The sequence below is a fragment of the Canis lupus genome, chromosome 21, assembly GCF_048164855.1.
Source record: "Canis lupus baileyi chromosome 21, mCanLup2.hap1, whole genome shotgun sequence".
NCBI lineage: Eukaryota > Metazoa > Chordata > Mammalia > Carnivora > Canidae > Canis > Canis lupus.
The window spans coordinates 7259044-7371718 of record NC_132858.1 but is presented as its reverse complement, the minus strand read 5'-3'; the positions used below and the strand labels follow the sequence as shown (position 1 = coordinate 7371718).

Sequence of the window (112675 nt, the reverse complement as noted above, 5' to 3'; positions counted from 1 at the left end):
CCAAATTATCGGTACCGCGATAAAACCATCACAACCACTTTACATCAGGCCTGTGAACTACGGAACTCGGGTCAAAGCTCTCTCTGTTCCACGGCTATGTGAAAAGAGCAGATTCTTCACCGAGAGCGAACTTGAAACAAAAGTAAAGCCGTGACATTGGGTACAACTCAGCCGGCCGGCCGTGACCCTCCAGTGATCCCAGCTCGACCTGCTGAGTCTCCACCTCCCCGCAACCCCCTCAACCCCCCAGGCCTGCAGCCCCACGGAGAATGCTCCAAGCCTTCCTGCAGAGTGCAGCCGGCCAGGAGCTGGGGGTAGAGCAGCCGGGGGGCTCCTTATCATCAATAATTAATCGGGGTACATCTGGGGTCAACACAGATTGGGAGAATGATACCATTTTCGGTAGGAATCCAGCACATGGTTTGAAATCTGAGAAAATAAGTGGCGGACCACGGCCACAACATTTTCCCTCGCGGGGCAGGTGGTGACACTCGAAGGGACTTTTCTTTCAAGTTTCCAACGCCTGGAACCATACTCCTTCCTGCCACGGCTGCCGGTCATCCCGGGAACAAAAACTTAGTTATCAGGAAGAGTCACCCACCATGCACGGGGCTCCTCATGACAAAAGAAGCTCTGGAAACGATCAGAAAACATTAAAGAAGCAAAATGCATTTGGCAGCCAACCCCCCCCCCCAAACCGTGGGGCGAGTTTCCACTTTGTTGCAGACCAAAGCATCTGCTCACTCAATTAGGTCGAGGAAAATTGAAAATGGCTAAAATTCATCGTCTAAAAGATCTCATTTCTTAGCAAACACTGTTTACTGTTAAGAGGGGGAAATGGTCTGCTTCGTCTATGAATAAGGCAATTTGGGGAGATCCCGGATACCCGGAGTCAAAGATAAAAGGAAAGACATGTTTTGACATATGAGTTCACCAGCTGATTCCTGCAAAAATGCAGAGATTTGAAATGAAATCACGGAACTAAGCAAGATTGAAATGTTGCAGGACATCATGAATGACATGATGTGTCCCCGGCTCGGTCGGTAATATGTAATGAGCCTGCTGATAATGCATTCGGAGACCAGCTGTCGGCCTGTGTGGCGAGATATGCACGGAACACGTCTGCTGAGCCAAATCCAAGCTCCCTTGGGCCTCGTTAATGCTGCAGGGATGATGGGATCCACTTGCCAGGGGTTTTAAAGGAAACTCACCTGCCGCAAACGAGGAGCCGCGTGGTTTGAAATTTGAGAGCTCAGTTGGGTAAAGCGAACTGTCCACACTCCAAAGATCAGTGAGGCCTTCACAGATTTTAAGAAGCACAGGCTGAGACTTTGGGTGCACCACGTTGGCACTACATCTTCTGCGTGTCTATGTAACAGCATCTCACGAAAAAAGTGGAACGGATCCCAGAGTGCTTTCAATCACGTCGATTCTTTCTGTTACTGGTGTGCGGCTCTGGGCACAGCAGGGCAGCTGTGCCCCGCACCTCTGAGCAGAGCGAAGGTGGACAGTGCAGGCCGCTGAGCAGTTTAGAACCCCTTGGGACTGTGCGTTGGGATGCAGGGGATGAGGGGGCACCAGCGGGGCCTGGCAGGGTGGCCAGAGCCGAGGAAGAGGCAGGATGAGCAGAGCCCCAAGTGTTTGGAGAGGAATCAGACTTGGTGGATGAGGAATGTGGCTCAGTCAAGCCCGGTGCCACCCAGGCCCCTGGGCCAAACAGGAGAAAGGGAAGGGCCTGATTCTTAGCCAGCTACCAGGACACCTGGGTCCTGGCTCAGCCGGCACGCCTGGCATCCCAGGGCATCACAAGCACCTGCCCAAGTAACTTTCTTGCACCCCTGTAGACAGGCGGATCATACCCCTCTCCCTGCTCCCTTCCTGGAAATGGCAGAGGTGCCTGGAGGGTCTGTGCCACCCGCACGGTTCCCGGGAGGCCGAGGCATCCATCTTCCAGCTACTTCTCTCATGAGAGATTCTCAAGAACCTCTCCACCTCACTATATGAAGTCCCATGCAGCTCCTGAAGACAACTCCTCAGAGGCTTTATTTTTTTTTATTTATTTATTTTTCCTCAGAGGCTTTAAATAAATGTGCCTTAATAAAATATCTCACCAATACCCAGGAGGGGGAACCACGCACGCTGCCTTTCTCAAATGTACCTGCCCAGGGAACCCTCCTGGGTAAAGAATTCCTCAGGATAGGGATCCAAGGAACACACTTTGGGAACAGTTCATGCCCATCCCTGATATTCAGGAGAGCTTGGTCCCAGGAGCCTCACGAATCCTAGAATTCAACCGGCTATTGTTTCCTCTCCGCCCCATCAAGGTTTCCTGGGCCCCCTCTGCCTCGGATTATCCGCAGATGCACTCAGCGATTCAGCACCAGGAGAATCAATCCTGAGCCCTCAGAGCATGGCCTGGCTTTTTCCTTGTTTTTGTACAGAGCTGGAGCCTCTTTTTTGGTTTAACTGTATATTTGGAAATGATCTCAAATGTACAAAAAGCCTGTACAAATAATGCAAATGACACCCTTCACCTAGACTCACCAACCATCAACGTTCATTTTGCCAGTTTGCTTTCTCACTCTATCTCTCATATATTCTTATCTTTTCTTCTGAACCACCGAATTGCTGACAACCTGACTCTCTGCGCCTGTCTGGCCAGCTCAGACACCATAACAAAACAGCATAGACGAGGTGGCTTAATTATCTAAAATTTAGTCCCCATGGTTCTGGAGCTGGAAATCCGAGATCAGGTTCAGCCTCAGGGGAGAGCCCGCTTGCTGGCTGTGGGCACTGACATCCCACTGGTCCTCACTCCGAGGAGTAGGAGAGAGCGCTCCGGAGGTGTTCCTACAAGGACCTGAAGCACATGGGATCGGGCTCGCCCTCCTGACTGCATCCTACTTCAATTACCTCCTCACTCCCAGTGCAACCGGGCTGGGCACTGGGGCTTCATATGTGGATTTGGAGGTGTGGAGATGGGGACACAATTCAATCCACAGCAGTCCTCAAATAATCCTGTAGGTTTAAAAAAAAAAAAAAAGATTTTATTTATTCATGAGAGACACAGAGAGAGGCAGAGACACAAGGCAGAGGGAGAAGCAGGCTCCCTGCGAGGAGCCCAATACGGATCTCGAACCCAGACCTGGGATCACCACCTAAGCCAAAGGCAGATGCTCAACCAGGCGCCCCCGGCAGGTATGTTTTAATAACAAGAATGTTTTGCTCACGTTGCCACCACACGATTATTTTTAGGAATGCATAGGGTTTTTAATGAGGTTTACCGCAGCACAATTAAGAAGTTCTAAAAGTTGACCATTGAAACATTATCACTTAATGCATGATTCTTTCTCAGATTTTTCCAGCCACCCCCATCACGTTCCTCATAGCATTTCATTTCAAAATAAGATCTACCAGTGCATTTAGCAGTAGGTCTTCTTGAGGCTCCTTTATTCTGGACGATTCTTCAGTGCTTCCTTTTTCTTCATGACTCCGGCATCTTGAGGGCAGCTGCAGAACTGAGGCTGTGTCCTTCGTGCGTGCTGTCAGGAGACACAGGCTGTCACCGGTCCCAGCAATGGCACTGTTGACTCGGATTGCTTGGTAGGGGTGGTGGGCTCCAGGCTGCTCCATTCGCCCCTTGGACTGTCACAAGTCACCCATGAAAAGACACTTTGAGACACTCTAAATAACATGTTCTTCATTTAACTTTCTCCCAGGGGCACCTGGGTGGCTCAATGGTTGAGCTCTGCCTTCGGCTCAGGGTGTGATCCTGGGGTCCTGAGATCGAGTCCCACATCAGGCTCCCTGTGGGTAACCTGCTTCTCCCCCTGCCTGTGTCTCTGCCTCTCTGTCTTTCATGAATAAATAAAAAGAAATGCATAAAAAAATAAACTTTCACCAGACGGTCTTCACATCCATCCATGAGTAGGACCCTATTCTTGCCCAAATCACTTGCTGCTCAGATGATTGCAAAATTGCAATTTTCTGACCTATCACTCTGTCCACATTTGTTAGCTGCTGTTCCACTCTAAAGACTTTCTCTTCTCCTCTGTTTGTTCATTGATTCATCTGCTAATTCATTGTCAGTGTGGACTCCGGATTCACATCCTCATGATGGGGTTATGATCCATTACTGGCAGTGTCCATTATGATGCTGGAATCACCTGGCCTTGTCTGATGGGAGCTCAAGTGGCCCCTGTCCTCTGATGTGCCCCTGGATGGGGCTCTTCACTTCTCATATATAAATGGTCTTCAGGGGTGGTGGGTGGCTCCATTGGTGAAGCATCTGCCTTCGGCTCAGGTCATGATCCTAGGGTTCTGGGATCGAGTCCCACATCAGGATCCCTGCTCAGTGGGGAGTGTGGCCTTCCCTCTACCCCTCCTCCTTGTTTGTGGTCGCTCTCTCTTTCTCATGCTCTCTCTCTCTCTCAAATAAATAAATAAAATCTACAGAAAAATAAAAATAAGTAGTCTTCAGGGAGGGTACAAGCTGCTTGAAATGGTACCCAAAAGATGACATGTCTGCGTGTATTGTGAGGGGGTGAAGGTCCAATAGCTTCCATCCCATTTTCAAAGGGACTGTCACCTCCCCACAAGAAGACAAAGAGAAAAAAAAAAAAAAAAGGAGAAGAAGACAAAGAGACTCTGGAATAAAGGCCTGGGTGGACTTGTCCATGTTATCCCCGCTGCCTCCAGGTCACAAATGAGCACAAACCGTGCTCACAGAGCAGGTGGCCCCAGGACATGGGCTTTCCTTTCTCAGCTCCATGTGACAGTGACGAGGTGGTAGGAGGGGCCTCTATCAGGTCACAGAGGAGCTTCCCTGCAGCGCAGAAGAGAAGAAGTGAGGTTATCGCCGCCCCCATCCCCTCAGAGCCAGCCCGAGGGTGTCAGAGGAATGTGCTATGACGTCAGAATCTCTTGCCAGGACTCTCAAGGGCAAGCTTGAATCTGGGGCTGCCACTAGTTTGAAACCACTTGAACCGTGTGACTTCTTTTTTTTTTTTTTTTAAGATTTTATTTATTGATTCATGAGAGAGGCAGAGACACAGGCAAAGGGAGAAGCAGACTCTCTGCAGGGAACCTGATGCAGGACTCGATCCCAGGACCCCGGGATGACGCCCTGAGCCAAAGGCAGACGCTCAGTCACTGAACCACCCAGGCGTCCCCAACCATGTGACTTCTCAGCCATATTGAACAGTGACTCCGGGGGCATGCACTCCTCTGGGCGCCAATGTCTGAAATGCTTCACTGAGGAAGATGCACCCTGCATGGGAATCTGGTCTTGACACTCAGAGCGGCTGCTGTGTGGCCAGCGCTTCAGCCCACCTGACTCAGCTCTTGCTGTAAGCACAAGTGTGGACAAATATCACCTCCCATTCTACACTCAAACCAGGGCTCAACCCGCCATCCCACAGCTTGTGAGTGACCCGACAGGCTGCAAACCCAAACCCACAATTTTCAGCATCCAAAGTCCCAATCCCATCCACACTGGCAAGACCCCTCCCTCAGGACAGAGTTCAGCTCCAAGCCCTTAGAAAGGGGCCACGGTAGACCACAGTGAGGGTCCTTAGCTCCACCCTACAGTCTCTTCGCACCCCTGTCCCCAGATGGGGGCTCAGCCACCTGACTCACTTTGAACAGGAGAATATCAGCTGACAAGGGCAAACCAAGGCTTGAAAGATGCTCTTGTGAGTGGGCTCATCGCCTGCACCTCTGCTGGTGCTGTGAGGAGATTACGCCCACGGGAGCCTGCTGGTCCCTGCAGAATTGACACACGGAGCATGTCCTGGCCCAGAGCCAAGCCCAGCTGAGCCCACTGTGAATCAGCCAAACCTCGACCAGTCCGTGGACCAGCAAGAAATACATCCTGATGGTTGTGTTCCTGGAGTCTGAGAGCAGTTTGTTACACAGTGTAACAGCCATAGCTGACTGATACAGAGGGGTTACCGGGGACACCTGACCCCCTCATTTCACATTCACTTTTTAAATCGGCACAAGCCCCTTTCTTAAGAGTGCTTGCACCTCTGACCTTGAACTTCATGGTCTGTTTCTGTGGTGGGGGGAGTCCAGAGCAAGCAGTTAGGTGACAATTACATCTGCAGAAGGAAAGACACACTTCTCATCTGAGTAACGGTGAGTGGGGCCCAGAGCCTGAGGCTGGAGAAAGGGACAGGGAAGGCGCATGGCCAGGAGGAGCACAGAGAGGGGCTCTCGTGACAATGTCCTCTGTGAAAGAAGCAGCCCTGAGCCAAGACTTGGAGTTAAAGCCCTGGTAAGGGCTACAACTATGAGAGGACGCCAGAGCTGGCCCAGCCTCCTTGGTGGTCTGATTCTCTGACTAGAAGCTTCATGAGGGAGTCGAGGCCAATTACAGGACAGCACTGAAAAGAGAACAGGACAGAAATCCCTGGCCTCTTTCTGCCACTCCTGCTTCCCCAGGAGGGAGGGTGGGTTCCCGCAGAACAGGTCCCCAATGACTCAAATGCAAGCGGGGTTAGGGGTGTGGGCTTTCCGGAGGGCGCCTTGGCCATCGTACCCTCTGCTCCCTGTTCCTTCACAAACACGCACACGGTTTCCACTCTTCAAAGCATGCACCGTAATGAGGAAGGGTCGTGGCTCAGAGCTGGGAGTCACACCCAGGCCCACAAGGGGACTTGGGCACCCTGTTGACCGCCTTGGTTCCCCCATGGCCATCTTTTGTTGGGGGCACTAGAGAGGACTACCTACCACATGGAGCTCTCCATCTCTGAGCCCCAAGCTGGGGATGGTTAACCCCCAAAAAGGGTGAGCCTTAACCACTTATTCATCATCCCTGTGTGCCCCACACATGAAGGCCCCAGTCTCCACTGAACAGACCCCAACGATCCAAGAGAAGGTGGCTCAAGCCGAGGCCACAAAGCCAACCGTCCCAATGCAGGGCCATCAGAGAAAAATCTCTGGTTCTGAGAAGTCCTCTGAGATGGTTGTGGGTTTGGGTGGGAGGGGAGCTGCCTCGTGGGGATACTCCAACCCACAGAAACGGCCCTGAGGGGCAAGGGAACTGTGACCCAGGACTATCGGAGTCTCTCAACTGGAGCCCAGTGGGAATTCCCGGCCTAGGCCATCCCATTGTCTGGGGAACTCTTATCTGCAAAGGCAGACGGTCCTTTTCACAGACATCTGCCAACCCTTGTCCCAGTCTGGATCTTGGGTTTCCACAGGGAGGCGAAGGCCAGTGTCGGAAGATGGGGCCACGCCAGAGGGGGCAGGCTCTGTTTACACACAGCAGTGCTGGGCACCAGCTCCCACGGGATCGTGTGTCTGTGTGCACAGGTGGCCCGGAGGGCCATGCTCCACTCACACGGTGCCTGGGCGACTGGCCTCCCTCTCTCCCTCCTTCTTCCTTCTTTCCCTCCCTTCTTCTTTTCTCCCTTGCTCCTTTCCTTCCTTCTTTCCTTCCAATAGATCGAATGCTTTTTCTGCTCCAGACCTGTACTATATGGTAGGATTTTAACAGTCAGCAAGCCTCCATTGCAGCCCACAGGTGGCTCACAGGCCAGAGAAAACTCAAGCAGACAATTGCAATACATGATGACGGGTGATGTGACAGGTGGCAGGGACTATGAGGGTCCACGGGGAGTCATCTAACCCAGCCCGGGCCCGGGGGCTCAGGGAACAGTCACCCATGGGACCCAAATAGGATCTTCGTTACTGCTCTGAAGGAAACAGAGGTAAGGCCAGAATCTCTTCGGAAGCACTATGGCCTGATGGGATGTAGGTCTTTGAATGTACCAAGACCTTGTGATTGATTATATACTTGGAAGTATAGTCCTTGGAATTGATTCCGGTTACCTTCGTAAATCCCAAACATCCCAAACTAGTTTCAGCTCAGAGCACCTTTCATCTTTGGCACACCTACCAATGCTCCGTGGAACACGCTCTTTGCAAGAAAAGTCTCCTTTCTTAATGTCACCATGAAAATTATCATCATGAAGATCACGTAATGACACCAGAAGATGATGTTAAACCGGGAGAAGCCAAACAGGGTCCTGAAGATAGTTCTTAACCACTGTTATCTGAGTTTGCTGGGCCAAAGCTACAACAAAGGGATTTGAAAGACATAAACCCACAGGGATGCAGAGGACAGAAAGGCAAGAGCAGTAGCCACTTCTGGAAGGTGCGCAGAAAATGAGCAGGTAAATCTCTGGCTGTGTAGAACGGCTTAAGAAAGCTCAGCCACACTGGTGGGTGGCGGTGGGGAAGAGCTTACCTGCACGCACAGCAGGATCCTCCAAAAGCCAGGCTCTGACCCAGACATTCTCCTCAGCCTGCCTTTGTAGCTCACGTTTTCCCAGAGACCTTCAAATGTGATGATGATATCACCTTTTCCTTCCACAATTCGGTTTGTGCTTCTTAATCCACTTTTCAGAACCAAACAGTGTGTTGTCAAGGATTGTGGCAGACACTGGCCAGATGGTCACCAAACCTGTTTCCTTTTTCTTCTAGGGACCCAGCTGGATGTGCTGTCTAGCCCTCCTCACAGGTAGACGCAGGTATGTGACCAAGCCCCGCTCAATGGAATGAGCTGGAAATGATGTGCACCACCTCCAGGCGAGGCCCGTGCGACCCACCCTGCTCTTTCCTTCTGTTCATCCTCTGCCAGCCCAGTGCAGGCTACCAAATGGAGGGTCCTGAGGGATGGCAGGAGCTCTGGCATGGAGAGGCCTGAGTCCCTGCGTGACTGCATGGAGCAGAGCCCCAACACTACCTGCACCGCACAGCCATGGACAAGAACTACACATTGGCTGGATGAGGCCACTGTAATTGGGGAGTGATGGTTACCACTGTCAACATACCCTGATTAGTACCCTGATCCGTGAGGGAGCTTCGCATGAGTGCTGAAACCCAGGAAAATCTAAGCAATTATTTTTCAGCGCACAGTCCCTCATTCAGAGTAGGTAAGTAGTTAGTGAACGTTTGCTGAACAAATCAATGAACAAACAAGACCGCTTGGGCTTGGTTTCGAAGTCGTGTCTGCCCCGGCACGTGGCCTGGAGGGGAACGTGAAACATGCACAGTTGATTTGTTAGGGTAGTGGGGATGTGGGTGATATTTTTCCTGTAATTCTTAGGATAAAGTTATTTTGCAATAAACATGTAGGGAATGTGGAGTGGGCCTCTCCCACGTTATATATGGCATGCGTAAAAACATCGATACACACAGCCCTCCAGACAGATGTTTCTTCGCAAGCAAGAGCTCATTTCTCCAAGAGCAGGCAGGAGCCAGCAATAGGGCATCCCCTTCCAGTGACCCGGCTCTGCAAATCCACCCTCCCCACTCCTAACCTACTCAACTCCATTTCCCTCGGAAAGCACACACGTACACAACACGCACACCACAAACATCCTCTACTACCTTCAAGACTGAGTTCAGATGTCACCAGGCCAGAACTCACCACTGGTCCTGCGTCGCTCCAGGGTGTCAGCTGTCTGCTGTAGCACTTTTCCAGTCTGCCTCACGGTACCCAGAGGACAGCATGTCCCAGGGGTGAAGGGCTCAGCTCACCCCACAGGCTGCCTATGCCCACTTGCTAGCTGGGATTATAACAGCACCTGCCTGTAGAAGGTTTGTGAGAATAAAGTTAAAGATGCATGGAATGTTCTTAGAAAGGTGACCGGCCCATATGGGTCATTCAGGAAGCCTTGGCTCTGATGGTTGTCCCTGAATCTGGCTATTGCGATGCCTCATTAACCCCCAGGCAATGAGCACACCCTCCTCACCAGCAATGGCCTGGAGCCTGGCACTTGACGCATTACACATAGAACAGACCTGAGAGCTTGACCAGCAGCCAGGGAGCTGAGACAAGGCCATGTCTGCTGATGGAAGCTGCTCAGCTGGCTGGGTAAGAGGCAGGATGCTCTGCAACCTTGGGACCATCCCAGCCATTGGCCCAGCCTCACCCAGCGCCCAGCCAGAAACTCAGACCCAGAGGATGACTGGAGGAACTGGGGACATGCCACCAAAGAAGAGAAGACATGGGGAAGCATCAGTCACTCAGAAATGAGGGTTAAGCACTTACTAATCGCCAGGCACCGTTCTCAAGTGAACAAGGCAGACAAACTCCCTGCCCTCCTGGACTTGCATCCTAGGTAATCTAATAAATAAAAAGTAGAACCAAAGAATCCAAGAAATAAATACACAAAGCAACATCAGCTAGTGCTAAGTTCTAAGATGAAAAAGAAAAGCAGGGGGATCCCCAGGTGGCTCAGCGGTTTAGTACCTGCCTTCAGCCCAGGGCGTGATCCTGGAGTCCGGGATCAAGTCCCACATTGGGTTCCCTGCATGGAGCCTGCTTCTCCCTCTGCCTGTGTCTCTGCCTCTCTCTATCTCTGTCTCTGTGTCTCTCATGAGTAAATAAATTAAAAATCTTAAAAAAAAAAAAAAGAAAAGCAGGTAAGCCTGGGGGTAAGGTGCTGAGCCAGCCCACATGGGTGGGGGTGTGAGGACATGGTTTCGGTGTCAGGGAAGGTTATCCTTGGCAGGCACCTACATGTCCCAGAGGCCTTTGCCCTCAGGCTTCGGACTGTCCTGGTCAGCAGGACAGATGGAAGAGTGGAGGGCGAGAGGAGGGGGAAGCTGAGGTAGTCTCTCCCCCGTCCCCTCTCCGTGCTCCCAGCTCCTACCAGGTGCTCCCCAGCACAGTTTGGTTCTGCTGGTCGGTGCTCTGGCAGCATGGCCTCCTGTCCGTGTCCCTCTGACTCCACTGGGCATCGACTCCCTTCTGGAGGTGACAGCCAGGGTATCAGTTGAGGAGAGGCTGCAAGTCACTACAACGTAAGTGCTCTGAAGTGAAGCAAGGTGCCACTTCTCTTTCAGCTGTTTCTTCTCTTCCCTCCTTCCCAAATTTGGGTGGATCTTTTGCCCATCCTCCTTCTGCTCTGCTTCCTTTGCTCTTGTGAGTGAGATGCTACTTGCGGCTGACAAGAGAAGCTAAAGATCCCCCACTGACATTTGTCCGAGGCTATGGCCCTGAAATCACTCTTCCTGATGGGTCCTCACACATCTGGCACCTTCATTTTCTTCTTTTCCAAAACACACACACATATACACACACCCTCCCCCATGAAAAGATAAATAAACAAATGAGCACACTGCATGGCTCTGTGGTCAACAGTGTGGTCAGAGAATCTCAGCGCTCCCCCCACCCCCCACCGCCATGTACTCCAGCCCTGGAGACAGGCCCATGGTAGAAAGGGGCAGTGGGCTCATCTCTCCTCCATGAGAACAATGGCCACCTCCCCACACAAGTGCCTTCTTGAGTGCATTTGGGGGACCAACCCAGTCAATGCATGAGTGCATTTGCTGTAAAGATGGGGGATACCTGCCATCACAATGATGGCTAATTTTGGCTGGGCCACAGGGTGCCCAAATATTCAGTTAAACATTATCGTGTAAAAAAATTAATTAATTAATTAATTAATTTTAAAAAACATTATCGTGGATGTTCCTACAAGGGTGTTTTTAGGAACTGGTAGAACGAGTAAAGCAGATGGCTCTCCCTATGTGGTGGGCCTCATCCAATGAGTCGAAGGCCTGAAAGGACAAAAAGACAATTCTCCACCAGACTGCCCTTGGACTTCTCTGCAACTTTAGCTCTTCCTGGCTGTACAGCGGACTGTTCTCCAACCTGAACGAGAAAATCAGCTCTCTTAGGGCTCCAGCCTGCCAGCCCATCCCAGAAATTTTGGACTTGCCAACCTCCATGATTGTGGGAGCCAATTCCTTATAATAAATAGCTTTCTATATAAACACACATCATATTGGTTCCTTTTTTCTGGAGAACATTGGCTAATGCTATAATCGTATCTCCCAATAATTTTTTTTTACATTTTAATTTTTTTATTTAAATTCAATGTAGCTAATATATAGTGTGTTAGTTGTTTCGGGTGTAGAATTTAGTGATTCGTCAGTTGCATATAACACCCATCAAGTGTCCTCCTTCATGCTGTCACTCAGTTGCCCCATCTCCCCACCCCCACCCCTCCAGCAGCCCTGCTTGTTGCCTAGAATTAAGAGTCTTTAATGGTTTGCCTCCTTCTCTGTTTTTATCTTATTTCAGTTTTCCCTCCCTTCCCCTATGTTCATCTGTTTTGTTTCTTAAATTCCACAGATGAGTGAAATCATATGGTATTTGTCTTCCTCTGACTATTTCGCTCAGCATAATACCCTCTAGTTCCATCCATGTCATTGCAAATACAATTATAGGAGAATATTATGGGCAATTATATGCCAACAAATTAGGCAATCTGGAAGAAATGGATAAGTTCCTAGAAACATAAACTACCAAAACTGAAACAGGAAGAAATAGAAAACCTGAACAGAACACATAACCAGCAAAGAAATTAAATCAGTCATCAAAAAAAATCTCCCAAAAAACAAGAGTTCAGGGCCGGATGGCTTCCCAGGGTAATTCCACCAAACATTTAAAGAAGAATTAATACTTATTCTTCTAAAACTGTTCCCAAAAAATAGAAATGTGAAGAAAACATCCAAACTCATTTTAGGAGGCCTAAACCAGACAAAGACTCCACCAAAAAACAATTACAGACCAATATCCCTGATGAACACAGATACAAAAATTCTCAAGATACTAGCCAATAGGATCCAATATACTGGTTCACCAGGACCAATTGGAATTTATGCCTGGGCTCCAAGGGTGGTTCAAATCCACAGATCAATCAATGTGATACATCACGTTAATAAAAGAAAGGACAAGAACCATATGATCCTCTCAATGGATGCATAAAAAGCGTTTGACAAAATACAGTATCCTTTCTTGATAAAACTCTCACAATGCAGGGATAAAGGGACCATACCTCAATATCGTAAAAGCCATCCACGAAAAACTCACAGCGAGTATCACCCTCAATGGCAAAACACTGAGAGCTTCCTCTCTAAGGTAAGGAACACGACAGGGATGCCCACTCTCACCACTGCCATTCAGCACAGCACTGGAAGTCCCGGCCTCAGCAATCAGACAACAAAAAAGAAATAAAAGCCATCCGAATTGGCAAAGAAGATGTCAAACTTTCACTCTTCTCAGGTGACATGATACTCTATGTAAAAACCCCAAAGGCTCTACCAAAAAATTGCTAAAACTGATACAGGAATTCAACAAAGTGGCAGGATATAAAATCAATGCACGGAAGTCAGTAGCATTTCTATATGCTAACAATGAGGCAGAAGAAAGGAAATCGAGGAACCGATCCCACTCACAATTACACTAAAAACCATAAGAGACCTAGGAATAAAGCTAACCAAAGAGATCAAGGACCTGAAGACTATAGAACACTCACGAAAGAAACTGAGGAAGACACCAAGAAATGGAGAAACATTCTGTGCTCATGGAGTGGAAGGACACATATTGCTAGTGTATCTCCCAATAATTTTGAGGTGAAGCCCCTCGTGACCAATTTATTTTACAAACAAGGGCTAAGGAAAAATAAGTAAATAATAAGGGCTAAGGACACATTTACTGTCACTAAGGAGCAGTGTGTTTCCTCCAAGGACTCTATAAACTGGAAACTTTTCTTCTTTCCCTGCTCACTTTGGCCGCCAGGAATTTGCAGCTCAGCCCTCACAACCTTGGAGGATGTCGTGAGCAGCACGTGTGTTTCCTACCCCGGCCTTGTCCCCAGTTCCTCCTTCCTTAGTTGATGCCTATTGTCTCTCCATCCTGACTTCTTATTTGTAGGTATCTGTCACCTTCTAGAGCGTGCTCTTTCTGCGAAGTGCTGGGAGCTGAGGATGGACAGCCAGGCCAGGCTGTTTCTGGAGGATTCTCTTTTCCCTTCCCACTGGTCCCTGGCCAGCCCACAGTGTCCCGAGCAAGAGTGACACATGCACACTCAGGGACTGCGGAGACCACAATCAGACAGCTGTCCACACCGCCATGGTGAGCACCTGCCAGGTACTTTGGGAGGCCTGAAGGCGGGGGTGAAGACAGCCAGGAAGGATGGCTTCCAAGGGCATCATGAGGAACCTGCCGTTGGCTATGGTGGCACCGTTTGCCTGGCTGCCCATTGGTAGGACCACCTGAGCAGGGGGACACCGCTCACTCAGGCCCAAGACCTCCGGCCCTACAGAAACATCTCAGCTGCCCCAGCCCACACCACCAGTTCCAGGGATGGACAAGCCAGCCCACCTCGGCTTTGAGCACTCCTGCGAGTGAAGGCCTTTCCTAAAGGCAGATTCCAGAACTCTCCACCAGCCACGAAGATGCTCCACACACACACACATCAAATAACAACCTTTCCTGCATATATTTCCTCCAAGCCCACCTCCACCCGCCCTGTTATCACCTGTGACAGGAGAAGCGGGTGGCAGAGGGTGGTCATTTCTCTCTGATTCTCCTGCTGCTTTATGTCCCTCTGAGGACATGATGGGGACAGCTGATGGCCAGAGAGGGTTTGTTTTCCTGACAGGCAGCAAATGCTTCTTCGGAGGTGCAGTGTTAGGCCACAGTCTGGCCTTGGAAGGCTTACAGGGAGGTGGGGAAGAAGGATAAGCATTTATTGTTTTTTAAAGATTTTATTTATTCATGAAAGACACAGAGAGAGAGAGAGGCAGAGACACAGGCAGAGGGAGAAGCAGGCTCTGTGCAGAGAGTCTGATGTGGGACTCGATCTCAGGACCCTGGGATCACACCCTGAGCAGAAGGCAGGCATCCCAGGGGCAAGTGTTCAGGAAAAGGGACAGCCCATGAGACCTCATCGAGGGTGTGTGCATGTCCTTGGCACCTCCTGGCTCTGTGCCGTGGGGAGGGCAATCGGGGCTATTTCACAAATGAGAAGACTGAACAAAACGGGTGTATTGAAAGGGCATACCAGTTAGGATACGGAGAAAGCTGCGTAACAAAGAGCCCCCAGTACAATGGCGCACACAAGATAGGAGTTCATGTCTCTCTTTCGTGAGAGCCTGGAGCTTGAGGGTGGCCCACAGTGGGGCAGGGATCCCGCGCCATAGGGCTGTCCAAGGAGCTGGGATCCTCGTAGCACGTTGCCTGCTGCACCCCCATCACCAAGGACATCAGCCTCCTCTCCTTTGTCCCCTGTGGCTTGTGATCTAGCCCAACAGGGAGGAGCGAGGACACGAAAACACATCCCTCCCCAGGGTGCAGCTGACAGTGGCATGCACCCCTTCCTCCCACATCCCATGGACCACAACTCAATCCCATGACCACACCGGCCACAGGAGAGCTGAGGAAATGGCGAAGCCTCAGAAGGGTGACACCAGAGAGGACTGAGGTGCAATGACTTGACCCTCTGGGAAAATTAGGAGTCTCTGCCCTGCTTACACATATCTGTGGGGCCAGCAGGTGGCCCCTCTGCCATGGCTCGTCATTCAGCCAGGCCCCAGCCTCCTGAACTCACGAGGAGAAAAGCAGGCACCAGGCACTACACTCACGTGTGGCCACCAGGTCCAAGAAACCGGGACCCCACCCACCAGCCGTGGTCTGGGCCCGAAGGAGCCGTGGCCGCAGTTCCACACCACAGTACGTGTCGCTCCTCGCTCCCTGTGGGCACCCCAGCCTCTGAGTAGTTTCACTGGGGCCCCCTCCTGACTTTGGATTGAATCATCTGTGCTGCCGTGACCCTCAGGCACCAGTCCCATCTCCCCGTCCCATTCAGGCTGGGGATGGTGACGGGGCTGACAGTCCTAGTCGTTCAGTCTGATGGCACCAGGAGAGCCACAACTCTCAAGAATGCAGGGCTCTGGGCGCTGGGGTGGCTCCGTGGCTGAAGCATCTACCTTCAGCTCACGTCAAGATCCCAGGGTCTTGGGATCGAGTCCAGAGTCAGGCCCCCTGCTCAGCGAAGAGTCTGCTTCTCCCTCTGCCTCTGCCCCCCACCCCCACTCGTGCACACACGTGCGTGTGCTCTCTCTCAAAATAAATAAATAAAATCTTTTTTTAAAAAAAGAAAAAGCATACGGGGCTCTTATCACCTCTCATCTTCAGTTTTGTGGCATCAGCCAAATTCTTGGGATGACCAGAAAAGTCCCGGACACACTGGTGCATGCACCCCCAGGGAAGCTTCTGGGCCTTCCTGCAACCTGGCACAGATGGGCTCTTTGTGCACAGGTCCTCCTCTACGAGCTTCGTGGGCTGTGGCCATCCTGTCTCCATCTTGTAGACAGGAACCTGGTCCCTGGTGAGGTTAAAACATGTGCCCAGGTCACATGGGCAGAAGGAGAGGATGTGGCATTCAAACCCAGACGACTGCTGGCTCCCCCTCCTCCTCCCCCTCCTTCCCCTCCTCCTCTCCCTTCCCCTTCCTCCTCTCCCTTCCCTTCCTCCTCCAGCGATGACAACCACCCAATTCTCCCACATGTGCTCATACTCCGCACACACTTTCCTGGGGCCCACCAAAGGGCTTTCCCCCAAAGCCTGAGGCAAAGGGAGTGGCCCAAGTCCTGTCCCTGCTGTCTCCCAGAACCCCGACCCTTTCCCTCACATTACTTCTATGGTCCAGGCCCCCTGACCCCTGCCCAGGCTTCTGACCAGGCTCCTCACCCCTGGAATCCTTCATTCCATTGATCTATCACCTTCGTTGCTCTCAGGGACCATTCCCAAGCACAGATCCAGGAGTGTCACTCCCTTGAAAGCTCCCTCCTGCCAGTATGATAAAGTCAAACTCCTAGGTGAGTGTCAAAGCCCTAATAACTTGGACCTAATTTGCCCTGCCATTGTACCTCTTCATTCTCTCCTCTACATACCCAGTGGCCAGACTAATGGATCTCAAACTTTAAAGAGTCTGAGAATTGCCTGCTGGCTTGTTGGTCCTGTTCTAGGGCCCAGGAATCTACCTGTGTCACCAGGTGATCTGAGACGTCCTCCTCAGGATCCTAACCTTGCCATGAGCCTTCTAGCCTCAGTGCCCTTGCTCATACGGTCTCTCCTGCCTAGGACACCACTCCTCCACTATCTGCCCCTTGAGCCCCCTGAGTCCTAACTCTGGCGACACCTCCAGGAAGCCTTCTGCAGACCCTGAGAGAGAGTTAAGGACCCCTCCCCTATGCATATCCCTGTGGCACACCACCCGTCTCTTATAGCCCTTAGGACCACCTGCCCGACGTGGGTATTATTTACGTAGTTCATTTTCTCCACACCCGGGAGGTGCAGGAGGCAGGGACCATCTGCATCCGTCTTGCCCCATGCCAAGCCTGTGCGGGTGCTAATAGCAGGGAGTGGGTGTGAATGGGGGCACTGTGGGGGGGACAGAGCCCCAGTGACCCGTAGAGCAGAGGCTCCTGGCCCTCCCTGCAGCACCAAACTGCTGGGGGTCCCTCAGCAGACATATCTGACTTAAAAAGGAAATACGCTCTTTCATGACTTAACTCTTCTTATTTTTAGAATGGGTGACTCATCTGCACCGCGGAGGCTCTGCAGCCTGCTCTCGGGGGAGCTTGCTGAGGCTGAGCGCCTGTTCCCCGGCCAAGCGGGGTTAGGGGGAGAGGGGCAGGGGGCCGGCTGGCCTGCCGCACCCAGGGGCCAATGTCCAGCTGAGAGGTGAGGCGGTCACCCCCCATCCACCTGCCCCTCCAAAATATCCCATCTCAGGATGCCCGGGACACCAGAAAGGGCGGCTGAACAGAGGATGGCATGTGTCACGTCCCGTCCAGGGAATGATGTCAGGACCAGTGAGCTGTTTCTAAAGGTCTTGCCTCCCCATCCTGTCCCCACACAGGCTGGCCACGGAGGCTGCCCAGGTGTCCCTGCACCAGCCTTGGCTGTGTCCTCCTCAATGACCCTCGGCCAGGGGAAAGACCGGGTGCCAAGTCCCTGGGGCGGGAAGAATGAACCAGTTCCCACACTGCATGGGGTGTGGGGGGAGCATTTCTAGTGATGAGATTAGTGCACAGGCCATGGGGCCACCCCGTCCGCCCGCCTGCTCCCCCACTCCAGGCATCCCTCCCCTACTCACCCCTGCCCCCCCAAACACAGACCCTCCCTGAGCCCCTCCAGACCCTCACCTCGGGGGTTCTCACTTGCTGTGCTTTCCCAATATGTATAACCCAGTTGTTTCTTTATTTCTTTCATAAATTGAAAGAAAGAAAAAGTACATGTACATTATAGAAAAAATAGAAACTCAAAAGCCGATATGGAGCAATAGAATAAGAAGGTTCATGGGTAGGAGAAGGCATATGTGTCTTCTCGAAAGTACTAGGAACAGCTCCAGATGAGATACAAGAAACTGACACCATGGGCAGCGCTTGCAGGTGGGGGTTAGGTCGCTGGGGGAGAGGTGGAAAGCAGGCCGGCCTTTCCCGGGATGCCCTTCTGTGGTTTTCAGGGCACCAGGGGGCAGGCAAGGAAGGTGCAGGAACATCCCCAAGGCCACCCTCACTTCTGACTCCAATTACAAGTTCAAGAGTCCCCAACCCACGCTCAGGTTCATCATTCCTTAGAAGGACTCCAGGGCAGCCAGTGGGGCTCAGTGGAGACCCGGGATCGAGTCCCATGTCAGGCTCCCTACATGGAGCCTGCTTCTCCCTCTGCCTCTGTCTGTGCCTCTCTCTCTCTCTCTCTGTGTCTGCCTTTCGTGAATAAATAAATAAAATCTTAAAAAAAAAAAAAAAAAAAAAAAAAGAAGAAGGACTCCAAACTCACCAGAGGCTCCATGCTCACCGTGGTGGTTTATTACAGCAAGAGGATCGGGATCACAACCAGCCAAGGACAGAGGTGCACGGGACAGAGTCTAGGTCAGTTCCATGCATGGAGCCTCTGGCCGCCCTCTCCCAGTGGGGCCTTGGACAGCGTCAGCTCCAGCCCAGAGGAATGTGTGGCACATGCAAAGTGCCACCAACCAGGACGCTCTCCCCGAAACGAGCCTCGGTGTGCAGTTGTTGTTGGGTTGGACCCCCTAGACGTGGTTGACCACCCACATATCCAGGCTTCAGTCTCCAGCCCACCTGGAGATCAAGAAGAAACCGCATGGCCCTATAACAAATCACATGGTTAGACTGTCCCATGTGGCCCAAGGTCCCAGGAAAACCAGGGCACTTTGATCGGAGGAACATTCCAAGAGCCTAAGGTTCCCTCCCAGGGCAAAGACCAGAATTCTCTTTGGATGGTTTAATTCATTACTACCCAGGACTTCATACAAATAGGATGACTAACCATCCCAGCACGCCCAAGACGCTCCTGATTTTAGCACTGCAAATGTGTCACAGGGAACCCCCGAACCCAAGCGGATCCCTCAGACCCATGACAATGAGCCACCCTACACGTGAGCACCCTCCACCCTCCCAAAAAAGGTAGTGGCTTTGCTCTGTGCAGTCTTGGCTAAGCTGCAATGACAATAGCCAGAGAGCGTGGCCCAGAAGGCAGCTATGGAGCAGCCTCAGCTCTTGGGGCTCTGAAGGTTCGAGTGGGGTGCCAGGTTCCCACCGCCCCCACAGGCCCAAGGGAATCGGAATAAGCGAGACAGACAAACATGGTTGGGTCTGTCCTGGAGGGGCAGGTTTGACCCCCCCACCCCACCCCAGCCACCCCCCCATCAGCCCCCTCACTCCCAGGGTCTCCTGTCTGCAGGAAATCTCCTCTGCAGCATCCAAAGTGCACCCCAAAACCAACAGAAGGGAGCAACTTGGCCTTCCGAGCACCTGACACATTTCTCATCAAGTTTGCTCCCATGTGCTCTGTCCTTGACATTGCTTCTTATAAATGGGGTCTTTTGTGCCAGCGTATCTCTGTCTAGATGGCCCGGTGCCAGCAGCTGTGAACATCTTCCTCTCGACTCCGGGGTTTAACAGTGACATTGCTGGCGCCTCCCTACCTGTCGTGATGCTACCTTCTCTGTTAAGAGAGAACTACCTTCTCAGCTTAAAAACATACCAACAGGGATGCCTGGGTGGCTCAGCAGTTGAGCGTCGGGCTCAGGGTTGCCTGAGTGATCCTGGAGTCCCAGGATCGAGTCCTGCATTGGGCTCCTTACAGGGAGCCTGCTTCTCCCTCTGCCTGAGTCTCTGCCTCTCTGTGTCTCTCATGAATAAATAAAATAAAATCTTTTATAAATAAATAAATAAATAAATAAATAAATAAATAAATAAATAAATACAAACACACCAACACATTATGTATTTCTGTTTTGTGATAAGTTTTGTTGAGATTGGATATGAGTTTTATCCACATGCCTTTGGAAATACAGCTAAGGAAATTGTGAAATTATTTTTTCTCTTTGGAGCTATTACTACAGGAAATCATATTAACTGATTTTCTAGTATCCAATCACTCTTGCATTTCTGGAACCCACTCCACTTAGTCATGATGTTTTAGCCCTCTGATGTGATGCTTAATTTGGTGATTCAAGTTTTTGTGTCGGTATTTCTAAGTGACATCAGCATGCATTTCTTCTTTTCATGCTATGTTTGCTAGATTTTGGTATCAATGAGATGCTTACTACATAAAAAAAATTGGGAGCTTTCCCTCTTTTATGAGCTAGAGCAGTATAAATAGTATTGAGTATTTGGTGTAGTAGGGGTCCTTCTTTGAAACATTCTGGGCCTTTCAATGCTTTCTTTCTTGATTTAAAGAGGTGTTGTGTGTGGTCTCAGCCTACCAACAACCTAGTTTGTGGCCACACTGGCTCCTGTGGTTCTTATTGTGATTGCAAGATGGTCTTCAGTAGCAACTGTCAGGAAACGTTGAAAAAATGAAGGTTTGGACGTGGAAATCACACAGCACACCTGGGGCCACACGGCAAGGTCACAGCTGGAGAGACAGAGCACCTGGATCTGGGATTCTGCTTTTATTCACATGAAGCATGGGGGCCTAGAGTTTCACGAGCTCACTCTTCACTGGTAAATTTAAAACATAAGAATGGGATTGATTGTTAGCTTTTTTCCCTCAAAACTACCACTGAACTATATACTTAAAAACGGTTAATGGAGGGATCCCTGGGTGGCTCAGTGGTTTCGCGTCTGCCTTTGGCCCAGGGCGCGATCCTGGAGTCCCAGGATTGAGTCCTGCGTCGGGCTCCCGGCATGGGCCTGCTTATCCCTCCCCCTGTGTCTCTGCCTCTCTCTCTCTCTATGTCTATCTTGAATAAATAAATCTTAAAAAAAAAAAAAAAAACGGTTACTGGGGGCATCTGGGTGGCTCAACCAGTAAGGTAAGAGCCCAACTCTTGACTTTGGCTCAGGTCATGAGATCAGCCCCATGTCAGGCTCCTCGCTGGGCATGGAGTCTGCTTGAGATTCTCTCTCTCTCTCTCTCTCTCCCCTGCCCCTCCCCCCACTCACGCCTGCGCTTTCTCTCTTAAAAAAAAAAAAACTTAAGATAGTAAATTTTGCATTGTGTATTTTAACACAATGTTGAAAAAGAAAAAGGAGAAGGAAACCTATAAGAAATGTTATTTTTAAAAATCCAGGACTTGGGGACATTTATTAATTCTATCACTTTGTTATTACACCAATTTTCTCTCTTTTTTATATATTTTTTTAAGATTTTATTTATTTATTCATGAGAATACACAGAGAGGGGAGAGAGAGAGAGAGAGAGAGAGAGAGAGGCAGAGACAGGCAGAGGGAAAAGCAGGCTCCATGTAGGGAGCCCGGATGTGGGACTCGACCCCGGGTCTCCAGGATCACGCCCTGGGCTGAAGGCGGCGCTAAACCGCTGAGCCACCCGGGCTGTCCACTAATTTTCTCTTACCTTTATTTCTCTTTGCGTCTCTTCTGTGTTTCTTAGCTTTGTTCTATCATTCTTTTTTAAATTTATTGAGTCATGTACTTAATTCACCAATTTTCATTTTCCCTTATTTGTTCATGTAAGTATTTTAAGAAATGACTTTTCCTATAAGAACAGCTTTAGCTGCATCTCATAAGCTCTGGTGTGTAGTACTTACATTATCACTTCAAATCGTTCTCCAGAAAGCCCTCTTCTGCATTCCTGTAAAATACAGTGTGCCCACCCGGGCACTTCTTTACATTATACAGTTTGGGCACCATGCTGTACGATATAAAAATACTGTAAGCTGCATACGTACTTTTAAATTTTCTAATAGCAACATTAAAACACACTAAAAGAAACAGCTGAAATGAATTTTAGTATTTTATTTAACCCAATTATGACCAAAATATTACCATTTCCATGCATGATCAATGTAAGACCATTATTAATGAGATTATACAATATTTTTCTGTATCCAGCTTTCAAAATCTGGTGTGTATCTTACACCGGCAGTATATCTTAATTTGCACTGGCCACACTTTTTGTTTTGCTTAAAGATTTTATTTATTTATTCACGAGAGACATGGAGAGAGAGAGGCAGAGACATAGGCAGCGGAAGCAGACTCTCTGCAGGAGCCTGATGCAGGACTCGATCCCAGGACCCCGGGATCATGACCTGAGCCAAAAGCAGATGCACAACTGCTGAGCCACCCAGGCATCCCTGCACTGACCACACTTTTGGTGCTTAATAACCATCTGCCTAGTGCAGAGCTAGTATCTATTTCCAGGTCTCTCTGCCCACTTCTTAGCTCCCAGCCTGGAAGCTACCTGAGGGCAGGCACTGTGTTTTACACGTTGTATCCACGCTGCCTCTCCTAGTATGAGTCCTCCACTCCCCCATGCTTACCGAGTTGAAGACCCAGTTATCCACCCACTAGCCATCACTACCATTCACCTATCCATCAGCTGTTCACCGTCTACCTTCCATGTGCTACAGTCTGGGCCTGTTGCTACCCACTGTGGGCAAAGGAGAATTTCCTTGTATCTCTCAGAAGGAACATGTCTGTTTCAGCCTCAGACATTCTTACTGGAACAATTCTTAGGAGCCCCAAGAAGACGGGCCGACTCCAGGGTGGAGCTGCAAAAGACAGCTGAGCACAGCTGTTGTCCCTAAAGAGCAGACAAGGGCAAAGCTGGCACATAAGGGTACCACAAAAGTCACCCAAATACCCAAAACAGTGTTCTGAATGAAGACAATTAAAAAGAATGGCAAAAGGCCAGTGGCAGGGCAGCCCGGGTGGCTCCGCGGTTTAGCGCCGCCTTCAGTCCAGGGCGTGATCCTGGAGACCAGGGATCGAGTCCCATGTCGGGCTCCCTGCATGGAGCCTGCTTCTGCCTCTCTCTCTCTCCCTCTCCCATGAATAAATAAAATCTTTAAAAAAAAAAAAATAAGGCCAGTGGTGGCCAGTTGCCTACTTAATATCCAGGTAGCCATCCTTTATAAGAGAAACCTGACGTCTCAGGTGGCAGTGAGCCCCGCTAAAAAACTCTATTTCTCAGCCTCCTCTGCATCTAGGAATGCCAGGTGACATGATTCTAGTTTGTGAGCCGTACAACTAAGGGTTTTACACATCAAGGGAAAGCCTCTCCCCCCTCTATCACCCTTTTCTTTCTCTTCCTGCCTGGAACTCACTCAAGACGCCCGGAGTAGCAGTAGCTTTCTTGTGACCATGAAGACCAAAGCTACGTGTGAAGGATGGCAGGACAGAAATATGGAAGGGGCTAAGTCCTTGATAATATCCCGGAGCTGCCACACCACGGCCTGGGAATGACAAAAGCCAGACTTCTTGCTACGTGAAAAGAAGAAAATTGAAGAGGAAAACAAGCTCTTCCTGCTTAAGTGACTGTTCCCTTGGCCGTTACTTGCAGCTGGATGCAGTCGCTGCCTGCTATCAGGCCAGGGCACAGCCTCTCATTCACTCAGCCGCCGTGGCTTGAGGGCCTGCTCTGAGCCAGGCATGCGTCGTGAGGCTGTAGATGGATGGCTGGTGCGCGGATGCAGAGGCCTGCATTCATCAGAATTGTCATTTGTGAATAAAGAAACCAACGTAAACTGGCCTAAGCGGGGCGGGGGAGGGGGGTAATATCTTGACTAGTGTAACTGGAAAGTGATTCAAGTAACACTACAGAATTTGGTCTTCTTCCAGGGTCCTGTGCTGGCAGCTGCACCTGCTTCTGTCCTCTGTGCCAGGCAGCCTCAACGGAAGGGGTTGCCGCGAGAGCCCCAGAATTCTGGCTCACGGGACCAAATGGCGAACCTCAAATACGTGTGGGGATGCCATTCCGCGTAGCCATGTGCCCACACAGGCGGGACGCAGCTTACGGGCAGGCCCGCCACATGTTGTTTGAGCTGACTTCCCCCATCTGAGTAGGGGCTGGGGGACTGCTTTGCCCTGGATGGAGGAGTCTCCCAGGACACGGAACTTTCCATTTTAAAATGGACAATCCTAGGCAAACCTCTTCGGCATATGACCCTGATAATGAATGTCATTCTTCTTAGATCAGTAAAATCACACCAGCATTTTAAAGAGAACTGAAAGGCACTTTCCTGAAGAATGATGAGAGCACCTCCTCCCTAATGCTAGTCAGGTTCCTGACACGGGGAGGATGCGGTGCTGCTGGGCCACTGGCTGATACAACTGCTCAGAGGACAGCCACCCCCAGACCTGGATGAATCAATGCAGGGTAACCCCACCCTGTGCAGATTTTCCAGACTGTCACCCACAAGAGAAGAGCCTCATCTGCAAACCATCCCCCAGACACCCCACCATCAAAAGTCTCTTGGGTTGGTTTGTCCCACCTTCAGAAGGTCACTGCTTTGGCTGACCGGCTCCCCAGTCCCCGCGGTTGTCTCAAGCGTGGCAGGTCGTCCAGGAGCAAGAGATCTCCGTGTCGATGAGCTTGTCGGGCCCCGCTGCACGCCTGGCTCAGGTCCGTCTGCCAGGATGCCGCAAGGCTAGGTGGGCAGCTTCCGGCCGGGGCTTCCTCAGTCTGCTCACCCGGGTCAGCGACACCAGCTCCCCGGGACTCTGCTCTGACACAAGCCCCCAGTCCTTGTGCGAAGGCACAGTGCAACCAGGTCCCAGCTTCCTGGAGACACCTTGTCCCTTGCCCATGCTTCTTGGTCTGTGGGACTTGGCGGTCACGTTTGCTAAAATCTGCAGGGCAATTCGCATCTGCCACCAGGTTGAGAACCACGCAGTTACCACATGCTGCTCCTTAGGTGTGACGGGGAGGTGGGCGGCAGGGAGGCGCCAGGTGCTTGGCTTGTGTCAAGTTTCCCACCTGTCAGCCTTCTGAGGTACGTCTCAGCCACACCATGAAGAGTACAAAGGAACCGAGGGCCCTGGGTCCCCGGCTTCTCTCCTGCACTGTCCTCCACACGTCCAGCAGCGTGCAGGTGACCCAACCGTCGTCATCCCCCTCTGAGGGAGGCAGGGCTTACTGCGCCCGTTTTAGACATGGGGAGAGTTTCCCTACCACCAGCCAGAGCTGGGTGAACTCGGGTGTCACACACCTGTCCTGAGACCCTCCAGGGGTCTGCTTTAGGGAAGACCAAGGCAGTTGTGTGAACTTGCTATTACTTCCCGGGGGGAGGCAAGAGGAAGCTGACACACAGGGCAGCTCTGGTGGTGGGGCCGGCTTGTGATGTGACCACATCTGTCCTTTAGGCACCTCCCCCCAACCCTCTGGCTCATCCCCACGTCTTCCTGCAAACATGTTTACAAAGAATTAGAGGCAGAGAGAGCCCTAAAGCAAGACCCACTCCCACGATCGCGCGCCCAGTGACAGCGCCCAGACCCCGGTGGCCCCTCTGTCCTGAGCGGGCCGCGGGCCGGGCGTGGCCAGGGCAGCCCTGGTCCGTGTGAGTGGGTCGTGCCCCAGCCTGCCAGGTGCGCGGGGCGCGGGGCACAGGGGACGGTTCCTGCCCCGCCCCGCCCCGCCCCGCCCCGCGGCCCGCGCACCTTCGGCCTCAGCCCGGCCCGGCCCTCCCGACGGGGAGGGGCCCTAGTCCTCCTTGGGCTTGCGGGGCTGCCTCCGGCCCAGTTTATACTCAATGTAGGTGCCGAGGCAGGACCAGAGGAGGAAGCGCGCCAGCAGGACGGCGACCAGCAGCGCCAGGAGCGGGTCGGGGCCCATGCGGGCGGGGGCCGGGGCCGGGGCCGGGGTGCAGAGGGCTGGGCCGCGGGGTCGGGGCTCCGGGCGTCCAGCCCCCCCCCCCCCCGACAGCCCCCGGCCCCGCGCTCCGATCCCGGGCCTCCCCGGCGGGCGAGCCTAGCGGCCTCCGCGGCCCAGAGCCCCGGGCGCCATCCCCGCCGCGCGCCGCCCCGGGCCGACAATGGGCGCTTTGTGGAGGCCGAGCCGAGCCCGCGAGCGCCCCCCGCCGCCCCCGCCGCCCCCGCCGCCCCCGCTGACGTCACCCCGCGGCCCCGCGGCAGCTGCGGGGCGAGGCGGCCCCTTGCCCGGCGCTTCCAGCCGCCCACGCCCGCGCTTCCGGCGCGCACACAATCGGGCCCTGTCTCGGCCCAATTAGCTGCCGCGCGGCGGGGGCGGCGGGGGACGGGGCCGCCCCTTCACCCCCCCCCGCGCCCCCTCCCCCCGCGCCCCTCCCCCCACCGGCGCCCCCTGCCCTCGCCGCGACCCCGGGCCTCAGGCCGGGCTCAGCCCCCGGGCGGGAGGGCGAGGCCGGCGGCGCGGGCGCAGGCGTGGGGTCCGGTGGCGGTGGCGGTGGCGGTGGCGGAGCGGCCTCCTGCGCTGGGAGCAGACGACGTCCCGGGAAGGGCCCCCCCCCGCCTCCGCAGGGACAGCCTGCGCCCCTGTCCGCGGGCCCCCGCGCACCCACCCCCACGCACACGCGCAGGCCCGTCCGCGGCCGCTCCTGCCCCTCCTCCGGCCTCTCCCAGCCAAGCCTTCCAGGAGAAGAGACACTTGGGTCACCTCCCCCCACTCCCACCCTACGGCCTCATGACACAGAGCACCTGCCCCGAATGCAACCCACGACAAAATGACGAGCGAGCCCCAGTCGGAGCTCAAGGGGCCCCACCAGGAAGAGCCGAGGTCCCTGAACTCCCGGTCCTGGGATCCAAGCACATTCTCACCTGGGTAATGGTCCACCCGCAGGTACCTCCTCCTCAGAGAGATGGCTCAGGGGCCACCTGAAGCCAGTTCCTGAATTTTTTCTTTACCTACAAAATGAGAATGTGCTCCTTAGCCTTTCCAGAAGGTTCTACCTAAGGACCAAATGCAATGGCTTTGACCAGGAGCACAACCCAAGATGGGCAGTGGAGTAGGATGGCAGCACTCGAGTGTGGTTCTCATCATGATAATCCCAGTGAACGTGCACCGGGCACTCACCGTGGGCCAGTCCCACCCACCATGAGCCCCAGTGGCATCCCCCCCTCTGTGCTGACCCCTGCAAGCTCAGCCATCACCCAGACTGACAGTGCACTGTGCCCTTCTTTGCGGTCTGGGTGGCAGATGCCTTTTTCTGCCTCTGTCCATGGAGCAAGCCACCAGCCAGTGGATCTGGCCAGGTGACCCAGCACATTTGCTGACCAGGACTCTCTCGGGGGACACTAAGCTCTGGGCTTATATGCCTCATGCAGAGTATATGAGATCATGAAGTGATCTTCAAACTTACGTGAAAACTTAATGGGAGCCCGATGTGGAGGCAGCAATCACATAGAGTATTCTAGAACGGGCAACCCCTTGATAAAGACTTCCAGAGTGTTGCAGAGAAGTCCTCAGTGGTATACGGAGTCGCCTTCCTGGACGCACCCATCTGCACATGGAACAAAGTCCCAGGAGAAAGCTGCCACGAACTTGAGGAGAGAAAAGAGGCTGGATCCTGAGCGGGGCACTTTGCTTACCTGCGTGGCCAGCATCTCTGGGTGGGCACCCCAGGAGAGCCAGAGGGGCAAGTGCATGCCAGGCAGAGCCCCGTCCTCTGCCTCCTGCTCCAAAGCTCCCAACCTGGCAGATGGCAACGAGGTGGCCTTGGGTAAATCTCTCTGTTTGCCAAGCACACCATGGGACACACAAAGTCAACAGCACCCTGGTCACATGGCATCCACACACCCAGACTCCTTAGGATCACAGAGGCCTCCTCGTTCCAGCACAGATGTCCTCAGGCCCCGGAGTCAGCACGCCCTTCAGGAGAGGAAGCAGATGCCCCATCCCCTGGACAGGGTCACAGCTGTGCCCAGCACTGACTTCTCCTGAGAAGGGTCTACCTGACTTGCAGGTGCAGCAGACCTTAGATGGGTAAGGTGGCCATTGCCCACAAGGAGAAAATAATTCGGTGATGAGACAGTACAGCAGGCAGGCCACGCAGTGCAGGTGTCACTCAGTTCCCACCGTCCCTCGGGAAGCAGACACTGCGTGCTCCCTGTTCTAGTCATTTTGTAATTTGTAGCGATGATGGGTTTGGAGCATGGCCAGGGCTGCATCCTGACCCCTGGGACCCTCTACCCATCTCTGTGCTCCCGATCCCAGACTTCAATGTCCATTTGCTCCCAACATAAGTCTCCTCCAGGGGACATGCTTGGCTGTGGGGGCTGCGCAGCTCTGAATTGGGGAGCACTTAGGGGGACCTTCATGCCCAGGACCAACTGGGCTGGGTGGGGGTGAATGCCCAGCTCCCCTGACAGTCAGTGCAAACTCAAAGGCCAAAAGTAGGCCCCATAATTCTGCTCAGGATCACCATGGACTTGAGACCATGCCCAAAGTCATACCTCTTCTCGGCTTCTCCCTTTTTTCCTGCCCTCCCCACCAAACTCATATTTCTCCCAGTGCACCACCTCTTAAAGCACCTGCCCCAAATGCAACCCCTGACAAAGATGACGAGTATCCCCATCAAAGCGAGTCAGAGTTTTCCACAATGGACAGAGCTGTGCAGGGGGAGGCTCCAGCCCGGGACCATCGAAGACAGTGAGGTGAGGACAAATCTATAGCAAAGAGCCTAAGGGTCTTCCTACACCCCAATGGTCTACCATTGAAGCAACATCGGGCAAGTCCTCTCTCACTGTTCCTTAAGAGAATGCCAGGTGACCCCTTCCTCAGGGGAGGCCAGAGGAGGAGGGCTGGGGATAGAGGCACTGCCCAGCGCCCACCCAGGACCAGCTGTCACTGTGGGTGACAGCACCAGAACCAGCCCCGAGAGCCTCATTTGAGTTGCTGGGTGTCATGCAGTGTTCCGCAATAGCCCCTTCGCATGTCTGCCAGCAAGGCCAGGGAAATAAATCACTGCCAAAGGCCACAGGATCCGGTGGACTTCAGGGACCCCAGGGCAGGAGTCAGTGCGTGAAGATAGGTCCTCTCACCCAGGATCCATACAACATATCACCCTGGTTTTGTTTGGTTGGTTGATTTTGTTTTTTACTTTCATCATGGCACTGATGTCTCTGAAATCCTCTATCTTTGTCCAGCATGTGAGCTCTGGCCACATCCCCAGGAACTTAGCTCAGCTCCCAGCACCTAAAAGGCACTTGGTGGGAAGGGACTCAAGACCCCAAAGTAAAAGAAGCACCCGTTTCCGTTAGACCTGTTCTGGCCAAATTATAAGACCACCGGCCACATCTGTGCTACAAGTGAGGCATGCAAAGGCGTCGGAGGCTTATTGAAAATCATCATTATTTTTTCTTTTTCTGTAAGCAGACATGCTCACTATACCAAAAAATAAGCAAACATTACAGAAAACATATGAATTAAGGGAGAATGAATGTCAACTCCTATTTCTGCCTAGAAAGGCACAAGTTGCTGGAGAAACGAGGAGCCGTGTAGACCGGCGGTCGGCCCCCTAGGAAGGTTTGTGGCTGAATCACCTCGTCCCCTGAGAAGATTGCATGTGAAAAATGCAGCCGGCGTGGGGACCCGTGAAGTCAACGGAACGAGCATTTCAAACTCGGTTTCTACTAAAATGCTCCGTGCTCACAGACGGGCGAAAATTAATTTTCTTTCTTCCTCCCCACAAAAGCAGATTAAAATCCCAAACAGTGGGATGAGTGGGTAAAAGTGGAGAGCTTCCTCCCTGAGGGAGACCCCCGCGCGGTCGGCTTCTCCCCGACAAGGGCCGGCCCCAGCCATCTGAAACGTCGCGCTGCAAGCATAAAGCCGGACCCCGGAGAATGCACTTGAGAAAAATTATACCGCTGCCCTTCCAACAGTTGAAAGCTGGTATGTAACTTTGCTCGAGGTGATCAAACAGCTAGTCAAGGACGCTGTCAGGAACAGAATGAAATTCCAAATAAATTAGCCATGTCCGAGAAGCCAATACAACACCGGATTAAGGCACACAAAGAAAACACAATTTATTCAGCCTACCTTGTCAGAATTCTTAATAACCTTGCTCCCTGTTTCTCACCTCGGGCTGAGCCCTCGGAGGCAGGGGGACAAAGCGAGCCCCACTCGGGACGTGGGGCTACACATGTGTGCATGCACGGCGGGGGCCTACGGTGTAGGTGAGCATTGCGTGTTCATAAAATTGTGGTTTTACGCACGTTGCGGCAGAGTCCATACGTGCCATGTAGAGGAGGCGAGCTGTCGCCAAGCCCGGGAAGCATATGCGGCTCGCTCACGTCTGAATGAGAGAGTTCATACATTAGAATACGGGACGTGGGGGCCAAAGGGAGGAATATTAACCATTTCTGCTTAACTCTTTGGGGTGTGGGAGGGAGAGGCGTCTGCTCCGGCGTCGTGGCAGGGGCAGCTTTACTCTGCCATCGTTCCGTGTTTTAAGGGCAACAAGTAGGTGAAGGTAACCAGAGCCCCTTGCAAATACTCGCTGTCCTCTGATACGATTCATTAATATCTTCCACAGTGCTAAAAACAATACCTTTTCTTTCGTTTTTTATCAATGAACCCAGACGGCTTTCACAGGCCCACTAAAGCTCTTTGAAAGAGTTAACCGGCAGAAGTTTTGCGGCTTTGGAGGAGGCACCTTTGAAGGCTCTGTGGGGATGTATCTGCTTTGCCTAAAGACCTCAGAGAGCCAGGGGCCCTTTCTTCTTCACAGGGAGGCGAGGGGGAGGGGGGGCAGAGGGAGGGGGTTTGCTTTGCAGCACTGAGGCCCTTGCAAAAGATAAAACTGGCAGGAATTTTGAGGGGAACTGGAAGGAAGTGATCCTCCGTTAGTCTGAGACGGAATGTCAAGATGCTTGAGAAATACACAAAATAAAGATTTTCCCAGAAATGGGGGGGGGGGGGGGGGGGAAGGAGATGACCTAATGGTATTTTTTTTTTTTTTAAGATAAAAGAAATGTAGTGAGTGGGGCGGGGGTGTGGGGGGGAGATCTCAGCAGTTTCCCAGGCGTGACTGGGCCTCGATTCTGTTTCTCTTATTTATTTCTAAATTTAAAAAGGAAGGCAGGGGGATCGGGGAAATGCTGGCAAGGCCCTTGGAACGGGCTGCAGAGCGACAGGCAGGAAGACGCTGTGGGCTCTCAGAGCTGGATTGAGCCACAAGAAAGGGCCCTGCTGCCACCAAATGTGTGTCACACAAGAACTGCCTGCCCCTCGGAAATGCCACAACCCCCCCCCAAAGGGGCTTGTGTCCGCACGCCTCTTGGAGTCCCCACTGTCACCAGTGGGAGATGGTGTTCAATGATCAGGGGCGGGATAGATAGCTCAGGCTGGCCCAGGCCTGCCCCAGGCGATGGCTCGCTTGTGGAAAACGCAGCGGCACCTGTCCGCAAGCACAGCGCTCTGTCCTCTTCCACCCCCTGCTTCTCCTGCTCGCTGCTTCCCCTGCTGTGCTCGGGTCCACCCCATGACGGTGGCACTCATGGCCACAGCAGCCCAGAGGAGAGGACAGAGTGGGGCAAAGGCCCGCAGATGAGGGGAGAGAAGCGTTCTTCAGAGCTGATAAAAGCCATCCATGCACAGATCCAGACATCCCAGAGTCCACCGTCAGACAAGTCTATTAAAATATACCTAGATTTTGCGTTTAATCAGGTATGTTAAGATGACAGACACAGAGAGCACTGCCTTGAAAGAAGAACATGTTAGTTGTAACTGCCACCTCGCAGAGCCACAGGGACAGGCCCGGGGCCGGTCAGGAGCAGCAGCAGTCATGGTTTCAAGGATCCAAATCAGCAATTATGGAGCATCAGGAATGATTATGGCCCAAGAGAGTATCTTGGAAACGGCCGGAGAAGCAAGGCAGAGCTGAAGTCCAGGTGACAGTGGGACCCTCCGCTGGCCTCCCCACAGCAACAGGGAGGCAGAAAACCATGCCTTTGCATATCATAGGGGTTAGGAGTAAAACAATCACCTAAAACTGTATGTGTCCAACCACAAACACGTGAATAAGGACGTACGCTAAGGTTTGGGGAGTTTGTCTATGGATGTGTGTGCCTGGTTAAAGGAAACACATATCTTTTTTTTTTTTTTAAGATTTTATTTATTTATTCATGAGAGACACCGAGAGAGGCAGAGACAGGCAGAGAAGCAAGATCCCCGCAGGGAACCTGATGTGAGACTCAATCCCAGGACTCTGGGATCATGCCCTGAGCCGACCCACTCAACCACTGAGCCACCCAGGCGTCCTAAAGAACACATATCTTTAACTTTGCAAGAAAGATGCTGATTTATTTTCCAAAGTGGTGGCACCATGTGACACTTGGGACAGCGGTGTGCAGATGCTCTGGCTCCTCTCATCCTCAGCAACGCTGGCTTTCTGATGTTTGTCAATCTGGCAGGTGAGAAACAGTGTCTTAGAGTTTTATTTTTAATCTTCCATGTTGGGTTTCCTCTCCTATGAAGTTAGAGTTGAGGCTTTGGCCAGTGAGCTGCTTCTTACTGATTTATAGGCATTCTTCACTGAATTAACCATGCATCGATATCCTGTGTTCTGAAGCTCTGGCATCTGGGGCCTGGCTGTCCCTAGAGGGACTGCCAGGGTCAGCCCATTCCTAGAGACAGCAAACGGCTCGCCCAGGAGCACGCCTCTCATACACACCAGCCCATACCCCAACTCTATGCTTTATCAGGCCTCCACACTCTGAGCTACTGTCCCCCTGGGGCCTGATCGCTCCAGGGCAGGTGCCACACAACCAGGGACAGCCTCAGTACCCCAGAGCCTGCTGAAATTACTCAAACTAGCGGATCCTCAGCCTGCTTGCCCTGCCCCACCTATTCGTTTCCACAGAAACTGCAGTAAAGTCCTCGCCCACGTTTTTCTGCGAGCTCCCTTTCTCTCCTGACCGACTCTGGTACTTGCCTGCATGACCCCATGGTGCAGTGGGCTCCTGCCTCCTGATCCATTGACCTTGCTGTACCTTAATAATAGTAAAACTTGTATCAAAACATCCATCCTCTTCATACTAATTCTTTGTCCATTCTACATGTTACATCTCCTCAGTCCACAGGTGGTCTTTTCATGCCTTCTGTGGCATTTTGAGAAACATGAGTTGTAAACACAAATGCAATCAAATGTATCAGCTACAGCAAAGACCCCACCAAGGACAGAAAGCCAAGGGAAATCACACAGACACCTGTTAAAGCTTCTCTCAGAGGTGACATCCCTGCAGCTGCTCATGCATCACTGGCCAAAAACAAGTCGCATGTTTGGGGTCACCACAAATGCAATGGCGCGGTCACTCCCACAGGTGGGTCATACATGGACGTGTCTGTCGGAGCAGAGAGGAGCGAGACTCTCCTGTCGGCTTTGAAGAAGTGAGCTGCCATGTTGTCAGAGGAGGGCCCACATGGCTAGAGCCTGAGGGTGGCCCCTAGAAGCCAAGAGCAAGAGTGGCCCCTTGGCCCGACAGCCAGTGGGAAGACGGGGAAACTCAGTCCTACTGTTGCAAAGAAGTGAATCCTGTCAAGAACCATGAGCGTGGAAGTGGATTCCTCCCCAGAGCCTCCCAGTAAGACCTTCACGCTGGGCTCTTGTGAGATCCTGAGCAGAGAACTGTCAAGCCCACCCGGACTTCTGCCCTAACGAACTGTGACCTAATCAACGGGTATTGCTTTAAGCTGCTGTGTTAGTGGTGATTTGTTACTCAGTGTGGGTAACAGATACAGATCTGGGTGGAGAGTTGCCATCTGACCGCGTGCCTTGAGGTACTTAGGCCCCAGAATATTTGGTGGAGAACACTGATGCCCACCACAGACCCCCTACCTCACGCCTCACACAGAAATCGACTCCAGGTCGTTGAACCATTCAACGCAAAAGGCAAAACCGTAAAACGTTCAAAGGACAGACATCGACATGGCCTCAGGGCAGCGCCGGCGTCTTAACAACACACAAAAGTACCAACTATGAAAGAAAAGATTGATCAGTTCACTTTTAGGCAAATAAAAATTAAGATGTTTGCCACGAAGATTCGGCCTGTAAAGACATCTCAAAAAATATATTTCAGGCCAAAGAGAAATAACCCCAGAAGGAAAAGGCAAGATGCAAGAGAAATCATGAGCCATGGGAGCCATTGGGGAACATTTGGGTAAATATAAACAAACACTGACCGCATAAAACAAGAAAAATCATGTCTAAGTTGGGGAGGTTAAAATTAGAAATAAAATACATGACACAGTTGCCCATCAGTCATCAGTCAGAGGGGAGGTGACATATTCTAAAGCCTCCCATCACTGGAAGGGGAATAAAATATGAATTAATTTAGGCGTGTAAAAGTTGATGACGCCTGGTAAAAGCCTCTGGAGTCACCATGGAAAGAACAGAGATTACCTGAGGTCCAGGGTGGTAGAGGGGGAGAGATTCAAATGAGAAGGAAAATACACAATCTGAAAGGAAGTTACAAAAAGAACAGACAGGTCGCGTGGCAAACTCGAAATAAAGGGCAGAGATAAAGCCTGCTGCCCCACAACTGTGCAGAAAGGAACAGTGACTCTGATCTTGACCTTGAGGAAGGACACCGTGCTGACCCCTACACGGCTCTCATGGGCTGTCTCCTCCTCGACCTTCAGGTTTTGGCTTTAATTCCACCTTCTGAGAGAGGCCTCTGCCAACCTCCCTGTCCAGGACTGGTCCTCAAGCTCCCCTTCTTCTTTGAGGCTGAGGGATAGTCTGCCCTCATTATGCATGGGTGCCGTATTTGCAAATTCGCCTTCTCGCTAAAACTCCCCAAATCAGTCCTTGTCGCCCCTTCGTGATCGCTTGCACAGCACCAGAGCATTCGATGCACACATTCCCAGCCCAGGGCAAACAAAGCTCAGCGCTTTGCAGATGGTCTTGCATTTATTCCGGGGGCAGGTGGGGTGGGGGGGTGGTGGGGAGGAGGGGGGCAGGCAGGTCTTTCTAACAAACCACAGCACAGGGAAGTGAGTCTGACCCCACTACGGGGTCTCCAAGCCCTTTCACTGGTTTCTGCTCTGTCAGCTTGTCCAAAGATGGTTTTAATGTTACCTAAAGTTTTCTCCTAAGTCGATCTTCACAAATGCCTGTTCTGCCCCTGTGTGACCTTGTTGGAGCCTGACCCAAGTCCCTGGCTCCTTGACCCGAGGCCGCCGTATCAGCTGAGCTGAGCCGCTGCCCTTGGAGGAAGCGCCCTTCCTCACCTTCTGGCCCGGCCCATGGGCTTGGACACCAGCTAATCTCAGTCCCGTGTGCAGGGGACACCCCACAGATCCCGGAGGCCAGTCCTGCCATCACATACCCATCCCTTGCCCAGAATGCATGTGGCACTGTGGGGGATGCGGCCTGAAGCCCGCCGGTGTAGAAGAGTGCAGATGTGCCCAGAACCCCCTCTGAGACAAGAGTCCACGCCGTTGTTGGGAAATCCGGCCATCACTGGCAAGCACCCCTGCCAAGAGGGATTTTGCTTCCTCACCCCTCCTGCCCCCCCCAGGAGCCCCCACCTCATTTCTGACATTCTCACCAGGTGATCTGAAATGACACTAAGCCTGGATGATGCATCTAATGTTTCCAGGGAACCGGCCCGCCAACGTGCTTCTCTGTGGCCACAGGTGCGGGGCTGTGGGGGCGCCCCAGCCAGGCCGCATTACGTCAGGCCCAGAGCATGGTCGCCCCTCCATCAGGCACAATGGGAAGTCTATGAAGCCCAGGGTGCTTCTGGCTCCTGAAATTTCTTTGGTTTTTGATTTTTGTTTTTTGTTTTTTGTTTTTTTTTATTCTGAGCTTTGTTTCTGGAGCAGGAGGGGCAGTAGGAGGAGCCCCAAAGGAAGCCTGGGATTAAGATAACCCTCACAAGGGCAGCCTGTCTCCCCTGTAATATTTCCTGCTGAGCAAATGTCTGGGGTTTGACAGGGCTCCCCTTGGACACACGTCAGCCCCAAAACTCCTGAAGTCCAGTGTCCATCTGGGTGCTGGGACTGAGGAAGGTGACAAGTCACAGGCCACTGGGCACTGCTGTTCCCCCCCAAGGCAGCGGGAAGAGGGGGCATCAGCTACAGGTGGGGAGAGTGTCGAGCAGCAGCAGGCCCCTGTTCCTGGCCACCTCTTGGAAGGATGTGCTGGACGGAGCCCATCTGAGGGGTGACTGCAGCAGAGCAAGTGGTGGGACCAGGGGGAGCACTTCCCCATCCCCTCGGCCCTCCCACACCACACTGAGAACCGCTGGCTCATCCGGCTGGGCCCCAGGCTGTGGTCCTCCGCTGGGCTTGTCCGGGGAGCCCCACATGGCACAGAGCAACCCATACTGCCTCTGCTCTTTAAATGACCACCAAGCACCTCCAGCTCTTCTTCCTGCAGTCAACCCTTGCAACCCCAACATTCTGCAGAGGGAGAAACTGAGGCAGCCCCCTCAAAGACCCCACAACGACCAGAGGTGCCACATGGGGAACGCAGGTCTTTGGGGCACTGTCCCACAGGATCCAGCCCAAACCCCTGCCTGGCCGTCGAGGTCCCCCCACCTCATCCCTTTCATGCACATCACTCACACGAACCAGGCTATTCTCCTTCCTACCCAGACACACCGCCCTCACTCACAGTCCTCCCACCTGGATGCCTCTCCTGCTGGTTGTAGCCAGTTCCCGATATGCACCCCCAACCCCTCCACTATGATCCTCACCTCCCGAGCTCACGCCTCTCCCACTCCTCACAGGACCAACGTGGGAGCCCACAGGGCACTGCAGAAATGTGTCTGTGGGGGTCCATGCGGGGTCCTAAAAGACACCGTGGCTTCCTTTGGGGTGGCTCACCGTGGTGAGCCCGGCCACTTGCATCGAGGACGCTCACCCAGGGGTGGCGAGGTGCTGAGTGAGGCTCTCCAAACCCGAGGAGCTGCCCCGGGGACACATCCTCCACAGACACCTACTGCTGCCTGCGGAGAGATCCTGAGCCACGGCCACCCAGCTAAGCCCCTCCCATGCCTGGGCCACAGACTGAGAGACAGTGTTTATGGTTGCTTTAAGCCCTTAATTCTTAGGGAAATTTGTTGTGCAGTGAGAGATAACTGAGCCCTCTGCTTTCCGGAGGCCTTACCTCCGAGCCAGGGTCAAGCTCACCTTCCTTCCCATTCCCAAGAAGCCTGTCCTGGCGCTCGGGGCATGGATCGTGCCCTTCCCTGGGCTCTGCTCCGTAAACCAAGAGTGAGTCGCTGGTCTCTCTGGGCCCGCATATCCCTCCTCTGTCAGCTGGGGTGACCTTGCCCATCAAGGGACATTCGGTGACATCTGAACACATGGACTTGAGGGTTGGTGGCTGACAGCCAGTGGGTGGAGGCCATAGGGATGCTGCTCAACATGCCACACACAGGACATGATTCACCCAAAACTAGTGCTGCAGGGGAGGGACCTTGACTGAGAATTTGGTGAGACTGCCCACGGAGAGGCTGCAGCACTAAGCCTGCCATGTGGACAGCCTGTGACAGGAGGGTCCCCTTCTCTTCTCCTTTCTGGGGCTCCCGCAGGATCTAGGACCCTCAAGCCCTCTGGGCTCCCAGAAGTTGGGCCAGCTGATGCAGGCAGAGCTTGCCTGTCCCTCAGGAGCCGGGGAAGGGACCCATTGCCCCTGGACCCAATGCCAGGTCACAGAGCAGGAATAAACCGACTGGGCCCCTCCTTACCAGCCTGCTGCCCAGAGTTCATAGGGAAACCAATAGGAGTCTGGCCTCTCCTCTGCCAGGTTGGGCCACCCTCCTCTGCCACTGCCACCCTAGCCTTCCTGGCCTCCCCAGCTGATGAGTATGGTCTTCCCTCAGGAGCTGGGTGGCCCCCTGCATGTGTCCTCTGTCTCCAGGTGCCAGTCCCACCAGAACGACTCTGGTTTTGAAACGTTTGGGTTGAAGAGGGGAGCAACGAGGGCACACGTGAGGAGTGTTCCAGCTCAAATCCAGAAGGTCCAACTCTGGTGCTTTGTGTGATTCTAAGCCTGGAAAACAAAACAGGGCGACAAACTTGCTTTTGCTGCCAAGAGTTCACTGTGAGCATCAGGTCTCAGCAGGAGTCCTACCCTTGACCTGAGGCCAAGAGCCTGCTCTGACTGAGAGCCTGCCTCCCTGCCCCTGTCCCTAGGATGGAAGTCTGCACTGGGGCTAGCTCCTGCTGGAGGCCCCTCCTCACCACCAAGAACCTGCCATGGACAGAGTACGGGGCCACACCAGACCCTGCACTAGGGTAGTCTTGTCTTTACTGGCAACAAAACCTGCTCAGTGACAGATAGCATGGGCGAGGGTCCTGAGACCTCCAGCCCCAGCTCATCCCAGACCCCACATCAGCCCTGGGTGGTGCTGACCTGGGTTTTGGGGAGCAGCACATTCCCAAGACTCCAGGCCCTGCCCCAACAGCCTCTCTTCATCTCCCCTCAAGATCCCAACCCCAGAACCTGGGTGACCAAAACCATGTCATTGAAGTTTCAAATGCCCTGGACACTCAGCCTTGACCCTGATTTTTGTGTTCCACTGGGTTTTGTTAGAATTGATTATATATCCACTAGATGAATGACTCCAAGTTCATTCGTTCACACTACAAACATTTATTGAGTGCCTATTGTATACCAAACATTGTGTACAGGGATGCTATGATTCCCAAATCCATCAGGGGCCTGGCAGGTCTACCCATTACCTTGAGGAACATCGTGGGGAGATGAGACCGTGTTTAAAAGGCTCGAGTACGGGCTCATCCTCACACGCAGCTGACCCTTTGTGTACAAGACCATGCTTCGTGGGAAAAGACACCAAACGAGAGAAATCATTGACCAGGAGAAGTTTACACTCCGGGGGGGAGGCAACCCCCTCACTCAGAAACAACCACGTGCCAATGATCACTGGAAAAATCAATCCCAGGTCCCTGTGTAGATGTACCTCAGCCACATGGAGAGATCTGGAAGGAGAAAAGCAACATGGTGTCAAGGGAGATTGTGAAGTCCTGGTTCCTTTCTCAACTCTGCCATTCGTTGGTCTTAGACAAATAACATATCCGTCTAAAACTCAGTTTCCCCACCTGAGAAATGGAACCTGTAGAGCATGATTGAAATATCTGCGTGGGGCCCAGCTCCCAGCACTGATGGGGAAGGTGCCCCAGCAGAAAAGGAAGGTGGCGTTGCCTCCTCTAGCAGTGTCTTCCAAGCAGTGGGAAGGAGCCCAGCCTGTGTCCCCCGCACGAGTCCACCCACCTGCCTGGACGCCAAACAACCTGGGCAAAGGCCGTGTCAGCACTGCCAGCCCCGAGGCGGCTCAGGATCACATCTGGTGATCACAGAGGGCCGGGCAGCCTCCACTGAGACTGCCCGAGAAGACAAGGGTCACCACTGCTGGAGAGGCCTGGCCAGCCACCGGGGGCGCCCTGCAGGCCGGGTGTGAGGGTACCATCCACAAGGTCAACTCAGGCAAAGGTCAACTCAACATGGGCCATAGACCTGAATGTGAAATCTACTATTATGGAACGTGTACAGGAAAGCAGAGGAGAAACTCTGTGACTTTGAGTCGGACAAAGAACTCCTAGAAGGGACTGAAAATGCACGGACCTAAAAGAACACATCGTACATTAGATCTCGTCAAAATGAAAGACGTCCACTCCCCAAATGATACTGTTAATAAAATGAACAGATGAGCTAGAGACCTGGAGAAATATTTGCAAATACACATCTGATCAATGTCTTATGTCCAAAATATACAAAGAGCTCTTAGGACTCAATAACAAGACAAAAAGAACCCAGTGTTTTAAGTGAGTAAAATTTGAGCAGATGTTTCACAGAAGATTAAACAGGGCATCAAATAAGCAAGTGAAGCAATGTTCCACATCGTTAAATCGCACTAGATACTTCTGACGATGGCTAAAGTTTTAAGCTGACGACTCCAAATGTTAACAAAATGAGGAGCAACTGGGACTCTCAGATGTTGCTGGTGGGAACGAGAAATGAGGAGGCCACTCTGGAAAAGAATTTGCAGTTTCTTGTAAAGTTAAATATTCACTTCACATAAATCCAGCAATCCCACCTTCTAGCATGTCCCAAGAGAAAGGAAAATACGTCCACGCAAAGACCTGAATCCAGATGTTCATAGCAGCCTTATTCATTGAAATTAGCCACAACCAGAAACAACTCAAATGTTGGATAGAAAACCAATTACTGTGTATTCATACAATTCAGCATTTGGGCAACATTCAGGAATATTCAGCAGTGAAAGGAACTAACCACAGACACACAGACCAACGTGCGTGAACTCAAATGCATTGTGCTGACAGGAACCAGACACTTGAGGCTGCGTACGCAGTGACTCCACTTGCACGACATTTTGGAAAAGGGAAAACTGTAGGCACAGAGAATAGGTGTGTGCTTTCCAGGGGCTGGGATGGGGAGAGACACTGCCTGGACCTTTGGGGGCAAAGGTGCTGTTCTGTGCCCTGACTCTGGGGCTGGTTGCACAACCATATACCTTTAACAAAAGGCATCAAACCGTCAAAATGGTGACTTTTCCCATATGCTAAGTATAGCTCCTAACCTCTCCTTGAAATTCATCTTCCTCATCAATGAGGGTGATAAAGTCGCAGTCAGAGAATGACCACATCCCATGTAGCAGGTACAGTGCCGAACGATGGACATGTTGCGTCCCCAGTGGTCACTTATCCAATGGGTCCTGTCTTCTTCCCATTTTACAGAAGAGCAAACTGAGGCCTGGAAAAGTAAAGCCAGCTGGCATCACCAGCAAGGAAGTGATGGAGTCAGGCTTTCTATGCAATCCACACCCCAAGCCCCTGAGGCTGTCCTGGGGGCGCTCCTTGGGCACCGCCAAGCCAGCTGCCACCATCGCACACTTTCCAGAGGGAGGGGTGAGGCCTCAGGGGAACCGACTGCCCAAGCTCACAAGGAGAGAAATAGAATGAGGGGGAGGTCGCCATGGTCCAGAAACACTCATCCCTCACACAATCTTGAGGATGGAAAAGGCCGGAGATAGAGCAGGATTGAGGACTGGGGGCGCACAGGTGCGCTGAGCCAGGCTCTGCCCTCAGGAAGCTCACCGCTTCCTCTGGCCCAACGTCGCCCTACACCTCTGCCCAGACATCCTCCGGCAGGTCCTCCTTCGAGCTGCCTGCTGGGGCCCAGGGGGAGGGAGGCCACCGGCTAAGAGAGTGAGGGAGCTGTGGCCACATCTCAGGCCTGTCTGGGAGGGATCCTGGCCCCAGGGAGGAAGGGGGGAGGAGAGGGGCGTTGTGCTTCCAAGCCGGAGAATCTGTGTCCACACTGCACCCTGCAGCGTGGCGCAGGGGTCTGCGGGAAGGGCCCAGCGTCCTGACCAGCAGGAGCAGTGGAGCAGTCAGGAAGCTCTGTGCCTGCCCAGCTCAGGGTTCAAAGCTCCAGGAATGTGCGTGCGGAATACCCCACCTAGAGGCAGGAATGCCACCGGGTCCCCGTGGCCGCTGCCAGCCTTGCAGCTTTCCCAGCAGGGCCTGTCCCTGGGGGCCAGGACCTGCTCCTCCCCAGCTCCCAGAATGGCCTCCTCCTGGGCTCCTATCCTGGCTGTGCCACCTACAGGCAAGCCAGCCAGCTGCTCTGTGCCTCGGTTTCCTCCTCCTTATCGTGAGAACTGAAATCCTGCCTACATCCCAGTCTCTGCAAGTGGTATCACGGTGATGATAGACGGACGCCCGGTGACGGAGTCCTGGCACACCCGGAGCCTGCCTGCACCCGGACCCCACTGCCTGGAAGTCTGGGGTCTCCCACTCAGGCCAGGCAGCGGTGCCGAGATGCCAAGACAGCCCAGCCCGGGAACCTCTGTGGCCCCTGCTGGCAGCTGGGACAGCGCTTTGCCCCCACTGCTGTGCCCAAGGTCTGGCCTAGACTCACGGCCACCCCAGAGGGAAGAGGTGTCTGGGTGAGAGAAGCGGGAAGCTGGCCTCCGGGGCCTCCACGTCCTTACGCACCAGGCCTCCCGCTCCCGGGATGCCCCATCAGGTGGTAGACACAGCGCAGGGTGCTCACCACCCCTGAGCTCTGAAACCCCAACACCGGGCCACGTAGCGCCGTGCCCCCCACAGGAGGTTGCTCACGGATAAGGACGACGAGGCTCAGGAGGCCACGTCCTCTCTCGAGGTCAGCAGGAGGGGATGGCAGAGCTGGAAACGGAACCCCAGATTCCTGCTCCAGAGCTCCAGCTCCCCTCTCAACCTCCACCCACTTGGATGTCGGGGTCCACTTGCTCAGGAAGCACTCCCCTCCCACCGTGTGGCCCCGCATGGCCCCCCAGACCAGGAACTGGATTCCTGGAAGAAAGGCAAGGCTTGTCATCTTGAATTAGGACTGCCATGGGCTTTTGGGACCTTTGCTTTCAAAGGTTCCTTCTTCCATAAAATACTGCTAATAATAATCATTTATATTTACAATGGCATCGCAATGAAAACAAATTAACATTATATATTGCATTACTTCCTGCGGCTGCCATAACAAATTACCACGGAGCAGAAGCTCATTCCCTCCCGGTTCTGGAGACCAGAAGTCTGCAACTGCGATGTGGGCAGGGCTGCGCTCCCCCTGGAGGCTCTGGGAGGGGGGAACCCACTCTTCTCTTCTAGCTTCGGGGACTCCGGGCGCTCCTGGGCGGTGGCCGTGCCCCTCAGTCTCCGCTTCTGTGGCCTCCCTCCGTGTCTTTGCATGGCCTTCTTAGAAGGACGCCAGTCACTGCATCAGGACCCACCCTGGCCCACTGTGACCTCATGTCAACCAGTCACCTCTGCAAAGGGCCATGTTCCCAAATAACATCACTTCTGAGGTTCCCAGTGGGCATGAATTTTAGGGGGGCGCTATTCAACCCAGTACATATGTGAAAACGTTTCCTTCAACCCCAAAGTTCATCTTTTTAAATCTGATTTTTAAAGATATTAAAATGTTTCTCTGGGCTCAAGCAGTGTGCCCCCCCAGACGTCCCCCCCATCCCTGCTGCCCCCAAGCCCCCGGCTCACCCCCCCACTCCCGTGAGCCCCAAGCACAGGCCCCGCCGGTGCTTCCGTTCTTTCCCTCCGCCCCAAGCCCGGGCAGATGATACTCCCTGCTGCAGTCGGCTCCGTCCCGGGCACCTTCCCCCGGCCGCCCTGCACAAACGGCCCCGCCCGGGCTGCCACCCTCCGCCCGGGCTGCCACCCGCCCGGCTCAGGCTCCCGATACAAACGCGAAGGTTGGATTTTCTGGGCGCTGCTTTAATTTTTCAAATAGCAATCCAGTTACCAAGCGCATTGGCACCTGGGCCCAGTTCCACCACGACTTGGCAGGACCCGCGGGAGCCGCTGGCAGTGATGGATGCGGGGCCCCCGCCACCGCCCCGCCCGCCCCGGCCACCCGGCCACCCGCGCCAGCCCAGTGACCGCGAGCGCGCGGCCAGCCCCCGGCAGCTGCGAGGCCTGAGTGCCAAGACGCAGAGCGGGCTTCTCCCAGCGGCGGGATCCGGCTGGGCAGGCTGCCTGGCCTGGGCTCTGGGAGCCGTGCACAGGCCTCCCCTCCGCCAGGGGCTGCGCCGTGTGATGGGCTTCCTGCCCCCCCCGCCCCCGCCCCACGGTCCCACACTCCCTGGCCCCATCACCAAGGTAAAAGCGCTTCGAAAATAAAACCCAAGAACAGACACAGAGACCCAGAGCTGGAAGGAATTTCGCCATTAGAAGGTCCAGCCCTCTGGGGGGCATGGTCAGGGAAACCGAGGCCTGGGCCAAGAGGCCACAGAGCCAGGACTGGAACTGGGACCCGGGCTGTCAGAAGAGACAGGTACTCGGCGGTCGTCAGGAGGGTGGGAGCCGACCTGGCTGGGGCCACAGCCCACCTCCACCACTTGCTGGCTCTGCAACTCTGGACAACCCCGGGCCTCGGTCTTCCCACCCACAAAATGGGGGTAATGTGGCAGCCTTCTCAAGGGCACCATCAGGATGACGGGATTTAATCCATGCATGGGAACAAGCAAGCCCCAGCGACAAGTCAGCGTCACCGCATGTGGGATGCACAGCCCAGGAATGGCAGAGGACCTGAGTGGCAAGGAACAAGACAAGGTCCGTGGCAGGAACAAGACAAGGCAGTGCCAGGCAGCTCTACCTGGTGAGGCTGTCACCTGGATTGTTCATGCACCAACCCGCTATTAAGTGCCATCTGTATGTAAGCCACTGTCAGTGACACCAGCTTCCCAGCTGTGGTTCCCTGACTTGCAAGTATTGGCGATAGTACAAGATAGAGACTAAATTGGAGGGGCTTCAAGCCCCCCAAACATACCCAGAGGGGATGCAACCAGCTTGAGGACAGATCCCGTTCAGGCCTGTGCCCTTCTCATCACTACAGCCAGTGAATAGGGCACCAAAGGGCATCCCTTCTCCCCTGCCAGCCTCCCATGAAGCCTGGAGACCCCATCTTATCACCCCTTGAATGTCTCCAAAACTCCATCCTCCAACAGGTAAGCATCTCAACTGAGCCAGGGGTTACTTGAGCCCAAGGGGAGGGGACGGGACAGGTCAGAGGAGGAGGACATGGATGCTTCTAGACGGGCTCCATCTGACACAGCAGCCCCTGGCCATACACAGCAGGGGAACACTTGGGGATGAGACCCCCCAAAACCTGTTTTTTAAATTCATTTCACTTTGATTAATTTAAATTTGAAAACCGGAGCAATGTAAAATGGTTTTCTGCTTCACATAAGTTTATTGCTTTGGCAGGACATGGAAGGTTTAGCATCTGAATTTGAGATGTGCTGTCAGTACAAAAATAACACCCCGGATTTCGGAGAATTAAATCCGCGCAAAAGAATGTAAAATATCTTGTTAATAATTTTGATCTGATTACATGCTACAATAATATTTTGGATAGCTCGAGTTAAAGAAAATGTGATTAATATCCATTTTACCTGTTTCTCATTACTTTGTCAACATGGCTACTAAAAAAAAAGGTATTATCCTCCACACATTCGTAATTTATTTCTGTTGGGTGGGGCTGGTCTAGAGAGGAAAGAGGGGCTCCCCTCAGGCCCACGAGGGTACAAGCAGCTGCAGCACCCTCCTCGTCCCCCTCGCCCCCCGGCCTCAGAAGGCTTCCTAACCTTTGCTAGTTTGCTCTCCCTGAGGACGCCTATAAAGTAATGCTACTGAGTGAGAGCAGAGCCTCAGCAGGCTCCAGGCTCAGTGCAAAGCGCTAGCTGACTCTCTCCTGAATGCCCCGAGCACCCTGACAAGACGGGTCACATTGATCCCCTCTCAGAGCCCAGAGAGTTTAAGTAACTTGCCCAGGGTCACACAGCAAGATGGGAAGATCTTCCAGAAAAGATGGGAGCGAGGACAGGAGGACGAACAAGGACCCCACATGTCCTCCCTCACTCGGCAAAGGATTCTCGAGCGCCTTGCATGCACCAGGCTCTGTGTTTGCATGCGCACCCTCGTCCCCAAGCCCACAGAGCTGGCCTCCAGCAGAGGGCACAGGTGCCAGCCAACCTCATGTCTCAGGTGGAATGCTTGCAGAATCTGGAGTCCCACTGAGGCCCAACCTTGACTTTGGGCTACACTGGGGTGCAGATCAGCATGGGGAGCGGGTTTGAAGATGGCAGGGCACTCTGAGGGTGACTTCTCGCTGCAGGTGATCCAAGGCCCCAGCAGGATGGGAAGTCAAAAGCCAATTCTGCTCTCCAGCCCCCAAACTCAACCAGAGCATCCCTCCTCCACCCACCTAGATTGGGGCCACACAGAAGAGGTCAGGTCAGCAGCAGGGCTCTGCAGCCACCATTTCTGTAAACCATTGGTTCCTCTCACAGGGAGGTGGCTTGATTTGCCCCAGGTCCCAAGCCTGCAGGAGCGGGTCAGGGATGGGATGCAGGTGTTCTGGCTCCTTCCGCCCCACTCACGGCAGGTCTGCATAAGAGCAAAGGAGAACCTTCCACGGGAGGCCCAGAAGGGCATCCAACTGCAGTTCTGAGGTCACAGATCTGGGAGCACGCTGTCACCACAGAGAGGCACACAGAGGATGACTGGGGGACCCAAGTGCCTCTCCCTTGGAGCCCTGAGCGCGGCCCTGTCACCGGCCAGCACACAGAGCCCTGCCTGCTGCAGGGTGAGGGTTCCGACGCATAGCAGAGCTGTGAGTCAGCTAAGCAGCAGAGAGGAGGCGGGCTCAGCTGGCCTGGAGGGTGGGGAGCCGGCGTGAGGTCAAACCCTCCATGCAGAACCAGGGTAAACAGCAGCCTGGAACCAGCCCTCGGGCGGGCGTCATCGTCTAGGGCCTGGCCAGCGCCTGGGGGAGGAAGCACACCGGCCAGCAGGGGAAGGCACTTACTTGCCCAAGGTCACTTGGGGACTCAGGGTGGGACCCTGGGCTCCTGACACAGTGCTCTCTCTCAGCCGCCCAGCACTGCCCAGGCATGGCCATCTTTGTATGTAAACTGAACTTTGTCCATTAAACAGCATTTTAACTGCGTGGGAGGGCTGAGCTGGCTGCTCAGAGGCAGTGTCCTGCCGTGGAACAATGCACGACAGATGCGGGGGCAGATAAACCTGGTTCAAGACCTGGCTCTGCCTCAAACTGGCTGCGTGTCCTGGAGCAGACGTGCCAAGGGCCCACCACGGTGGAGATCCTTTTGCCTTTGCAGGGCTCCAAAGGGCCCCAGGATCATTTTTCTATCTCTTTCCTAAACCCACCTCTAGTCCCGCTAGTGAACTCCTACTTGCTTCTCAAAGCCTCAAAGCCTCAAAGCCTCCTCCTCCTGGGAGCCTCGCCCATCTCCCACTAGCATCTCAAGTCCAGACGGAATCAGGGGCTGTGTCCTCTGGTGTGCTGGGCCTGTTGCCCCTGACTGCAAATTCTCCAGGCACTTGGAATCATCCTCTTCCCTAATTCCCTCTTCCCTTGGATTCAAGGACTGACCCAGCTGCTCTCTGAGCACTGCCAGCCATCACCTCCGCGCCCGCCCCCCAACCAGGGTCTCTGGGGATGCGTGGGGGTTCCCTTCCCACCAGCTGCTTCTTGGCTCCTGCCATGCCCCCGCCTCGGCCCACCTCACCCCATGCCAGAGGGCACAGGTGCCAGCCAACCTCATGTCTCAGGTGGAATGCTTGCAGAATCTGGGGTCCCATTGAGGCCCAACCTTGACTTTGGGATACACTGGGGTGCAGATCAGCATGGGGAGTAGGCCAAGGAAAGAGAGGCTCCCTCAGCCAAGGCCAGCCACAGCAAGGGCAGAGACACCCAGAACCAGGAGCTAAGGACACAGAGAGAAGCTATGGGGAGCAGGGGGTTGGGCAAGGCCAGGGCATGGGGACCCACGACAAGGATGTTCCTATTGTCCCTAAATGTCCCCGAGGACAGAGATGTGACTGTGAGGTCCAGGCCAGTAGAGATAATTGGAGCCCCACCAATTTGCAGAGTGGGTGAGGGCAGAAACCCAGGGTGGGCTTGCTGGTGAGGGAGGAGACGGATGAGGGGTGTCTGGGGCAGGGAGGGCTCTGGGGACCCAGGCCATGCCACAGTGCCATCTGGGGAGACAGGCAAGGGCCTCATGACTCGCCCAAGGGCCCTTTCTGCTTCTTCTCTTCAAGGACGATGGGCCGCTGTCAGGGAGGAGGCTACTGAGCCGCTGGGGAGAAGCCCAGGGTGGCCACTCCCCTAGGGACACTCTGGGCCCAGGCAAGAAGGGCAGGACCAGGAGACTGGGTGGGGCTGCCGCCGACGGACAGGTGGGGCAGAGGGGACCATGGGCAGGCCACTTCACCTGTTCAGACCCTGTCTTTCCACCTGCTAGGCCATGGGAATAGCGGGGCCCTTCCCCACCCAGAGTGTCCTTCTGAGGGTTGAGATGACAAATGTAGTGTAACTGTGTGTGGGGTCAAGCCACCCAGTCACGTGGGGTCTGGCGACTTCAGTCATCCTCGTCACTCTCTGCTGTCAGCTACGAGAGGACAGGCCACGTTCCCAGCCTGTGTACGCCAGCTCATCCACCCTGGGAGGCTCCATGGCGGCTCGCCTGACAGACAAGGAAACTGAGGCAAAGGGAAGTAAATACCTTGTCACTCACACAGAGCCGGCACCCGGCTGGCCAGGATGGGGTCTGGGGTCCTGCCTGGACCACAGTGCATCCCCCGTCCTGCTCTGCTCAGCACTCTGACCCCCAGGGGTCTCCGGGCTCGTCTGGCACACAGCGGGGACTCAGAGAATGTCTGGTGGCAGTGAGCAAGGGGGAGAAGAAACAGACGACAGAGTTTGAGAGTCTTGTCACCAGCTCCCATCCTTCCCTTTCCCTAAACAGGACCCGCATCCCCAGAGAGGGCTCAGGCTCACGCTCAGCGCTTACCGTCCTGGCCCAGGCAGGTGGGGGCCTTCCAGACGGCGTGTGGACAGCGAGTGTCTCCCTGTCCACGGCCTGACACCTTCCCCACCAGGCGCCTGCTATGGGCTGAATTGTGTCTCCCCAGAAATTCATATGTTGAAGCTGGAACCACTAGCACCTCTCAGGAGATAGTCTTAAAAACAGAAATTAAGGGGACACCTGAGTGGCTCAGCAGTTGGGTCTCTGGCTTTGGCTCAGGGTGTGATCCCACGGTCCCGGGATCGAGTCCTCCATCTGGCTCCCCACATGGAGCCTGCTTCTCCCTCTGCCTCTCTCTCTCTCATGAATAAATAAATAATCTTAAAAAAAAACGGAAATTAAGTGACAGTGAGGTCCCGGGGGGTGGGCAGGGTGCTAATCTTTATGACAAGAGATCAGGACACAGACACGCACGGAGGGGCGACCCCCTGAGGACCCAGGGAGAGGACAGCCGTCCACACACGCAGAGGCCTCAGGAGGAGCCCACCTGCCTGCGCCCTTCAGAGCTGCTAAGGCAGCCAGAGGAGGACTCCCGGTGGCAGCCCCGTGCCCACGGCCCCATGCGGTGGCCCAAAGGCGCTGGCCGGAGAGCGCGTCGCCGCAGGGGAGCGGCCCCAGCATGAAGCTCCGAATGTGGGACAGCCATAGCCTCTCACCAGCCCCCAGCTGAGGCACCAGTGTCCCCACTCTACGGGTGAGACCAAGGCCTCAGGTACACAGCATGCATGCTCGACGTCTCACAACCAACAAGTCGCAGCCGCTCACCCACACCTGCCCCCCAGGGGGCCGAGTTGGCTTGCGAGGGGCTGACTGACGAGGCTCCGAGCCCGTGAGTCCGGAGCAGCAAGTGCAGAAGGTCTGCTCTGCTCACGCGGTCCAGGGTGCGAGGGGCGGTGCCTGGCCCCGGGGAGGCATTCAGAGAGTGTCGAATGAATGAGTGTGCAGGTGAGTAAATGAATGAAGGAGTGAATGACCGGAGGTGTCAGTGCCAGGCTGGTCCAAGGCCCAGGTCTGTATATTTGAATGTGGCTCCGCGGCTGGATGGCCTGCCTTGCAGAGGCGTCAGCTCCGCTAGCCGCAGAGCAAGGACCTGGCGGGGCTACCGCAGAGCTGACACAGTGCTGCTCTCCCCCTGGCTCTCGGGCCCTCAAAGCCCATCTTCCCTCAATCCTGCCCCCAGCACCAGCCCAGAGGCACCCCGACTGCCTGCCCCAAGAAGCCTGGGCCCCTTAGAGGCACCTGAGCAGGCAGTGGTGAGAGTCGGCCCAAACCCTCATGATCTGGGAGACGAGAGCCTTTGCCATTTGTATCAGTTAGGATGAAGCGTGATCACATGTGACTTTGCTATCACATAAGGCAGATCAGAGATTGGTCACCCCGAGGCTCCGAGGAGTTAGCCACATCCCAGCCTCTTTTGCACTTGCTGATACACCAGCCCCAGGGTGTGGCTCTCATCCTCAGTCTAAGGTGGCTGCAGGAGCTCCAGCCCTCACATGCACATTCCCAGCAGCAGGTTGAAGGAAGGGAGGACAGGGGTTCCTTTTAGGGACACATCCTGGAAGACCCACTCTGCTTAGACCTCCTTGGCCATAACTGAGGCACACACTCAGCAGTAGATCATGGTGGTAGTGACTCCTGATTGTTCATGCTTCTCTGTGTGCCTGCTCTCGGAGTGACATTTCTCCACCCCTGAATCTGGGCTCAGCCCTGTGACCTGCCTTGTGCTTTATCTCTGGACAGAAGGAGCGATACAGGCAGAGGTTTGCAAAGAGCTTATGCATTCAGGCTCACTCTCCTGGTCCTGGGACCCCCCACCCCCTGCCAGCATGGGAACAAGCCGCCTCAGCTGCCCCCAGCATTCCAGTCCCTGAAATAGGGGCAAGGCCCACCTGGGCCACCCAGCCCCAACCAGGCCAGCTCAGAAGAGTCCCCCAGCCAGCTCACAGAGTCACAGGAAATAACAGATCCTGCGCCGTGTTAGGCCACACAGTTGGGGGTGCTTTGTTACACGGCAACAGCTAGCTGTTTCATATCTCCAGCCGAGAGATGCTGGGCAATAGAACCTGTTAACTGGGTCACAAAGTCCCCCACAAGGGTTTCTGTGTCTAAAAGGAAGGGGAGAGTGAAGGTCAGGACAGGCTGGATAGGAGCCCCCGCCACTCACAGAGGCCAGTTCTGCTCTGGCCTGCCCCCCGCCCCCCCACCGAGCCCAGAAGACAGGCCCAGTGCACACCCCCAGCTCATTGCCAGAGAGATTCAATCCCTGTGCCCCCAGGTGCTGAGGCAACAGCTAGGACGGAGGCTCCGAGCTGGCCCACCAAGGCCCCGCCACCCACCTCCCCCTGAGTGTCCAGTGCAGCGGCAGTGCGCCAACAGGCACCCCGTCCCTCCATTCTGGACTCAGAGCCTGCCCGGCTCCCACGCACAGCCTCCCTGAAGGCCCAGGCCGCTGCCCCACCAGCCCTGCACACCCACCTCCTCCTCCAGCCCAGGCGTCCCGGGCAGCAAGTGGCAACCAGCTCTCGGGGTCGGCACTGACTCCAGCATGAGGGGAAGCGGCTGTGTGACCCCCGTACTGACCACTCAGCAGGACCTCCGTTACCTGCTGGCCTTGGGGACGGGAGCAGAGAGAACGGCCCCGGAACTGTGCAGAGGCTGCATGTGACAAGAGCAGAAAGCTCGCTGCACTCCTGAGCCGCCCAGCCGCCCCCCTGGGAGAGCGAGAAGCCAGCTGTGCCGGGCATCCCGGGGCCTGGCAATAACTCCTGCTGAGCCAGGACCACCCCCACCCTCCACATCCCCTCCTCTACCTCAGTTTGCCTGGCTGTGAAATGGGATAGTTAGACCAGCTCAGGGCCCCCCGGGCCGGGCTGGGGAAGAAGGGGCACCAGAGCACTCTGGTGAAGGCCTGCCCCACCTAAAGGGCGTGCACCTCTTCACCGCCAGACAGGTGCCAGCCAGTGTTGCCAGGGCATATAATCTAGACTTAGTTGTGAAATCTCCAGTAGTGGAGTGAACGGTGGCCCCCAAAAAGACATGTCCAACTCCTAATCCCCAGAACCTGTGAATATGACCTCATTTGGAAAAAAGGTGTCAGCAGGTAGAGAACTAAAAGAAGAGTCTGGAGACAAGGTCATCCTAGAGGGCACAAAACCCAGTGACAAGTGTCCTTAGAAGGGCAGAAGGCAGAAAGAAGAGAGACAGCCACTGGCAGGGACTGCGGGCACCCGTGGGCAGCTGGAAGAGGCAGGAAGGACCCTCCCTGCAGAGCGTCCAGGGAGAGCGAGGCCCTGGCACTCCTCGAGCTCCGGCCTGCGGCCTCCAGAACTGGGAGAGATGGATTTCTGTGGTGCTAAGCTGGCCCGCTGGTGGTCCTTTGTTACAGCCACCCCCAGGACACTGACACCTCCTAGCAGGATGCTGGCTCGTTCCTTGTATGACTCCTAAAGGAACCAATGTCAGTGCGCACATCGGCAGCCCCCTCGCCCTGAAAGCCCTGGTCAGTGGGGCCAGGACTCCGGACCACGGTGCCTAGGAAACTGTGTGACGCTGGGGGTAACTCAACCCTTAAAGCCTCTCGCTGCCCCTTCGCTAACGTGGAGTCAGACAGTGGCAGCGCCTCCTCCGTGGGGCAGCCAAGAGGCCACACGAGGTAACCCGGCTGCAGAAAACTGAAGTGCCTCTGCCCACTAAATGGTGGTAGTCACAAAAAGCCACTTGGGGTCCTGAGTCTTGGATGTGACAAGGTTCCCACGTTCCCTGCTCACACTGCCTCCCCCAGCTCCCTAGACCAGACACGGCGGCTGTGGACGCACGGCTGTGGACGCAGACCCAGGCCCGGAAGGTTCTGCAGACACGGGCACCTCTCGGGCCGCACCAGCTGTCACATGCCCAAGGTGCCAAGCTGGTGAAAGGCCACCCTCCCGCCCCTGGCACCGCCGCCCACTGCAAACGCCCGGCCTGAGTTGGTGCCAGCAGCTTTCAGGGCTGTCATGTGCCCGGGCAGTTGGCGGCAGGCCGGTCAAGGGGCCCTGCCCTCCGCCTCCCCTTGGCACACCTCTGATTCGGAGGAATGTGTGTGTGTGTGTGCTTTTTATTCCTTCAAGGGGAAAAAGCTCTCTCTCGGCAGAATTCCTCCTGGGACCCCGGCTGTGGGCTGCCGGTGAGGGATCCTGGGCCCACGGGGCCTCTGCAGGGACCCTGGCCCCTCGGCCTTCACACAACGTTCCCTGAAACCACGAGGCGCCCCTGGCTTGGGCAGCTGTGGGGCCGGGCTCCCAGGCGGGCTGGAGAGTCGGCCCCCGCCGGCCTCAGATCCCACCCAGGAGATGCTGAATCCCAGAAGCCAGCTGCTGACCTTGGGCAGGTTCTCCTCCTCCGAGCCTCAGGCTCCTCATCCCCAGAATGGGAATATTCCGCACGGCTCTGCCGGGGCTTGCACCCCAGGAAGCCGTGTTTTTCCTCATCCAAATAGGGACACCCTGTTTGTGCACTTTTCGGGGGGACAGCTAACTGTGACGCCAGGATGGCGGGTGTCGCTGGAACTTTCGGGCAGGCTCCGCTCAGATAAGAACGTTCTTGGCTCAGGTCTCCCGAGATAAACCCTTGATAAACCAGCGCCGGAGCTCCCGCTTTCTCCCAGCGGCAGCTGCGTGCCCAGCAGCCCCACGTGGAGGTGCGTCTTCAGAGTCGGGGTCCAAGGAGGGAAGGGCAGGCCTGAGGGCAGACCTGACTGAGCCCCTGGGCAGCTCAGTCATGAAGCATCTGCCTGGGATCGAGTCCCACGTCAGGCTCCCTGCTCAGCAGGGAGGCTGCTTCTCCCTCTCCTTGCTCATGCTTTCTGTGGCTATCTCTGACTCTCTAATTAAATAAATAAAATCTTTAAAAAAAAATTTCACTGTGGAACAATCCTGCTTTGGGACCCTTGTGACACAGCCCTTTTGTTTCTGGCACTTTCTCTCTTACCTATATTCTGGTGCCAGTGAAAGGAAATCATATTTCGGGCCCATCTCAGCACCGTGGCTTCTTGCTGGAGCCCAGGTTCCCAGGCAGAGGGGTTTCTGTTCCAGAGGAGCTGGAGGTCACCGGTGACACCCACAGGTCCTGCTGTCATCACAAAGTGACCAAGGAACTGTCTGGCCGGGGACCCCAGAGGACCCCAGTGTATCAGCTTGGGCAGCTCCAAGGGAGCCCCCAAGGGCATGGAAGCAGCCCCCTGCTTGAAAAGTGAGGACACAGGCCCAGAGAGGCCAGATTCTGGCCCCAAGTCACCCAGCAAGAGGGGGACAGAGCAGAACGGGAACCCAGTGCCTGACACAGGTCCTCCCCACCCCATCCGGAGTGAGGGCTGAAGAGGAATGGAACAGCATCTTCCCACAACACCCGTCTTGGAGCAGGTTGGTCTTTTTACTCCCCATCGTGGTTCTGGGCCCCACCCGCCAACCAGCGGCTTCCCAGTCCCTCTGCAAATGCTACTGCATCTCCTGTCTCCATGAGTAAAAAAGTCAGGTTCAGGGAGGTCAGGTGACTTGCTCGAGGCCACACAGCAGGTGGTGCAGGCCCAGGCCCAGGTCTGGCTGCTTCCCTGAACTTGCTCTCGGCTGCTCCCGCCTGTCTCTGCCGTGCACACCTGGCTCCCATCTTCCCGAGGGAGGTGGCATGTGTGTCTCTGTACACCACCAGGTGTGCACCCACCCATTCGTCCTCAACAGCAGCACTCAGAGCTGACTCCGGCCCCAAAGCACTCAAAGGTGGAAAGACGCCTGGGAGCGCCCATTCGACAGGGAAGACAGGTCCCTAGGAAGACAGTGATGCATGTGGACCCATCGTCAGAGCAGGCTTCCTGAAGACAAGGAGTCCGGGTGCACCGGCCAGGTGAGACAGCAGGTACCCAGGGACAGAGCAGGGACCGGCAAGGCCATGCCCCGGGGGGTCCTGGGAGCCACCTGGCTGAAGGAGGCAGGCTGTGTGGGACCTTTTATCCGACCAGGACTTGGAGCTTTTCTCTTAGATTTTTATCTTGAGGAGCCATAGAAAGTTCTAAGCCCCTGGTGAGTTATCAGATTTGCCATCTGGAAGTGTCCCGTGGAGACCACAGTGCCCGGAAGGAGAAGAGGTGGGGGGCGCAGGGGCCTGAGGCCGGGGCGGGGAGGAGGGAGGCAGAGCAGTGAGCTGAGTGAGGGGCTGTGGGCTGGAGAGACGCGTGTCTTGGGGAGGTTGGGTCGGCGAAAGGAGGGGAGCGGTCTGGGGAGCACATTTTTTTAATGTCTTGCAACTGCCTTTGGATTCTGCAAGAGAAGGACATTTCTGGCAGTTTGGCAGAAAATTCAGTGAATGCAAAAAATGAGCATGTGATTGCAAGGGCGGCCCCTTCACTCTCGCCTCGGCCGAGGGGCCCGACTCTGGAGTGCGAGGAGCCATTTGGGAGACTTTCCACCCCACCCGGGGTGGGACTCCGGCAGGAATGTTCCACAGGGAGAGGATGTCAGGACGCTGGCCGCAGGGAAGGCAGAGTGGTGTCCCCGAGCCACGGAGGAGGGGCACCCCCTCCCGGGGTTGCCCAGCACACACAGCGCACAGGGGTGGGGATGGCCCGGACCCAGGCGCCCAGCCCCGGGAGGGAGGACCATGGGTACGGGGGCTCGAGGGGCGCCGGGACCCCCGAGAGTGTCAGTGCGCGTCCCCGCCGGGCCCGGCCCCTGGCCTCGGGGGAGCGGCCGCCCCAGCCATGGCCCAATGGGTAGGCGGAATCGGCACGCTGCACGGAGCTCTCCTGGGCCAGAATTTGGAATGCCACACGTAGCAAACAGTTAATGATCAACCGGTCACCCCTATCCAAAAGCCCTAGAACTAATAGCGCTATAAAATGTGTAAAATATCTGCCCCCGACCAGACCAGACATGACAACCAGGGAGGGAACGTTTCTGGGTTTCCCCTTTCCCTAACCTTGTTCTACAAGGTGGGCCTGTGGGAAAAGTTCCCCTCAGCAAGCCATCTATCTGGGGAAGATTCCCACGCACTTGATCACCCTCCTGCCCCACGGCCGGGCCCCCGTCCCCCTGCGGCCATTGGGACACGTATACTTTCCCCAGCTGCATATGGTTGGGGAGAGAGCCTAGAGGTTTTGACACAGAGCAGGTCTCTGCCCCTTGAAGGAGAGCTGGAGGCGCATCAGGTCGGGCAGTGGATTCATCCTCACGAGCCCCACAACCTCTCCACCCTGCCCTGACACCCGGGGAAAGCACCTTCTCCAGAGCTGCTGACTTTTGCCAATTTATATGCTAATTCCAGAAATGATTCTTCCTACATTAAATAAAAGCTGAGGAATGTTCCAAAGGTCCGAACAGATTGTACCATGAACAGACAGGGGAAAGCCGCGCGGATCCTGCCCACAGGAGTTCTGAGCGTGTGAACTCACTTCCAGCACACACACACACCTAATTTTAGGTCCACGTGCTCCTTCAGCTGACTTGGTCAAAGTAAAACTGCTTCGGCATCTAAAGCCTCCAAGTGCCCATCTTGACCTTGAGGTCCCCTTTCAGAGTAACCTTCTGAGAAAACAAACGTTGCAGGAGAAGGTGGAGGGGTCCCCACCGAGTCCGCACCCCTCCAGAGTGATTGACAGACTCAGGCTATGTCAGTGTCATCCCCTGACCCAAGACCTAAGCCCCCGGCATCCTGGACAGCCTCCCCGTGGCCCCCACCGTCCCTGCAAACACATCAGCTTTCTGGATGTTCCTCCCACCTCCCCAAGACCTTTCTGCTTCAGAAGCCTGCACACATTCTGTTCCCCCCGCCAGAATTGCTCTTCTTCACTCCCTTGACCAGATTACTCCAACTCATCTCAGCTTAGAGAAGCCCACCATGACCATCCGATGTGGTGAGGCCCCAGCTAAACACCCCATGGCACTGCATTTTCCTTCCTGGTGCTCCTCACAATTCTAGTGGAATTAGCTATATGATGATTTGTTCAGGGTCTGTGGCTGACATTCAATGGCGAGAGCAGAGACCAAGTCTATCCTATATCCTCAGTTTAGAAGAATGCTTACCATAGAATGTAGGGGTGGGGGAGACATGAAGGGAAGGAGGGAGGAAGGGATGTCTGGATGAATGGATGGATGGAAGGAAGGAAAGATGAGTAGAAGGATGTTGGATGGATGGATGGGTGATGGAAGGATGGATAGATGAATGAATAGATGATGGATGGAAGAATGGATGATAGATAATGGATGGATGGAAGGGTGGATAGATGAATGGATAATGAATGGCTAAATGAATGGATGGATGGACGGATGGATGGATGGATGGAAGGATGGAAGGAGGGAGGGATAATAGATGATGGATGGGTGAGTGGATAGATGTTTGGATGAAGAGAGAAGAAAATGAAGGGAGGGACAGAGGAAGGATGAGAGCTTGGATGGATGGGTGGGTAGATAGATCGATGGATAACATTGGTCACCCTCCAAAAAGATAACTAATTTTGGTAGAATAATTTGCATTTTCTAGAGCCAAGCAAGTACCTCAGTTCAGCAGGCCCTAATAGGCCCTGTCTCCTTCTCCTTGTCTTGGGAAGCAGAGGCTCCCAGGAGGCACCCTCTTGGCCTCATTTCTCATTGCTGGGCATCGCTCACATAGCTCCCCCTTAGAGTGCCTGTACCACCATTTCCCACATCCAAACCCCACCCCCAGCTCAAAGCCCTCTTGCCCAAGGACCCTAATCTCCACCCGCACACCCGGAGCAGAGGCTGGGGTGCCCCGGCCTATCACCCCTCACTTCATGCTCGGTGCACTGAATGGGCAGCTGCCCTGCCCTAGGGCACATGCGGGCTCTGGCCACCAGGTTCCAAGCAGTTTCCAGGCTCTGCTGCCTCCCAGCACAGGGACCCAGGGGCAGAACTTTCCTTTCTGAGCCTCAGCGTCTGTAAGTGTTAAAAGGGGATCCCTTGGGGAAGCGGTAAGGATTGAGTGTGGTAAAGTGTGTGCAGCGCCTGGCACATGAGATGCTCAACATGCAGTCAACGGGCGTGTTCATCGACCGATTCAGCAGAGCCTCCAAAGGGAGCAGCGACTCTTGGGGCGGGGGGAGCCAAGGCAGACTCCTGTCACCCCTCTGGGATGAAGGGCCGTTTCAGCAGAGTCCCATGACCACATCTCCACTCGTGGCTGCTGCTCAGCCTTAGCCCCCCACTGAGTGAATGAAACCGGCCTCCCCTCTCGGTTGTTTTCAATAACTGGTGGTGCCTCATCAAAGGGATTGCCCTGGTGTCTCCCAGAAGCTCCTGCAAACTCAGAACCATTCCAGAGCCCAAGGTCAGGGGTGGCTCCAGTGAGTGCTCATCTCCAGATTGTCCAGCTCAAAGGCCACGGATGCCACAGCCGTCAGGGCGAGCCTTAGTAACAGGCATCTTCTCTCATCCCGCCTCTGCTCAAGCTTGCAGGGGTTCCGCTCAGTCACACACAAGTGAAGTCACTGCGCTGGTCTACAAGGCCACGTGCTCGCCCCACCAGCACCTTATCTGCCCCCTCATGCGGCCCCCTGCACGAGCCTGGGCACCTGGGCCAGGCTCTCCTCAGGGCCTTTGCACAAGCTGCTCCTTCTGCCCGGAAAGCTTTTCCCCCAGATCGCCACATGGCTTCCCCATCCCTTCCTTCCTACAGGTCTCTGCTGAGAGGGCCCTTCATCCAAGAGGCCTTCCCTGACCCACTGGAAATGCGGCAGCACCGCTGGCCCAACCTGAGCCCCCACCACAGCCCCACCACCATCCGGCCCAGCAGACACTCCCTGGTTCTCACCACTTACCCACCCGGGCTCCGTTCTCTTGTTCTTGGCGCCCAGCAGGTGCTCAGTAAGTGGTGACTGAGTGGATGGATGGATGAGGAGATATCCATTCACTTAGTAATAATAATAATTAACAGTGATCATAGTGACCAATAAGTGGCTACACATTGATCAATAAACAATAAGTATGTGATTGTGGGTTATGGTAGGACTCCTAAAGGGGCAGGAGCAGGCACTCTGATGAGCACCAAGGACCAATTCTCAGGAAGCTGAGCTGCCGCCTGAAAGATGCATATAGGTGGGGAGCGCCTCGGGCAGAAAAATGTGTGCAAATGTCCTGGGGCAGCGGTAACCGATGACCGCAGGCTGGGCGACTCAAAACAACAGAAACGTATTCTCTCCCAGCGTGGGGGCCAGAAGTCCGGAACCCAGGTGTGTGCAGGACCACGCTCCCTCTGGAGGTGCTGGGGGATGGCCTCGCCTGCTCTTCCAGCTCCTGGGGCTCCAGTGGCCCTGGTGTCTTGGCTGCGCCCCTCCAGCCTCACCTCTGTGGTCACGTGGCCCCTCCTCTCTGTGTTCTCTCCTCCTCTGTCTCTTATAAGGACACCGGGCATTGGACGTGGGACCCACACGGATAGGCGAAGACGGTCACATCTTATGATCCCTGGACTTGATGACTTCCGCAAAGACCCTCTTTCCTGAGTAAGGTCATGTCCACAGGTTCTGGGGTTGGGACTTGCACAGATCTTTCTGGAGCCACGACAAACGTCCTGGGCAAAGCCCTGACGAGGAAGGTGGGTGTGACCAGGGATGACCATCCCATGGCACTGAGGAGTGGGGGCTGAAGAGACCCCTCCTCACAGACATGAGCTGAGATGGAGGAGGCTGATGACCAGGGGCAGCATTCAGGCAGGGCCTGCACCGGCCATGCTCACCACACATCCCTGGGCCGATGTGGTGCTCAGCAAACCCTGGTGCTCAGCAAACACAGCAGCAGAAGTGGCAGGGTCTTTCTCAGTGTTCCTCAGCACGAAAACAGTACCCCAGGCCCCGAAGTATGCTCTGTGAGAGATCCAAGGACCCTCCCCCAAATGAGCCCAGGGGTCCTCTCCCCGTACAGCCCAGGCTGCTCTTTGCCTCCATGGGTCTTAGCTTCCCCAGGACAAGGGGGTTCAACACAGAGGCCTCCACAGGCACTTCCTGTGTAAAGTTCTCAGTTTCCAAAAACATGAGGGACGCCCCGTCCAGAACGTGCCTGCCCGGCGCCTTCCACCGGGTCGTCCACTCGCTGGGCAGCAGGAGCCAGGGGCCTGCCCGCCCCTCCCTACGCGTCAGCCCACTCCCGCCTCCCCGTGTCACCATCCCGGCCACACGCACACCAGGCCCTTCGTCCTCTCCGCCTGGACGTCCTGCTCGGGACCCCCTTCCTTCCACCCAGGGGCTGTGATCCCCCAGCCCCCAAGGCTGCCGCTCGCCGTCCCCGCCGGTCTACCTAGGCCAGACCCCACGCAGCCGCACACGGCCGTCCCCACCCTGACAGCCCCGCAGGGCGCTGGCCCGAGCGGGACGGTGGTGAGCAGGAGGCCGGTGGCCACCGCGGGCGGGAGGCGGTTACAGGCCCAGAGAACCGCCCGGAGGCACCTTCCCACGAACGCCTCCCCGGGGGACGGGCCTGGGAGGCAGGGCCAGCGGGCCTCGGGGGCCTGGGCAGCGGCTTTGCGCCTGGATCTGGATGAACTGGTAATGCAAAGGCCCTCACTGGGCGACCGAGCTGGGCAAACTGGAAGCGCTTCAAAGAGCTGGGCGCGCGGCCGGGCTGCCGATTCACACGGCCACGGCCAAGGCCGCACAGTCGCCCACGCCGCCCACCCCCGGGCCCGGCGCCCGCCCCGCAGCCCCCCCGGACCGGCACGCGGAGCGGGGCAGCGGGGCAGCGGGCGGCTCCCACCGGCGGAGCGCAGGCCTCTTGCTCCGTCAGATATTAATCAAACGCATCCTGATAATGATCAATGGAGGCGGCTTGGCAGCGCGGGCCTGGCGGGCCTCCAGGCCCACCTCCAGCTACAGGAAAGACGAGGATGGCAAAAGTGATCCTTGGCAAGGGACAGCGCATTGTCCCACAGCTGTGGGAAAGTGCTCGGTACGCAAACATTTCCTTAAGACGAGCTTACAAGGAAATGTTCACGATGGCCTTATTAAAGACCAGCGGCCTGGCTCAGCAGCACGAAAATAACTGCAGGCCCAGCCACATCCCCGGGAGCCCCATCAGTGGCGGGTGGGGTCACCGCAGCAGCGGCGGTCACGGAGGGCTCTGCAGCACTTTGCGTGGCCCTACCACTTGCACACGTCTCCAAGTGGGCCAGGGGCAGGGGGCAGGTGGGGGAGCCCAGGGCCCCTCCCACCACAAGCGCACTGGAAGCCCCCGAGGACCCCGGGCTGGCAGAGATGGGGAGTGGGCTGTGGCAGCAGGGGGCCCCCGGGCTGCCACGCAGGAATGTCGGGGCCTGGCTCACTTTCTGAACCTGCCATATGGCCCTGCGTCCCGGGACCCAGGCTGGTAGCCAAGGAGGAGCCCTGGGGCTGGGTCCGCAGCACTCTGGGCCGCTGCATGAAGCCATTTGTCAAAGGTGTTTCCCAAAAGCTTCTCTGGAAGGAACTGCCCTTTGCGAAGCCGGCTTGGGCTTGAGCCAGGCAGAGACATCTGGGGGCTCTTGGCAAAAGCGCCAGCCATCCTGAGATCAAAAGTCCCTCTCCTGGTTATCCTTGCTTCTCTGTGCCAGGTGAGCACGCTGCGTGGGCACCCGCGGCTGGGTGAGGCCGGGGCTGCTCACCCAGACGACGGCACGGCGGTGGGGGGCTGACCACAGGTGTGCCCTGCCGATCGCCCACATCACAAAAGATCCATGGCGGGGGTCCCTTTAAACAGGAGCTCCCCCAGGACACTGATGTTTGTTCAGGGATCATTAGCTGTTTGATGGAGAGGCCCAGAGCAAGGCTGTGTAAAGCCGGGGGGACGGGAGGCCCTGCCAGCTGACATGGCGTCAGCATCTAGAAGGAAAGGTGGCCAACGCGGGGATGAGGGATTCCCATGGAAAAGTGAAGTTGAAAGTTAAAAGGCAAAAAGTTAATCCCCCACCCTGGGACCCGCTTTCTGGGACAAGGAGCGCTGTCCCGAATAAACGCATACTTTTCGAGGTGCGGGGCAGACAGGGAAGCCTGGCTGTCACACTGCCCATGTCTGTCTTCCTACCGCAGACCAGTCTGGTGGTGGCCCCGTTGGCGTGGACGCTGGGTGGCCCAGCATCCTGGCAGCCCCCGCATCTGACAGAAAGACGCTGAGACGTTGCTTGTGCCACGAAGCCCTGCACCTGCCCCTCCTGACTCACCTGCTGCCCACCTGCGACAGATTTCGTCTCCAGACATGACTGATCATTATGCTTGACCCCCAGGTTCATCTTTAAGGCACCTGCCATGAATATTGCCAATAAAACCTGTGTGGGACCAAAGTCGGTGGGGGGTGGGACTAAATCCTCAAGACTCTCCTTGGCCATCTCCGAGGGGGCTGGCCCCACGTTCATCTCCCCACTCACCTCTTCCCTGTCCTCCCTGCAAGTCGGCCAGGTAGGGACTATCCCCTTCTGCGAGATAAAGCAACCAAGATGAAAAGGGGTTTGTGCAGCCAGTGGGCAGCGGCACTGGGACCCTCGGCTCTTCCCAAAGACTCTGCTCCTGGTCTCACTCCAACCATCTCTTCTCCATCCTTTCTATTTGCTTCAGGGAATCAGCAACTGACACCGGTGTGGTGGAGAGCAACAACCCATTTCACAGATGCAGACACCGAGGCCCAAGTGGGTGCAATAACTCACCTGAGGCCAACCAGCTAGCAACTGGCAAGACCAGGATTGGAACTCAAATGGGACACCCCTCCCCTGGGGCCTCTGGAGGGAGGTGGCCCTACTGACACCTGGACCTTGGACTTCCCTCTGGCCTCCAAGCTGGGAGAGACCCAATTTCTGTTGTTTAAAGTTACCCCATTCGTGGCACTTTGTCACAGCCGCCCTGGGAAGTAAGACACCCCAGCCCCCCCGTGTCTGGGGGAGGGGCCGTGTCGGTCATCCCACCCTGCCATGTGAACTTCCTGTTCTGGCCACGTTATCTGGAAACTGAGGATGTGGCTAAATTTTGTTCTGGGGGGAAAAACAGAAAAGCAGGTGCCAGAACTCTCCACTTAAGCAGCACAGATCCCGGGGCCTTGGAGATACCTCTCGGGGCGGGCTCCCAGCCCGCAGCCAGCCGGCCCTTCTCTCCCCACCCCCGACCCTGCCTCACCCTAGTGTCCAGCCTGGAGCTCCCCCACCCCCACCCCACCGCTGGCCACCTCCACCAGGCTGGAGCTGAGAAGCAGAGATCCCCTCCCGCATACCTTCACTGCCATGTGGTCGAGCAGAGTCACTGCCTTTTAGCTATGCGGCAAACTATGTGCCCGGGGACAAGCAGGACCATTGGGTCCCCAGGGCCCCCAAACACATTCTTTGCATCTCAAAAAAATGCCAAAGGCATCTGATCAGAGTGAGATTGTTCCCCGAGTGAGCGCGGCCTGCGAGGCCTTCCTGGAGCCTGCGAGCGGCCCGGAGTCACCGTCTCCGGCCTGCGGCCAGCCTGCCAGGGCCCTGGAAGGAGAACCCGCCTGTTTTCCGTCACCACACGCCACCTGCAGACCCTCCGATGCTGACGACGCCCCTGGTTCTGAGCCCACATGGCTCTCCTTGTCCTCACTGGGGTGGCTCTTAGCCCCAGGCAGGCCCTGAAATAACTAATTCCTTTTGTCCGCTACAGTGGCCAGCATGTTGGCTTGTGGAAGCAGGCAGCCCAGACATGCATGGGGGCCAGAGCAGGTCGGGGGTATTCCAGAATGTTCTGAGCCTCAGTTACCTTCTGTGAGACAGAAATGAGAAGGCACGAGCGTGCATGGTGCACTGCCCCACAGAAGGAGCAGGCGCCAGGGGTCCCTCAGGGTCAGCTCTGGGGCTGGCCCTGCACCCCAAGGTGTATCTGGTCACTTTTTCCCAAGGATATGGCCTTAAGGCACCTTCCGCTGCCCTCCTTGTCAACGTCTCCGCTGCACCTGTCCTCAGGAGGGGCTGGCTCTGCACACAGAAGAGATGGGATCTGTGCCCTTGTCCCCTCAAGGCCTGTCATCCTAGCTATGCCCGAAGTGCCCGAGTCCCTCCTCCTGGGCCTGGGCGCACCCCCACAGCGCCCCCTCCCACCCAGCAGGGGAAGGCGACAGGAGCTGAGCCAGCCAGGCTGCCATCAGGACCCCCAGGGCCTCCTGGGCCACCTGTTGTCTGGCACCCAGGGGATCAGAGTAGCCAGGCTCCCTCCAGTCCCTCCGCCAACCAGGTGTTATGGGGTCTGAGCCCCAGGCCCAGCTGACAACAACCCCTTGTGCATGAGGCTCAGCACACCCCACAGCTGGGTGCAGATCACGCAGCCCTTCCTGGCTGGACCCTGCCTGGGCCGGGTGGCCACACACACACACACACACACGGGGGAACCTGGGAAAGCGAGGCATGGCCAGAGCACTCTGCCCTCTCACCCCCACCCCTGGCTGCTCAGAGGCAGAGCAGGGAGGCTCAGGGCTGGGCACAGGGTCAGACATCCACTCATTCATTTGTTCACTTAGCCGCTGGGAATTTACGGAGCACCTACCACATGCCAGGTAGTATTCTGAGCACTTGGGACTCAGCAGTGAATAAAATAACGTCCTTGCTCTGGTGGAGTTTACAGTCCAGTAAGGGGAAGCTGTGAACAGAATCTATACTACAAAGTGTTCACCACACCAGACAGACAACGGGACAGGACAAGGAGGAAGTCAAGGCAGGTGGGGCAAGGCGGGGCGGGGTCTGACACTGTCAGGATGGGGTGCTGGATGTGTAAAGGCCCTGGGGCACATGCTCAAGGAGCTGTGGTGAAAGGTCACACAGAAGAGATGTGGGGCAGAGAGGGGGACGCCCACAGAGAGGCAGACTTCTGGGGAATCAGGGCCGCATGAACAGAGCATCCATAGAAGTGTAAGGTCTGCTGAGCCACAACAGATCACCCAGGAGAGACCCATGTCACCCATCCACCCCCCAGCACCCAGATTTCCTCTGCAGATGTCAGGTATGGGCACGAGAAAGGTCACAAGAGTGTCCCCACCCGGGGAGAAGCAGCTCCAAGTGGCCTCCGTGGTGGCTGGCAAGTGGGGCCGGCACCAAGACCACTCCAGACCCAGCCGGAGGGGTCCCCGCAGCCAGAGTGGGGACTCGGCCCACCTCCACTTGCCCACCGCGGGCCAGGCCGCCCCCGCCAGAACCTACAGTTCAGCAAACATGTGTGCGGACTCAGCAGGCCCAGGGCAGTGTGGGCGCACAGGTCCCAGGTGTCACTTGAGCCGCATAAAAAACAGTGATGAGAGCCCCTGGCGGAGGCAGCCAGGGCCGCGGCAGCGGGGGGACGTCCCCGGCACAGGCTTTGGGGTCAAGTTTGTGGGAGGAGGAGGCTCCTTTGCAGAGAAGGGAAGGGAGGAAGTTCCAGACGAGGGTGACTGCCCCTGTCCCCCACCTGGCCTGGGGCCGAGTGAGGGAGGGACGGAGGGAGGCCCGGGCCCAAGGGGACACCTGCTGCTGGAGCTCTGCTGCCCCCCGCCGGCCGGCTCCAGTACTGCGTGTGCGCCAGGCAGTGGCCCTCCAGGTGTGAGTCCTACCTGGCCCTGCCGCTGGACAGGGCCTCGTCTTGGGCCCTCACCTGTATGCAAATCACCCCTGGGGCCCACAGCCCACTGGCAGCAGGGGCAGCATGAAGAGCCTGCATTTCCCGTCACCGAAGCTGGCTCACAGTGTCTGGGGCACTGACCAGGTGGCCCTCCAGGCCCACGGGGGCCCCACCGCAGCCAGGGCCTCGAAGCCCACTCTCAGGTGCCGGGCTGCACACAGAGGCTGCCCCTCTCTGCACACTGCCTCCAGAGGAGGCCAGGGGGTGCTGCTCGGCACCATCCAGGGGCTGCCTCAGAAGGTGCCCACCGCACCCCTGAAAACAGCAGCACACAGGCCACAGTGCTGCGGGGCGCTGGTCAGTAGCGCTGGCTCCCCGTCGGCCCCCGCAGCACCGTGGGAAAATGCCAGGCATCTCCCCCACCTCCATGCCCGGCCAGGCCGAGCCTTGGAGACACCACTTCCACACAAGCCCAAGACAGATGCCCTCTCTGGCAGTCCCTGGGCTGCAGCCCTAACAGGAGCCCCAGACCCAGGCAGTGCAGCCCACGGGGGTTCCCAAAGTCACTCTGGGTCACCTCACGGAGAACAGCGGGAAACAGGAACGTGGCATGGTCTGGGTTGCTCCTTCCTGTGAGCACTGGTCCCACTGGACGCGTCTGGAGCTCGTCACCTGAGGCCTCGTTGAACTCACCAAAAACAAGAGCCACCACCACTAGCATTCATCAGGGGCTGTGAGAGTGTCCTGGGGCTGCCGGGACAAATGACCACAAACAGGCAGCTCTAAGCAACAAATGGTCGGTCTCCCACTTCTGGTCAGACGTCAGAAATCAAGGTATGGGCAGGGCGCCCTCCCCGGAGGCTCTGGGGCTCTTCCTGCCCCAGCATCTGGAGCCTCCCGGCATCCCTCCAACCACCGCCTCCATGGTCACGTGCTGCTTCCCACATCTGTTCTCTCCTCTTCTTACACGGACATCCGTCATTCGGTTTAGAGCCCGCTCTAAAGACAGCATGATCTCGTCTCAAGAGCCCTAACATGACACCTGCCAACCCCTATTACCCCTATTTCCACGTAAGCTCACATTCACGGACACGGCGGGTTAGGACTCGGCCTTTGGGGGGCTTCCGCTGATTCCCCTACAGTGGTACAGGGAGAGGGGCACCCCCGGCGGTTCTCAGAGAGCCCAGCCCTAGCCAGCAGCCTGAGTATCACCGGGGAACAGGCTTCGAGTGCATACCCCAGGCTGGCCTCCCCAGGCTGGCCGTGTTGGAACGTCGAGGAGGGGCCCAGCGATCTGGGTTCCACGAGCCCTCCGGGGGATCTGATGCACGCTCACGTTTGGGAGCCACTGAAATGAAACCACAAAACGGCCCTTCTCAACTCACAGATCCATTCATACTACAGTCTGTTTGGGTTGGATCGGGTGTCATGTCCGTTGGGATCTACTTTTTATTGGGATCGAGGAGGCTTGAGACTCTCCAGAACTTTGAGTGCTCACAGCCCCACAGCCACTTGGGACATGGGTGGGGCCACAGAAAAAGTGGTGGGAGGGGGAGGGGGTTCATTCCGATGGGGGCACCAGTGAGGCCTCCTGGCAGCGGGGGGGGGGGGGGGGGGGGACTAGCACCTCCAGCCTTGGCCAAAATCAGTTACCTTACAGGTGTCACCACAACTCGGTGAAGGTAGGGGGAGTCCCAGCAGGGAATCACAGGGACCTCCAGTGTTCTGGTTCCAGGGACCTGGGGCCTTCGGTGGGAAAACCAAACCACAGCCTGGACCAGGCCATGAACCAAGGCGTCAGTGAGGCTTCCGGCCCTTCCCAAGCAGAAACCACAGGTACCTTCCATCACGTGAGCGCCAGCGCCGACGTCTCAGAGTGCTGTTTCGAACCTGGGGCAGGTGGCAGACCTCCTCTGTCCCACATTTGGATTTGTTCATACTTTGTGAGCAGGTTTTCAATATAATGATTTTCCTTGCACTTCCACATATTTTGGGTTACAGCCTACAGACATTTTTTTAAGAAGGGGCCACAGGTCTGGCCAATGCCCAAGGGCCCCTGGCACCACCAGGGCTACAGATATCAACCACCTGGCCAATCAAGAACTTTCCAGCTTATTTTAAAGCCTATGGTTCCCACAATCCGCCTCCTGCCAGGGCATGGGGGCACGTGGTAGGCGTCCTGGTCTTCCCTTAAACATCTCCCCCAGTGTAAGAGTTCAGCGCAAAATAGTCTGAAATATTGCAACACAATCAAAGGGACAAGCCACCCATGTTGGCGCCATTGGGAGGAAAGATCAACAACAGGTTCAAGCACTTCTGGGTTTGCTTCTCTGCAAACACACCGCAGCGGGCTGCTCTAAATGACCCTCCACCAGAACGCAAGAGACGTGACATCCCAAGGTAGAGCCCTTCCAACACGAGCAGAAGTGACAAGGGAAATGGATAAAAACCGGCTTCCTGACCCTGAAGCCCTCTCACTCCCAGGAGACCAAAAGTGCCCAGAGGGGGGAAGAGGGGGCTTTCACCACTATGCCACCCTCCCCCCAACCCCCCAACTGCCAACACCACATGCTGTGCCAGGCTCAGGGTCACCTTGAGGGCTGATGGGTGTGCCCCACGACGGGGACAGTGGGCCAATGCCAGGGTAGCAGGACAGCAACCCCAGCCTCCAGTCATAGGGCAAGAACACCTGAAGCTCCTTGGGATCGGATGCAGGTCACATGGAGCAAGGTGTGTGTGTGGGGGGGGGGACACTTGGATGGAGCTGTTCAGAGACCTGTCCGAAGGGTCTCCAGCAGGAAGGATCACACCCGAGGACAGGCCCAGCACCTGTCAGAGGAGACACAGCAGAGGAGCGGCCAACAAACCCAGAGAGAACCCGAGTCAGCTCTGAACATGTGCCATCTTTGTCCTCCCAGGAAACCACACCTTTCGGCCCAAATCTCCTCTCCTCTGGGTGGCTGCCAGGGCCCCACAGGGCGTCTATGGACGAGGGCCACAGTCCCCACCACCCCGTTGTGCGGTGACCGCCCACCTCCTCCCTCCCCACTCAGCTCTGCTCCGCAGGTCACCAGGGGCCGCCACGGGTGAGCCCTGAGCCATCGGCCACCCTGCCCAGAAGGCCCTGGATTGCCCTCACACATCTTCCTTCCTTCCCCACACTCGAGGAGTGGGACACAGGTGAGGACTTGCAGACCGACTAACGGGACAGATTTTGCTTTCCTGTTGTGAACCGGGGCGCCCGCCGAAGCTGGGGAGCCCGAACCACCCGCAGGCCCATGCGCCGAGCAAGCTGCATGTCCGCGCATCCTATAAAAAACAGGGTTTCCGTCCAGCCTGGCGCTGAGCATCGCAGGGCTGAGGGACCCCGCCTTCATGACAGCCTTGGGCTCACACATCACCTTGCCGCCCATCAGCACAGGCTCCCAAAGGAAAAAAAAAAAATCCCAGGGCTCAGTTTCCTCACTTATGTGGTGCTCCGAGATTGAACCCCAGGTCTGAAGTTTGAAAATACAAACTTGTGATGTGTGTCAGCACATCAGCCCCCCGCCCCATCATTATTCCGGCCACCCACCTCCTTTCCGATCAAGGGAGCTGGTGTGCAGGAAGGCTGGCTGCCTGCCAAGGTCACGGCGTGCAGCGGTGGGGCCCAGCCTGGGTGCCCGGAGCCTCTTTTGTAGTGGCCAAGAGGGGACAAAGTCACGAGGAGCCCAGCCTGCCCCCGAAGCACCTCTGGTCACTCCTGTCACCTCCCACGTCCCATGGGGACTGTGGGGACCCTTCCATGTGCAGGGAAGGACAGTCTCGCAAGTTACGTCTGACATCTGACGCAGCGGTGCTGGCTCTACAAATATTTATCTCAGGCATGCGGCGCTCACGTCCCCAGGCTGATGTGCCGGGGAATGAGGAGGGACACAGAGAAGATGCTGGGCCAGGAGGAGGCAATGCTGTCAGCGGCCAAGTGGCCTCAGCCCCTCTGCGCCTCAGTTTCCCCATCTATCAGAGCTGCCCCAGCCCGCGATTAAACAGGATTAAACAAGTCAACATCCCACTTTGTCAAGTGCTCAGAAAAGCACATGGGGAGCAAGGCCTCAAATTGTGGCTCCTAATTATCAATCCTTGCTGCTCCCCTGGACTCTCAAGAATCCCTCCACGTGCCTGCTGCTGGCACATCCTTTGCCTCCCGGGGCCCCCACCACGAGACCTGGAAACACGATGACAAAACCGAGGCTGTGGGTGGCAGCTCACTTCCAGGGAGCAGGTCCAGCCCCACTCAGCAGGCCTCCCACCAACCAGCAGCCCACTGCCTCCTCCAGCAGGCACCTGTTCCCTTTTTCTCTAAGGCTGCCAGGGAGCTCCACATTGGCCTGCAGCAGTGGTGGGTCCTCCCGAGGGTACCCGCAGCCTCTTCCTCCTGCTCCCAGCCCCGGCTTCTTCTGTCTTCATCCCACTTTACCTCCTTGCCTGGCACAGCACAGCCCGCAGTGCCTGCTTCTAGAGGGGACGCGAGTGTCTGAGGTAAGACCCTTGTTTTTCCCAGCACTCAATGGCCGTGATAGCTCCGGATCTCCCCAGAGAGCATCGGCTTATGGAGCTGGGGGAGGGCGGCTGGACCTCCGGGGGCAGGACCAGGGGCCCTTGTTGGTGTCCCTGCCCATGGCACCCACTCCACCAAGCCGGGGCAGAGCTCTCATCTTGCTCAGGGTCCAGCCAGCTTCTCCGTGTCCAGTTGTGTGGTTTGTGCACAGACCCAGAACCCAGGCAACAGAAAAGGGATTGGGACAGCCGGGAGGACGAGAGGCTCAGACTCCATCTGCCTGGAGAGACCAGGGTGGCAGCTGCAGTGCTGAGAAGCCAGCACCTTTCCTGACTCCTCTGCCCAGAGGGGACCACTCAGAAAGGGGTCCCACCTGTGACTGCTCCCTCGAAGGACTGTTTTACAATCCATCCACAGCAACGACGATTGGGAAGAAAGCAAACAAGGAGGGAGGAAAGATAACTGACTGAGCCAGCTGTTCTCCAACCCTGGTCTCTGGATCCACAGCTGCATCCCCTCGGAATGGATTACAAACGCAGGTGCCTAGCTTCCCCCAACCCCCAGGTCACCCCAACCAGACCGCCTGGCATGGGGCGGCCCAGGGATCTGTCTGAGGAAGCCTCCTCCGGGGATTCTGAGAGCTGCTGGCCCACCGCCTCCGGCCACGGGATGCTCTCCTCTACCACAGTCTCGTGTTAGTGGCCCCCATCCACCTGCCCTGCCCATTAGCTGAGAAGAAAAAGTGGAGGCCAGGGAGGCGGGACAGGCAGGTCTGGCTCACCTGGCGACAGGTGTTGCCGGGGCCCAGACGCGGATTAGCCAACTGCTGTCAAACCCGGGGCAGCAGCCAGGCCGCCCAGGTCCCTGCAGGTGTGGGCTCACCACCCTGGGGCGGCTCTGATTGTCTTACCAGAATGGCCAGGGCCCCCAGTGCGATCAGTGGGCTGGGGTGGGCTGCCCGCACACTGCCCATGGCGTCTGCTGGCCACTTTGATGTGAAGGCCATTGTCGAGCCACACGCCCCCTTCTTAAATTTTTAAGAGCAGTGCGGTGTGCCTACCTTCCACTTTAAAAAAAAAAAAAAAACCAATGCATTGTGCTAACCTTTTAATAAGAACCACCAATTATCTCTAGGGCAGAAAACCGAAACCTGGCTGTTTTGGTGAAAGACAAGATTCCTCCCTGCTGTGCTGAGCGGAGGAGACCACATGAAAGGCCCCAAACCGCTTGCTGAGACCCCACTCTCAGGTCCCGGCAACAGATCAGGCCTAGGTCCAGGTCCAGGGCCCCATCCTGCCGGCTCTGCCACAGCCACCGCGCTGTGCACCTGCTGGCCCGGGGGGAGAGCCCACACAGACGCACACCGAGGCCACTCTGGCCCCCCGTGGTGCACAGGGCCTCCCAGCTGCCCCAGCCCCTCTCCACCGGCAGTTCTGGGCTCTTCACTCCATCCCTCCATTCGCCCCTGCACCAGACTGTCCTGGTCACCAGAGCCTCACAGTGAGTCCGGAACACTGGCAAACCGAGATCCTCAACCATACGCTTCTCTATTTTTGCACGTAAGTTTCATGTAAATTTTTCAATCAGCTTATCAAACCTTAATGAAAAAAATAGGATTATGTTTAGAACTTTAACAAATCTATGGATTAGTCAGGGGACAATGGACCTATTGGTAATATCAACTTTCTGGCCACGAACAGGACAACTGTGGTAGAATTTTGAGCTGCCCCCCAGTGACCCTCACCATTGTATATGGCCCTCCCACCAGGCTTGGGCAGACCCGTGACTATGATGCCACAGTCACTCCTGGGGTTGGGTGCTGAACTATGACACAGCTGACTTCAAGAAAGGGAGGGTATCCTGGTGGGCCTGACCTAATCAGGTGAACCCATAAAGGGTCAGGGCTCTTCCTGCAGCAGAGGCACAAAGGGTGAGGGATTAGATTCACAGCAGGTTCTCTGTCGCTAACTCTGAGGGCTGGGGGCCGTGTGGCAGGGAACATAGCAGCTTCCAGCAGCTTCCAGGTCCTACGAGCAGCCCTTTGCGGACAGCCAACAAGGAAATGGGGTCAGGTCAAGTGCTATCACCTACAGCCCCAGCCTTGTCACCTTGGAAACCGAATTCGGCTGACAACCAGAATGAGTGCAGGCATGGGCTCTTCCCGGAGAACCCAGGAGCCCAGCCAGAGCCCAGCCGTGAAGAGGACCCAGCGAAGTGCGGCCTGCAGAGCCAAGAGCAGGTAAGCGCCGAGTGTCTGGGACTGCCATGTGGTAACTGGGTATTCAGCATTCTCCCCTCAAGCCCACAGTCCTGGATTTTAATGACATTTTATAGTTTTCTGTATAAAGACCTTGAACATCACTTGTTCAATGTTACCTTTAAGGACCCTGAAGGTTTTACTCTCACATAAATAATACTTTTTTCAGTATCTTTTAAAAGAGATTTATGAGAGTTTGTTGCTAATGTTCTATAAAAACAATTTATTTCAGTGTATCAATCTTACAGCAAACCATTTTGCCAAATTCTTACTGTTCAATGATTGTAGCCTTTCTATATGGACAATCATGTTATTTATGAATAAAGAGATATTTCTTTTAATGTTTACACTTTTTACATATTTATTTGATTTTAATGAGCTGGCCAGGTTCTAATTTTGTTACTCCTAATTTTAAAGGGCCTGACAATACCATCTCTCCATCTGGAAAGCTCTTTTCTGGAGGTTTGTGGTTGGAGGGCATCCAAAGGGAGCCCACATGGGGTGAGGAGGGCATCTCTGTGGGGAGGAGGTGGCAGTGGCAGTGGCAGACGAGAATTTACAAGAGAAATAAGCAAGTGAGTTCACAGATGAAGGAAAATGCAAACCATTCAGGAAAAAAAAGGGTTAGCAACCACAGAGAGAGAAAACCAGATGTGCCCTGTGGCGTTGGTCTGAAAATGGAGTATCAGCATGATCTCATAGTTGTCAATAGATTGGATGGATGGAGGGATGGATGGATGGATGGATGGACCAATGGACAGATGGATGGATGGGCCAACAGATGGGTGAATGAATGGATAGATGGGCAGACGGACTAATGGATGGATGGATGACCAATGGACAGATGGACATTTGGATGGAGGGACCAGCAGATGGACAGATGGATGAATGGAGAGATGGATGGATAGATGGACATATGGAGAGATGGACCAACAGAGAGAGACAGACAGATGGATGGATGGATGGACCAACAGATGGATGGACGGACAGATGGACCAGCAGATGGATGGATGGATGGATGGATGGATGGATGGATGAACAGACAGACGGATGGATGACAGATCAATGGATAGACGGATGAAGGACCAATGGATGGACAGATGGACAGTCACATAGGCAGATGCATGTATATATACCCTAGTTCTACCAAGAGAACCTGGGCACAGCAAAACCCATGCAGTAGGCACACCTCACACCTACATCTTGGTTCCTAGATGCTATTCTTGCTTAAAGGAACAGCGTCCAGGGCTGGGGCAGAGAAGGCACAACATGAGCCCAGAACATCTTTTCCTGCCAGAAAGCAAAGAAGCATTCAAAAGATGACAGGTACCTAGCAAATGGACGCAAAAGCTAGATGAAGCAGTTCCCACTGGCCAAAGGAGAATTTGAGCGTGAAATAAAATACAGCAACAGACTGCATGGAGCCCACTGAATGGAAGAAAGCACAGTGTGCACAGATGAGCACAGGAGGGAGGAGAAACTAAAGGAAATTTGGTGAGGTGGATGCTCACATAGCTTCGGGGCACCCTGTTCATTACAAAGGGAGGAGGAGTAACTTTATGCCAGGCAGCCCAGCCACCACTGCTGACACCAAGTGACAGGGTGGGCACCAGCCATGGAGCAAACTGAAATCTCATGCCACCTGCCAGGAGGCACTTCTGTGATATTCCTACAGAAACAACAGAAACAAGCTCACAAGGACACCTCGCATGAACCCAACCTGGGGACCTTCCTACACAATCACTGGCTGACCTTCAAGTGCCGGGGTCACCTGTCCGGGAAGATTACAGGCAACCCTGGGGCCTGAGGGACCTAACTGGAAGCTCAGAATGGTCATGAGTGGAGGGAGTGCCAGCCAGCAGGAACTGGGGTGACCCCTCTCCCGTGTGCCTGTCTGCTGGAGGCCCTTCCTAAGCACGGAGTGTGAAGGGGATTGGAACCACAACCCCCCCCCCCCAGTGATTCCAGAAGAAAGTTCTACTTGCAACTTTTCTCTAAGTCTGAGGCTGCTTCCATGTTAAACATGAGCAAACTCGTGACCCCTGTGCTCCTCAGCCTCAGAAATGGCAACTGCATCTTCCAGGGGCTCCCCAGGGGCAGGGGGTGGGGGCAAAAGCCTCCATGGGGATCCTCAAGGGGAGAGGAAGTGGCCTCTTTGCAGCCCTTCCTGGTCAGTGGAGGCAGGCAGGTGGCACCAAGACCCCTGAGGAGCTCACTTGCAGAGGCCCAGGGCAGCTGGTGGCTCTGAGCTGGGCAGGAGGGGAGGTGAGAACCCTTCAATGTGGAGGCTGCAAGTGCCAGCTGGGCAGCATTCAGGCCTCCCAGGCAGGCTGGGGCTTTGCTGCCCACCCACGCACCTGCCTTGCCCCCAAACCCGACCCCAGGGCCATCGATGACTAGGACCCAAGGCCCTGCTGTTGGGTGTGTGCAGCTCTGAGCCCACCGTCACCCACAGGCACCCACACCACCCTGCCCTCCTCCGAGCCTGCCCCAATGGGCACTCCAGCCCCTTCCCTTCACTCCCTGGGCCTCCCCCCTCCACCAGGCCACCTGCCTCCATTCAGCTTCTTGCTGACAGCAAGCCAGGGCTCCCCAGCCTGTGGACGAACAGGCCCCTCCTTGGAGCCTGCCCCAAACCACAGGGCTCCTCCGGGCACAGCAGCCTCCTGCTCCCACCTCCTCCCCACTCCCCTGGGGCAGTGATGCCACTCCAGGTGTCCCAGACTCCTGCCTGGCCCTGGGTGACTCTAGAGTCCAGCAGGGCTAAGCCCCCTGCACCTCAAGCCAGCCAGAATGCTGAGGGAGCCACCGCAGCCACAGAAAACACGAGCCCCGACCAGAGCTGCAAGGGTTTGTCTGAGAGGTGAGTGCATGTTCTCTCTCAGTGCAGCACCCAGCTGGGAGCTGCAGGCCAGACGCCCCCCACCCGACCCGCTCTCCTTAACCAAAAGCTCAGCTCCAGCTCAACCATGAATTCAGCCCTGGTTCTCAAGGGGACAAAGGCTTGGAAGCTGATACCATTTGAAACTGATGGAAGGGGACAGTCAGTGCCCCCTCCCCACCCCGAGTATCCAAGAGACACCAGCTTGTGGTCAGAAGACACCAGTGCAACACCACCAGCTTCAGTTACCCCATCCCAAGGGCAGAGCCAGCCTCTGAACAGCACAGTCTCCCAGAGTGCAATATGGGTCCTCCAGAACTCTGTGCCACGTGACAGTAATCACCAGAGGGGGCTCCTCTGCACACAAGCCATGAAACAGAAGGCAGAAAACCTTCAGTCAGAGCTGGGCCCTGCACAAGGCAGGGCAGGGAGCGTGACATCCTACCTGGCAAGCGCCCACTGCAACTGCTTGCTCCAGGTGGACAAGCCTGCAGCCCAGGCCGAGAGGCCACGCTCCATGGCCCCAGTTGGCCTGGGAAAAGCAATGAGCCAGCCCTGGGGGTCAGGGGGTCCAGCCTGCACTAAAAGTGAATCTGATCCTGCCACCAGATGGCGCTCAGACCTTGGGGGTAGGGGATGAGGGGCTGGCAGTAGAGTGCACACAGCTGCCAGGCCCTCACCCTTGTCCCCAGGGCTTGCAGGCTGCTACGTCCCCACCCAACCAGCCTTCCCGGAAGGCAGCCTGCAGAGGGGACAGGTCTGAGAGTGGTCTCACTACGCCCAAGGATCCCCCAAACCCGAGGGGTAGCACATCAACACCCAGGATCCGAACTCCAGAGTCTGAAAGTGCAATGTACGCGGGTACGTGACACAACCGAGCCCCGGGGTGCCTTTTTCTAGTAACTTTCCTCCAATCCCACTCCCTGAGAAGCTGGAAGACAGAGATGACTTCTCCCCAGACTGGAGTCAGTGCCTGTGCTTTCATGACCACCATCCCCCACCCCCAGCGAGGGCCCAGAGCAGACATCACTAATCAATCCCAGAGTTACTCCCATGAGGATCCCAATCCTCAACAGGGACCTCCAGGAGCTCCCACCCATCACTCAAGTCAGCCCCTATAAAGAGACAACCATTTGTTGTTAATCTGGACCCATGGTAGCTCGAGCACCAATGTGGCCTCTCACACAGTATTCACTTTCCCTCCTCCCTGACCTACTAGCCTCCTCTGCCACACACCCTATGGACCTATAGGGAGAGCCACCACTGACTCACACGTGCTTTTGTGCAAATTAGAAAAAAGTATCCTTCACCCTGGAGACGTCCCAAAGGCTGGACACACCCTTGCAACCAGGTTTGCAGTGCACAACCTAAACAACCTTACCTGGCCACCCTGTTCCAGAAAGAAGCAGGATTGGAGTTGTGTCCCAATAAGAACAACGACCTCATTCTTTCCAAGACTTCAGGATAAAAATTATTGGCATTCTGACCCATGAAGACATACACCCAATCACACTCATATGAGCCATAAAATAATAAAATAGTTAAGATTCTCCTTACGTAAAACCACCAGGATCCCCAACTTAATGCCCTGGAAAGCTGCCAGTTGGCCTATGTAGGTCCCCGGGGGGGGGGGGGGGGGGGGGCAGGCGGCTTTGGTCCCTGAAGGCCACCAACAGTGAAGGCACCACAGAAATGGCAGGGCCCAAAAGGAAGGCCGCTGCTTCCGGCTTCCCAGACGGTCTGAAAGGTCCCTGCGGAGTCACTCTCTTCTGCATTTAGAAAAGTCAAAGTCCCACCAAAGCAGCTTATAAGAGAGCAGCATGGCGCAGAGGCCACCCAAAGCACAGGCGCCCCATTCCAAGGGGCTGCAAAGAAAAACTGGTGGTGAGTAGTGGTTCTGCTCAATGGCAGCAAACCAGGGCCTGCACGTCTACCCCAGCCTCAGGCGGGTGGAGTAGCTCCCATCATTGTCCGTCTGTTTGAGGGTAAGTCTCTCCTGGGCTATAGCCAGCCACCTCCCACAACTGGCATCATCCTGAGGCCACATCGCCATCTGCCGCCCTTGCCAGGACGGCGCACCTGGGTGTCACCTGCACAGCTGCAGGTGCGGATGGTGGCTCAGCTTCTCCACCAGCTCCTCCTCCGTTGGCTCCTCCAGGACGTCCCTGCGGGATTGGGGAGATGTCCAGGGAGCTCCAGACAGGGGGGCACTTGGGGACCTCTGGGATGGCATGCAGTCTTGCTTCCCACAAAGCAATCACCAGGCATGTGCACTAGTGAACACGGGGGCTTAGAAGCATCTCCGCAATGTGTGCACGGCCTCCCTAAAAGCCCGGGAAGATGCCCCTGCACGCTGGCCCGTGGGGCAGTGCAGAGGGGCCGCTACAACACAGTGCATGCTTGCAAAGGGAGCACTTTCCTCACTAGCAAAGATCGGACTTCAAGGTCACCGTGGGGAAGCGAGGGCCCCCCGCCTACACCCACCAGCAGAATCCCTTGGAGACTAACGGCACGTGAGAACACTGCCTTCAAGGTGCTCATCAGAGAGCAGGACGGAGTGCACACCCCCAGCAGCAGGGCACAGGAAGCCCAGACCCTGACCCCAGCTCAGGGCTGCAGAAGGGCGGCAAGATGCCTGCAGCTCGTAGAGAGCATCAGGGTCACAGAGGATGCTCGCCCACCCACCCCTCCCTGCCTCACCCTCCCTCCCTGCAGAGGCCAAGCAGAAGCCCCCTCCTCAATCATGCACCTAAATAGGAGCTCCACGCTCATCTGATAGCTGGTCTCCTGGTCCCCGGCAAGAGACTGCAGGTGAGTACGGCGGTCCCACTTATGAAGAAAATGCTGGCAAACAGGAGAAAAGGGGGCCAGTGTGTGAATCCCACAGGAACCAGCCTTTTCCCCTCCAGGGTCGGCCAGGCATCCACCATAGGGAGAGCTGAGCCCAACCCGGACACTGGGATCCAGGGCCCACTCCTGCAGGAACCAGATGCCTGATAGCCCTGCCCCAGCACCCACAGCCCTGCCCCAATCCCTCCCCAGAGGCTGAGAACCACCGCCCCCCCAGGTCCAATGTCACAAGCATTCAAAGAGGCTCCCAGCAGCCAGGGTGAGCCTCGCCAAGCCCCAGGGCAGGACCCAGCCTGAACTGAGCACCTGATGGAACCCAGCACAGCCCATCCCACCCCAGTCCAGGTGGGCCCAGCCAGCAGCCTCATGCCACCATCAGCCCTTCAGAAACCACCCCTCAGGCCACCTGGGCAGGGATCTGGGATACCTCCAGAATCAGAGCCAAAAACAGGTTGACCCAGATGACAGATGACACCAGCCACCACAACACAAAGTAGAGCTTCGACCACCTGTGGAGGCAAGAAGGCCACCTGTGGTTTCGGGGAGCAGTGTGAGCTGGAGCACCATGGACTGCAAGTCCAGCCGGGAACTCTGTGATGCTCCCACTCCCGTTTTCAAGACGCCCAGACAGAGGCTTTTAGAAGTGGTCAATGAGTAGCCAAGGTAGCATGGCCATTGAGAGGTGCTGCTGGGATTTGAACCCAGGACCATCTGCTGGGCCGGGGCTGAGCTCCCCAAGCTCCAGGCTCTCCTTCCCCCAGCCTGCCTCCAGGGCTCCCAGTGCAGTGGAATTCTCTAGAACCCACCTCCCAGCAGTCCCCAAAAGAGGCAAACCCCAGGTCACCGGCGGGGACACAGGACGTGCAACCTGCACCGCGATGGTGGAGGACCTCCCAGCCGGGGTCACTCACGGGCCCGAGTAGCGCCGATAGGCATCCAGGAACACCTGCCAGTTGTTCACCACCATCACGTTCCACAGGGTGATCAAGGCAGCCTGAGGGGCGGCAGATGCAGGGTCCAGGGGGGCAGGGGGAGGGCGACGGGAAGGCAAGGGTCTCAAGGAGCAGGGGGCACCAGGCTCACCGCAAAGTCATCAAAGTTGTTGGCCCAATACTCCAGCTGCTCGAAGCTTCCGCAGGGCGCTGAGCTGTTGTCAGGGGCCAGACTGTGGGACAGGACAAGCCGGGTCGAGGTAGGGACCAGGACACATACACCCGGGTGCCCCAGCACTGCCTCAGCCCCTGCACAGCCAGAACCCTTGTGTGTGGGCCCTGAGAAGTCAGAGGGAGAAGCCAGGGCCCCCAATCTCTGGGGGTGCTGTGAAGGATGCTAGGGGCCAGGGGCACAGACACGCCTGGGAAATAGAGCCTCCATCCAGGTCTGGCTGTGTGGGCCTGGCCTGAGGGTCCCCAAGGGGCAGAGGGGTGGGGGCTGCAGTGCCGAGTAGGCTTCAGAAACTCTCGGTACAGACTCTAGGTGAAGGCACCTGGCAGGGTGGGGAGGGGAGGCAGAGGAGGGACTAGGAGCCCCATCCAGGAGCCCCACCTAGGTTCATGCTCCTCTGCACCCCTAGAGACACTCCGTTGGCATGTTCGGGCCCAACCTCACCTGCCATTTCCAGGAGGAGCCACGACAACACCACGGAACAGGTTGATGCCCATGATGGCGAAGACATAGTACACTACCTAGGGAGGCAGCACCGGGGCTGCTCAGCGCCATGGTAGACGGACCCACAGAGCCAGCAGGTTCCCAGCCCTCAACACTATTCCCAGTTACAGGCACTGCTGGCCTCCCGCAGGGAACACTGGGGCTTCTCCCAAGTACCCCCTCTTGGCCACCAACCTCCCCCAGAGGGAAGGGAGGGAGGAGCTGCCACCACCAGGGGAGCCACAGAGATAAACTGGAACCCAAGGGGAAAGACCAAGGCAGCCAAGGAAGCGAGGCTATCTGTCCTTCTCCAGGACAGGTGTGGCAGGAAGAGGGGGGAGAAGGACCCCTGTGCAGTCTTAGGGTAAGAGGTCCCAGGGGAGGGGCAGGTAGGCTTCCTCAGGAGGTGATGCCCAAGGAGCACCACCCAACAGCCTCACGTCACAGAGAGAAGAGGCTACCAATGGCCTCCGACCTGTCCCCACCTATCCCCAACATGCCAGGGGAAGAGGAAGGGGCACATGTCCTGGCAAAGCCAGTCCCTTCTGGGCATCTGTTTCTTCTGCTGGGCTTCGAGCCTAGAGCAGCACCAGGGGCTCACCCGGGCTGGGCTGTAAGCAGAGCCAACAGCACCTCAGGTCAAGCCTGGCTCTGGAGACAGGGGACGTCATGGCTCTCTCTCAGCCTACACGGCAGGAGGTCTTGCAATGGCTCAGGGCAAGGCGGGTTGACCAAAGCCCCATCTGGGTCTGTGTGGGCTTCAGGGCCCCCTAGTACCCCTCACACTTTTTAAAGTCAGTGTCTCATTATGACCCATGATCCAAAAAATGGAGGGACTCAAAAGTGACCAACAGGATGTCTGGCAAAGAAAGGGAGCGTGGTTGGGCAGTGCTTCCTACAGACCAGCCCAGAGGTCGGCTCTCGGGAACGGCAGGGGGCACTCCGGCCTCCCGGGCCTACACAACATGAGAGCCACCCCAACACAGTGCCCTCCTTCCTCCAGAGCAACCCGCCAGCCGCGAGCTCACTATATAATCACCCATTGGGAGCTGCAGCCTCCCACAGAGCCCAGACTCCCCGGAATCGAAAGCCAGCTCCACGCCCCACCCCGACAGCCAGAGCCTGCCACCCAGACTCACCACCAGGATCCCGCCAAAAGCCCGCATGTTTTTGATCAGGTCCAGGATGGTACTGGCCACCACAGCCATTAGCTGAGGACAGAAGGAAAGCATGGCCCTACTCTTCCTGGTCCCACCGAGGAGACACCAACCCTGCCCACTGCCCTGACCCTGACCAGGGCAGGACCAGCGAACTACCAACCCACACACCCCACAGCCACCCATAAATACCCACACATGATCATATGCACATGGAACGCACACATTCATACATCCCCATCCACCCACCCAGTCACATGCAGAGACACATACCCATACACACTCATGCACACCCCACACACTAGATGTGTCTCAATTCTAAGGCCCTTTGGTGAAGCCACAGTTTGCAGGAGCTCAGATCACACTGCCCAGTGACCCACTAAGGCTGCGTTAGCTCCTCTCTGGTCTGGAGGCTCCAAAGCAGCACAGGCCTGAGGTATCCAGGTCAGCCCTAGTGATCAGGTCTGAGAAAGGGAACCTGAGAGACCCACCCAGGCACCCCAGCTCCAGAGGGCTGCTCCCCTGACACGTAAACCTGAGCTTTCTAATTAGCCTGTTTACCGCACCCGATGTTAGATCATAATGCTAGATGCCGACAGAGAGACACCACGATGCACGTGTGTATGCACGTTACTATGTGCAAGCATACAGGCGCGCTTGCATGTGTACATGTAACTGTGTGTGGGTACAGTTATGTGTGGATATAGCACATGTGCACGCATGGTACAGCACGTATATAGTATAGTTACGTGCTGTGTGTACATGTGAGATTGTACTTCTGGATCATGTACGTTTGTCATATGTACGCATGTGATTAAGTGTGTACATGTGTTACCAGTGGGTGATTATATTGTGTGGTTACACGCATGGCTGTGTGATATGCATGGCTGTGTTGGGGTTACATGTACTTATGACCATGTGTGTTTATGTGCGGTTATGATCACACGTGTGATCACATGCATATGTGCCCATGTGTATGCATGTGTGACCACATGCATGTGAACGTGTGTAGCTTATGTGCTCATGTGTGTTTACCACATGTGTGTAAGAGTACATTGTGATCATATACATATATGTGACTTATACACTGATCACATATGTGTGCACATGTATGATCACATGTATATGTGTGGGTGTGTGCATATGCATGATCACGTGTGTGTGTGGCTATGTAAGGGCATATGCATGCATGTGGGTATATGTGTGCATGTGTGTGATCACATGCATGTATGTGGCATGCACAAAGTCCCTGGTGCAGCATCCCATCTGCACCCAGGGTCCCCAGGCCACCTTCACATGGGAAATTCTGCTAGGTGACAGGTAGCCCCGGGCAGCACAGGCACACGAAAGAACAGATAAGCACAGGGGAGGGACTTGGACAAATAGGAAGGGGTCTCATGTCCTTGGGTTTCTTTTCTTCTGGAAAATTCTTAAGCAAACAAACAGGAGGAGATAACTCTACCTCTGTGCTGAGTGGGCACTTGGCCTAAATACCCTGCTCACCTGGCCTCCCTCTCCTCAAGCCTGGTGTCACTCCCTGCGGGTATAGGGAGAGAAACTGAGGCTCGCAGATGGTCACAAGCCACTGGGTTCCTGCACTGGGTGTCCTGAAGATGCACACCCCAGCCAACCATATGCCCCACTCCCACTGGGGGGCCTGGGGTAGAGGGCCCTGGCCAAGCCCACCTCTGCCCCTCATTACTAGAAGCTATGAAGAGCTTATGCCAATGGCCTTCTGGGAACCTCAGGACACCTGGGAACAAGGTGGTTCCAAGAGCTCCAGCCCCAGCCCTCTCTCTCCTCGTCCATAAATGTAGGGCTGGATCACCCAGCAGCAGGGCAGGGGACACATCCCCAGGGGACCAAGGTAGCCAGAGGGACAGTCCTGGTCTCAGTTCCTCCCTGGTCAGGCTCACCCACTCTCTAGAGCAATGTCACAGTGGGAGCAGGACAGTGGGAAGGTGAGGCAGGGGTCAGACGTCCACGGACCTTCATGCTGGGGATGATGCGCAGGAACCGGAACACGATGAGCATGTTCACCAGCCGGGCCATGTCCCACAGCGACAGCAGGCCCAGCATCTCTGGCTTCCTGGAGAGACACACAAGAGACTGGTTGGGAGAGCCTCAACATGCCAGCAACAGGAAGACACAGAGATGCAGAGAGCGAGGCGGCGGGTGGAGGGGGTGCTCCATCTCAGGTACAGGACAAAGTCTGGATGGTACATCCCTGGCAGCCCAGGACAGCACTGGCCAGGGCACAGCCCCTCATGGTGGCACCTCGGCTATCACACCCCCCACCTTACAAAGGAGGCCACTCAGGTTCCAGATCCCGGAACACCCAGCTCAGGTCCCAACAGAAGTAGAAGAGACCTGCTCCCCAAGCCAGTCCCCTGACCCCAGCCCTATTTCACCCCTTTTTCTGACCTCATCTGAGATCCCTGTTGGCTGACCCTGGCTCCTGACCCCATCCCCTGTCCTGTGGTCCCATTCTATGTCCCGGCCCCTCTTGGTATTTCTCAGGGGCTTACTGGGCTCTCATTCCTATTTAAATTGAAACTCACTCTCACACAGGACACTCCCCTTGTGATTCTCAGACAAAAGTACACGGTGGGCTTTCAGTGAGCTTTACCGACAAGCCAGCCCTACAGCTAGCTGCCCGGCACAGGGGACCACTGCTCCTGAGGCCGGGGCTCCCGCCAGGCCACGAGGGACCCGCCAAGGACAGCGCCAGCCCAACTGTCTGCCTGACATAAAACCTTCCTGGCTGGCTCTGCAGCAGCTGACCCTAAACAGCCAGTCTTTCAGCCCCACTCCCCATCTCCAGCACCTTCTAGCTGCCCCACTAAGACATCTCTATCCCAAAGAGATACCAAGATACCAGAGCGGCCAAGAGGCCCAAGGCCAGTGAGGCCAGCACACACACACTGCAGGGGCAGCTATGTCCTGGGCACCGCGACCTCACAGCCACCACACTTCAAGGCACCCAGACATCTAGACTGCTATGTGGCCATAACAGGGGTGGTGGGACTCACAGCAGCCCCGGCCTCCATCATCTTACAGGGGGCTAACCCGACGACCAGAGTGGGAGGTGACAGGCCAAGGTGACACAGCTCCCAGCCCGACTCCAGGGCTCAGGGATCCCGCCAGCCCTAAGCTGGGCATCTCCACTCCCCAGGGCACTGGGGGCCGCACGCCCCACCCCGGTGCTGGTGCCGAGGCCGCTGTCCCCTAGAGACTTGTCAAGGCTCTAGGAACGCTATCATTCTGACAGCGAGTTAGGACACGTTCCCCAAGAGCGACGAGAGGGGTCTGCACCCACAGTCCTCAGTGGCCAGGCTCTGAGCCGCCAGCTCTCCTAACACTAGGGCGCTTGGCCCGGGAGTCAAGCGGCCCGAGCAGGCAGGCCCACAGAGAGCGCACCCCCCCTTGGGGCCTAGCAGGGCGCTGGTTGCTGTAGCCTCCCTCGGTTCTCTGCAGTCACATACCAGCCTGGGTGTGGGAATCGGTACACAGCCAGAGTTGAGATCTCCAAAACCTTTAATTACAAAAGAAGAGAAGGCATCGCTACAGCAACGTTAATCTAGGCGGCTTTCCAATGAATTATAAAGCTCGTGTGTAACATGTTCCCCGCAAAGGGGCATTTGGGGAGAAGTCAGAGCTCTATCCTCGACCCCATGGGTTGGTTCCAAACGTGGGACTTCCTGCAGCTGAGAGACTCTCAGGTATCAGGAAGCAGCAGCCCGCACATACGGAGGGCGGGATACCGGAAAGGCTGGCGGGGGCCCAGGTCGAGGACAGACCAAAGGCCCCCGTCCCAAGGGGCCCGCAGTTCCTAGAAACACGAATGAATGCAGCACCAGCATGGCTGCTGACACACACACACACCACGCGTGACCCTCTACTCCCACAGCTTCTGGGGAAAGGGTGCCTGGACCCCTGCCTCTCCTGCCACCCACAACAAGGTCCCACGGTCCTGAGCTCTGTGGCCGGGGCTGGTGAGCCAGCGAGGCCCCTCTCAGGGGCGGGAGAGGCAGCCTGCCTCCCGACGTTCAGACACGGTGGAAACCCGGTTCCTACAGCCGCTCACAGGAATGCCAGCCCTCTGCCACTGGAGGCAGGAGCCCAAGGTCCTGGGGCCCTCAGCTCCCGAGGGCCAGCCTGAGATGGACACAGCACAGAGCACGCAGAGAGCACGCCGCCCACCCGGAGAGGCCTATCCTAGACTGGCCTATCCTAGACTTTACCAGCAGGACGACGGTGAGGAGGCCATCAAACAGGTTGCTGGAGTATGACAGGTACCCCGGCAGGCCCAGGGCGAACACCTTCAGAAGCAGCTCCAGCACGTAGTACAGGATGAAGACACAGTTGAGGATCTGAAAGGAGGACAGCTACCCAGTGCTCAGTCCCGATCTGCACCACGGGCCTCTCAGGGCTGCTCTGCCCGCGTCCCCACCCCCACACACCCCCACACGTCTCCAGTGCCCCCCTTCCTGATCCATGCCGTCAGGGGACTGGCCTCAGTGGTAACCCACACAGCTGCACCCCCAGCGCATGCTCACCTGGCCCCACATCTCCCACCCCACATCCTTTCTGTGCCTGCAGGCCTGGGTCACCCCCAACCCACCCCACCAGCTCCTGTTCTGGCAGTGGCTCCCTCCCCGTGGCTGCCACCCAAGCCCACGCCCCCGGTGCTCTGCCCTCACTCCTCCAGTCCCCATCTCCACGGGAACATCAGGGCGACCTCTAACAACGCACATGGGCAGGGGCCTCCCTCGAGGGAAGGGAGTGTCAGAGGAGGTCTAGCATCTAAGGTGACCACAGGCCACTGGGTCTCTTGTCTTATTTGAAGCCAGTGAGTAAAATACAGAGGACCTCTTCCCTTGATGGAGGCCTCACGGCACCGCCCCCGGGGTGCACAGAGCCACAGTGGGGTGGGGGGATCGGGTGGGGGCACAAGGGGTCAGATGAGCACTGCGGTCACCTCGCATAGGGGTCCAGCCTAAATTTCCCATTGTTAGTGCTGCCCCATCCACACCCATGAAGAGGTCGCTGTTAAGGCAGGAAGAACATTTCTGACCCTGCGTCCTGAGCCATTACCATAGGGCAGAGCAGGATGGAACTCTGCAGGCACCCCAGAACCCCCTGCGGCACTCCCGAGACCAGAAGCCCCTCACAGACAGTCATGCTGACCATGATGCTCAACAACTACTGCTAAAGAAGACAGACTCTAGGGGCGCCTGGGGGGGTTCCACCGGTGAAAACGACTACCTTCGGCTCAGGTCATGATCCCGGGTCCTGGGATTGAGCCCCACACAGGGCTCCCTGCTCAGTCGGGGGGGCCTGCTTCTCCCTCTCCCTCTCCTCACTGCTCATACGCTCTCTCACTCTCTCTCTCTCTCTCTCTCAAATAAAATCTTTGAAAAAAAAAGATAAAATATAGGTCAACTGCATCCAACTTGATTTTGTCAAGAGTAAAAACCAACGGTGAGTTACTCACTAGGAGACTGAAGCATTCCAGTGTCATCCAGAAATAAAGTACAACGGAAATAAGACTTTCTTAAAGTATAAAACAAAGGAATTTCAAGCATCAGGTCAGGAAAACCATTTTTTCCATTTTGATGCTAAAGTCTACTCTCTGTTTAATACACGTGACATTCTGTGACAGTTTTACATCAGACAAATCAAGCTGTTTCCTACATAACTAATTAAAGACCATTCACTCACTTCAATCAATTTTAACACTGTTCACAAGATCTTTCATTAAAATAACTTTAAAATACCTGCTTTGTTAGGGTTCTGGCATTAAATAACATAGGGGTGTTGCTATTTTGCTTAAAAATCCAAAACAAAAAAATGGTTTTCAAATTCCTAAGGAGATTGACAAGACCTAGTAATGTTAAGAAAAGAGCTCACAATTCCAGAAAGGGCTGAGCACTGGCTGAGAAGCAGCCCCGAGGGGGAGGCTCCAATCCCAGGGCCAGAGAAGCCCGGAAGACGCCTTGGCACACTTGCGGCCTGCACCGCACCAGCCTCTCCCAGGCCCAGCACCCACTCCTGTTGCAGCACCCCATGATGGAAGGAGTGGCTCTGCACCAGAAGGGCCCCAGGGAGGGGGAGGCTGTGCCCTCTGCTCCCGCTGACTCTTCCATCACCCTGGCGAACGCCTGAGAGCAGCGCGGCCCCAGAGCTCACCCCTAGGACGAAGTCGTCACGGTCCTCGGGCAGCACATCTGCATCCATCACCAGGAACACCTGCAGAGCCAGAGCGGCAGGCAGCTCACCAGCCCAGGCCGGTGCCGGGGTGCCACGGCCAGTCAGGGAGCTGGGAGGAGGGGCAGGGGCCAAGGGGGTGGGCAGCGAGGCGCCTCCCACGTCCACACGAGGGCAAGCCCGCACTCACAGAAACAGACACAAGGTTCCCAAGGGCGATGAAGTTCCCCAGGTAGTCAAAGTAGCGGTGGCTGAAGAGGAACTGGGCACTCTGCAGGAAGGGAGACCCGTACTCGGGCCGCGGAGGGTGCTACGGAGGGAGGGAACACACCCAGGCTCAGAAACACGAGTCTGCAGGAGGCTGTGGCTGCAGGGAGCCCGCCACTGCCCATACCACCTTATTCTGGAATTCGACTTTTTTCCTACCTCCTGTCTTATCCAAGTGTGTCCAGCCTAATAAAATAATCTCAAACAATGGAAACAGTTGCACACACTAAAATGTTCATCGCAGTCGTCTCTTAACACCAAAGAAAGCTAGAGAGAACCTAAATGGCCACAGACAGCTCAGGGAAACCACAATATAAGGCAGCCATCTAAATGGACACCAAGTGCTACACGACAAAAACTATTCTGGGAAAAAATATGACAATTACACACTAATAACTGAAAGCTTAACACGGAACAGGGCTCTTGCGGATGCAGTGCTGAGCTGAGGCCGAGGCTCATCTGGTGACTTCACAAATTGGTGTCAACAACAAAAAAATGAGGGCTTTGGACAAACTCAGGACTCTCCTGGGGAAGGACACATGGAAGTAGTATAAGTCTGTCATGGAGACAGGGAAAATCCTCTAGAAGGTTCCTCTAGGTCAGACGTGACCCAGGCCACTCTCTGTGGTCCGTGAATTTCATGATTGACAAAACCATCCCAGCTTCTAAGAGCCAAGTGCTCTCTGTTCCCATCTGTCATCCTAGGGGCCAAAATTCCCAGGAGGGCAGATCCTGGCACTGACCATTAACGGTCACCCAGATGATCAATACCAATAGGTGCTGTAACCTTCCCAGCTCCCCCCAGGTGGCCTGGCACCAGTTACCTCTTTGATCACTCTTTTGTCAAACTCATTGAAGAGTTTCTGAAACTCGTCAGCTGACAGCAGGTCATCACCATAGGAACACACCTTCTGCAAAAGAGGGAAGCAAGTCAGCCGGGCTCAGCTGGGAGGGGAGGAAGGGCCGCCACAGGAAGGTGCACTATCCCCGGCCCCACCCGGCCTGGGCCAGCCCCAGGTGATCTGAAATGACAGCCCTGTGCTGAAAGGGGGCAGCTGGCTGAGGTGACCATCAGGAGGGGCCCAAAGCCCAGGCTGGGGAGGGCAAGAGGACGAGGGGGCTCTGGTACCTCCACAATGGCCTGTTTGTGGGCGCTGTCCAGCTGGACCTTCTGAAGCACCTGCAGGAAGTCCTGGGGCTTCACCCCAACTCTGCGAAGAAGACACCCACGCCCCAGTGAGCCCAGCTGGTACAGCCCACCAGGGCACCCGCACCTCTGACCTGAGCTGTGCCACATGTGACTGAGTGGCCCTGGGCAATGACAAGGGCCTCCGTCATCTAAAAACCCCCAAAGACACTACTGTCCTGCCTTCAAGAGGAGCACACGGGGCTCAGAAGTGGTCCGCAGCACAAAAGAGATACGACAGGGCAGCTCATGAGCCATCGGGATCATCACCTTCCAGACACCACCTCCAGACCAGGCGGAGGCAAAGACATACGTCCCAGGCCCCGCAGGTTCCAGCAGCCAAGCACAGTGGTGCAGGAAGGGCGTGAGCCAGAGGGGAGGGCCAAAGCCAGCCAGCCCTCATCAACCCACGGGCTCCAGGGGTCATGAGGACAAATGAGTCAACCCAGAGAATGACAGCCCTGCAGTGCCAAGGATGTGGTGTTTCGTGATTCCGAGGCAGCGCTAAAATCAGGCACAGACCCCAGAGAGCTAGGAAACGCTCCATGGAGCACCTAAGGATTCCCTCCCCACAGCGGCCCCCATCTCCCCAGGGAGAAGGGCCCCGGGAGCCCTGCACTCACCGTTGAGGATGGGCTTCCCCCTCCGCGGTCTTGGAGAGGACCTCATAGGCAGCCCGGGCTCCCAGCCGCCTCCGGAACAAGGAGGTCTGGAAAGACTTCTACAAGGAAAATGGCTCTGAGTGGTGGTGTTGGGCCTCCCCCTGCCACACATCCCCCCCGCCCCTGGCTCGTGCCCAGCGGCCTCCAGGGGCACCCTGTCTGCCTGCAGCTGGGGAGCAGCTCTCACCCCCTCGGTCACCAGAGGAACAGCCAGACTCTTCATGGCCCATGGATTCACTAAGGTGCCTATCTGGGGTGCCCAGTTCTCCTGCGTGGCGGGCTCGGGGCCACTCACGGTGGAGCTGCGACCTCACGGCCTCCCTCTAGAGAAGAGGGAGCAGGGAATGGCCCCTCGGGGGAGGATGTGGCAGGAGGGAGCCAGAGGGCAGTGCAGAGACCCCCGGGACCACCACCCCCCTGGGCCCACCCGGTAGCCGTGCCCCGCTGGGCCTCCAGGGGCGGCTCCTCACAGAGGAGCAGAAACGGCAGCCCGGCTCACCATCAGGTAGCCCCGGAACTGATTGTAGATGATGGCCGTCAGCAGGTTCATCAGAAACAAGCTTCCTTCACGTGAAAAAGCCACAGTCAGTGGGGAGCAACAGGCAGACGGCAGAGTCCACAAGGAGCAGCAGCATCAGGGGCCCAGGGCTAGGGGCAGCACCCAGGGGTGCCAGAGGGCCAACACAGGCACAGCAGACCCACAGGGGCTGGTGAGCAGGGCCTGGACGACCTCAGAGCAGGGGGAGCCCATCAGTCCCGCCAGGGGCCTGGTCCACATGCAGGCCTCCCTGTCCTCATCTACTGAATACGCGTGCCACCGGGCCTGCCCAGCCACGGCCACTGACGACAGAGGCTATCGGTGGCCACAGACTGAAAACCACGAGGCGGGCCACAGTGAGGCGAAGTCACGAGGTCAGAGGGTACACTGAGATGAGGTCACAGGGTCAAGAGGGCACACTGACGCAAAGTCAGCAGGGAGGGCACGCTGAGGTGAAATCATGGGGTCAGGGAGGACGCACTGAGGTGAAGACACGGGGTTGGGGAGGACGCAATTAGGTGAAGATGTGGAGTCAGGGAGGATGCAACGAGGTGAAGATGCGGGGTCGGGGAGGACGCAATGAGGTGAAGACGCGGGGTCGGGGAGGACGAACTGAGGTGAAGACGCGGGGTTGGGGAGGACGCGCTAAGGTGAAGACGTGGGGTCAGGGAGGATGTACTGAGGTGAAGACACGGGGTTGGGGAGGATGCACTGAGGTGAAGACATGGGGTCAGGAAGGACGCACTGAGGTGAAGATGTGGGGTCGGGGAGGATGCACTGAGGTGAAGACGCAGGGTCAGGGAGGACACACTGAGGTGAATTCAGCAAGGAGGGCACACCGAGGTGAAGTCATGGGGTCGGGACGCCACACTCACACCTGAGCATTCAGGATCTTGCCACTGGGGGCAGGATCTTGTCCCAAGTGACGCCTACAGATCCACCGGAACTTACCTATCAGGGTGAAGACTATGAAAAAGATGGCATAGGCCCGGTTCCTGGAATACGCAGGAGTCATAACTGAGAGAAAGAAATTAGGAGAAATTAAAACGTGCTCACAACCTCAGCCTCCAATCTAATTCCCAACACGGCCCCACACAGTCTGCCCTCTCAACAAAAAGAAGGGCTCTGACTGGGAGACCTAGGAGGCCTTCTTGCCCCAATGCTGACCCTCACGCCTCTGCTCACACACCCTTGGAGTGGGGAACTCACTGCTTTTCCAGGCTGCTCCTCCTTACACTAAGCTGAAACCTGCTTCCCTGTGAACCCCCCGCACCCCAAAAGCTCAGCTCTCCCTTGGGGGATTTGCTAGACTCACGGGACACGTGAGGACAGTGCTCAGGGTGTCCCACTGCACAGCTCTCTCTGGGTGTGGAAGCTGGGCCTGCCCTCCCGAGAAGGTCTCTCTGATGGGGGGATCATCCCTGAGCCCAAGACCAAAGTCTCGAGCCAGGGTGGCGAGGCCACAGCCAGGCCCTAAAGGCCCACAGCACCTCATCCTGGCCACAGCCTGGCCCAAGCAGAGAGGCCCCAGCACAACCCCAAACATGAGCACCACAGCCACCTAAGACCCAGGGCTGGTCACCTTCAGGGCCGAGCCACACCCCACAGCTGGGCCCAGGTGGCGACAGGGAAAGTGGCTGGGCCTCAAAGATGAACCCACCAGGGAACACGCCAAACACACCACCATTTGTCACCTTGTTCATTCTTAGCTTCTCGGTAGAGTCAGGAGACGGGAAAGACAAGGTGAAGGGAATAGAGGAAAAAAAGAAGGAGGGGAGGGAGCAAAGGAGATGAGAAATAATGCAAAAAAAGAGGAAACAGGAAGGAAAAGAGAAGAGACAAATAGAGAAAGAAAAACAAGGAAGGAGCGAGGGAGAGAACCCAACGTCCTCCTTTTCATCCTCCACCCAGCGATAAAAAAAGCCCTCCACACTGCTGCCTCCCAGAGCCCAGAGCTGAGGCTCCGCACGAAGCACACCCACCCCCAGGCCCCATGCCCCCTCCTCACACACCGTCGGGGTTATTGGCAGTGGTCAGCAGCACCAGCAGGGAGGTCAGAGCCTCCGGCAGGTTGCGAAAGTAGATCAGCCTTTCCCGGTCCTGCCCATGGTCCTGCTGAGAGCAAATGTGGCAGCTCTGGGGTCACCAGGCCTCTGCTCCACCAGCTGAGGCCCAAGGCCAACTGGAGCTCCGTCCACTGCGGGGCCAGCATCCCCTGCCCTGCACCCCCCCCCCCATCATTTCCCACCAGACTCTGCCCTCACGGCCAGACAAGACCTAACTCGGGGCCTCTGAGCCCAAGAGCCAGTGCCAGGAAAGCTGCACAGCCCCCGAGACACCGGACCCCGAAGCAGGTCTGCTCAGAACTGTGGTGAAAAGCTCTCAGCCACACTGGCTGACACAGACACAGCATACACCATTAGTCACACAACCACATGGACAAATACACGGATGTACAAAGACACACACAGAGCACACACCCAGGTACAGAGACACACATCCAGCACACACAATGACACAAACACACACTCAAGAGATACAGACATGGGTTCCTTTCACAGGGAAGTGCACACACACACACACACACAAAGGGAGCTCCAGGTCTTCCAGAGTCAGAAGGGACAGTCCAGTCCTCCCTCACGGACAGTACAACCTGAACCCAGTATTGCCACAAACTCAAGGGACACTGGCCTCACTGACTACCCCATGTTCCCAGGACAGAGATGCAGGACAGCTCCTGCCCTGAGGAGGACAGGGACCCAGGTCAGGATGTGAGGACAGACACACTGGACCACAGATGCATGGGGAGGAGACCAGGGTGAGAGGTGCCAGACACCTCCACACAGCAACAAGCCATCGGGGGCCAAGCAGCAACAAGAGCTGGAAGAGAAGGGGACCCAGGAGGAGGGCAGAAGGCCCAGCTGGAGAAGAGGAAGCGGAGACAGGCAGGTGCTGTGAGGGGAGCGAACAGCAGTGCAGTCCACCCCGACGGCCCCCAGTGCCCGTCTGAGGGGGCCTCTACCTAATGAGGTGCAAGGAGAGCTGGGTCAGCGACAGGGCAGGGAGGGGAGAGGAGGGAGGGATGGAGGGAGGCGTGGGGAGGAGCCAGGCCGACGAGGGGTGGCTTGGCAGGGGCACTGGGACGACGGGTCATCTGAAGAGACACTGCAGTCTAGGCAGGCCATCGCTGACCCTGGTCACGAGGTCAGGGCGGCAGCCTGACCTCTCCTCCACCTCTGCAGCCCAAGAGTGACCCGGAGGGCCAAGCTGTCCATCCACCCCAAGGGATCCAGGCTGGGGACAGAAAGGAGTGTGGTACCTTCTCGCCTGTGAACAGCAGCATCCCAAACATGGTGAAGACACACAGGTGGAGCGCCAGCAGCAGCATGACACTGGAGGGACGGATGCAGGTGCTCAGCACAGGGCACACGCCTCACGAGCCAAAGGGGATGGGGGTTGAGGGGCAACCGGCCCAACTGCTCAGGGGAACCCTCTGCCCCAGAACCTGCCATGCACTCAGCTACTGGTCCTGTCCTGAGGGAGCTCTTTCCTTGGCAGGGACAGTCGGGACCCCAGGGGCATACCCTAAGGATGCCCCTGGACTCTCTGAGGGGTAAGGCCACATCCCTCCATCTGGGCTGGACACTGAGGGCTCAACTATGTGAGCCACGAGGGGAGGGGATGCGAGGCAGAGAGAGGCCAGGGGATAGAGAAACGAGGGGGGTGGTGGTCACGGCCACAGAGGGACCGAAGGGGAGCATCTGCAGGGCTCCGCAGCTATTGATCAGAGGGCACAAGACCACCAAGGGGCTGCTAGGAGGCCCCCAAACACCCCCACACTGGCCTCCCCCCAGGTGGGCACTGGCCACACCCCAAGGTGCAGTCCTGGCACCCCCAATGGCAGGAAACCCCACCTGCCCTGCAAGTCCCCGCACCGAGAGCCCACCTGGCCATTTCCGGCAGTGATGACCTGATACACTTGAGCGTCTTCTTCATCATGGACGAGTTCTGCATCAAGAAGAAGGGGCGCAAGAGCCTACGAATCCGCAGGGGCTGAAAGACAGCAGAAAGGGGCCCTCCACTTCCGCCCAGGCCCGAGACCAGAGGTGCAGAAGAGCCCTGGAGCCCCACTCAGAACCCCCCCCCCCTGCCCCGGCCACCTGCTCACAGCCTTGGCCTCCCTACCCGGTCTCACGCAGGCTCCGCATCCTCCCCCAACCCCTGCCAACGGGTCACCCCACTCCCATCAGCCCTGCGGCCTCAGCACCATGGGGACTCCACTCCTCTCTACAAACACACCCAGGGGGCTACTCCAAGCTCCTGGCTCCTCCCCTGTCCCCATCCCTCCCAGCTGCGGCCCCATCCCTCACACACGTGTGTCCACCTGCACACACAGCCTCTGTGCGCCTACCCGACACATGCACGCCCTCTACACACAAGCACACATACATGGGTCCACACACAGGCCCCCATTTCCTCCTTCCCCTCTTCCTTCCTGTCAGAACCAAGGAGAGGCCCCCCCCACCTTCACCCCCCAACCCCGTCCTCAGGACCACCCAGCCGTCTCAAGGGCTTGTCTCAAGGGCTTCCCTCAGGAGCCCCTCCTCCCTCCTCCATAGCAATACCACACACGTTCTAATGCCCTTCACCTGCTCCATGTGTCCCTGCTCCTGACCCAGCCAGTCCTCCCGTCTGGGCTGCTGGACCCAGCCTCAGGGACGACCAGGCCTGAGTCTGCCCAGCGCCTCAGGCTATCTCCCCCATACCTGACCCCCAAGTGCTGACACCCAGATCCCCTTCCTCACCTCTGCGACCTCATGCCTTGGCGCACTTGTCAGGCCTCCCATGCAGTTTTAAGCACCATGCTTATGCTCTGTACTCTCACATGCCGCAGCCCATCCCAGCTCCTAACTCGACTCCCGTCCCACTGTCTTAGAAACCAAAAGGACCACATCCCCTCCCTGTCCAAGTCCTAAGGACTGCCTGAAGGCCCTCTCTGGCCCATCCAGGGGCCACTGCTCGCCCTCCTGCCCACCCCTCTGCTCAGCTGGCAGGCTGTCCCTGTCCCTCTCATCCAACCTCCTCTAGCACAACACCCATGGCATTCTGGAACGCCACGGTGCATCTGGGCTTTCCTCATACTGTGGGTCTCTCTTACAACAGAACAAGGTCCTACCAGCGCTGGTCCCTCTGGATGGTCCACAGGACATGTGATCCCCAGGCCTAACTCAACCTCCCTGGGCTGCACACGTTCTCAAAAGGGGGCCCGGGTCCCGACACAGGACCAAGAAAGCCAAAGGAAACAGCAATAAATGTATGCTCAGGGCCCTGCCCCCTCCCCGTCCCTGTGGGCTGAGGGGCCAGCGTCCCCAGCTCACCCACGATCTCCACTGCCCTGGATGGAACCCGTCTCAGTGCCTGTAACCTGAGTCTCTTAGCCATCCCTCCAGGTCAAGCAGGGCCTGAAGGTCCTACTGGCACCCGCACCCCGGGACTGGGACCCCCACCTGTCATCAGACACGGACCAGCAATGCAGCTTCTCCCAGCTGTAGTAACTCAACCTGCCAAGAGCCCTCCCAACGCTGGGGCCCATCAGGGTCATGGACACAGAGATGTGTGGCCTTTATTAAGGATAAGGAGGCAGACACAAGCCTCAACGCCAAGGAGAAGCCGGCCCGGTGCCAGTGAAGCCCCTGGTGAGGCCCGCACAGAATCACAGCCCACCAACTAACCTGCAGACACCCCGCCTCCCAGCAGAGAGAGCCACAGCACAGTTGTGACCATGGTCTATCCAGCGGCAGACCACGTGGGACCTGACCCTCTGGCCCACGAGGACAACAGACAGAGAGACTGGGCTGGAGCAGGTGGGGGCCCCTGGTCCTCCTCGCCCTCCCTCCCCGGCACCCATGTGAGGTCTTTGTGATTGGCCAACTGGACAGGAAAGAATCTCAGGCCTGGTCTGTAGATGGTTCTAGGTGATAGGCTGACCCTACTCACAAGTGGACCACGTGTGGCATTACAGCCTCCATCAGGAAAACCCTCCAGTGGCGGAGCCAAAGGGAAAGCTTTGCAGGGGGCAGGGCACAGAAAGAACACAGCACACAACTGGGGACAAGGTCTGAGAAGCATGCATGTGGGTGGGCAGAGTGAACACTCGAGAGACAGATGACATGTCCTGTGACATCAGAGACTTTCCCCCAAGGCCACCACGGATGGCCTGCCCTCCAGAAGCAGAGCCCATCTGCACTCAGCCCACCCCCTGATGTGGCCCCCTGATGGGTGGGTGACTGCATTGGGCCCCTTCCCCAGGCAGGACGCTGGCTGTCCTCACTGAACAGTCACGCGGGTTAGGGCTCTGCCTGGGACCACCCAGGACCGCGACCCAGGCCTCAGAAGCAGTCAACCCATGGCAGGGGCTCGGTGGCCCTGGGCAGGCTGGGTAACACCCGTGCTGGAGGACAGCCCTCTATGGGACCAGAAGAGGCACCAGAGGCTCTGAGCACAGGATAAAACAGCCCACAATTCGGTGCCCTGCTACTCTGGGAACGTCCACTCCGGGGGGCAGGTGTTCCCTCGGGGACACGCTGTAAGTCTTATGAAGGCAAGAGTGGGGGACAGGCAGGGGGTGCTGCTGCCCAGAGGGTCAGGGAGGCCTCAGTCAGGGACACTGAGGCACAGCCAGCAGAAAGATTATCAGGAAACTCCGGGAATCAAAAAAGGCAGCACCACCAAGGACACGGACTGCCAGGAACAAAGATCTGGGTCTCCGCTCAAGGCGAAGACCCAGGGGAACTGGGGAGCAGGGGAGCCACAGGGCGCCGGGACACTGGGCAGGAGGAAGCTCTCAGGGTGAGTCAGGGCCGCAGCCAACAGCAAAGCGTGACGTGAGACACTCCGAGCAGCCTCCCTTGCTCAGTGCGCAGATGTGGGTTCGTAGATGTTAACTAAGCTCTTTCCTGCAAGGAAGCAGGAGGCGGGCCGTGGGCCCCAGCCGTCATCGGTTCCCCTTCAGCAAGCCTTACTCTTGCCAGTGAGGACACTGTGGGGCGGGGGTGGGGGGACACGCACCTGTCCCCTTGCTGTCCCTTGGGCAGTACCCACACCAGGAGCTCCCAGTCTCCCCTTCCTTCAGCCCTGCCAGACCAAGCAGTCTCCGGTGGGGTCCTGGTGATCTGCAGCCCTCCAGGGCCTGGAGGGCAGGGTGCCAGCTCTGGGGGCCCCTCCCCTGAGTTTCCTGCAGTTCTGGAGCCTGCTGGGCCCGCCCCCACCCTGTCCTTCTGCCTTATCAGTTACTCAACACCTGCTTAAACCTCAACGTGAGTTCTCTTAGCTAAAGCACTCAATAGGCTTGTGTCCCTGCCTGGCCCTGATGGACACAGATGTCCCCACACCTACTTCCCTGCTTCTGTTCTTTCCAGGCACTGGGCAGTGCATCCGGGAGGGGGGTGAAGGGGACGCTGCAGTTCACATGGGCTCTCCCATGGCAGCCCTCCCAGAGCGTGGGCCACATGGCCACGGTGAGGCCCCAGGATGCGGGGGGACCTGACCAGTCGAGATGCTCAGCTGAAAGGTGGCGAGGCAGGAATTGGGAGTCCTCGCACCCTCCCCAGGCCTCAGTGTCTTCTTCTACAAGCTGGGACGAGGCTCCGTGGCCGACGGCTGGCTGAAGGAGGGTGGGCAGAGCTGGGCAGGGCGCAGGCCACCAGAGCTTCTAGCTCCCATCTCAGAGCGCAGCACCACCTACCTCCTGGCAAACCAGACCCAGTGACACGATCCAGTCCATGAGAGACACGACCAGCACCACCATGTAGGCCAGCAGCCAGAGGTTCTTCTGGAACTGGGCCCAGCCAACCAGGTAGCTCTGCAAGAGAGGCGGTGAGTGAGCGGGCAGCCCAGTAGTCACCAGCCTGCGGCCGTCAATGCCCCCAAGTGAGGCAGGGGCAGCCAGAGCCGGGAGCTTCGGCCAGCAGTGTGCTCTCACGTGACTTGGGGAACATGAAGCTGAACTCCCTGGCCAGCCTGCTGGTGACCTCGGGCAGCCAGTGACCTTGTGCTCAGCACTTAACCACTCTGTCCTGCTTCCTCAGGGGCAACAGGATCTGAGCCGTCTGCCCATCCCACCCGTTAGTTTAGCTCATGCCCAGGAACCACTGGAAAAGAGCCATTCTAGAAATGGGGCTTTGCCAATTGAGGCTGTACCACCCAACATGGTCCACTTCTGGTTAGGGCTAGCCCACACCCAGAACCATCCATAAACCAGGCCTGAGGTCTGCCTCTACGGCCAGGGGCCAGTCATCATGAGGCCCATGGGCGGCAGGGACATCCAGAGGTCACAGCGTGCAGATAAAAATGTGCACTCACTCTGACTTTTGAGACTCCCCAAACGTACCAACCATTCAAAAATACTAATGAGACCTTCTCACTAGTTTCAGTTCCAGTTTAAAAACCCCCAAAGCCCCTAAACACAAGAGCTAAAAAAGAACCACCTCGAAGCTACCCAGGGCCCTCACCCACGGGCCTCAAAGTCAGCAGCAGAGGCCTGAAGCCACACCCCCCGCAGGACAGCCCAGCATGTGCTGGGCAAAGGCCCTGCCCAGTGACTCTGGGGACAGCCTGCAGCGCCACCCGGCCCGCTGTGTCCGGAGGGCCCAGCACTGGAGCGCTGGAATTGCTACCGTCTGACAAAAGTAACAACGTGTGACCCACAGTAGGACCCGGCCTCTCAGCCCCCCTGCATCTCACTGGGAAGCCATTAAGGCTCTGAGCCTCTGACACGGCTCAGCTCAAATGAGCAAGGCAGGGCACACCTCCAGCTTCCAGAAGGCCTCAAGTCAGAGAGAATCTAGAGTCAGACGCACACCATGTGGCTACAGGCCCCACGCCCACCTCCTCCTGTGTTCCTCTTCTGCTGGGGGTAGGAGGCTGGGCCAAGACCACTGGTCTACCCTCGTCCTACAGGGGAAGGGGGCCTCAGACCTTCAGCCACTCCCAGAGGCCTCGCGAGGCCATGCACCTGGCAGGGCTGAACCCAAGACTCAGTTTCATCTGGAGAGGGCCGAGAGCTGACAAAGCCCAGAACCCTCCACCAACCCAGGCCTCTGCTCAGATGGTCAAAGTGCACAGTCAGAGCCAAAGGCAGCTAACTCCAGGAGTATGAAAACTAATCAGGAAAGCAGCACCAGGCTGGGAGGGCCCTGGTCCCTGCTCTGGCACCTGACGGCACCCACCTCACCTTCACAGAGACGTCGGCCACAAAGACCAGAAGGCAGAGCCCCTCGATGCTCTCGGTCAGGCCACATGGTGGATCCCAGGGGGGCGAGCGGTAGCGGACATCCGCGGTGCTCGTGAGCGAGGAAGGGGTTTCGATAAAAGCCAAAAACAGGATCAAGAAAATGGTGAAGCTCAATATCCTGAAAAAAGGAACAAAAACTAATTAAAACTCACGAACCAGCCGTGCTCTGGGCCAAACACTAGATCAGCAGGCAGGGTCCCTGGGAGGACAGCGGGACAGACTCCACGGTTTCAAAAGGCAAGGCCATGGGGCAGCCCCAGTGGCTCAGCAGTTTAGTGCCGCCCTCGGCCCAGGGCCTGATCGTGGAGACCCGGGATGGAGTCCCACGTCGGGCTCCCTGCATGGAGCCTGCTTCTCCCTCTGCCTGTGTCTCTGCCTCCCTCCCTCTCTCTCTCTCTCTCTTTGTATGTCTCTCATGAATAAATAAATAAAATCTTTAAAAGAAAAAAAAGGCAAGGCCATGCTTCCTGGTGTGTGCCCACTCTCAAGGGGTCAGACAGCGCAACTCAAGCCAACACTCCATCTCCAAGGCTAAACCTCATCACCAGAAAAGCCCCTCTTTCCTTGGGCTGGGCTCCTTTCCCGGAGGAGGGAAAAGCAGCTCCTTCTCCACTATGGGGAGGGGACAGCCCGCCAGGACACTGAGACCAGCCTCCCCCCATCCACCCAGACCGCAGGAACCCCACGCTGCATGCATGTGCCTTCTCACCATTGGCACGTGTTCGAGTAATACAACCGGTAAAGCCACATCGACCTGGCATCCATGCGGTGGTTAATGGAACGATACTGAAAATGAACATCACACAGGGGAGCGTGAGTGAGGGTCCCCTCAGAGCTGCACAGCACAGCCAGCCACATGCAGGGCACCCACTGACCCCAGGACAGGCCCTCGGCAGGCAGACGGGCTGTGGACCAGAGTCCACTTTCACTACATACCTGGACAAAGGGCTCTCTTGGGACCCTGCAGGGGCATGTTTGCTGAGAGAGGCAGAGCACCCTAGGAACCTGTCCTGCATGGACACATGCTTCTAAATGTATAGCTGTATCCACTGCCTGCCTGTGAGGCTCTCCCCTCTGCTGTGCTAGGCCCCTACAACCCTGTCACTCTCCAGGACACCCTAGCCTAACTCCCCACATGGCACGTTGCTTCCTTCCATCGCTATTTCTCTCATTGAGCCTGAGTGCTGTTTTCCAGCCGGGGATGGTCTGACCATCTCTGAGCATCTTTCACAGGACCTGGGACAATGCAGGTGCATGACAGGCCCTCAGGAGGTAACTCAACAAAACAAGCAATTGATGCTAGGACTCAAAAGAAGAACACCCAGCACCCCAGCAACCCCCTGCCTCAGGGAGGACTCCAGGCAAGTCGGGCCCAAAGGCCCCATCATCACAGTTATATGATGACATGGATCAGCCACCCAGGCCTGGCCCCAGGACAGCAAGGAGGGGACCAGCAGGGCAGCCATCACCCAGGCCCCACAAAACCTGGAGACGAGCCCAGGCCCAGCCACTAGGAGCAGGTGCTGCCCACCTGGATTGCATCTTCAATGAACACAGTAGCCTGGTCAAAGCAGAGATCCCACCGGGACACAGCACCTGCAGGCAGAGAAAACACATCAGGCGACAAGGCAGATGACGTGACGCTCGCCTGCTACAGGACAATCGAGATCAAGGAAAGAATCTGGAGACATTCTTTTCCAAGGCTCTGGAATGAGATGCCTTTCTCCCTGCAGCAGGTCTGCACACGAGGCAGCCCCAGGCCCGGCACTACCCTTCTGCCACCTTCAGCAGCCAGCAACTTGGGAGGCAGAGCACAGGAGGCTGGACGGGGCCTCCGTGGACCCCAGCAGGCTCCGACTCTGAGCAGCCTTCAAGACAAGTCAGGCGGCTTGAAGCGTCAGCCCAGCACCCCTGCCGCCTGCCCAGGGAGCAGCCCTAAGCTACACACTAGGTCAGTCCCTGCCGCCTTGGGTTCCGTCCACTGCTCAGGGCCAAGTGCCACCTCTGTGGCTTCATTGCAGAAACCACTGCTTGACTCAAAGGAGAAGAAAGGTGTGAGGAGCCATGGCTCACCCCACCCCTGAGGTCCGTGAGGGAGGGAGCAGCCCAGGCTGCGGGGGAAGGGGGGGGCGCCATGGGGAGGCAGCGCAGAGCCGGCATGCAGCCTCCAGCACTTCCCAGATTGGGGCTTGGAAATGAAGAGGACAGCTGCTTCTGTGGAAGATTCTGCTTTCACATCTGGCCCCTTTGTGCCAGCAGCTCCTAAACTGCCCGTACCTGGCACGGAGAGAATGCAGCTTTGTGCGTGCCTCTAGAGCAGAGGTCCCAAAGCCAGAGGCAGAGCGGGGGGTGCGCCACTGTCTGCTCTGCCCATCACCCCCAGGGAAGCGACTATCCCTGTCCTCAGGACTCCCACTGCAGGGCCCGGGGGGTCAACTGGGAACACGGGGGACTCCCGACAGAGGCAGGAGCCTAGGCTCCAGCCTGGCTCTGCCACCACATTGCTGTCACCCAAAGCAAGTGCCCTCCTCTGTGTGGGCCTATTTCCCCCCATGTACAACCTCCATGCTCACCCTGAGGAGCCTTGAAGTTCTCCCAAGGAGGCTGTGAGGATGGTGACTGCCAACTTCCCCTGACGGTGTCCTGGGAACTGTGATGACAGCACTCTGTTCTACTCCCTGCTATACCCACAGAGCCTAGGACAGCACAGGGCTCGGCACATAGTATCCTCAAAGCTTCTTTGTGGAGCGATCAGCCTGAGGGGAGGCTGCAGGGCAGGGTGGTCTGAGGACCCACAAGGGGCCCCAGGTTACCCAAACCTCAGGTAAGAGACCAGATCTCGGCCTAGAGAGATCTAAGGATACAAGCTTCTCAGACAAGAGCCTCTAGGCTCACTCTAGGCCCAGATGCAGGGTGCAGCTGAAGGGGCTCACGCCCAGGCAAGCCACCACAGGCCAGGGGTGTCAGGCACCCTGAGAATTGCCCAGCACACATCAGACCTCTGGCCTGGGTCTCAGGGCACCAAACCTCATCAAGGCCACCCCACCTGCTCTGCAGCCCCTGACACCAACAGCCAGAGGTATCTTCTCACAAACCCTCAGTCATGAACATGTCACAGCTTCCCACGTGTGCCCAGTGCTTCTGGAAAAGGTCCACATTGCCCCTACCTGGCACTACGGGCACCCACCTTACCCATCACCAGCCATCCTGCTGCTTCCCCCATCCTCTGCCCTCTACGCCACTCATCCTGAACTTGGCTCTGCCAAGGCCAAGTTCTCCCCAAGACTCCAAGCCGTTGCCCAGGCTGTCGGCCCTACCAGGATCACTGCTTCCCAACACGGTGGTCTAGGGACCACCACCCCATGTGGCAATAAGTGGGCACTCAGGTCGGAGTGTCAGGGTACAGCATCTGCCATAGGAAGCAGAGGACATCACCGGGTCCCACATCAGCCCAGGACCAGTCTCTCCACCCCAAGCCCCCCTCCTTCCTATTTCAGGCTCCACCCTACCCTACCTGCCTGGGGCCCCAACCAGCTCCCTGATGACCCTGGACAGGCCCTTCCACCTCTGTGCCTCAGTTCCCCATCACAGGTCACACACGATGGGACATGTGCAGACAGAATGGGGTGCTGTAACTATTTGCTGCTTTTATTCTAGAAGCCCCTTCCATAGCATAGCGCTCCCTCTGACTCTTCCATAGCCAGAAAGAAGGTGATCTCCCTGACCAGGAACAAGAAAAGGAAAGTACAACCCTGGCCCTGCAGCCCGCGAGGTGAGGCTGGGTCAAAAGGACCTGCTGCAGGGTCCACGGGGCACCCAGCAGCACAGTTCCCCGACCCGTCGGCAGAAGGATCAGGCTGTGGGACATGCAAGACCTGTGCAGAGCCCTGCCTAGGAGCCTCCACAGGAGTGGAGCACAGACCAGCCATCCTCAGTCCCCACCGCCCCCAGGGCCAAGCAGCCTAGCCAGGGAGACTCAGAACACAGACCGTCCCATCACGTTCTTGGGAGCCCTCACGGAGGCCATGGCGCCAGGACAAAGAGCCCTCTCTGATGGTCTACACTGTCTGGCCCTGGCTCCTAGCTTACAATGCAGGTCTCATCCGCCGGCTGTCCGCTCTGCCAGGACTGGGACCTATGACCATCATGGTGCTCCACCCAGAGTGGCCCTCGGCACCGACTGTACCAGCTCTGCCACCTGGCCGGGCCCCACACTGAGGGCATCCTCAGCATTCTCTCCAAATGCTCACAACACTCAAGTCAGCCCCTGAGACTACTTCCCTTTTAGTAAAACTCAGAAAGGTCAGGCAACCAGCCAAGGTCACACAGCCAGAAGTGGGGGCACGAGAAAGGTACTCTGACCTCCAGATGCAAACAAAGTCTGCAAGCTCTGTGCCCCTTGCCCAGGGATGCGTGGGGCCCTGTCGCAGGCTGGATGGAGAACTCTCTCAGGACAGCCTCTGAGATGCGCAGGCAGGTGGCTGCCTCGGCCTCTAGTTTTCCGTCTCCTAAAAGGAAACCGTCACCCCCATAGTCACAGATGGGCACACACTATGGGCCCCTCCCGGACAGAGGATAAAAGCAAGCCCAGAAAGGGAAAGTGCTCCTGGAGAGAACACCCAGTGTGGCACTAGCAGCAGCCGCAGCAGATCCCAGGGCTGAGCCTGGACAGGTCCCAGACACTTTCTGGGCCCCGGTTTTCTCCCCGGTGAGATGAGGCTGAGGCCCTTCCACGCCTAACCCGGCACCCAACCACCCTGGTGTCTGCCAGAGACAGATGGACTCCACCCTCCTGCCCTCCTCGGGATTCAGCAATTTCTCTGCTGGTAAACAGGAAGGGCAGGCGGGAGCTGCAGAGGGCAAAGGGAGGAAGCTGCCCTGGTCTGGGGTCGCCTGCCCCCACGCCACGCCTGGGGGACCAGCCTCCAGGGAGCCTTGAGCACCTGGAAGGAGAGGGCACACTGAAAGGACCCCTTCGTCTACTCCCAGTTGGGCTTGAAACAGCTTAACCGCCCCCCCAGCCACTTCTCCGCTGTGTGACCTTGGGTGGGGAATGCCCCTCTCTGTGACTCAGTTTCCCCTATCATAACCAGGAGGGAAACGAAAGCTCTGCCTTCTAAGAGCCACCGAGGCGATCCACCCGAGGCCCACCGAGGGGGCCGCAGGGGGCTGCGGGGCTGTGGCCGCCTCTGGGACGCCCGGGGGAGGCAGGACCCGGGCGCCCGCGACTCCGCAGGCTGCAGCCCCCGCCGCGGCCAGAGCGGAGGGCGCGAGGCCGGCAGGACCCCGTGCGCCGCCCCCGCCCCCGCCCCCGCCCCCGCCCCCGCCGCTCACCAGGGTCGCCGCGAACGCTGCCGCAAGCCGCTGAGCCCGCCGGCCAGTCGTGGCCGCTGCCGCCCCGGGCCCGGCCCAGGAGGGGCTCCGACTCGGCCCGCGGGTCCGCCATGGGCAGCGGCCGCCGGACCCTCCCCGGAGCGCAGCTCCCCGCGCGCGACCCCACTGCGCAGGCGCGGCGGCCCCGCCTCCGGAGGTCGGGGGGAGGAGAGGACAGCGCCGTGACGTCAGGGATCCCCTTCGCTACCAGCCAATAAGAACGGAGGGTTCGCGTGGAGGCGGGGCTTACCGGGCCACGCCCCCGGGGCGGGACTCGGCGCCCTACGCTCCAGGGAAGGGCGCTAAGGACCCTCCGCGGCTGGGAGGATGCCTTGTTAAAGAGCCGGGTGGGCGGGGTGGGCAGCTCCGGGGCGCTGGTCAGGAGGCAGATTCCTGGGCCCTCCCGGACCTGCTGAGGCAGAAACTCGCGGCAGGGCCCAGGCATCTGCTTTGCTTGTGAGTGGTGGGTACCTAGGAGCGAGGACTGAAGGACATCGCCCCAGAATGGAACTTGAAACTAGTAAGATTAAGTATAATTAAGAGTAAGGCTTAAGGATCCCTGGGTGGCGCAGCGGTTTGGCGCCTGCCTTTGGCCCAGGGCGCGATCCTGGAGACCCGGGATCGAATCCCACATCGGGCTCCCGGTGCATGGAGCCTGCTTCTCCCTCTGCCTGTGTCTCTGCCTCTCTCTCTCTCTCTCTCTCTCTCTCTCTCTCTCTCTCTCTGTGACTATCATAAATAAATAAAAAATTAAAAAAAAAAAGAGTAAGGCTTAAAAAGACAAGTGACACACTTGGAAAAAATATTTACAACATACATGAAGTAACACATAAATAGATTGTTTTCCATTGCTGCGGTGATGCCTTACCGCAAATTTACCGAAAACACCTGCCATTTATCATCGGTCAGTCCCGGAGATCAGAAGTCCGGCGGCCGGACTAGGTTCTCATGTCGGGGCCTCACGAGGCCAAAGTTAAGGTTGGCCTGGGCCACACTCATCCACGGCCTGGCAGGTTCACTGCCGTGAGACCAGGACTGTGGTCCTTGTTTCTTGCTGGATGTCACCAGGGGTCCTTCTCAGCTCCTAGAGACCACCACATCTTCCCTCACGGCCCCTTCCATCATCAAAGCCGCAAGAGTGCACTGAATCTCTCTTATGCTTGGAATGAGGTGCTTCAAAACGCCTCCAAATGCTTCCAACCTCTCCGACTTCCTCCCTCTGCCACATCTCTTTCCTTTTAAGGACTCCTGTGATTACATTGGGTGCATCAGATAACCCAGGATAATATCCTTATTTTAAGATCAGCTGATGTTAGTAACTTTAAGTATATGTGCACATCCCTTTTGCCAGCTATCCTACTTTAACCACTGGCGCGGTGCTGGGAGGTGAAGGTACAGGGAACCAAAATTCTGCCTCCCAGAGAGCTCTTAAAAATCAATAAGAAAAAGATCAAATTCTCCTCAGGTGGGAAAGAAACAAAAGACTTGAACCAGAAGTTCTCAAGAGAGGAAATATTGATATAGAGTGCTTAAAACAAAGCTTCACCTCATTAGAATACAAAGAGATGCAACCTAAAATAACAATAAAAATCATTGAGTGAATCAGTTGGCAAATATTTAAAAGTGCTGGAGCTCAAGAGCGTGGCTATCCCAGGAGGGTAGAGAGAAATCATAGAATTTGTTTATGGGTTTGATTTTAAAAGACAAAACCAACAACAACAAAAAGAAAAGAAAAGAAAAGAAAAGAAAACAAGAAGCATGCATTTTACTACCTGAAAGAAGTATGATGCTTTTATTCCGGAAAAAGAAAATAATAGATACATGCAGAACTTTGTAAAAACAGCCCATCCCCCAAGGATCTCTTTTTATTGCAATTAAAGAATTCCATTTATGTTTGGGCACAAACTCCAGGAGGCCCAAGTGCAATGCAAGGCAGTAAAAGCCTTTTGTGAAAATTAATTATAGGAAACCTCATGTAAAATGGAGGGAGGAAGGGCACCCAGCTGGCTCGGTTGGTAGAGCATGCAACTCTTGTTCTTGGGTTGCAAGTTCAAGCTCCACCTTGGATGTAGAAGATTACTTAAAAATAAATTATTTTTAAAAATAAAATAAAATAAAATGGAGTGGGAAGGCCAGTATGGGGTGGGGTGGGGCTCTCATGCACCACCACTCAGGGTATTCAACTATAGACCCAAACGGGAAGAGCAGGTACCTTACATTTCCTGCTGGAAGAGCCCACCTTACTCCCCTGCTGGAAAAAGGAAGATTTTCTCCTCACCCAGCAATAGGCCGGCCAATGAGAGACAGTCACAGCTCGACCAATGAGAAACCACGATACCTGGAAACTGATCCAGTGGACTTTCTGTTTAGAGTAACCTGCCTCCCCCACCCCCATAAAAGAGGGGTCCTCTCCTTTGCTCTGGGAACTTGCCTGTGGCTTTGCTGTGGCTGTGTTGGTCCAGTTTGCAATTCTCTGCCACTTCCGGGTAAACCCTACTTTCGCTGGTAAAATAAGTGACAGTTTTATTTTTAAGATTAACAATTTACAGGGAATCTGTGGTGTCCAGGCTGGCTTGGATGCAGGTGGGGCTAATAGAACGTGTTTCTTGAAAGGGAAGACAGAAATAAGCTTTCCTAGATGCCAGTGTGCTATACCATCCTGGTAGGGCCAAGCTGTCCCTGGGGTGCCCACTGGCAGCATCTGGGCTGAGTCCATCACTAGCATTCAGTAAGTGCTTAGAGGCGCCAACGGGGAGAGAACCAGCTGGCAGGTCCTCTGGGCAGTGGGTCCTCAAACCAGCCTTGTGGTCCCCTGTGTGGGTCTCCTGGGGACCCTGGCTGAAGGGCACAGGGCCAAGGGAGCAGTGCTGGCCTGGAAGCAAAGCCAGAAAGATGCCAACCAGGCTCCTGTGCAACCTCAGGCAGTCACAGCCCCTCTCTGTGCCTCGGTTGCCTTCTGTGGGTTTGCCCAGGAGCTACCTCCCTGCCAGCCCAGCCCAGCCAGTATTCCCTGAGCATTTCCTGCGTGCCAGACACTAAGTGCTGCGGCTACAAGGGGGGGTGGGGAACAGTCACTTCCGGACATGTGTATTCCTGCTGCTTCTGCTCTCAGACTGACCCAACTCTGAGACCCTGGGCACATCACCCCCCACTGCCCTTATTTCTCCATCTGTAAAGGGAGAAAATCACACCAGCCCCACACAGATATTGAGAGGGTTTAAGCAAGGTGACACCGGTCAAGGGCAAGGCAGATAGGAGGTGCTCGGTGAGTGGGGTGCCCTTCTAGCAGAAATGGTCTGAGCTCTGAGTGCTCAGCCCTGCCCCACCCCCACCAGCCCATTCTGCGAGCTCCTTGTCCATCTGGTCCAGTGGAGGAGACAGGACTGGGAAAGATGACACAGTGACAGCATTTCTCCAGCCAGAAGGAAGAAGGACTCTGTTGAGCTCCCCCCTGTCTACAGCTGAGGTTAGATGAGGTCACCAGTCTACCTGCCTGCCCAGTCCATGGGTCTTTCTGGTGCTCCAGACTGGGAGGCAATTCTGCAGGAGAGCCGAGGCATGACTTGACCTCATCTGACACCCACTGTCTTCCCCTCCCCTTCCTCTTGTACCTCAACTTCCGCTGGCCCCCTGCCCAGAGAAGGAAGGTAACCGCCACAGTCAGGTGCTGCCCTAGAACCAGGGCTCCCAGATCCTCACTGGGCACGGGGCTGCGGTAACCAGGCCACAAATCTGTCGCTCCCTCAATGGGGACACTGCACACATTTAGGCTGTGGTTCCAGGAGGAGCCAGGGAACCAGAAGCCTGCACCACACCTTGTGAACGGCTGCCCTGACATGACTCTAGTTACTTCTAATATTGAATACACCTGCTGTGGCATCAAAATTACTGTCCCATCAATATCTTGATTCTTATCAAACTTTGGTCATATCCATTCCCCTCCATTCATTCTTTTATTTTTATCTTTTATTTATTCATCCTATGATTCTCTTCCAGTTGACTTAAATGGACTCATTTTCCCTAGTTTCATTGTGATCCATCAACAAATGCCTGCAAACCCAAACATTGTGCCACTTGTGTTTTCTTCCTTAGACACATTAAGATAAATATGTGTATTGGTTATCAACGGCTGTATAACAACCCCAAAACGTCATGGGGTAAAAAAACATCAATTATCTCCCAGTTTTTCTTAGACTGGAATCTGAATGCAGCTTGGCTGGACACCTCTGGCTCTGAGTCTCTCCCAGGCTGCCATCAGGGGGGTCCATCAGGGCTGCAGCCTTCTCGAGGCTCAAGGCTCACTCAGCAGCTTTGGACTTCAGTTTCCTGCCACGTTGGCGTCTCCCTAGGGCAGCCCACAACAGGGCAGCCAACTTCGGCAGAGTGGTTAAGAAAGAACAGCCAGAGAGAGAAGACTAACAAGGTAGAGGTCATGGTCCTATCTCACCCAGTCCTGTCACTCTTGCTGTGTCCTATCAGAGAGAGACAAGTCACTGGCCTCAGCCTCCTGTCAAGGGAGGGGCTCTGTGGGGGTCATCTTAGACGACAGGCCAGGGTGCCTGGGTGGCTCAGTTGGTTAAGCCACGGACTCTTGATTTCAGCTCCAGTCGTGATCTTGGGGTCCTGGGACCAGGCCCTGCATTGGGCTCCACTCAGCAGGGAGTCTGCTCTGGGACCCTCTCCCTCTCCCTCTGCCCCTTCCCTCACTCGCACTCTCTCTCCAAAAATAAATAAATCTTAAAAAAAAAAAAAAAAGGGGGATACCTGCCACAATAGGTGACAAGGCTTTGTTTAATGTTAATTCCTGTGCCCATAAGGTCATCTCCCACACCACAATGGTCTGTCCTCACATCCGTCCTGGAAGCCCAACCAGCTGTCACTCGGCCAACTCGGGGTTGCATCGCCCAGTGGGCTGAACACAGCCCCGGCCCACCATTCGCTCAGTCCCCAGGCGTGGGACCCACAGGCAGGAGAGGAAGGCGCCCCGGGCGGGCAGGTCCTAGCACATCAGGCCCCAGGGAAGGGCAGGGCTGGGTCCTGGCACGACTTGGATTGCAAAACTTGGCCAACCCAGAGGAGGCACGGAGCGAAGTCAGAGCCGGTAGTGTGCAGAGTGGGTGAGAAAGGGAGTGCTTGGCCCCACTCGCGGCCCTGCCCCCAGGCTAGAAAACAAACCTGAGATTCACCAGGACACAGCTACCTCCTCTCTCCGGCCTCCCCCTCCACACACAGCAACCAGGGGCCCACCCACCACTGTGCAGCTGTGTTTCCAATGTTGCTTGGTGGCCAGTGTCCCCCGGAGGCTGCAGTGGACAGAGGTGTCCTCTTGGTGGGGACACTGACTCAAGCTCAGCCTGAGGATCACTGCATGTGACACCAGGGCCACTGCGGAGGCTGGCACGCCTCAACAGAGAGCCTTTTCTCCCAAGATATCCACCCCGGGGGGTTGCTTGAAACCTGGTTTGAATGTCACAAATGCCCCCCTCAGCTCCCAAATGTGGGCCAGAGCTATGTGACTTTGGGCCAGGTGCCAACCGCCTCTGTGTTCGGTTCCAATTTTACAGGGGGAATAATGGGAACTTCCCCATGAGGCTGCAGGGGTGTATTGGAGATCCCAAGGGGACCTCTAACATCCCTGCCACCTGCAGACCCCCCACCGCCACAGGTCAGGCACCCTGTGCCTGCTCTCGATGCTTCTGGGTCATACTCCTTGCTTTCCTGGGGACCTTGGGCCATTCCTCCTTCACTGCTCAAGCAGTGAGCATGCGCCCCCCGTCGGTCCTTCTAAAGGTAGCTTCATCCATCCGTTCTCTCATCCCTCCTACGGAGCACCTACTGCAGGCAGGACGGCCTTGGGTGCTACCCAGTAATCCAGCGATGCTCTCTGGCTTGGTCCAGTCTGAATTCCCATCCCTGGGCAGCACCAACCTCATGAGCTCAGGCCACCCCCACACCTCGTTGGGCCTCAGCTTCTGCACCCAAAACGTGGAGTTAATGACAATGCGGACTCCCAGGTGTGCAGGGGGAAGGGACACACGAGGGGGCCTCAGTCCCCACGCCGGCTTTTCCCCCACTGCCTCACGCCACCCGTCTGCAGCAAACAACTGAAGGTAACAAAGTGAATTCCCAAATCCCGTGTCACTCTTCAGTCTTGAAACTACTGCTGAGAACAGAGCAGCAATCATCTCCCCGTTGTGCTTGGGGAAAGTGAGGCTCAGGAGGCCTCGTGCCTTATGGGGGGGGGGTCACACAGTGGGTGGGGGACACGACAGACGCCAAGTCCAGGGCCACCTGCGGGGGCGCTGGCGAGCTAACGCCACTGCCTGTGCCCTGGGGACAAGCCCCCTGGAAATACCAAATACTTCCCAGGCCAGGCTGCTCTCGCTATTTCCACTTCTCTCACACGTGACGCGAGCAACAGGAATCCGGGGAGACCCAGATCCTTTGTCGTGTTGGGAACCGAAATGCCTGGGGCGGCAGCCAAGGGAGAGGCTGAGGGCGAGGAGGGTCAGCAGGGCGGGGGCTGAAGGCGGAGCCAAGGCCTGCAGGGTTGGGGTGAAGCCCTGGGGAGATGGCCTGGAGAGAAGGCCTGGGAGAGGCAGGCCGCGGGTGGGGGCTGGGACCTGGGGCCCTGGCGGATCAGGCCCAAGCACCAGACCGGGACATGGGGTTGCAGTAGTTTTTTGGATGGTGAGCTGAGAAGCAGATCAGGAAAAGGGAAGAAGCCACAGAAGCATGTCACCAGTTGGTAGCAGCAGGCTCAGTCCCAAGGGGGGCTTGACGTGGTTGATCTCTTGGTTTCGGCTCAGGTCATGGTCTCGGGGTCATGAGATCAAGCTCCACGTCTGGCTCCTCACTGGGCATGGAATCTGCTTGAGATTGTCTCTCTCCCTCTGCCCCACCCCTGCTCAAAAAAAATTAAATACATGAATAAAAGGGTAAATTTTATGGTAGGTGAATGATATCTCCATTCCACAAAGCACACATGTAGTGGGGCCATCTTCATTTTTTTTTTTTTAAGATTTTATTTACTTGAGAGAGTGTGTAAGAGCGCACAGAGGCAGAGGGAGAAGCTGATTCCCCACTGAGCGGAGAGCCTGATGTGGACTCAATCCAGGACCCCGGGATCATGACCTGAGCCAAATGCAGATGCTTCACCAGCTGAGCCACCCAGGCACCCCTAGTGGGGCCATCTTTAGATAAGATGGTCAGGGAGGGCCTCTGGGAGGAGGTGACATTTTAGTTGAGGTCTGAGGGTTAAGGAGGAGTTGGCCAGAGAGGGGGGAAAGAGGAGGCGTAGCATGTAGGGGGAGTGACAACAGGCTGAGGACGGTGACCTTGAGGGGAGAAGAACGAGGCAAAGTGAGGGGGTAGCAGCAGACCCGCATGGCCTGGCATCCATACTGAGGGGTACAGATCTCATTCTGAAAGCAGGGCAGGCTGCTGGAGGATCTAGCAGGGGAGAGAGACACGATGGGCAGGGGTTGGGGTGGTGGATTAGAGGGGGCAGGAGGCAGACACCACCCCCCACCCCGGCCACCAGGAGACAGATGTTCCAGGGAGTCACAGGGGACTAGTGCCGGGGGCTACCTGGCACAAACCTGTTCTCACTCCTGTGCCTTAGAGGGCTGTGGGTGGGACACCTTGCTCTGGTGTGGTGGCCATTTGCATCTTACAGTGTATTAGCAGCACCCCTGCCCTCAGATGATGAATCCCAGGCAGAGAGAGAAAGGTCTGGGGGCACCACAGCACAGAAAGGGAGCTCTGCAGGAGGCCTGTCTTGGCGGCAGGGAAGGCCAGAGTGGATGAGCAAGGGAGTGGGGCAGGGAGGGAGGCAGACCCCACAACCACCCAGGAAACAGCCTGGCCTTTGAGCTTGCTGCCAGGCCAGCTGGCCAGGGCTCCTCGGCCAGTCCCAGGCCTAAGGGGCAGACACCAGAACCAGGAAACCCAATGCCTGAGGTCTGGAAGGAGAACCCCCCTCCCGGACTCAAGGCCAAAGGGGCACTTGTGGTCATCCAGGCTGGGGAGAGCTGGTCCTGCCTCGACCTGTAAGAGTCTAAGCTGGGTCAGGGGACCTGTAGGTTCATGGTCAAGATCTGCTCTGTGGGGCGGAGGAGAAGTCCCTGCCCATCTCAGGTGGCTACCATAGGAGCCCCTCAGAGAGCCACAACATCCTGGCAGCTGGACCCGGGCAGGTGCTCAGAGCGGCTGGGCATGCCACACCGGAGACCCTCATCCTGCATCAAACGGGCTCCTCACAGGGTATTGGGGTCAGCCAAGGATCAGCCATGGTGCTGCCCCAGGGAAGAGGCAGCCTAGCACGAACACTTGCAAGAGGACTGCATGCTCCTGAGGGCCAAGAGCCAGGACTGTCTCATTCGCCCCCGGGGGCTCATGTCAGAGGTGGAACACACAGTAGGTGCTCAACAAACATTTGTTGAACGACTGACAGAAGCTATCCACGTTGAATGGGAGCAGTGCCACAGTGGCAGTATAACAAACTGAGTGAGGCTGGGGAGTAAGGCTTCATGGGAAGGCTTCCTGGAGGAGGTGACATTTGAGCTGGAGCCTGAAGGGTGCATAGGAGTTTTCCTAGGACTAGCAGGTAGAGAGAGCCACATGAGCACAGACGTAGAGGCTGGAAAGAGCCTGCACCAACCAGGGAACTGAGCAGTCCTTGTCTGGGGGGGGGGGGGGGGGAGGGGGATGGAAGGTGGAGGGACTCTTCCAGGAGGTGTGTGGCTCTAGGGTCCCTCTGCCAGTTGCTCCTCAGGCTGAGCCAAGCTGGGTTGGTCCAGCCACTCCCTAACTAGCTGGACTCCTTTGACTCCCAGCTT

The 112675-nt window shown here is 56.4% G+C and overlaps 2 protein-coding genes and 5 long non-coding RNA genes across 14 annotated transcripts; 2 read left to right on the top strand and 5 right to left on the bottom strand.

The window, feature by feature from the left end:
- Positions 1-5049: 5049 nt before the first annotated feature.
- LOC140613298 (uncharacterized) lies at positions 5050-8569 on the bottom strand. Its single transcript, XR_012014448.1, has 3 exons — positions 8255-8569; positions 5638-5764; positions 5050-5346 (listed from the first exon to the last, which is right to left on the bottom strand). It is a non-coding gene; the product is annotated as an uncharacterized lncRNA (long non-coding RNA).
- A 13517-nt stretch (positions 8570-22086) lies between these two features.
- On the bottom strand, positions 22087-25979 carry SMIM38 (small integral membrane protein 38). Its single transcript, XM_072790284.1, has one exon. It carries the CDS (start codon positions 25916-25918, stop codon positions 25787-25789), a length of 132 nt encoding a protein of 43 aa, XP_072646385.1. The 5' UTR covers positions 25919-25979; the 3' UTR covers positions 22087-25786.
- Positions 25980-26578: 599 nt separating this feature from the next.
- On the bottom strand, positions 26579-27805 carry LOC140613297 (uncharacterized). Its single transcript, XR_012014447.1, has 3 exons — positions 27649-27805; positions 27420-27560; positions 26579-26964 (listed from the first exon to the last, which is right to left on the bottom strand). It is a non-coding gene; the product is annotated as an uncharacterized lncRNA (long non-coding RNA).
- A 9903-nt stretch (positions 27806-37708) lies between these two features.
- Positions 37709-103948, bottom strand: TPCN2 (two pore segment channel 2). Of its 8 annotated transcripts, XM_072790279.1 has the most exons (27): positions 103797-103948; positions 99994-100058; positions 99172-99248; positions 98403-98580; positions 96915-97031; positions 93117-93223; positions 92490-92562; positions 91183-91285; positions 90122-90187; positions 89132-89196; positions 88594-88691; positions 87914-87995; positions 87609-87695; positions 86708-86827; positions 86500-86559; positions 84552-84680; positions 83793-83842; positions 82297-82396; positions 80290-80361; positions 79112-79188; positions 78587-78668; positions 78415-78497; positions 77931-78012; positions 77403-77497; positions 38998-39016; positions 38759-38853; positions 37709-38066 (listed from the first exon to the last, which is right to left on the bottom strand). In XM_072790279.1, exons 1-27 carry the CDS (start codon positions 103906-103908, stop codon positions 37724-37726), a joined length of 2637 nt encoding a protein of 878 aa, XP_072646380.1. In that variant the 5' UTR covers positions 103909-103948; the 3' UTR covers positions 37709-37723. The 8 variants fall into 8 exon arrangements, 6 of the variants coding, with proteins under 6 accessions (XP_072646380.1, XP_072646378.1, XP_072646379.1 ...); XM_072790277.1 differs by having other exon boundaries at positions 38759-39016; XM_072790278.1 differs by having other exon boundaries at positions 38759-39016; positions 91183-91282.
- On the bottom strand, positions 44779-50629 carry LOC140612580 (uncharacterized). Its single transcript, XR_012013736.1, has 2 exons — positions 48430-50629; positions 44779-48295 (listed from the first exon to the last, which is right to left on the bottom strand). It is a non-coding gene; the product is annotated as an uncharacterized lncRNA (long non-coding RNA).
- On the top strand, positions 53349-63766 carry LOC140612578 (uncharacterized). Its single transcript, XR_012013732.1, has 4 exons — positions 53349-54318; positions 58825-58924; positions 61478-61671; positions 62000-63766. It is a non-coding gene; the product is annotated as an uncharacterized lncRNA (long non-coding RNA).
- LOC140612581 (uncharacterized) lies at positions 68041-76248 on the top strand. The gene is made up of 2 exons (XR_012013737.1): positions 68041-71754; positions 72987-76248. It is a non-coding gene; the product is annotated as an uncharacterized lncRNA (long non-coding RNA).
- Positions 103949-112675: the final 8727 nt, after the last annotated feature.

Excerpts from the sequence above, each read along its gene's own strand:
- TPCN2 (XM_072790277.1), bottom strand. The coding sequence starts at position 103,908 with ATGGCGGACCCGCGGGCCGAGTCGGAGCCCCTCCTGGGCCGGGCCCGG. Across the intron at positions 92,563-93,116 it reads TCACTGCCGGAAATGGCCAG|TGTCATGCTGCTGCTGGCGC; the intron begins GTGGGCTCTCGG and ends CCGTCCCTCCAG. Across the intron at positions 78,669-79,111 it reads GCTCCTCCTGGAAATGGCAG|TCTGGCCCCTGACAACAGCT; the intron begins GTGAGGTTGGGC and ends CCTGTCCCACAG.
- SMIM38 (XM_072790284.1), bottom strand. The coding sequence starts at position 25,918 with ATGGGCCCCGACCCGCTCCTGGCGCTGCTGGTCGCCGTCCTGCTGGCG.